Genomic DNA, 125,738 nt, shown 5'->3' with positions numbered 1-125,738 from the left:
TGCACAGCCTCCAGCACCTACCGGCAAGGAGTGCATCCTCTGGCCAAGGAGCTTCCTGCTGCAAGAGGAGGGAAAGGAAAGGAAAGGATGGAATGAAAGCGCTGTGTCCCACCCCTCTGCCACTGTCACCTCTGTCCTCTACGTCCTCAGGGTGGGGTAACAGCTCCCCGGGGCAGCCACAGCTCCCCAAAGGAACCTGGGGCAGGTACTGAACGAACACCAATGGCCTGAGTGGGTGGGACCCCAGCAGGGGCACGGGGACAGCCTGGCTCTTGGGTCTGGGACAGGGACAGCCTGAGCACGGGGACAGCCTAGCATTCGTGTCCTGCCGCAAGGACACAGCCCTTCCACTTACTCTTTGAGACGTCTCCCAGAGTTCGGGATCATTTTCTGGAAGCTGTGGGGAGAGCAGAGATGAGCTTTATGGGGGGATGGCATCCGCATCCCTGCCCAAGCAGCCCAGGTTGTCACCTCCCAGACACAGACTGGGGGACACAGCCGGGCTTAGACCAAGCCATGCTGCTCGGGAGAGGCAGGCCCAGGGCCAGGGCCAGGGCCAGGAGGTGTGCCCGGGGGGACACGGGGATGGGGCCACTCACTTTTCCCTCACGGCTGCGGAGCTCTGCTGTGTGGGGGAGTCCGGTGCCAGTGCTGCGGGAACAAGGGACAGGGATAGCCGCGCTGTGGGGATCGGGGAGCTGGCCGCAGCCCAGGACAGCGGGCAGGATGGGTCCGGGCAGGGAGGCCCCCAGCAGGCGGGTGGCAGCGCCGTCGGGAGCAGCGGTCCCGCATGGAATGCTGCGCGTCACCCCGAGCAGGGTCCCCAGCGGAGCGGCTCCTGGCTGAGCCCCAGGGACCGCAGGCACGGGCTCCTGCCCATCACTCCCCAAAAAGCCTCGAGCCCCTCGGACCCCCCTCCCACACCTTCGGCACGACCCCAGAGCCAGCAGCGGTTGGGGACGGCTGTGGGGCGGAGCAGCCGCAGTCCCTCACCTGGATCCGTGGGCTGCGAGGACACCGAGTCCCCGGGGCAGTCCGAGGCCAGCGGCTCCGGGGACAGCGTGTGCCACAGCCGTGGGAGGGGCAGCGCCCCGCGTCCCCTCTGAGGGGTGTCCTGGTACCTGCGGGCGGACAAGTGTCGGTGACACGGGGCAGTGTCCGTGGCCCGGGTGCCCCTTCTTGCCCCGGCGAGGCGGGGGCAGGAGCTGAAGGAGGGATCCCAAAAAGCGTCCTTTGGCACGAGCCCCGGACAAAGGCACCCCGGCCACCCCCCTCACCTGTCCGGGACCGCCGGGTCAGCCCTATCCAGTGACAGCGGCGTGAGCGCGGCTGTGCCCGGGGAGGGCAGAGGGGAGATGGCCGCCAGCCCGCGGCCACCGCGCAGTGACATGGCCCGGGCAGGGACCGAGAGAGCGAGCTCCGGCAAGTAACCGGGGACGGGGGACAAGAGACGGCAAGAAGTAAGAGGTGCAAAGAGATGGCAGTGAGAGGCGGGAGTTGATAAAAGGCGATAAGAGGCGATAAAGCGTGACAAAAAGTGATAAAAGGTGGCCGGAGGCGACAGGAGGCGAGCAGAGGTGACAGGTGCCACCCGCGCCGCTCCCGCTTAGAGCAGTAACAGGAATAACAACACCAGCGGCAGCCGCAGCCAATGGGAGGCCGCGGCGCGCACGAGGCGACTCCCCCAGCCAATGGGAGGTCGCAGTGGGCGCGAGGGCCAAAGAGAGGCGCGCGAGGCGCTTGGGGGCGGAGCCGCAGACGAGGGGGCGGTTTCAGAGGCGAAAGGGGGCGTGTCCAGCAGGAAAAGGGCGTGTCCAGCAGAAAAAGGGCGTGGCCAGCGCTGCCCTCACGACGGGCGGGGCCGCGCCCTGTCAGTGCAGGGGACACTGGGTCCCTCCCGTGTCTCCTGCAGCGCGACAAACTTGTGCCCTAATGCCACCCTCACAACCCCGACTGCCACATGCAGCCACAAGAACGCAAGCTTGAAATCTTGGACCTTCTTAATAGCGGACTTTCTTTTTTTAAAGGCGGCTGTGAATGGCCTGCTCTGTGTACCAGCCAGAAAACTCTTACTTCTGTATTAAACGTAACCAAAATCAGTTAATTGTGCTTAAAGCTGCTTGATTCCTTTGCTCTTGCAAGCACGCCCTTGAGTCCCTAGTGTTTATTTCCCCTGTGCTTCCAGCCTGCCTCAGTTTCCTCATGGATGCGCCAGAAGTGTTGGAATTTTAAGAGAGCTAAGTAGAGATCTGGGGGGGGGGACGGGGGGGTGCGGAAATCACAGTCTGGAACTAATCTCGCTTTTCTCCCACTTGGAGATCAAACGTGCTGAAGGAGCCCAGCCCCACGGGTGTTTGGAGTCCAAACTTCACGGGTGTTTGGAAGGCGCTGTTCCACTGCTGAGAGCCAGCAGCTCTGACACAGCCCTGCAAAAAGCACCAGTTCCTCCTGCTAACAGCAAATTCTATGTATTTTTACGTGTGTGTATATATATATATATATACACACATTTATATATAGAACAGGAATTCTGAGAAAGCTCTGTGCCACTCTAGTGACATTTTATGCTGTTCAAGTCTTGTCAACTGCTGCCTTAAAACATTTGAAGAGCTGAAAGGGGATTTGACACAGAATGAAGTTGCAGATGATTTTAGCAAAGATCCTCAGTTTAGCCATTTTGTGTAGTCATTTCTTCTGCTCTTCTGAGTGGCGATTTGCATTGCTGTTTTCTGCTTTATCTGCTCAGTTTTGGGGCAGGTTAAGTGGCCTTCCTTGTAGGCCACAGCCCCTTTATTGCTGACCTCCACAACCTTTTCTTTAATTGAGGGCACACACCTCTTGGCCCATGTGTGTGTGCAGATGCCCCTTCCAAGAGCTTGAAAATAGGATTATTGATGGGCAGCTTGGGAGGGAGCAGGACACGGGTGTGGGGACCAGGAGGCACAAACGGGGAGCCAGGAGGATTTGGGGGATATTTTTTGGGTTCTCTCGCGGGGCCAAACCAAAGCAAAGGCAAGGCCCAACACAAATATCCAGGCCGCTGTCACCTGGCTGGGGAAGGGGGCACATAGAAAAGCCCCTCTAGGGAGCGGATCAGGAATGTGGGAAGGTGGAGGGGAGGATGGAAGGATAACTGAAGCACTTGGCACTGGGTGGCCACTTGCCAGGGTCAGAATGGGGGACCCTTGTGTTAAGGACACCCACCCCTTCCAGACCCCACAGCCATGGGGATCCCACAGAGCTCTGTCCCCCAGAAAATTATTGCCACAGCCCTGGGGGTCCTGCAAAGACCAGAAGCGCCCCCCTCTCATGAGGGTGACATGGCTTTGGGGGTCCCAGGCAGAGGGATGAGGTGTTACTGGCCTGGGGGTCCTGATGAGCACAGCCACACTCACAAGGGGCGTCAATACCTTGGGGATCCCATGGACATGGGGGCTTAATCACTACAGGAGGGTCTCAGAACATGAGGGATTAATGCTCCTGAGTGTCTTGATGAACCCTAACCCCCAAATGGGGGCTGCCACACTTTCTGGGAGTCCTGCTGGGAGGAATGAGTGTCCCAGCTCAGAGGGGAATGCTGCAAAGTTCAGGAGACCTCCTGAGAAAAGAGAGTGTCCTGGCTGCGGGGGTCCCACAGCAGCCCCAAGTTTCCCAGGGGTCCTGCCAAGCCCAGCATGTCCAGGAAAGAGGGTCCCATGCGGGTCCAGGGCCATACTGCTGCCGCCCCACCCTGCAGGAGCAGCAGCCAAGGGGCCAACACTTGCCCCTTCCCCACCCACCTTGTCTGTGGGGAAGCCACCACAGCCCAGGGAAACCCTATCCCTGTCCTCTGCCAGCAGCTGTCCCTGTCCCCAGAGCCCCAGAGTCCTCCATCCCAGCCTGCCCGTCCCCCCACCCCTCCGTTCCTATTGCAGAGCCCTGGTGTGGGCAGGGACAGCTCAGGAGCCAGGTTTGTTCTCCTACAATAGGAGTTTATTAACAGACATTGTAATTAACAAACCATCCTAGCAACAGACAAACACAAAAATATTAATAACAATAAAGTATATACAATAAGCAAAAAATATGGAAGACCATAAATAAAAAATACTTATAGCAAAAAACAAAACAAAACCATTTGTAACAATAAACAAACGCAAAACCAATCTTAACTCTAAATACCTTCCCAAACACATCCTAACAAACAAGAGCAAGCCGAGGCGCATCCCTGGCCAAGGGAACTCTTCCTACAGTTGTTCCCCGGTGGGATGCATGGATGGATGGAAGGATGGATGGATGGATGGATGGATGGATGGATGGATGGATGGATGGATGGATGGTCACAGGTCCCGCCCGCGGACCAAGAGCTCCCGCCGGCCGCGCCGGCTCTGCCCGCGGAATTTGCGCAGCTCCTCCTTGAACGCCGGGTGCGCCATGGGCCGATAGTCCCGGGGCTCGCAGTGGCTCTGCAACGCACGGCTCCGTCAGCCCCATTGCAGGGAAGGGGCTCAGAGCCAGAACTGCCCCTCCCCACTGCCGTGCGCCCCCCTCAGCTCCTGCCAGCGAGGGGACACCGGGAGGGGACTCACCGGGAACTGGAAGAAGAACTCGCGGTACCCCCCGTTCAAGACGTAGAGCTCAGGGTACTGCAGCTGCGGGTACTCGTGGCAGGACCGATCCCTCTCCCGCAGGAACTTGCACCTGTGACTCAGGGAAAGGCCACGGGATCAGCCCCGTGCGGGGATCCAGGCGTGCCTGGGGGACGGGCAGACCCCAAAGTGCCCTCCCCCCACCGAGGCATCGCTCACATTTTGGGGCCCCTTTCAACAGAGAACTCGCAGTGGAAGATGACGATCACCCTCTTGCTGCTGTCCAGCGCCACACTGGGCTGCTCCAGCAGGAATTCCTCCACATCCCGCTGCAGCGGCAGGTTGACAGCACCCTGGGGACGGACACACGAGGCACCTTTCTCCACTCTGCCTCCCATTTCATTTTCTGCAGGGACCCACGGACGCTGCCCCACAGCCTCCCCCACTGTCATACTCCTCTTTCCAGCTGGGAATCAACCTTTTAGGGAGTGTCTTGACACTCCCCTTGGGGCTGCTCTGTCCCTCTGGGCAGCTCTGTACCCTTCCTGAGGGGCTGCTCAAGCTCTCTGGAGGCTCAGAGTACCTCTGGTGAGGCTGCTTTACTCCTCTCTGGGAGCTCTATATCTTTGCTTCATCTCTCAGAGGGTACTCAACAAATCCCGGGCGATCCTGAACCCCTTGCTGGCGTTATGCTCAACCCCTCGTGGCGGTTCCTCCCATTCCTCCCAGTCCCAGGAGCACAGAGGGCGGGGGGAGCGTGGAGTTCTGACCGTGATGTGGCCCCCCTCGTATTCGTAGGGGTACCGGCAGTCCACCACGATGCTGCTCTCGAGGAAGCTGCTGAAGTGCCCCGTCAGCACTGCCACCAGCTGCGGGGGGAACAAGTCACCAAGGGGGGACACACGGGGGCAGGTGGGGGGTGGAATAGGCAGGCAGCCCCTTGGGGGGCCTGGCAAAGGGTCACTGTCCCCTTACCGTGCCAGGGGAGATGTACTTCAGGCTTGGGTCCTTCCCTTCCACCGTCGGCAGGAGGTGAGGCTGGAGGAGAGAGGATGCGGGGTCATCCCTGTCCTAGGGACACGTCCTGGGGGTGGCACCTGTCCCCCCAGCCCAGGAGCTCCCAGTGGTCAGTTCTGCACCCGCAGGAGGGGAAAGGGCAGATACATGTGGCCGTGGCATTGGCATGGACCCAGAGGAGCAGTGATGGGGCTCTTTATCCAGTGCAGGGACTGCATGCTGGGCAGTCACAGCCCTGTGTCCCCAGCCAAGGGCCACCAGCTGGCTTTGGGCTCTTGCAGGGCTCCAGTGATGGTCCCTGTTCCCAATAATGCAGCCCTGCCCCATCCTCGTGGCTCTACCATGGAGAAGTCCCCAATGAGCTCCTGCTCATCGCTGGCCAGCACTTTCTCCATCTCCTCAAGCTGGGCGGATCTGGAAGGCTCCAGCCCCACTCTCTGTGGAGACACACACAGCCCCAGATGACATCAGAGGTTCTGGAACAGCAGGGACGTGGCCCAGTGCTGCTGGACAGGCTGGTCCCACTCCTCCCCTTCCCCATCACCCACCAACTGCACCGACGCCTCCTGGTCAGGACTGCCAGACACCCTCTTCTGCTTCTTAGCCTTGACAGGGGTGCCCCTGTGCGAGGGCTGTCCCCGCTTCAGGACGGGCCTGGGGACACTGCCGGGCAGCCAGGACAAGCGGAAGAGCTGCCGGCACTGGCTGCGCTTCCCCGCACGCTGTGGGGAGAGCCCGTGCTGCTGCCTGGGGTGTTGGGAGCCCCCAGCAGCAGGGCTGGTGCTGCTCACCAACCAGCCCCCACCTCAGGGACCTTGGGCCCCTTTGGAGACCCCGAGAGGGGACTGTGGGGCTCCATCCTATGCCAAAGGCTGCCACATACCAGCTTTGCCTCCTCCTTCTTCATCACTGGCGTGGTCAGCCCGTTCTCCATCCCCTGGCACATGGTGGCATCGCTCTGCCAGAGCACCAGCTGGGGGGACTTGGGGGAGAAGCAGAGGAGATGGTGAAGGGGACAAGTCCTGTCAGCTGCTTTCCACCCCCACGCAGGGATGGATCCCGTACCCAAGCTCCATCCACCTCCCAGTGCATTCCAGGCTTGCAGTCAGGGTGTCCCAATGACCTCCCAGCCCGCCCATCTCCCACATCCGCAGGCCCCCACCCATGGGGAGGTTGTGGCAGCAGCTCCAACGCGTCCAGCCGCAGGATCAGCCATTCTTGGTGCCCTCCCGAACCCTCCAGTCTCTCACCAGCAGTTCTGGTGTGCGGGAAGGGCTCTGGGCAAGAAGGTTCCTCCTGGCAGCCCCATGGCCGGCGGGCAGCCGGTCCCGCCGGCCCGGCCTCTGCAGCTTTTTGGGGCCAAAGCCCTCCTGCAGCGGGGGAAGACACGGGATCAGCACCCCTCTGCCCCCTCCCTGACCCCCAGGTCCCGCTGCCCCCTCATCCTCGGGCTCCGTCTGGCGCTGCTGCACTCTGTCCCTGCGCACCTGGAGCTGGGAGATGTCCTTCAGGACCGGTCTGGCTTCCAGCTGACACTTCTGTGGGACAGCCAGGGGGTGAGAGGTGCTGCACAGGTGCGGGATCCCTGCCCCCGCTGCTGGCTCCATCTTCCTCGTCCCTGCTCGTCCGGGGACTCGGCAGGATCCTGCACAGCCTCCAGCACCTACCGGCAAGGAGTGCATCCTCTGGCCAAGGAGCTTCTTGCTGCAAGAGGAGGGAAAGGAAAGGAAAGCGTGGAATGAAAGCGCTGTGTCCCACCCCTCTGCCACTGTCACCTCTGTCCCCTACGTCCTCAGGGTGGGGTAACAGCTCCCCGGGGCAGCCACAGCTCCCCAAAGGAACCTGGGGCAGGTACTGAACGAACACCAATGGCCTGAGTGGGTGGGACCCCAGCAGGGGCACGGGGACAGCCTGGCTGTTGGGTCTGGGACAGGGACAGCCTGAGCACGGGGACAGCCTAGCATTCGTGTCCTGCCGCAAGGACACAGCCCCTCCACTTACTCTTTGAGACGTCTCCCAGAGTTCGGCATCATTTTCTGGAAGCTGTGGGGAGAGCAGAGATGAGCTTTATGGGGGGATGGCATCCGCATCCCTGCCCAAGCAGCCCAGGTTGTCACCTCCCAGACACAGACTGGGGGACACAGCCGGGCTTAGACCGAGCCCTGCTGCTCGGGAGAGGCAGGGCCAGGGCCAGGGCCAGGGCCAGGGCCAGGGCCAGGAGGTGTCCCCGGGGGGACACGGGGATGGGGCCACTCACTTTTCCCTCACGGCTGCGGAGCTCTGCTGTGTGGGGGAGTCCGGTGCCAGTGCTGCGGGAACAAGGGACAGGGATAGCCGCGGTGTGGGGATCGGGGAGCTGGCCGCAGCCCAGGACAGCGGGCAGGATGGGTCCGGGCAGGGAGGCCCCCAGCAGGCGGGTGGCAGCGCCGTCGGGAGCAGCGGTCCCGCATGGAATGCTGCGCGTCACCCCGAGCAGGGTCCCCAGCGGAGCGGCTCCTGGCTGAGCCCCAGGGACCGCAGGCACGGGCTCCTGCCCATCACTCCCCAAAAAGCCTCGAGCCCCTCGGACCCCCCTCCCACACCTTCGGCACGACCCCAGAGCCAGCAGCGGTTGGGGACGGCTGTGGGGCGGAGCAGCCGCAGTCCCTCACCTGGATCCGTGGGCTGCGAGGACACCGAGTCCCCGGGGCAGTCCGAGGCCAGCGGCTCCGGGGACAGCGTGTGCCACAGCCGCGGGAGGGGCAGCGCCCCGCGTCCCCTCTGAGGGGTGTCCTGGTACCTGCGGGCGGACAAGTGTCGGTGACACGGGGCAGTGTCCGTGGCCCGGGTGCCCCTTCTTGCCCCGGCGAGGCGGGGGCAGGAGCTGAAGGAGGGATCCCAAAAAGCGTCCTTTGGCACGAGCCCCGGACAAAGGCACCCCGGCCACCCCCGTCACCTGTCCGGGACCGCCGGGTCAGCCCTATCCAGTGACAGCGGCGTGAGCGCGGCTGTGCCCGGGGAGGGCAGAGGGGAGATGGCCGCCAGCCCGCGGCCACCGCGCAGTGACATGGCCCGGGCAGGGACCGAGAGAGCGAGCTCCGGCAAGTAACCGGGGACGGGGGACAAGAGACGGCAAGAAGTAAGAGGTGCAAAGAGATGGCAGTGAGAGGCGGGAGTTGATAAAAGGCGATAAGAGGCGATAAAAGGTGACAAAAAGTGATAAAAGGTGGCCGGAGGCGACAGGAGGCGAGCAGAGGTGACAGGTGCCACCCGCGCCGCTCCCGCTTAGAGCAGTAACAGGAATAACAACACCAGCGGCAGCCGCAGCCAATGGGAGGCCGCGGCGCGCACGAGGCGACTCCCCCAGCCAATGGGAGGTCGCAGTGGGCGCGAGGGCCAAAGAGAGGCGCGCGAGGCGCTTGGGGGCGGAGCCGCAGACGAGGGGGCGGTTTCAGAGGCGAAAGGGGGCGTGTCCAGCAGAAAAAGGGCGTGTCCAGCGCTGCCCTCACGACGGGCGGGGCCGCGCCCTGTCAGTGCAGGGGACACTCGGTCCCTCCCGTGTCTCCTGCAGCGCGACAAACTTGTGCCCTAATGCCACCCTCACAACCCCGACTGCCACATGCAGCCACAAGAACGCAAGCTTGAAATCTTGGACCTTCTTAATAGCGGACTTTCTTTTTTTAAAGGCGGCTGTGAATGGCCTGCTCTGTGTACCAGCCAGAAAACTCTTATTTCTGTATTAAACGTAACCAAAATCAGTTAATTGTGCTTAAAGCTGCTTGATTCCTTTGCTCTTGCAAGCACGCCCTTGAGTCCCTAGTGTTTATTTCCCCTGTGCTTCCAGCCTGCCTCAGTTTCCTCATGGATGCGCCAGAAGTGTTGGAATTTTAAGAGAGCTAAGTAGAGACCTGGGTGGGGGGGGTGGGGCGGAAATCACAGTCTGGAACTAATCTCGCTTTTCTCCCACTTGGAGATCAAACGTGCCGAAGGAGCCCAGCCCCACGGGTGTTTGGAGTCCAAACTTCACGGGTGTTTGGAAGGCGCTGTTCCACTGCTGAGAGCCAGCGGCTCTGACACAGCCCTGCAAAAAGCACCAGTTCCTCCTGCTAACAGCAAATTCTATGTATTTTTACGTGTGTGTATATATATATATATATATACACACATTTATATATAGAACAGGAATTCTGAGAAAGCTCTGTGCCACTCTAGTGACATTTTATGCTGTTCAAGTCTTGTTAACTGCTGCCTTAAAACATTTGAAGAGCTGAAAGGGGATTTGACACAGAATGAAGTTGCAGATGATTTTAGCAAAGATCCTCAGTTTAGCCATTTTGTGTAGTCATTTCTTCTGCTCTTCTGAGTGGTGATTTGCATTGCTGTTTTCTGCTTTATCTGCTCAGTTTTGGGGCAGGTTAAGTGGCCTTCCTTGTATGCCACAGCCCCTTTATTGCTGACCCCCACAACCTTTTCTTTAATTGAGGGCACACCTCTTGGCCCATGTGTGTGTGCAGATGCCCCTTCCAAGAGCTTGAAAATAGGTTTATTGATGGGCAGCTTGGGAGGGAGCAGGACACGGGTGTGGGGACCAGGAGGCACAAACGGGGAGCCAGGAGGATTTGGGGGATATTTTTTGGGTTCTCTCGCGGGGCCAAACCAAAGCAAAGGCAAGGCCCAACACAAATATCCAGGCCACTGTCACCTGGCTGGGGAAGGGGGCGCATAGAAAAGCCCCTCTAGGGAGCGGATCAGGAATGTGGGAAGGTGGAGGGGAGGATGGAAGGATGACTGAAGCACTTGGCACTGGGTGGCCACTTGCCAGGGTCAGAATGGGGGACCCTTGTGTTAAGGACACCCACCCCTTCCAGACCCCACAGCCATGGGGATCCCACAGAGCTCTGTCCCCCAGAAAATTATTGCCACAGCCCTGGGGGTCCTGCAAAGACCAGAAGCGCCCCCCTCTCATGAGGGTGACATGGCTTTGGGGGTCCCAGGCAGAGGGATGAGGTGTTACTGGCCTGGGGGTCCTGATGAGCACAGCCACACTCACAAGGGGCGTCAATACCTTGGGGATCCCATGGACATGGGGGCTTAATCACTACAGGAGGGTCTCAGAACATGAGGGATTAATGCTCCTGAGTGTCTTGATGAACCCTAACCCCCAAATGGGGGCTGCCACACTTTCTGGGAGTCCTGCTGGGAGGAATGAGTGTCCCAGCTCAGAGGGGAATGCTGCAAAGTTCAGGAGACCTCCTGAGAAAAGAGAGTGTCCTGGCTGCGGGGGTCCCACAGCAGCCCCAAGTTTCCCAGGGGTCCTGCCAAGCCCAGCATGTCCAGGAAAGAGGGTCCCATGCGGGTCCAGGGCCATACTGCTGCCGCCCCACCCTGCAGGAGCAGCAGCCAAGGGGCCAACACTTGCCCCTTCCCCACCCACCTTGTCTGTGGGGAAGCCACCACAGCCCAGGGAAACCCTATCCCTGTCCTCTGCCAGCAGCTGTCCCTGTCCCCAGAGCCCCAGAGTCCTCCATCCCAGCCTGCCCGTCCCCCCACCCCTCCGTTCCTATTGCAGAGCCCTGGTGTGGGCAGGGACAGCTCAGGAGCCAGGTTTGTTCTCCTACAATAGGAGTTTATTAACAGACATTGTAATTAACAAACCATCCTAGCAACAGACAAACACAAAAATATTAATAACAATAAACTATTTACAATAAACAAAAAATATGGAAGACCATAAATAAAAAATACTTATAGCAAAAAACAAAACAAAACCATTTGTAACAATAAACAAACGCAAAACCAATCTTAACTCTAAATACCTTCCCAAACACATCCTAACAAACAAGAGCAAGCCGAGGCGCATCCCTGGCCAAGGGAACTCTTCCTACAGTTGTTCCCCGGTGGGATGCATGGATGGATGGAAGGATGGATGGATGGATGGATGGATGGATGGATGGATAGATGGATGGATGGATGGATGGATGGATGGTCACAGGTCCCGCCCGCGGACCAAGAGCTCCCGCCGGCCGCGCCGGCTCTGCCCGCGGAATTTGCGCAGCTCCTCCTTGAACGCCGGGTGCGCCATGGGCCGATAGTCCCGGGGCTCGCAGTGGCTCTGCAACGCACGGCTCCGTCAGCCCCATTGCAGGGAAGGGGCTCAGAGCCAGAACTGCCCCTCCCCACTGCCGTGCGCCCCCCTCAGCTCCTGCCAGCGAGGGGACACCGGGAGGGGACTCACCGGGAACTGGAAGAAGAACTCGCGGTACCCCCCGTTCAAGACGTAGAGCTCAGGGTACTGCAGCTGCGGGTACTCGTGGCAGGACCGATCCCTCTCCCGCAGGAACTTGCACCTGTGACTCAGGGAAAGGCCACGGGATCAGCCCCGTGCGGGGATCCAGGCGTGCCTGGGGGACGGGCAGACCCCAAAGTGCCCTCCCCCCACCGAGGCATCGCTCACATTTTGGGGCCCCTTTCAACAGAGAACTCGCAGTGGAAGATGACGATCACCCTCTTGCTGCTGTCCAGCGCCACACTGGGCTGCTCCAGCAGGAATTCCTCCACATCCCGCTGCAGCGGCAGGTTGACAGCACCCTGGGGACGGACACACGAGGCACCTTTCTCCACTCTGCCTCCCATTTCATTTTCTGCAGGGACCCACGGACGCTGCCCCACAGCCTCCCCCACTGTCATACTCCTCTTTCCAGCTGGGAATCAACCTTTTAGGGAGTGTCTTGACACTCCCCTTGGGGCTGCTCTGTCCCTCTGGGCAGCTCTGTACCCTTCCTGAGGGGCTGCTCAAGCTCTCTGGAGGCTCAGAGTACCTCTGGTGAGGCTGCTTTACTCCTCTCTGGGAGCTCTATATCTTTGCTTCATCTCTCAGAGGGTACTCAACAAATCCCGGGCGATCCTGAACCCCTTGCTGGCGTTATGCTCAACCCCTCGTGGCGGTTCCTCCCGTTCCTCCCAGTCCCAGGAGCACAGAGGGCGGGGGAGCGTGGAGTTCTGACCGTGATGTGGCCCCCCTCGTATTCGTAGGGGTACCGGCAGTCCACCACGATGCTGCTCTCGAGGAAGCTGCTGAAGTGCCCCGTCAGCACTGCCACCAGCTGCGGGGGGAACAAGTCACCAAGGGGGGACACACGGGGGCAGGTGGGGGGTGGAATAGGCAGGCAGCCCCTTGGGGGGCCTGGCAAAGGGTCACTGTCCCCTTACCGTGCCAGGGGAGATGTACTTCAGGCTTGGGTCCTTCCCTTCCACCGTCGGCAGGAGGTGAGGCTGGAGGAGAGAGGATGCGGGGTCATCCCTGTCCTAGGGACACGTCCTGGGGGTGGCACCTGTCCCCCCAGCCCAGGAGCTCCCAGTGGTCAGTTCTGCACCCGCAGGAGGGGAAAGGGCAGATACATGTGGCCGTGGCATTGGCATGGACCCAGAGGAGCAGTGATGGGGCTCTTTATCCAGTGCAGGGACTGCATGCTGGGCAGTCACAGCCCTGTGTCCCCAGCCAAGGGCCACCAGCTGGCTTTGGGCTCTTGCAGGGCTCCAGTGATGGTCCCTGTTCCCAATAATGCAGCCCTGAACCATCCTCGTGGCTCTACCATGGAGAAGTCCCCAATGAGCTCCTGCTCATCGCTGGCCAGCACTTTCTCCATCTCCTCAAGCTGGGCGGATCTGGAAGGCTCCAGCCCCACTCCCTGTGGAGACACACACAGCCCCAGATGACATCAGAGGCTCTGGAACAGCAGGGACGTGGCCCAGTGCTGCTGGACAGGCTGGTCCCACTCCTCCCCTTCCCCATCACCCACCAACTGCACCGACGCCTCCTGGTCAGGACTGCCAGACACCCTCTTCTGCTTCTTAGCCTTGACAGGGGTGCCCCTGTGCGAGGGCTGTCCCCGCTTCAGGACGGGCCTGGGGACGCTGCCGGGCAGCCAGGACGAGCGGAAGAGCTGCCGGCACTGGCTGCGCTTCCCCGCACGCTGTGGGGAGAGCCCGTGCTGCTGCCTGGGGTGTTGGGAGCCCCCAGCAGCAGGGCTGGTGCTGCTCACCAACCAGCCCCTACCTCAGGGACCTTGGGCCCCTTTGGAGACCCCGAGAGGGGACTGTGGGGCTCCATCCTATGCCAAAGGCTGCCACATACCAGCTTTGCCTCCTCCTTCTTCATCACTGGCGTGGTCAGCCCGTTCTCCATCCCCTGGCACATGGTGGCATCGCTCTGCCAGAGCACCAGCTGGGGGGACTTGGGGGAGAAGCAGAGGAGATGGTGATGGTGAAGCTGACAAGTCCTGTCAGCTGCTTTCCACCCCCAGGCAGGGATGGATCCCGTACCCAAGCTCCATCCACCTCCCAGTGCATTCCAGGCTTGCAGTCAGGGTGTCCCAATGACCTCCCAGCCCGCCCATCTCCCACATCCGCAGGCCCCCACCCATGGGGAGGTTGTGGCAGCAGCTCCAACGCGTCCAGCCGCAGGATCAGCCATTCTTGGTGCCCTCCCGAACCCTCCAGTCTCTCACCAGCAGTTCTGGTGTGCGGGAAGGGCTCTTGGCAAGAAGGTTGCTCCTGGCAGCCCCATGGCCGGCGGGCAGCCGGTCCCGCTGGCCCGGCCTCTGCAGCTTTTTGGGGCCAAAGCCCTCCTGCAGCGGGGGAAGACACGGGATCAGCACCCCTCTGCCCCCTCCCTGACCCCCAGGTCCCGCTGCCCCCTCATCCTCGGGCTCCGTCTGGCGCTGCTGCACTCTGTCCCTGCGCACCTGGAGCTGGGAGATGTCCTTCAGGACCGGTCTGGCTTCCAGCTGACACTTCTGTGGGACAGCCAGGGGGTGAGAGGTGCTGCACAGGTGCGGGATCCCTGCCCCCGCTGCTGGCTCCATCTTCCTCCTCCCTGCTCGTCCGGGGACTCGGCAGGATCCTGCACAGCCTCCAGCACCTACCGGCAAGGAGTGCATCCTCTGGCCAAGGAGCTTCCTGCTGCAAGAGGAGGGAAAGGAAAGGAAAGGATGGAATGAAAGCGCTGTGTCCCACCCCTCTGCCACTGTCACCTCTGTCCTCTACGTCCTCAGGGTGGGGTAACAGCTCCCCGGGGCAGCCACAGCTCCCCAAAGGAACCTGGGGCAGGTACTGAACGAACACCAATGGCCTGAGTGGGTGGGACCCCAGCAGGGGCACGGGGACAGCCTGGCTCTTGGGTCTGGGACAGGGACAGCCTGAGCACGGGGACAGCCTAGCATTCGTGTCCTGCCGCAAGGACACAGCCCTTCCACTTACTCTTTGAGACGTCTCCCAGAGTTCGGGATCATTTTCTGGAAGCTGTGGGGAGAGCAGAGATGAGCTTTATGGGGGGATGGCATCCGCATCCCTGCCCAAGCAGCCCAGGTTGTCACCTCCCAGACACAGACTGGGGGACACAGCCGGGCTTAGACCAAGCCATGCTGCTCGGGAGAGGCAGGCCCAGGGCCAGGGCCAGGGCCAGGAGGTGTGCCCGGGGGGACACGGGGATGGGGCCACTCACTTTTCCCTCACGGCTGCGGAGCTCTGCTGTGTGGGGGAGTCCGGTGCCAGTGCTGCGGGAACAAGGGACAGGGATAGCCGCGCTGTGGGGATCGGGGAGCTGGCCGCAGCCCAGGACAGCGGGCAGGATGGGTCCGGGCAGGGAGGCCCCCAGCAGGCGGGTGGCAGCGCCGTCGGGAGCAGCGGTCCCGCATGGAATGCTGCGCGTCACCCCGAGCAGGGTCCCCAGCGGAGCGGCTCCTGGCTGAGCCCCAGGGACCGCAGGCACGGGCTCCTGCCCATCACTCCCCAAAAAGCCTCGAGCCCCTCGGACCCCCCTCCCACACCTTCGGCACGACCCCAGAGCCAGCAGCGGTTGGGGACGGCTGTGGGGCGGAGCAGCCGCAGTCCCTCACCTGGATCCGTGGGCTGCGAGGACACCGAGTCCCCGGGGCAGTCCGAGGCCAGCGGCTCCGGGGACAGCGTGTGCCACAGCCGTGGGAGGGGCAGCGCCCCGCGTCCCCTCTGAGGGGTGTCCTGGTACCTGCGGGCGGACAAGTGTCGGTGACACGGGGCAGTGTCCGTGGCCCGGGTGCCCCTTCTTGCCCCGGCGAGGCGGGGGCAGGAGCTGAAGGAGGGATCCCAAAAAGCGTCCTTTGGCACGAGCCCCGGACAAAGGCACCCCGGCCACCCCCCTCACCTGTCCGGGACCGCCGGGTCAGCCCTATCCAGTGACAGCGGCGTGAGCGCGGCTGTGCCCGGGGAGGGCAGAGGGGAGATGGCCGCCAGCCCGCGGCCACCGCGCAGTGACATGGCCCGGGCAGGGACCGAGAGAGCGAGCTCCGGCAAGTAACCGGGGACGGGGGACAAGAGACGGCAAGAAGTAAGAGGTGCAAAGAGATGGCAGTGAGAGGCGGGAGTTGATAAAAGGCGATAAGAGGCGATAAAGCGTGACAAAAAGTGATAAAAGGTGGCCGGAGGCGACAGGAGGCGAGCAGAGGTGACAGGTGCCACCCGCGCCGCTCCCGCTTAGAGCAGTAACAGGAATAACAACACCAGCGGCAGCCGCAGCCAATGGGAGGCCGCGGCGCGCACGAGGCGACTCCCCCAGCCAATGGGAGGTCGCAGTGGGCGCGAGGGCCAAAGAGAGGCGCGCGAGGCGCTTGGGGGCGGAGCCGCAGACGAGGGGGCGGTTTCAGAGGCGAAAGGGGGCGTGTCCAGCAGGAAAAGGGCGTGTCCAGCAGAAAAAGGGCGTGGCCAGCGCTGCCCTCACGACGGGCGGGGCCGCGCCCTGTCAGTGCAGGGGACACTGGGTCCCTCCCGTGTCTCCTGCAGCGCGACAAACTTGTGCCCTAATGCCACCCTCACAACCCCGACTGCCACATGCAGCCACAAGAACGCAAGCTTGAAATCTTGGACCTTCTTAATAGCGGACTTTCTTTTTTTAAAGGCGGCTGTGAATGGCCTGCTCTGTGTACCAGCCAGAAAACTCTTACTTCTGTATTAAACGTAACCAAAATCAGTTAATTGTGCTTAAAGCTGCTTGATTCCTTTGCTCTTGCAAGCACGCCCTTGAGTCCCTAGTGTTTATTTCCCCTGTGCTTCCAGCCTGCCTCAGTTTCCTCATGGATGCGCCAGAAGTGTTGGAATTTTAAGAGAGCTAAGTAGAGATCTGGGGGGGGGGACGGGGGGGTGCGGAAATCACAGTCTGGAACTAATCTCGCTTTTCTCCCACTTGGAGATCAAACGTGCTGAAGGAGCCCAGCCCCACGGGTGTTTGGAGTCCAAACTTCACGGGTGTTTGGAAGGCGCTGTTCCACTGCTGAGAGCCAGCAGCTCTGACACAGCCCTGCAAAAAGCACCAGTTCCTCCTGCTAACAGCAAATTCTATGTATTTTTACGTGTGTGTATATATATATATATATACACACATTTATATATAGAACAGGAATTCTGAGAAAGCTCTGTGCCACTCTAGTGACATTTTATGCTGTTCAAGTCTTGTCAACTGCTGCCTTAAAACATTTGAAGAGCTGAAAGGGGATTTGACACAGAATGAAGTTGCAGATGATTTTAGCAAAGATCCTCAGTTTAGCCATTTTGTGTAGTCATTTCTTCTGCTCTTCTGAGTGGCGATTTGCATTGCTGTTTTCTGCTTTATCTGCTCAGTTTTGGGGCAGGTTAAGTGGCCTTCCTTGTAGGCCACAGCCCCTTTATTGCTGACCTCCACAACCTTTTCTTTAATTGAGGGCACACACCTCTTGGCCCATGTGTGTGTGCAGATGCCCCTTCCAAGAGCTTGAAAATAGGATTATTGATGGGCAGCTTGGGAGGGAGCAGGACACGGGTGTGGGGACCAGGAGGCACAAACGGGGAGCCAGGAGGATTTGGGGGATATTTTTTGGGTTCTCTCGCGGGGCCAAACCAAAGCAAAGGCAAGGCCCAACACAAATATCCAGGCCGCTGTCACCTGGCTGGGGAAGGGGGCACATAGAAAAGCCCCTCTAGGGAGCGGATCAGGAATGTGGGAAGGTGGAGGGGAGGATGGAAGGATAACTGAAGCACTTGGCACTGGGTGGCCACTTGCCAGGGTCAGAATGGGGGACCCTTGTGTTAAGGACACCCACCCCTTCCAGACCCCACAGCCATGGGGATCCCACAGAGCTCTGTCCCCCAGAAAATTATTGCCACAGCCCTGGGGGTCCTGCAAAGACCAGAAGCGCCCCCCTCTCATGAGGGTGACATGGCTTTGGGGGTCCCAGGCAGAGGGATGAGGTGTTACTGGCCTGGGGGTCCTGATGAGCACAGCCACACTCACAAGGGGCGTCAATACCTTGGGGATCCCATGGACATGGGGGCTTAATCACTACAGGAGGGTCTCAGAACATGAGGGATTAATGCTCCTGAGTGTCTTGATGAACCCTAACCCCCAAATGGGGGCTGCCACACTTTCTGGGAGTCCTGCTGGGAGGAATGAGTGTCCCAGCTCAGAGGGGAATGCTGCAAAGTTCAGGAGACCTCCTGAGAAAAGAGAGTGTCCTGGCTGCGGGGGTCCCACAGCAGCCCCAAGTTTCCCAGGGGTCCTGCCAAGCCCAGCATGTCCAGGAAAGAGGGTCCCATGCGGGTCCAGGGCCATACTGCTGCCGCCCCACCCTGCAGGAGCAGCAGCCAAGGGGCCAACACTTGCCCCTTCCCCACCCACCTTGTCTGTGGGGAAGCCACCACAGCCCAGGGAAACCCTATCCCTGTCCTCTGCCAGCAGCTGTCCCTGTCCCCAGAGCCCCAGAGTCCTCCATCCCAGCCTGCCCGTCCCCCCACCCCTCCGTTCCTATTGCAGAGCCCTGGTGTGGGCAGGGACAGCTCAGGAGCCAGGTTTGTTCTCCTACAATAGGAGTTTATTAACAGACATTGTAATTAACAAACCATCCTAGCAACAGACAAACACAAAAATATTAATAACAATAAAGTATATACAATAAGCAAAAAATATGGAAGACCATAAATAAAAAATACTTATAGCAAAAAACAAAACAAAACCATTTGTAACAATAAACAAACGCAAAACCAATCTTAACTCTAAATACCTTCCCAAACACATCCTAACAAACAAGAGCAAGCCGAGGCGCATCCCTGGCCAAGGGAACTCTTCCTACAGTTGTTCCCCGGTGGGATGCATGGATGGATGGAAGGATGGATGGATGGATGGATGGATGGATGGATGGATGGATGGATGGATGGTCACAGGTCCCGCCCGCGGACCAAGAGCTCCCGCCGGCCGCGCCGGCTCTGCCCGCGGAATTTGCGCAGCTCCTCCTTGAACGCCGGGTGCGCCATGGGCCGATAGTCCCGGGGCTCGCAGTGGCTCTGCAACGCACGGCTCCGTCAGCCCCATTGCAGGGAAGGGGCTCAGAGCCAGAACTGCCCCTCCCCACTGCCGTGCGCCCCCCTCAGCTCCTGCCAGCGAGGGGACACCGGGAGGGGACTCACCGGGAACTGGAAGAAGAACTCGCGGTACCCCCCGTTCAAGACGTAGAGCTCAGGGTACTGCAGCTGCGGGTACTCGTGGCAGGACCGATCCCTCTCCCGCAGGAACTTGCACCTGTGACTCAGGGAAAGGCCACGGGATCAGCCCCGTGCGGGGATCCAGGCGTGCCTGGGGGACGGGCAGACCCCAAAGTGCCCTCCCCCCACCGAGGCATCGCTCACATTTTGGGGCCCCTTTCAACAGAGAACTCGCAGTGGAAGATGACGATCACCCTCTTGCTGCTGTCCAGCGCCACACTGGGCTGCTCCAGCAGGAATTCCTCCACATCCCGCTGCAGCGGCAGGTTGACAGCACCCTGGGGACGGACACACGAGGCACCTTTCTCCACTCTGCCTCCCATTTCATTTTCTGCAGGGACCCACGGACGCTGCCCCACAGCCTCCCCCACTGTCATACTCCTCTTTCCAGCTGGGAATCAACCTTTTAGGGAGTGTCTTGACACTCCCCTTGGGGCTGCTCTGTCCCTCTGGGCAGCTCTGTACCCTTCCTGAGGGGCTGCTCAAGCTCTCTGGAGGCTCAGAGTACCTCTGGTGAGGCTGCTTTACTCCTCTCTGGGAGCTCTATATCTTTGCTTCATCTCTCAGAGGGTACTCAACAAATCCCGGGCGATCCTGAACCCCTTGCTGGCGTTATGCTCAACCCCTCGTGGCGGTTCCTCCCATTCCTCCCAGTCCCAGGAGCACAGAGGGCGGGGGGAGCGTGGAGTTCTGACCGTGATGTGGCCCCCCTCGTATTCGTAGGGGTACCGGCAGTCCACCACGATGCTGCTCTCGAGGAAGCTGCTGAAGTGCCCCGTCAGCACTGCCACCAGCTGCGGGGGGAACAAGTCACCAAGGGGGGACACACGGGGGCAGGTGGGGGGTGGAATAGGCAGGCAGCCCCTTGGGGGGCCTGGCAAAGGGTCACTGTCCCCTTACCGTGCCAGGGGAGATGTACTTCAGGCTTGGGTCCTTCCCTTCCACCGTCGGCAGGAGGTGAGGCTGGAGGAGAGAGGATGCGGGGTCATCCCTGTCCTAGGGACACGTCCTGGGGGTGGCACCTGTCCCCCCAGCCCAGGAGCTCCCAGTGGTCAGTTCTGCACCCGCAGGAGGGGAAAGGGCAGATACATGTGGCCGTGGCATTGGCATGGACCCAGAGGAGCAGTGATGGGGCTCTTTATCCAGTGCAGGGACTGCATGCTGGGCAGTCACAGCCCTGTGTCCCCAGCCAAGGGCCACCAGCTGGCTTTGGGCTCTTGCAGGGCTCCAGTGATGGTCCCTGTTCCCAATAATGCAGCCCTGCCCCATCCTCGTGGCTCTACCATGGAGAAGTCCCCAATGAGCTCCTGCTCATCGCTGGCCAGCACTTTCTCCATCTCCTCAAGCTGGGCGGATCTGGAAGGCTCCAGCCCCACTCTCTGTGGAGACACACACAGCCCCAGATGACATCAGAGGTTCTGGAACAGCAGGGACGTGGCCCAGTGCTGCTGGACAGGCTGGTCCCACTCCTCCCCTTCCCCATCACCCACCAACTGCACCGACGCCTCCTGGTCAGGACTGCCAGACACCCTCTTCTGCTTCTTAGCCTTGACAGGGGTGCCCCTGTGCGAGGGCTGTCCCCGCTTCAGGACGGGCCTGGGGACACTGCCGGGCAGCCAGGACAAGCGGAAGAGCTGCCGGCACTGGCTGCGCTTCCCCGCACGCTGTGGGGAGAGCCCGTGCTGCTGCCTGGGGTGTTGGGAGCCCCCAGCAGCAGGGCTGGTGCTGCTCACCAACCAGCCCCCACCTCAGGGACCTTGGGCCCCTTTGGAGACCCCGAGAGGGGACTGTGGGGCTCCATCCTATGCCAAAGGCTGCCACATACCAGCTTTGCCTCCTCCTTCTTCATCACTGGCGTGGTCAGCCCGTTCTCCATCCCCTGGCACATGGTGGCATCGCTCTGCCAGAGCACCAGCTGGGGGGACTTGGGGGAGAAGCAGAGGAGATGGTGAAGGGGACAAGTCCTGTCAGCTGCTTTCCACCCCCACGCAGGGATGGATCCCGTACCCAAGCTCCATCCACCTCCCAGTGCATTCCAGGCTTGCAGTCAGGGTGTCCCAATGACCTCCCAGCCCGCCCATCTCCCACATCCGCAGGCCCCCACCCATGGGGAGGTTGTGGCAGCAGCTCCAACGCGTCCAGCCGCAGGATCAGCCATTCTTGGTGCCCTCCCGAACCCTCCAGTCTCTCACCAGCAGTTCTGGTGTGCGGGAAGGGCTCTGGGCAAGAAGGTTCCTCCTGGCAGCCCCATGGCCGGCGGGCAGCCGGTCCCGCCGGCCCGGCCTCTGCAGCTTTTTGGGGCCAAAGCCCTCCTGCAGCGGGGGAAGACACGGGATCAGCACCCCTCTGCCCCCTCCCTGACCCCCAGGTCCCGCTGCCCCCTCATCCTCGGGCTCCGTCTGGCGCTGCTGCACTCTGTCCCTGCGCACCTGGAGCTGGGAGATGTCCTTCAGGACCGGTCTGGCTTCCAGCTGACACTTCTGTGGGACAGCCAGGGGGTGAGAGGTGCTGCACAGGTGCGGGATCCCTGCCCCCGCTGCTGGCTCCATCTTCCTCGTCCCTGCTCGTCCGGGGACTCGGCAGGATCCTGCACAGCCTCCAGCACCTACCGGCAAGGAGTGCATCCTCTGGCCAAGGAGCTTCTTGCTGCAAGAGGAGGGAAAGGAAAGGAAAGCGTGGAATGAAAGCGCTGTGTCCCACCCCTCTGCCACTGTCACCTCTGTCCCCTACGTCCTCAGGGTGGGGTAACAGCTCCCCGGGGCAGCCACAGCTCCCCAAAGGAACCTGGGGCAGGTACTGAACGAACACCAATGGCCTGAGTGGGTGGGACCCCAGCAGGGGCACGGGGACAGCCTGGCTGTTGGGTCTGGGACAGGGACAGCCTGAGCACGGGGACAGCCTAGCATTCGTGTCCTGCCGCAAGGACACAGCCCCTCCACTTACTCTTTGAGACGTCTCCCAGAGTTCGGCATCATTTTCTGGAAGCTGTGGGGAGAGCAGAGATGAGCTTTATGGGGGGATGGCATCCGCATCCCTGCCCAAGCAGCCCAGGTTGTCACCTCCCAGACACAGACTGGGGGACACAGCCGGGCTTAGACCGAGCCCTGCTGCTCGGGAGAGGCAGGGCCAGGGCCAGGGCCAGGGCCAGGGCCAGGGCCAGGAGGTGTCCCCGGGGGGACACGGGGATGGGGCCACTCACTTTTCCCTCACGGCTGCGGAGCTCTGCTGTGTGGGGGAGTCCGGTGCCAGTGCTGCGGGAACAAGGGACAGGGATAGCCGCGGTGTGGGGATCGGGGAGCTGGCCGCAGCCCAGGACAGCGGGCAGGATGGGTCCGGGCAGGGAGGCCCCCAGCAGGCGGGTGGCAGCGCCGTCGGGAGCAGCGGTCCCGCATGGAATGCTGCGCGTCACCCCGAGCAGGGTCCCCAGCGGAGCGGCTCCTGGCTGAGCCCCAGGGACCGCAGGCACGGGCTCCTGCCCATCACTCCCCAAAAAGCCTCGAGCCCCTCGGACCCCCCTCCCACACCTTCGGCACGACCCCAGAGCCAGCAGCGGTTGGGGACGGCTGTGGGGCGGAGCAGCCGCAGTCCCTCACCTGGATCCGTGGGCTGCGAGGACACCGAGTCCCCGGGGCAGTCCGAGGCCAGCGGCTCCGGGGACAGCGTGTGCCACAGCCGCGGGAGGGGCAGCGCCCCGCGTCCCCTCTGAGGGGTGTCCTGGTACCTGCGGGCGGACAAGTGTCGGTGACACGGGGCAGTGTCCGTGGCCCGGGTGCCCCTTCTTGCCCCGGCGAGGCGGGGGCAGGAGCTGAAGGAGGGATCCCAAAAAGCGTCCTTTGGCACGAGCCCCGGACAAAGGCACCCCGGCCACCCCCGTCACCTGTCCGGGACCGCCGGGTCAGCCCTATCCAGTGACAGCGGCGTGAGCGCGGCTGTGCCCGGGGAGGGCAGAGGGGAGATGGCCGCCAGCCCGCGGCCACCGCGCAGTGACATGGCCCGGGCAGGGACCGAGAGAGCGAGCTCCGGCAAGTAACCGGGGACGGGGGACAAGAGACGGCAAGAAGTAAGAGGTGCAAAGAGATGGCAGTGAGAGGCGGGAGTTGATAAAAGGCGATAAGAGGCGATAAAAGGTGACAAAAAGTGATAAAAGGTGGCCGGAGGCGACAGGAGGCGAGCAGAGGTGACAGGTGCCACCCGCGCCGCTCCCGCTTAGAGCAGTAACAGGAATAACAACACCAGCGGCAGCCGCAGCCAATGGGAGGCCGCGGCGCGCACGAGGCGACTCCCCCAGCCAATGGGAGGTCGCAGTGGGCGCGAGGGCCAAAGAGAGGCGCGCGAGGCGCTTGGGGGCGGAGCCGCAGACGAGGGGGCGGTTTCAGAGGCGAAAGGGGGCGTGTCCAGCAGAAAAAGGGCGTGTCCAGCGCTGCCCTCACGACGGGCGGGGCCGCGCCCTGTCAGTGCAGGGGACACTCGGTCCCTCCCGTGTCTCCTGCAGCGCGACAAACTTGTGCCCTAATGCCACCCTCACAACCCCGACTGCCACATGCAGCCACAAGAACGCAAGCTTGAAATCTTGGACCTTCTTAATAGCGGACTTTCTTTTTTTAAAGGCGGCTGTGAATGGCCTGCTCTGTGTACCAGCCAGAAAACTCTTATTTCTGTATTAAACGTAACCAAAATCAGTTAATTGTGCTTAAAGCTGCTTGATTCCTTTGCTCTTGCAAGCACGCCCTTGAGTCCCTAGTGTTTATTTCCCCTGTGCTTCCAGCCTGCCTCAGTTTCCTCATGGATGCGCCAGAAGTGTTGGAATTTTAAGAGAGCTAAGTAGAGACCTGGGTGGGGGGGGTGGGGCGGAAATCACAGTCTGGAACTAATCTCGCTTTTCTCCCACTTGGAGATCAAACGTGCCGAAGGAGCCCAGCCCCACGGGTGTTTGGAGTCCAAACTTCACGGGTGTTTGGAAGGCGCTGTTCCACTGCTGAGAGCCAGCGGCTCTGACACAGCCCTGCAAAAAGCACCAGTTCCTCCTGCTAACAGCAAATTCTATGTATTTTTACGTGTGTGTATATATATATATATATATACACACATTTATATATAGAACAGGAATTCTGAGAAAGCTCTGTGCCACTCTAGTGACATTTTATGCTGTTCAAGTCTTGTTAACTGCTGCCTTAAAACATTTGAAGAGCTGAAAGGGGATTTGACACAGAATGAAGTTGCAGATGATTTTAGCAAAGATCCTCAGTTTAGCCATTTTGTGTAGTCATTTCTTCTGCTCTTCTGAGTGGTGATTTGCATTGCTGTTTTCTGCTTTATCTGCTCAGTTTTGGGGCAGGTTAAGTGGCCTTCCTTGTATGCCACAGCCCCTTTATTGCTGACCCCCACAACCTTTTCTTTAATTGAGGGCACACCTCTTGGCCCATGTGTGTGTGCAGATGCCCCTTCCAAGAGCTTGAAAATAGGTTTATTGATGGGCAGCTTGGGAGGGAGCAGGACACGGGTGTGGGGACCAGGAGGCACAAACGGGGAGCCAGGAGGATTTGGGGGATATTTTTTGGGTTCTCTCGCGGGGCCAAACCAAAGCAAAGGCAAGGCCCAACACAAATATCCAGGCCACTGTCACCTGGCTGGGGAAGGGGGCGCATAGAAAAGCCCCTCTAGGGAGCGGATCAGGAATGTGGGAAGGTGGAGGGGAGGATGGAAGGATGACTGAAGCACTTGGCACTGGGTGGCCACTTGCCAGGGTCAGAATGGGGGACCCTTGTGTTAAGGACACCCACCCCTTCCAGACCCCACAGCCATGGGGATCCCACAGAGCTCTGTCCCCCAGAAAATTATTGCCACAGCCCTGGGGGTCCTGCAAAGACCAGAAGCGCCCCCCTCTCATGAGGGTGACATGGCTTTGGGGGTCCCAGGCAGAGGGATGAGGTGTTACTGGCCTGGGGGTACTGATGAGCACAGCCACACTCACAAGGGGCGTCAATACCTTGGGGATCCCATGGACATGGGGGCTTAATCACTACAGGAGGGTCTCAGAACATGAGGGATTAATGCTCCTGAGTGTCTTGATGAACCCTAACCCCCAAATGGGGGCTGCCACACTTTCTGGGAGTCCTGCTGGGAGGAATGAGTGTCCCAGCTCAGAGGGGAATGCTGCAAAGTTCAGGAGACCTCCTGAGAAAAGAGAGTGTCCTGGCTGCGGGGGTCCCACAGCAGCCCCAAGTTTCCCAGGGGTCCTGCCAAGCCCAGCATGTCCAGGAAAGAGGGTCCCATGCGGGTCCAGGGCCATACTGCTGCCGCCCCACCCTGCAGGAGCAGCAGCCAAGGGGCCAACACTTGCCCCTTCCCCACCCACCTTGTCTGTGGGGAAGCCACCACAGCCCAGGGAAACCCTATCCCTGTCCTCTGCCAGCAGCTGTCCCTGTCCCCAGAGCCCCAGAGTCCTCCATCCCAGCCTGCCCGTCCCCCCACCCCTCCGTTCCTATTGCAGAGCCCTGGTGTGGGCAGGGACAGCTCAGGAGCCAGGTTTGTTCTCCTACAATAGGAGTTTATTAACAGACATTGTAATTAACAAACCATCCTAGCAACAGACAAACACAAAAATATTAATAACAATAAACTATTTACAATAAACAAAAAATATGGAAGACCATAAATAAAAAATACTTATAGCAAAAAACAAAACAAAACCATTTGTAACAATAAACAAACGCAAAACCAATCTTAACTCTAAATACCTTCCCAAACACATCCTAACAAACAAGAGCAAGCCGAGGCGCATCCCTGGCCAAGGGAACTCTTCCTACAGTTGTTCCCCGGTGGGATGCATGGATGGATGGAAGGATGGATGGATGGATGGATGGATGGATGGATGGATAGATGGATGGATGGATGGATGGATGGATGGTCACAGGTCCCGCCCGCGGACCAAGAGCTCCCGCCGGCCGCGCCGGCTCTGCCCGCGGAATTTGCGCAGCTCCTCCTTGAACGCCGGGTGCGCCATGGGCCGATAGTCCCGGGGCTCGCAGTGGCTCTGCAACGCACGGCTCCGTCAGCCCCATTGCAGGGAAGGGGCTCAGAGCCAGAACTGCCCCTCCCCACTGCCGTGCGCCCCCCTCAGCTCCTGCCAGCGAGGGGACACCGGGAGGGGACTCACCGGGAACTGGAAGAAGAACTCGCGGTACCCCCCGTTCAAGACGTAGAGCTCAGGGTACTGCAGCTGCGGGTACTCGTGGCAGGACCGATCCCTCTCCCGCAGGAACTTGCACCTGTGACTCAGGGAAAGGCCACGGGATCAGCCCCGTGCGGGGATCCAGGCGTGCCTGGGGGACGGGCAGACCCCAAAGTGCCCTCCCCCCACCGAGGCATCGCTCACATTTTGGGGCCCCTTTCAACAGAGAACTCGCAGTGGAAGATGACGATCACCCTCTTGCTGCTGTCCAGCGCCACACTGGGCTGCTCCAGCAGGAATTCCTCCACATCCCGCTGCAGCGGCAGGTTGACAGCACCCTGGGGACGGACACACGAGGCACCTTTCTCCACTCTGCCTCCCATTTCATTTTCTGCAGGGACCCACGGACGCTGCCCCACAGCCTCCCCCACTGTCATACTCCTCTTTCCAGCTGGGAATCAACCTTTTAGGGAGTGTCTTGACACTCCCCTTGGGGCTGCTCTGTCCCTCTGGGCAGCTCTGTACCCTTCCTGAGGGGCTGCTCAAGCTCTCTGGAGGCTCAGAGTACCTCTGGTGAGGCTGCTTTACTCCTCTCTGGGAGCTCTATATCTTTGCTTCATCTCTCAGAGGGTACTCAACAAATCCCGGGCGATCCTGAACCCCTTGCTGGCGTTATGCTCAACCCCTCGTGGCGGTTCCTCCCATTCCTCCCAGTCCCAGGAGCACAGAGGGCGGGGGGAGCGTGGAGTTCTGACCGTGATGTGGCCCCCCTCGTATTCGTAGGGGTACCGGCAGTCCACCACGATGCTGCTCTCGAGGAAGCTGCTGAAGTGCCCCGTCAGCACTGCCACCAGCTGCGGGGGGAACAAGTCACCAAGGGGGGACACACGGGGGCAGGTGGGGGGTGGAATAGGCAGGCAGCCCCTTGGGGGGCCTGGCAAAGGGTCACTGTCCCCTTACCGTGCCAGGGGAGATGTACTTCAGGCTTGGGTCCTTCCCTTCCACCGTCGGCAGGAGGTGAGGCTGGAGGAGAGAGGATGCGGGGTCATCCCTGTCCTAGGGACACGTCCTGGGGGTGGCACCTGTCCCCCCAGCCCAGGAGCTCCCAGTGGTCAGTTCTGCACCCGCAGGAGGGGAAAGGGCAGATACATGTGGCCGTGGCATTGGCATGGACCCAGAGGAGCAGTGATGGGGCTCTTTATCCAGTGCAGGGACTGCATGCTGGGCAGTCACAGCCCTGTGTCCCCAGCCAAGGGCCACCAGCTGGCTTTGGGCTCTTGCAGGGCTCCAGTGATGGTCCCTGTTCCCAATAATGCAGCCCTGCCCCATCCTCGTGGCTCTACCATGGAGAAGTCCCCAATGAGCTCCTGCTCATCGCTGGCCAGCACTTTCTCCATCTCCTCAAGCTGGGCGGATCTGGAAGGCTCCAGCCCCACTCTCTGTGGAGACACACACAGCCCCAGATGACATCAGAGGTTCTGGAACAGCAGGGACGTGGCCCAGTGCTGCTGGACAGGCTGGTCCCACTCCTCCCCTTCCCCATCACCCACCAACTGCACCGACGCCTCCTGGTCAGGACTGCCAGACACCCTCTTCTGCTTCTTAGCCTTGACAGGGGTGCCCCTGTGCGAGGGCTGTCCCCGCTTCAGGACGGGCCTGGGGACACTGCCGGGCAGCCAGGACAAGCGGAAGAGCTGCCGGCACTGGCTGCGCTTCCCCGCACGCTGTGGGGAGAGCCCGTGCTGCTGCCTGGGGTGTTGGGAGCCCCCAGCAGCAGGGCTGGTGCTGCTCACCAACCAGCCCCCACCTCAGGGACCTTGGGCCCCTTTGGAGACCCCGAGAGGGGACTGTGGGGCTCCATCCTATGCCAAAGGCTGCCACATACCAGCTTTGCCTCCTCCTTCTTCATCACTGGCGTGGTCAGCCCGTTCTCCATCCCCTGGCACATGGTGGCATCGCTCTGCCAGAGCACCAGCTGGGGGGACTTGGGGGAGAAGCAGAGGAGATGGTGAAGGGGACAAGTCCTGTCAGCTGCTTTCCACCCCCACGCAGGGATGGATCCCGTACCCAAGCTCCATCCACCTCCCAGTGCATTCCAGGCTTGCAGTCAGGGTGTCCCAATGACCTCCCAGCCCGCCCATCTCCCACATCCGCAGGCCCCCACCCATGGGGAGGTTGTGGCAGCAGCTCCAACGCGTCCAGCCGCAGGATCAGCCATTCTTGGTGCCCTCCCGAACCCTCCAGTCTCTCACCAGCAGTTCTGGTGTGCGGGAAGGGCTCTGGGCAAGAAGGTTCCTCCTGGCAGCCCCATGGCCGGCGGGCAGCCGGTCCCGCCGGCCCGGCCTCTGCAGCTTTTTGGGGCCAAAGCCCTCCTGCAGCGGGGGAAGACACGGGATCAGCACCCCTCTGCCCCCTCCCTGACCCCCAGGTCCCGCTGCCCCCTCATCCTCGGGCTCCGTCTGGCGCTGCTGCACTCTGTCCCTGCGCACCTGGAGCTGGGAGATGTCCTTCAGGACCGGTCTGGCTTCCAGCTGACACTTCTGTGGGACAGCCAGGGGGTGAGAGGTGCTGCACAGGTGCGGGATCCCTGCCCCCGCTGCTGGCTCCATCTTCCTCGTCCCTGCTCGTCCGGGGACTCGGCAGGATCCTGCACAGCCTCCAGCACCTACCGGCAAGGAGTGCATCCTCTGGCCAAGGAGCTTCTTGCTGCAAGAGGAGGGAAAGGAAAGGAAAGCGTGGAATGAAAGCGCTGTGTCCCACCCCTCTGCCACTGTCACCTCTGTCCCCTACGTCCTCAGGGTGGGGTAACAGCTCCCCGGGGCAGCCACAGCTCCCCAAAGGAACCTGGGGCAGGTACTGAACGAACACCAATGGCCTGAGTGGGTGGGACCCCAGCAGGGGCACGGGGACAGCCTGGCTGTTGGGTCTGGGACAGGGACAGCCTGAGCACGGGGACAGCCTAGCATTCGTGTCCTGCCGCAAGGACACAGCCCCTCCACTTACTCTTTGAGACGTCTCCCAGAGTTCGGCATCATTTTCTGGAAGCTGTGGGGAGAGCAGAGATGAGCTTTATGGGGGGATGGCATCCGCATCCCTGCCCAAGCAGCCCAGGTTGTCACCTCCCAGACACAGACTGGGGGACACAGCCGGGCTTAGACCGAGCCCTGCTGCTCGGGAGAGGCAGGGCCAGGGCCAGGGCCAGGGCCAGGGCCAGGGCCAGGAGGTGTCCCCGGGGGGACACGGGGATGGGGCCACTCACTTTTCCCTCACGGCTGCGGAGCTCTGCTGTGTGGGGGAGTCCGGTGCCAGTGCTGCGGGAACAAGGGACAGGGATAGCCGCGGTGTGGGGATCGGGGAGCTGGCCGCAGCCCAGGACAGCGGGCAGGATGGGTCCGGGCAGGGAGGCCCCCAGCAGGCGGGTGGCAGCGCCGTCGGGAGCAGCGGTCCCGCATGGAATGCTGCGCGTCACCCCGAGCAGGGTCCCCAGCGGAGCGGCTCCTGGCTGAGCCCCAGGGACCGCAGGCACGGGCTCCTGCCCATCACTCCCCAAAAAGCCTCGAGCCCCTCGGACCCCCCTCCCACACCTTCGGCACGACCCCAGAGCCAGCAGCGGTTGGGGACGGCTGTGGGGCGGAGCAGCCGCAGTCCCTCACCTGGATCCGTGGGCTGCGAGGACACCGAGTCCCCGGGGCAGTCCGAGGCCAGCGGCTCCGGGGACAGCGTGTGCCACAGCCGCGGGAGGGGCAGCGCCCCGCGTCCCCTCTGAGGGGTGTCCTGGTACCTGCGGGCGGACAAGTGTCGGTGACACGGGGCAGTGTCCGTGGCCCGGGTGCCCCTTCTTGCCCCGGCGAGGCGGGGGCAGGAGCTGAAGGAGGGATCCCAAAAAGCGTCCTTTGGCACGAGCCCCGGACAAAGGCACCCCGGCCACCCCCGTCACCTGTCCGGGACCGCCGGGTCAGCCCTATCCAGTGACAGCGGCGTGAGCGCGGCTGTGCCCGGGGAGGGCAGAGGGGAGATGGCCGCCAGCCCGCGGCCACCGCGCAGTGACATGGCCCGGGCAGGGACCGAGAGAGCGAGCTCCGGCAAGTAACCGGGGACGGGGGACAAGAGACGGCAAGAAGTAAGAGGTGCAAAGAGATGGCAGTGAGAGGCGGGAGTTGATAAAAGGCGATAAGAGGCGATAAAAGGTGACAAAAAGTGATAAAAGGTGGCCGGAGGCGACAGGAGGCGAGCAGAGGTGACAGGTGCCACCCGCGCCGCTCCCGCTTAGAGCAGTAACAGGAATAACAACACCAGCGGCAGCCGCAGCCAATGGGAGGCCGCGGCGCGCACGAGGCGACTCCCCCAGCCAATGGGAGGTCGCAGTGGGCGCGAGGGCCAAAGAGAGGCGCGCGAGGCGCTTGGGGGCGGAGCCGCAGACGAGGGGGCGGTTTCAGAGGCGAAAGGGGGCGTGTCCAGCAGAAAAAGGGCGTGTCCAGCGCTGCCCTCACGACGGGCGGGGCCGCGCCCTGTCAGTGCAGGGGACACTCGGTCCCTCCCGTGTCTCCTGCAGCGCGACAAACTTGTGCCCTAATGCCACCCTCACAACCCCGACTGCCACATGCAGCCACAAGAACGCAAGCTTGAAATCTTGGACCTTCTTAATAGCGGACTTTCTTTTTTTAAAGGCGGCTGTGAATGGCCTGCTCTGTGTACCAGCCAGAAAACTCTTACTTCTGTATTAAACGTAACCAAAATCAGTTAATTGTGCTTAAAGCTGCTTGATTCCTTTGCTCTTGCAAGCACGCCCTTGAGTCCCTAGTGTTTATTTCCCCTGTGCTTCCAGCCTGCCTCAGTTTCCTCATGGATGCGCCAGAAGTGTTGGAATTTTAAGAGAGCTAAGTAGAGACCTGGGTGGGGGGGGTGGGGCGGAAATCACAGTCTGGAACTAATCTCGCTTTTCTCCCACTTGGAGATCAAACGTGCCGAAGGAGCCCAGCCCCACGGGTGTTTGGAGTCCAAACTTCACGGGTGTTTGGAAGGCGCTGTTCCACTGCTGAGAGCCAGCGGCTCTGACACAGCCCTGCAAAAAGCACCAGTTCCTCCTGCTAACAGCAAATTCTATGTATTTTTACGTGTGTGTATATATATATATATATATACACACATTTATATATAGAACAGGAATTCTGAGAAAGCTCTGTGCCACTCTAGTGACATTTTATGCTGTTCAAGTCTTGTTAACTGCTGCCTTAAAACATTTGAAGAGCTGAAAGGGGATTTGACACAGAATGAAGTTGCAGATGATTTTAGCAAAGATCCTCAGTTTAGCCATTTTGTGTAGTCATTTCTTCTGCTCTTCTGAGTGGTGATTTGCATTGCTGTTTTCTGCTTTATCTGCTCAGTTTTGGGGCAGGTTAAGTGGCCTTCCTTGTATGCCACAGCCCCTTTATTGCTGACCCCCACAACCTTTTCTTTAATTGAGGGCACACCTCTTGGCCCATGTGTGTGTGCAGATGCCCCTTCCAAGAGCTTGAAAATAGGTTTATTGATGGGCAGCTTGGGAGGGAGCAGGACACGGGTGTGGGGACCAGGAGGCACAAACGGGGAGCCAGGAGGATTTGGGGGATATTTTTTGGGTTCTCTCGCGGGGCCAAACCAAAGCAAAGGCAAGGCCCAACACAAATATCCAGGCCACTGTCACCTGGCTGGGGAAGGGGGCGCATAGAAAAGCCCCTCTAGGGAGCGGATCAGGAATGTGGGAAGGTGGAGGGGAGGATGGAAGGATGACTGAAGCACTTGGCACTGGGTGGCCACTTGCCAGGGTCAGAATGGGGGACCCTTGTGTTAAGGACACCCACCCCTTCCAGACCCCACAGCCATGGGGATCCCACAGAGCTCTGTCCCCCAGAAAATTATTGCCACAGCCCTGGGGGTCCTGCAAAGACCAGAAGCGCCCCCCTCTCATGAGGGTGACATGGCTTTGGGGGTCCCAGGCAGAGGGATGAGGTGTTACTGGCCTGGGGGTCCTGATGAGCACAGCCACACTCACAAGGGGCGTCAATACCTTGGGGATCCCATGGACATGGGGGCTTAATCACTACAGGAGGGTCTCAGAACATGAGGGATTAATGCTCCTGAGTGTCTTGATGAACCCTAACCCCCAAATGGGGGCTGCCACACTTTCTGGGAGTCCTGCTGGGAGGAATGAGTGTCCCAGCTCAGAGGGGAATGCTGCAAAGTTCAGGAGACCTCCTGAGAAAAGAGAGTGTCCTGGCTGCGGGGGTCCCACAGCAGCCCCAAGTTTCCCAGGGGTCCTGCCAAGCCCAGCATGTCCAGGAAAGAGGGTCCCATGCGGGTCCAGGGCCATACTGCTGCCGCCCCACCCTGCAGGAGCAGCAGCCAAGGGGCCAACACTTGCCCCTTCCCCACCCACCTTGTCTGTGGGGAAGCCACCACAGCCCAGGGAAACCCTATCCCTGTCCTCTGCCAGCAGCTGTCCCTGTCCCCAGAGCCCCAGAGTCCTCCATCCCAGCCTGCCCGTCCCCCCACCCCTCCGTTCCTATTGCAGAGCCCTGGTGTGGGCAGGGACAGCTCAGGAGCCAGGTTTGTTCTCCTACAATAGGAGTTTATTAACAGACATTGTAATTAACAAACCATCCTAGCAACAGACAAACACAAAAATATTAATAACAATAAACTATTTACAATAAACAAAAAATATGGAAGACCATAAATAAAAAATACTTATAGCAAAAAACAAAACAAAACCATTTGTAACAATAAACAAACGCAAAACCAATCTTAACTCTAAATACCTTCCCAAACACATCCTAACAAACAAGAGCAAGCCGAGGCGCATCCCTGGCCAAGGGAACTCTTCCTACAGTTGTTCCCCGGTGGGATGCATGGATGGATGGAAGGATGGATGGATGGATGGATGGATGGATGGATGGATGGATGGATGGATGGATGGATGGATGGTCACAGGTCCCGCCCGCGGACCAAGAGCTCCCGCCGGCCGCGCCGGCTCTGCCCGCGGAATTTGCGCAGCTCCTCCTTGAACGCCGGGTGCGCCATGGGCCGATAGTCCCGGGGCTCGCAGTGGCTCTGCAACGCACGGCTCCGTCAGCCCCATTGCAGGGAAGGGGCTCAGAGCCAGAACTGCCCCTCCCCACTGCCGTGCGCCCCCCTCAGCTCCTGCCAGCGAGGGGACACCGGGAGGGGACTCACCGGGAACTGGAAGAAGAACTCGCGGTACCCCCCGTTCAAGACGTAGAGCTCAGGGTACTGCAGCTGCGGGTACTCGTGGCAGGACCGATCCCTCTCCCGCAGGAACTTGCACCTGTGACTCAGGGAAAGGCCACGGGATCAGCCCCGTGCGGGCATCCAGGCGTGCCTGGGGGACGGGCAGACCCCAAAGTGCCCTCCCCCCACCGAGGCATCGCTCACATTTTGGGGCCCCTTTCAACAGAGAACTCGCAGTGGAAGATGACGATCACCCTCTTGCTGCTGTCCAGCGCCACACTGGGCTGCTCCAGCAGGAATTCCTCCACATCCCGCTGCAGCGGCAGGTTGACAGCACCCTGGGGACGGACACACGAGGCACCTTTCTCCACTCTGCCTCCCATTTCATTTTCTGCAGGGACCCACGGACGCTGCCCCACAGCCTCCCCCACTGTCATACTCCTCTTTCCAGCTGGGAATCAACCTTTTAGGGAGTGTCTTGACACTCCCCTTGGGGCTGCTCTGTCCCTCTGGGCAGCTCTGTACCCTTCCTGAGGGGCTGCTCAAGCTCTCTGGAGGCTCAGAGTACCTCTGGTGAGGCTGCTTTACTCCTCTCTGGGAGCTCTATATCTTTGCTTCATCTCTCAGAGGGTACTCAACAAATCCCGGGCGATCCTGAACCCCTTGCTGGCGTTATGCTCAACCCCTCGTGGCGGTTCCTCCCATTCCTCCCAGTCCCAGGAGCACAGAGGGCGGGGGGAGCGTGGAGTTCTGACCGTGATGTGGCCCCCCTCGTATTCGTAGGGGTACCGGCAGTCCACCACGATGCTGCTCTCGAGGAAGCTGCTGAAGTGCCCCGTCAGCACTGCCACCAGCTGCGGGGGGAACAAGTCACCAAGGGGGGACACACGGGGGCAGGTGGGGGGTGGAATAGGCAGGCAGCCCCTTGGGGGGCCTGGCAAAGGGTCACTGTCCCCTTACCGTGCCAGGGGAGATGTACTTCAGGCTTGGGTCCTTCCCTTCCACCGTCGGCAGGAGGTGAGGCTGGAGGAGAGAGGATGCGGGGTCATCCCTGTCCTAGGGACACGTCCTGGGGGTGGCACCTGTCCCCCCAGCCCAGGAGCTCCCAGTGGTCAGTTCTGCACCCGCAGGAGGGGAAAGGGCAGATACATGTGGCCGTGGCATTGGCATGGACCCAGAGGAGCAGTGATGGGGCTCTTTATCCAGTGCAGGGACTGCATGCTGGGCAGTCACAGCCCTGTGTCCCCAGCCAAGGGCCACCAGCTGGCTTTGGGCTCTTGCAGGGCTCCAGTGATGGTCCCTGTTCCCAATAATGCAGCCCTGCCCCATCCTCGTGGCTCTACCATGGAGAAGTCCCCAATGAGCTCCTGCTCATCGCTGGCCAGCACTTTCTCCATCTCCTCAAGCTGGGCGGATCTGGAAGGCTCCAGCCCCACTCCCTGTGGAGATACACACAGCCCCAGATGACATCAGAGGCTCTGGAACAGCAGGGACGTGGCCCAGTGCTGCTGGACAGGCTGGTCCCACTCCTCCCCTTCCCCATCACCCACCAACTGCACCGACGCCTCCTGGTCAGGACTGCCAGACACCCTCTTCTGCTTCTTAGCCTTGACAGGGGTGCCCCTGTGCGAGGGCTGTCCCCGCTTCAGGACGGGCCTGGGGACACTGCCGGGCAGCCAGGACGAGCGGAAGAGCTGCCGGCACTGGCTGCGCTTCCCCGCACGCTGTGGGGAGAGCCCGTGCTGCTGCCTGGGGTGTTGGGAGCCCCCAGCAGCAGGGCTGGTGCTGCTCACCAACCAGCCCCCACCTCAGGGACCTTGGGCCCCTTTGGAGACCCCGAGAGGGGACTGTGGGGCTCCATCCTATGCCAAAGGCTGCCACATACCAGCTTTGCCTCCTCCTTCTTCATCACTGGCGTGGTCAGCCCGTTCTCCATCCCCTGGCACATGGTGGCATCGCTCTGCCAGAGCACCAGCTGGGGGGACTTGGGGGAGAAGCAGAGGAGATGGTGAAGGGGACAAGTCCTGTCAGCTGCTTTCCACCCCCACGCAGGGATGGATCCCGTACCCAAGCTCCATCCACCTCCCAGTGCATTCCAGGCTTGCAGTCAGGGTGTCCCAATGACCTCCCAGCCCGCCCATCTCCCACATCCGCAGGCCCCCACCCATGGGGAGGTTGTGGCAGCAGCTCCAACGCGTCCAGCCGCAGGATCAGCCATTCTTGGTGCCCTCCCGAACCCTCCAGTCTCTCACCAGCAGTTCTGGTGTGCGGGAAGGGCTCTGGGCAAGAAGGTTCCTCCTGGCAGCCCCATGGCCGGCGGGCAGCCGGTCCCGCCGGCCCGGCCTCTGCAGCTTTTTGGGGCCAAAGCCCTCCTGCAGCGGGGGAAGACACGGGATCAGCACCCCTCTGCCCCCTCCCTGACCCCCAGGTCCCGCTGCCCCCTCATCCTCGGGCTCCGTCTGGCGCTGCTGCACTCTGTCCCTGCGCACCTGGAGCTGGGAGATGTCCTTCAGGACCGGTCTGGCTTCCAGCTGACACTTCTGTGGGACAGCCAGGGGGTGAGAGGTGCTGCACAGGTGCGGGATCCCTGCCCCCGCTGCTGGCTCCATCTTCCTCGTCCCTGCTCGTCCGGGGACTCGGCAGGATCCTGCACAGCCTCCAGCACCTACCGGCAAGGAGTGCATCCTCTGGCCAAGGAGCTTCCTGCTGCAAGAGGAGGGAAAGGAAAGGGTGGAATGAAAGCGCTGTGTCCCACCCCTCTGCCACTGTCACCTCTGTCCCCTACGTCCTCAGGGTGGGGTAACAGCTCCCCGGGGCAGCCACAGCTCCCCAGAGGAACCTGGGGCAGGTACTGAACGAACACCAATGGCCTGAGTGGGACGGACCCCAGCAGGGGCACGGGGACAGCCTGGCTCTTGGGTCTGGGACAGGGACAGCCTGAGCACGGGGACAGCCTAGCATTCGTGTCCTGCCGCAAGGACACAGCCCCTCCACTTACTCTTTGAGACGTCTCCCAGAGTTCGGCATCATTTTCTGGAAGCTGTGGGGAGAGCAGAGATGAGCTTTATGGGGGGATGGCATCCGCATCCCTGCCCAAGCAGCCCAGGTTGTCACCTCCCAGACACAGACTGGGGGACACAGCTGGGCTTAGACCGAGCCCTGCTGCTCGGGAGAGGCAGGGCCAGGGCCAGGGCCAGGGCCAGGGCCAGGAGGTGTCCCCGGGGGGACACGGGGATGGGGCCACTCACTTTTCCCTCACGGCTGCGGAGCTCTGCTGTGTGGGGGAGTCCGGTGCCAGTGCTGCGGGAACAAGGGACAGGGATAGCCGCGGTGTGGGGATCGGGGAGCTGGCCGCAGCCCAGGACAGCGGGCAGGATGGGTCCGGGCAGGGAGGCCCCCAGCAGGCGGGTGGCAGCGCCGTCGGGAGCAGCGGTCCCGCATGGAATGCTGCGCGTCACCCCGAGCAGGGTCCCCAGCGGAGCGGCTCCTGGCTGAGCCCCAGGGACCGCAGGCACGGGCTCCTGCCCATCACTCCCCAAAAAGCCTCGAGCCCCTCGGACCCCCCTCCCACACCTTCGGCACGACCCCAGAGCCAGCAGCGGTTGGGGACGGCTGTGGGGCGGAGCAGCCGCAGTCCCTCACCTGGATCCGTGGGCTGCGAGGACACCGAGTCCCCGGGGCAGTCCGAGGCCAGCGGCTCCGGGGACAGCGTGTGCCACAGCCGCGGGAGGGGCAGCGCCCCGCGTCCCCTCTGAGGGGTGTCCTGGTACCTGCGGGCGGACAAGTGTCGGTGACACGGGGCAGTGTCCGTGGCCCGGGTGCCCCTTCTTGCCCCGGCGAGGCGGGGGCAGGAGCTGAAGGAGGGATCCCAAAAAGCGTCCTTTGGCACGAGCCCCGGACAAAGGCACCCCGGCCACCCCCGTCACCTGTCCGGGACCGCCGGGTCAGCCCTATCCAGTGACAGCGGCGTGAGCGCGGCTGTGCCCGGGGAGGGCAGAGGGGAGATGGCCGCCAGCCCGCGGCCACCGCGCAGTGACATGGCCCGGGCAGGGACCGAGAGAGCGAGCTCCGGCAAGTAACCGGGGACGGGGGACAAGAGACGGCAAGAAGTAAGAGGTGCAAAGAGATGGCAGTGAGAGGCGGGAGTTGATAAAAGGCGATAAGAGGCGATAAAAGGTGACAAAAAGTGATAAAAGGTGGCCGGAGGCGACAGGAGGCGAGCAGAGGTGACAGGTGCCACCCGCGCCGCTCCCGCTTAGAGCAGTAACAGGAATAACAACACCAGCGGCAGCCGCAGCCAATGGGAGGCCGCGGCGCGCACGAGGCGACTCCCCCAGCCAATGGGAGGTCGCAGTGGGCGCGAGGGCCAAAGAGAGGCGCGCGAGGCGCTTGGGGGCGGAGCCGCAGACGAGGGGGCGGTTTCAGAGGCGAAAGGGGGCGTGTCCAGCAGGAAAAGGGCGTGTCCAGCGCTGCCCTCACGACGGGCGAGGCCGCGCCCTGTCAGTGCAGGGGACACTCGGTCCCTCCCGTGTCTCCTGCAGCGCGACAAACTTGTGCCCTAATGCCACCCTCACAACCCCGACTGCCACATGCAGCCACAAGAACGCAAGCTTGAAATCTTGGACCTTCTTAATAGCGGACTTTCTTTTTTTAAAGGCGGCTGTGAATGGCCTGCTCTGTGTACCAGCCAGAAAACTCTTACTTCTGTATTAAACGTAACCAAAATCAGTTAATTGTGCTTAAAGCTGCTTGATTCCTTTGCTCTTGCAAGCACGCCCTTGAGTCCCTAGTGTTTATTTCCCCTGTGCTTCCAGCCTGCCTCAGTTTCCTCATGGATGCGCCAGAAGTGTTGGAATTTTAAGAGAGCTAAGTAGAGACCTGGGTGGGGGGGGGAGCGGAAATCACGGTCTGGAACTAATCTCGCTTTTCTCCCACTTGGAGATCAAACGTGCCGAAGGAGCCCAGCCCCACGGGTGTTTGGAGTCCAAACTTCACGGGTGTTTGGAAGGCGCTGTTCCACTGCTGAGAGCCAGCAGCTCTGACACAGCCCTGCAAAAAGCACCAGTTCCTCCTGCTAACAGCAAATTCTATGTATTTTTATGTGTGTATATATATAGATACACACACATTTATATATAGAACAGGAATTCTGAGAAAGCTCTGTGCCACTCTAGTGACATTTTATGCTGTTCAAGTCTTGTCAACTGCTGCCTTAAAACATTTGAAGAGCTGAAAGGGGATTTGACACAGAATGAAGTTGCAGATGATTTTAGCAAAGATCCTCAGTTTAGCCATTTTGTGTAGTCATTTCTTCTGCTCTTCTGAGTGGTGATTTGCATTGCTGTTTTCTGCTTTATCTGCTCAGTTTTGGGGCAGGTTAAGTGGCCTTCCTTGTAGGCCACAGCCCCTTTATTGCTGACCCCCACAACCTTTTCTTTAATTGAGGGCACACCTCTTGGCCCATGTGTGTGTGCAGATGCCCCTTCCAAGAGCTTGAAAATAGGATTATTGATGGGCAGCTTGGGAGGGAGCAGGACACGGGTGTGGGGACCAGGAGGCACAAATGGGGAGCCAGGAGGATTTGGGGGATATTTTTTGGGTTCTCTCGCGGGGCCAAACCAAAGCAAAGGCAAGGCCCAACACAAATATCCAGGCCACTGTCACCTGGCTGGGGAAGGGGGCGCATAGAAAAGCCCCTCTAGGGAGCGGATCAGGAATGTGGGAAGGTGGAGGGGAGGATGGAAGGATGACTGAAGCACTTGGCACTGGGTGGCCACTTGCCAGGGTCAGAATGGGGGACCCTTGTGTTAAGGACACCCACCCCTTCCAGACCCCACAGCCATGGGGATCCCACAGAGCTCTGTCCCCCAGAAAATTATTGCCACAGCCCTGGGGGTCCTGCAAAGACCAGAAGCGCCCCCCTCTCATGAGGGTGACATGGCTTTGGGGGTCCCAGGCAGAGGGATGAGGTGTTACTTGCCTGGGGGTCCTGATGAGCACAGCCACACTCACAAGGGGCGTCAATACCTTGGGGATCCCATGGACATGGGGGCTTAATCACTACAGGAGGGTCTCAGAACATGAGGGATTAATGCTCCTGAGTGTCTTGATGAACCCTAACCCCCAAATGGGGGCTGCCACACTTTCTGGGAGTCCTGCTGGGAGGAATGAGTGTCCCAGCTCAGAGGGGAATGCTGCAAAGTTCAGGAGACCTCCTGAGAAAAGAGAGTGTCCTGGCTGCGGGGGTCCCACAGCAGCCCCAAGTTTCCCAGGGGTCCTGCCAAGCCCAGCATGTCCAGGAAAGAGGGTCCCATGTGGGTCCAGGGCCATACTGCTGCCGCCCCACCCTGCAGGAGCAGCAGCCAAGGGGCCAACACTTGCCCCTTCCCCACCCACCTTGTCTGTGGGGAAGCCACCACAGCCCAGGGAAACCCTATCCCTGTCCTCTGCCAGCAGCTGTCCCTGTCCCCAGAGCCCCAGAGTCCTCCATCCCAGCCTGCCCGTCCCCCCACCCCTCCGTTCCTATTGCAGAGCCCTGGTGTGGGCAGGGACAGCTCAGGAGCCAGGTTTGTTCTCCTACAATAGGAGTTTATTAACAGACATTGTAATTAACAAACCATCCTAGCAACAGACAAACACAAAAATATTAATAACAATAAAGTATATACAATAAGCAAAAAATATGGAAGACCATAAATAAAAAATACTTATAGCAAAAAACAAAACAAAACCATTTGTAACAATAAACAAACGCAAAACCAATCTTAACTCTAAATACCTTCCCAAACACATCCTAACAAACAAGAGCAAGCCGAGGCGCATCCCTGGCCAAGGGAACTCTTCCTACAGTTGTTCCCCGGTGGGATGCATGGATGGATGGATGGATGGATGGATGGATGGATGGACGAATGGATGGTCACAGGTCCCTCCCGCGGACCAAGAGCTCCCGCCGGCCACGCCGGCTCTGCCCGCGGAATTTGCGCAGCTCCTCCTTGAACGCCGGGTGCGCCATGGGCCGATAGTCCCGGGGCTCGCAGTGGCTCTGCAACGCACGGCTCCGTCAGCCCCATTGCAGGGAAGGGGCTCAGAGCCAGAACTGCCCCTCCCCACTGCCGTGCGCCCCCCTCAGCTCCTGCCAGCGAGGGGACACCGGGAGGGGACTCACCGGGAACTGGAAGAAGAACTCGCGGTACCCCCCGTTCAAGACGTAGAGCTCAGGGTACTGCAGCTGCGGGTACTCGTGGCAGGACCGATCCCTCTCCCGCAGGAACTTGCACCTGTGACTCAGGGAAAGGCCACGGGATCAGCCCCGTGCGGGGATCCAGGCGTGCCTGGGGGACGGGCAGACCCCGAAGTGCCCTCCCCCCACCGAGGCATCGCTCACATTTTGGGGCCCCTTTCAACAGAGAACTCGCAGTGGAAGATGACGATCACCCTCTTGCTGCTGTCCAGCGCCACACTGGGCTGCTCCAGCAGGAATTCCTCCACATCCCGCTGCAGCGGCAGGTTGACAGCACCCTGGGGACGGACACACGAGGCACCTTTCTCCACTCTGCCTCCCATTTCATTTTCTGCAGGGACCCACGGACGCTGCCCCACAGCCTCCCCCACTGTCATACTCCTCTTTCCAGCTGGGAATCAACCTTTTAGGGAGTGTCTTGACACTCCCCTTGGGGCTGCTCTGTCCCTCTGGGCAGCTCTGTACCCTTCCTGAGGGGCTGCTCAAGCTCTCTGGAGGCTCAGAGTACCTCTGGTGAGGCTGCTTTACTCCTCTCTGGGAGCTCTATATCTTTGCTTCATCTCTCAGAGGGTACTCAACAAATCCCGGGCGATCCTGAACCCCTTGCTGGCGTTATGCTCAACCCCTCGTGGCGGTTCCTCCCGTTCCTCCCAGTCCCAGGAGCACAGAGGGCGGGGGGAGCGTGGAGTTCTGACCGTGATGTGGCCCCCCTCGTATTCGTAGGGGTACCGGCAGTCCACCACGATGCTGCTCTCGAGGAAGCTGCTGAAGTGCCCCGTCAGCACTGCCACCAGCTGCGGGGGGAACAAGTCACCAAGGGGGGACACGCGGGGGCAGGTGGGGGGTGGAGTAGGCAGGCAGCCCCTTGGGGGGCCTGGCAAAGGGTCACTGTCCCCTTACCGTGCCAGGGGAGATGTACTTCAGGCTTGGGTCCTTCCCTTCCACCGTCGGCAGGAGGTGAGGCTGGAGGAGAGAGGATGCGGGGTCATCCCTGTCCTAGGGACACGTCCTGGGGGTGGCACCTGTCCCCCCAGCCCAGGAGCTCCCAGTGGTCAGTTCTGCACCCGCAGGAGGGGAAAGGGCAGATACATGTGGCCGTGGCATTGGCATGGACCCAGAGGAGCAGTGATGGGGCTCTTTATCCAGTGCAGGGACTGCATGCTGGGCAGTCACAGCCCTGTGTCCCCAGCCAAGGGCCACCAGCTGGCTTTGGGCTCTTGCAGGGCTCCAGTGATGGTCCCTGCTCCCAATAATGCAGCCCTGCCCCATCCTCGTGGCTCTACCATGGAGAAGTCCCCAATGAGCTCCTGCTCATCGCTGGCCAGCACTTTCTCCATCTCCTCAAGCTGGGCGGATCTGGAAGGCTCCAGCCCCACGCCCTGTGGAGACACACACAGCCCCAGATGACATCAGAGGCTCTGGAACAGCAGGGACGTGGCCCAGTGCTGCTGGACAGGCTGGTCCCACTCCTCCCCTTCCCCATCACCCACCAACTGCACCGACGCCTCCTGGTCAGGACTGCCAGACACCCTCTTCTGCTTCTTAGCCTTGACAGGGGTGCCCCTGTGCGAGGGCTGTCCCCGCTTCAGGACGGGCCTGGGGACACTGCCGGGCAGCCAGGACAAGCGGAAGAGCTGCCGGCACTGGCTGCGCTTCCCCGCACGCTGTGGGGAGAGCCCGTGCTGCTGCCTGGGGTGTTGGGAGCCCCCAGCAGCAGGGCTGGTGCTGCTCACCAACCAGCCCCCACCTCAGGGACCTTGGGCCCCTTTGGAGACCCCGAGAGGGGACTGTGGGGCTCCATCCTATGCCAAAGGCTGCCACATACCAGCTTTGCCTCCTCCTTCTTCATCACTGGCGTGGTCAGCCCGTTCTCCATCCCCTGGCACATGGTGGCATCGCTCTGCCAGAGCACCAGCTGGGGGGACTTGGGGCAGAAGCAGAGGAGATGGTGAAGGGGACAAGTCCTGTCAGCTGCTTTCCACCCCCACGCAGGGATGGATCCCGTACCCAAGCTCCATCCACCTCCCAGTGCATTCCAGGCTTGCAGTCAGGGTGTCCCAATGACCTCCCAGCCCGCCCATTTCCCACATCCGCAGGCCCCCACCCATGGGGAGGTTGTGGCGGCAGCTCCAACGCGTCCAGCCGCAGGATCAGCCATTCTTGGTGCCCTCCCGAGCCCTCCAGTCTCTCACCAGCAGTTCTGGTGTGCGGGAAGGGCTCTTGGCAAGAAGGTTGCTCCTGGCAGCCCCATGGCCGGCGGGCAGCCGGTCCCGCTGGCCCGGCCTCTGCAGCTTTTTGGGGCCAAAGCCCTCCTGCAGCGGGGGAAGACACGGGATCAGCACCCCTCTGCCCCCTCCCTGACCCCCAGGTCCCGCTGCCCCCTCATCCTCGGGCTCCGTCTGGCGCTGCTGCACTCTGTCCCTGCGCACCTGGAGCTGGGAGATGTCCTTCAGGACCGGTCTGGCTTCCAGCTGACACTTCTGTGGGACAGCCAGGGGGTGAGAGGTGCTGCACAGGTGCGGGATCCCTGCCCCCGCTGCTGGCTCCATCTTCCTCGTCCCTGCTCGTCCGGGGACTCGGCAGGATCCTGCACAGCCTCCAGCACCTACCGGCAAGGAGTGCATCCTCTGGCCAAGGAGCTTCCTGCTGCAAGAGGAGGGAAAGGAAAGGGTGGAATGAAAGCGCTGTGTCCCACCCCTCTGCCACTGTCACCTCTGTCCCCTACGTCCTCAGGGTGGGGTAACAGCTCCCCGGGGCAGCCACAGCTCCCCAAAGGAACCTGGGGCAGGTACTGAACGAACACCAATGGCCTGAGTGGGTGGGACCCCAGCAGGGGCACGGGGACAGCCTGGCTGTTGGGTCTGGGACAGGGACAGCCTGAGCACGGGGACAGCCTAGCATTCGTGTCCTGCCGCAAGGACACAGCCCCTCCACTTACTCTTTGAGACGTCTCCCAGAGTTCGGCATCATTTTCTGGAAGCTGTGGGGAGAGCAGAGATGAGCTTTATGGGGGGATGGCATCCGCATCCCTGCCCAAGCAGCCCAGGTTGTCACCTCCCAGACACAGACTGGGGGACACAGCCGGGCTTAGACCGAGCCCTGCTGCTCGGGAGAGGCAGGGCCAGGGCCAGGGCCAGGGCCAGGGCCAGGGCCAGGAGGTGTCCCCGGGGGGACACGGGGATGGGGCCACTCACTTTTCCCTCACGGCTGCGGAGCTCTGCTGTGTGGGGGAGTCCGGTGCCAGTGCTGCGGGAACAAGGGACAGGGATAGCCGCGGTGTGGGGATCGGGGAGCTGGCCGCAGCCCAGGACAGCGGGCAGGATGGGTCCGGGCAGGGAGGCCCCCAGCAGGCGGGTGGCAGCGCCGTCGGGAGCAGCGGTCCCGCATGGAATGCTGCGCGTCACCCCGAGCAGGGTCCCCAGCGGAGCGGCTCCTGGCTGAGCCCCAGGGACCGCAGGCACGGGCTCCTGCCCATCACTCCCCAAAAAGCCTCGAGCCCCTCGGACCCCCCTCCCACACCTTCGGCACGACCCCAGAGCCAGCAGCGGTTGGGGACGGCTGTGGGGCGGAGCAGCCGCAGTCCCTCACCTGGATCCGTGGGCTGCGAGGACACCGAGTCCCCGGGGCAGTCCGAGGCCAGCGGCTCCGGGGACAGCGTGTGCCACAGCCGCGGGAGGGGCAGCGCCCCGCGTCCCCTCTGAGGGGTGTCCTGGTACCTGCGGGCGGACAAGTGTCGGTGACACGGGGCAGTGTCCGTGGCCCGGGTGCCCCTTCTTGCCCCGGCGAGGCGGGGGCAGGAGCTGAAGGAGGGATCCCAAAAAGCGTCCTTTGGCACGAGCCCCGGACAAAGGCACCCCGGCCACCCCCGTCACCTGTCCGGGACCGCCGGGTCAGCCCTATCCAGTGACAGCGGCGTGAGCGCGGCTGTGCCCGGGGAGGGCAGAGGGGAGATGGCCGCCAGCCCGCGGCCACCGCGCAGTGACATGGCCCGGGCAGGGACCGAGAGAGCGAGCTCCGGCAAGTAACCGGGGACGGGGGACAAGAGACGGCAAGAAGTAAGAGGTGCAAAGAGATGGCAGTGAGAGGCGGGAGTTGATAAAAGGCGATAAGAGGCGATAAAAGGTGACAAAAAGTGATAAAAGGTGGCCGGAGGCGACAGGAGGCGAGCAGAGGTGACAGGTGCCACCCGCGCCGCTCCCGCTTAGAGCAGTAACAGGAATAACAACACCAGCGGCAGCCGCAGCCAATGGGAGGCCGCGGCGCGCACGAGGCGACTCCCCCAGCCAATGGGAGGTCGCAGTGGGCGCGAGGGCCAAAGAGAGGCGCGCGAGGCGCTTGGGGGCGGAGCCGCAGACGAGGGGGCGGTTTCAGAGGCGAAAGGGGGCGTGTCCAGCAGAAAAAGGGCGTGTCCAGCGCTGCCCTCACGACGGGCGGGGCCGCGCCCTGTCAGTGCAGGGGACACTCGGTCCCTCCCGTGTCTCCTGCAGCGCGACAAACTTGTGCCCTAATGCCACCCTCACAACCCCGACTGCCACATGCAGCCACAAGAACGCAAGCTTGAAATCTTGGACCTTCTTAATAGCGGACTTTCTTTTTTTAAAGGCGGCTGTGAATGGCCTGCTCTGTGTACCAGCCAGAAAACTCTTACTTCTGTATTAAACGTAACCAAAATCAGTTAATTGTGCTTAAAGCTGCTTGATTCCTTTGCTCTTGCAAGCACGCCCTTGAGTCCCTAGTGTTTATTTCCCCTGTGCTTCCAGCCTGCCTCAGTTTCCTCATGGATGTGCCAGAAGTGTTGGAATTTTAAGAGAGCTAAGTAGAGATCTGGGGGGGGGGACGGGGGGGTGCGGAAATCACAGTCTGGAACTAATCTCGCTTTTCTCCCACTTGGAGATCAAACGTGCCGAAGGAGCCCAGCCCCACGGGTGTTTGGAGTCCAAACTTCACGGGTGTTTGGAAGGCGCTGTTCCACTGCTGAGAGCCAGCAGCTCTGACACAGCCCTGCAAAAAGCACCAGTTCCTCCTGCTAACAGCAAATTCTATGTATTTTTACGTGTGTGTATATATATATATATATACACACATTTATATATAGAACAGGAATTCTGAGAAAGCTCTGTGCCACTCTAGTGACATTTTATGCTGTTCAAGTCTTGTCAACTGCTGCCTTAAAACATTTGAAGAGCTGAAAGGGGATTTGACACAGAATGAAGTTGCAGATGATTTTAGCAAAGATCCTCAGTTTAGCCATTTTGTGGAGTCATTTCTTCTGCTCTTCTGAGTGGCGATTTGCATTGCTGTTTTCTGCTTTATCTGCTCAGTTTTGGGGCAGGTTAAGTGGCCTTCCTTGTATGCCACAGCCCCTTTATTGCTGACCTCCACAACCTTTTCTTTAATTGAGGGCACACACCTCTTGGCCCATGTGTGTGTGCAGATGCCCCTTCCAAGAGCTTGAAAATAGGATTATTGATGGGCAGCTTGGGAGGGAGCAGGACACGGGTGTGGGGACCAGGAGGCGCAAATGGGGAGCCAGGAGGATTTGGGGGATATTTTTTGGGTTCTCTCGCGGGGCCAAACCAAAGCAAAGGCAAGGCCCAACACAAATATCCAGGCCACTGTCACCTGGCTGGGGAAGGGGGCGCATAGAAAAGCCCCTCTAGGGAGCGGATCAGGAATGTGGGAAGGTGGAGGGGAGGATGGAAGGATGACTGAAGCACTTGGCACTGGGTGGCCACTTGCCAGGGTCAGAATGGGGGACCCTTGTGTTAAGGACACCCACCCCTTCCAGACCCCACAGCCATGGGGATCCCACAGAGCTCTGTCCCCCAGAAAATTATTGCCACAGCCCTGGGGGTCCTGCAAAGACCAGAAGCGCCCCCCTCTCATGAGGGTGACATGGCTTTGGGGGTCCCAGGCAGAGGGATGAGGTGTTACTGGCCTGGGGGTCCTGATGAGCACAGCCACACTCACAAGGGGCGTCAATACCTTGGGGATCCCATGGACATGGGGGCTTAATCACTACAGGAGGGTCTCAGAACATGAGGGATTAATGCTCCTGAGTGTCTTGATGAACCCTAACCCCCAAATGGGGGCTGCCACACTTTCTGGGAGTCCTGCTGGGAGGAATGAGTGTCCCAGCTCAGAGGGGAATGCTGCAAAGTTCAGGAGACCTCCTGAGAAAAGAGAGTGTCCTGGCTGCGGGGGTCCCACAGCAGCCCCAAGTTTCCCAGGGGTCCTGCCAAGCCCAGCATGTCCAGGAAAGAGGGTCCCATGCGGGTCCAGGGCCATACTGCTGCCGCCCCACCCTGCAGGAGCAGCAGCCAAGGGGCCAACACTTGCCCCTTCCCCACGCACCTTGTCTGTGGGGAAGCCACCACAGCCCAGGGAAACCCTATCCCTGTCCTCTGCCAGCAGCTGTCCCTGTCCCCAGAGCCCCAGAGTCCTCCATCCCAGCCTGCCCGTCCCCCCACCCCTCCGTTCCTATTGCAGAGCCCTGGTGTGGGCAGGGACAGCTCAGGAGCCAGGTTTGTTCTCCTACAATAGGAGTTTATTAACAGACATTGTAATTAACAAACCATCCTAGCAACAGACAAACACAAAAATATTAATAACAATAAACTATTTACAATAAACAAAAAATATGGAAGACCATAAATAAAAAATACTTATAGCAAAAAACAAAACAAAACCATTTGTAACAATAAACAAACGCAAAACCAATCTTAACTCTAAATACCTTCCCAAACACATCCTAACAAACAAGAGCAAGCCGAGGCGCATCCCTGGCCAAGGGAACTCTTCCTACAGTTGTTCCCCGGTGGGATGCATGGATGGATGGAAGGATGGATGGATGGATGGATGGATGGATGGATGGATGGACGGATGGATGGTCACAGGTCCCGCCCGCGGACCAAGAGCTCCCGCCGGCCGCGCCGGCTCTGCCCGCGGAATTTGCGCAGCTCCTCCTTGAACGCCGGGTGCGCCATGGGCCGATAGTCCCGGGGCTCGCAGTGGCTCTGCAACGCACGGCTCCGTCAGCCCCATTGCAGGGAAGGGGCTCAGAGCCAGAACTGCCCCTCCCCACTGCCGTGCGCCCCCCTCAGCTCCTGCCAGCGAGGGGACACCGGGAGGGGACTCACCGGGAACTGGAAGAAGAACTCGCGGTACCCCCCGTTCAAGACGTAGAGCTCAGGGTACTGCAGCTGCGGGTACTCGTGGCAGGACCGATCCCTCTCGCGCAGGAACTTGCACCTGTGACTCAGGGAAAGGCCACGGGATCAGCCCCGTGCGGGCATCCAGGCGTGCCTGGGGGACGGGCAGACCCCAAAGTGCCCTCCCCCCACCGAGGCATCGCTCACATTTTGGGGCCCCTTTCAACAGAGAACTCGCAGTGGAAGATGACGATCACCCTCTTGCTGCTGTCCAGCGCCACACTGGGCTGCTCCAGCAGGAATTCCTCCACATCCCGCTGCAGCGGCAGGTTGACAGCACCCTGGGGACGGACACACGAGGCACCTTGCTCCACTCTGCCTCCCATTTCATTTTCTGCAGGGACCCACGGACGCTGCCCCACAGCCTCCCCCACTGTCATGCTCCTCTTTCCAGCTGGGAATCAACCTTTTAGGGAGTGTCTTGACACTCCCCTTGGGGCTGCTCTGTCCCTCTGGGCAGCTCTGTACCCTTCCTGAGGGGCTGCTCAAGCTCTCTGGAGGCTCAGAGTATCTCTGGTGAGGCTGCTTTACTCCTCTCTGGGAGCTCTATATCTTTGCTTCATCTCTCAGAGGGTACTCAACAAATCCCGGGCGATCCTGAACCCCTTGCTGGCGTTATGCTCAACCCCTCGTGGCGGTTCCTCCCGTTCCTCCCAGTCCCAGGAGCACAGAGGGCGGGGGGAGCGTGGAGTTCTGACCGTGATGTGGCCCCCCTCGTATTCGTAGGGGTACCGGCAGTCCACCACGATGCTGCTCTCGAGGAAGCTGCTGAAGTGCCCCGTCAGCACTGCCACCAGCTGCGGGGGGAACAAGTCACCAAGGGGGGACACACGGGGGCAGGGGGGGGTGGAATAGGCAGGCAGCCCCTTGGGGGGCCTGGCAAAGGGTCACTGTCCCCTTACCGTGCCAGGGGAGATGTACTTCAGGCTTGGGTCCTTCCCTTCCACCGTCGGCAGGAGGTGAGGCTGGAGGAGAGAGGATGCGGGGTCATCCCTGTCCTAGGGACACGTCCTGGGGGTGGCACCTGTCCCCCCAGCCCAGGAGCTCCCAGTGGTCAGTTCTGCACCCGCAGGAGGGGAAAGGGCAGATACATGTGGCCGTGGCATTGGCATGGACCCAGAGGAGCAGTGATGGGGCTCTTTATCCAGTGCAGGGACTGCATGCTGGGCAGTCACAGCCCTGTGTCCCCAGCCAAGGGCCACCAGCTGGCTTTGGGCTCTTGCAGGGCTCCAGTGATGGTCCCTGCTCCCAATAATGCAGCCCTGCCCCATCCTCGTGGCTCTACCATGGAGAAGTCCCCAATGAGCTCCTTCTCATCGCTGGCCAGCACTTTCTCCATATCCTCAAGGTGGGCGGATCTGGAAGGCTCCAGCCCCACGCCCTGTGGAGACACACACAGCCCCAGATGACATCAGAGGCTCTGGAACAGCAGGGACGTGGCCCAGTGCTGCTGGACAGGCTGGTCCCACTCCTCCCCTTCCCCATCACCCACCAACTGCACCGACGCCTCCTGGTCAGGACTGCCAGACACCCTCTTCTGCTTCTTAGCCTTGACAGGGGTGCCCCTGTGCGAGGGCTGTCCCCGCTTCAGGACGGGCCTGGGGACACTGCCGGGCAGCCAGGACGAGCGGAAGAGCTGCCGGCACTGGCTGCGCTTCCCCGCACGCTGTGGGGAGAGCCCGTGCTGCTGCCTGGGGTGTTGGGAGCCCCCAGCAGCAGGGCTGGTGCTGCTCACCAACCAGCCCCCACCTCAGGGACCTTGGGCCCCTTTGGAGACCCCGAGAGGGGACTGTGGGGCTCCATCCTATGCCAAAGGCTGCCACATACCAGCTTTGCCTCCTCCTTCTTCATCACTGGCGTGGTCAGCCCGTTCTCCATCCCCTGGCACATGGTGGCATCGCTCTGCCAGAGCACCAGCTGGGGGGACTTGGGGGAGAAGCAGAGGAGATGGTGAAGGGGACAAGTCCTGTCAGCTGCTTTCCACCCCCAGGCAGGGATGGATCCCGTACCCAAGCTCCATCCACCTCCCAGTGCATTCCAGGCTTGCAGTCAGGGTGTCCCAATGACCTCCCAGCCCGCCCATCTCCCACATCCGCAGGCCCCCACCCACGGGGAGGTTGTGGCAGCAGCTCCAACGCGTCCAGCCGCAGGATCAGCCATTCTTGGTGCCCTCCCGAGCCCTCCAGTCTCTCACCAGCAGTTCTGGTGTGCGGGAAGGGCTCTTGGCAAGAAGGTTCCTCCTGGCAGCCCCATGGCCGGCGGGCAGCCGGTCCCGCTGGCCCGGCCTCTGCAGCTTTTTGGGGCCAAAGCCCTCCTGCAGCAGGGGAAGACACGGGATCAGCACCCCTCTGCCCCCTCCCTGACCCCCAGGTCCCGCTGCCCCCTCATCCTCGGGCTCCGTCTGGCGCTGCTGCACTCTGTCCGTGCGCACCTGGAGCTGGGAGATGTCCTTCAGGACCGGTCTGGCTTCCAGCTGACACTTCTGTGGGACAGCCAGGGGGTGAGAGGTGCTGCACAGGTGCGGGATCCCTGCCCCCGCTGCTGGCTCCATCTTCCTCGTCCCTGCTCGTCCGGGGACTCGGCAGGATCCTGCACAGCCTCCAGCACCTACCGGCAAGGAGTGCATCCTCTGGCCAAGGAGCTTCCTGCTGCAAGAGGAGGGAAAGGAAAGGGTGGAATGAAAGCGCTGTGTCCCACCCCTCTGCCACTGTCACCTCTGTCCCCTACGTCCTCAGGGTGGGGTAACAGCTCCCCGGGGCAGCCACAGCTCCCCAGAGGAACCTGGGGCAGGTACTGAACGAACACCAATGGCCTGAGTGGGTGGGACCCCAGCAGGGGCACGGGGACAGCCTGGCTGTTGGGTCTGGGACAGGGACAGCCTGAGCACGGGGACAGCCTAGCATTCGTGTCCTGCCGCAAGGACACAGCCCCTCCACTTACTCTTTGAGACGTCTCCCAGAGTTCGGCATCATTTTCTGGAAGCTGTGGGGAGAGCAGAGATGAGCTTTATGGGGGGATGGCATCCGCATCCCTGCCCAAGCAGCCCAGGTTGTCACCTCCCAGACACAGACTGGGGGACACAGCCGGGCTTAGACCGAGCCCTGCTGCTCGGGAGAGGCAGGGCCAGGGCCAGGGCCAGGAGGTGTCCCCGGGGGGACACGGGGATGGGGCCACTCACTTTTCCCTCACGGCTGCGGAGCTCTGCTGTGTGGGGGAGTCCGGTGCCAGTGCTGCGGGAACAAGGGACAGGGATAGCCGCGGTGTGGGGATCGGGGAGCTGGCCGCAGCCCAGGACAGCGGGCAGGATGGGTCCGGGCAGGGAGGCCCCCAGCAGGCGGGTGGCAGCGCCGTCGGGAGCAGCGGTCCCGCATGGAATGCTGCGCGTCACCCCGAGCAGGGTCCCCAGCGGAGCGGCTCCTGGCTGAGCCCCAGGGACCGCAGGCACGGGCTCCTGCCCATCACTCCCCAAAAAGCCTCGAGCCCCTCGGACCCCCCTCCCACACCTTCGGCACGACCCCAGAGCCAGCAGCGGTTGGGGACGGCTGTGGGGCGGAGCAGCCGCAGTCCCTCACCTGGATCCGTGGGCTGCGAGGACACCGAGTCCCCGGGGCAGTCCGAGGCCAGCGGCTCCGGGGACAGCGTGTGCCACAGCCGTGGGAGGGGCAGCGCCCCGCGTCCCCTCTGAGGGGTGTCCTGGTACCTGCGGGCGGACAAGTGTCGGTGACACGGGGCAGTGTCCGTGGCCCGGGTGCCCCTTCTTGCCCCGGCGAGGCGGGGGCAGGAGCTGAAGGAGGGATCCCAAAAAGCGTCCTTTGGCACGAGCCCCGGACAAAGGCACCCCGGCCACCCCCGTCACCTGTCCGGGACCGCCGGGTCAGCCCTATCCAGTGACAGCGGCGTGAGCGCGGCTGTGCCCGGGGAGGGCAGAGGGGAGATGGCCGCCAGCCCGCGGCCACCGCGCAGTGACATGGCCCGGGCAGGGACCGAGAGAGCGAGCTCCGGCAAGTAACCGGGGACGGGGGACAAGAGACGGCAAGAAGTAAGAGGTGCAAAGAGATGGCAGTGAGAGGCGGGAGTTGATAAAAGGCGATAAGAGGCGATAAAAGGTGACAAAAAGTGATAAAAGGTGGCCGGAGGCGACAGGAGGCGAGCAGAGGTGACAGGTGCCACCCGCGCCGCTCCCGCTTAGAGCAGTAACAGGAATAACAACACCAGCGGCAGCCGCAGCCAATGGGAGGCCGCGGCGCGCACGAGGCGACTCCCCCAGCCAATGGGAGGTCGCAGTGGGCGCGAGGGCCAATGAGAGGCGCGCAAGGCGCTTGGGGGCGGAGCCGCAGACGAGGGGGCGGTTTCAGAGGCGAAAGGGGGCGTGTCCAGCAAAAAAGGGCGTGTTCAACAGAAAAAGGGCGTGGCCAGCGCTGCCCTCACGACGGGCGGGGCCGCGCCCTGTCAGTGCAGGGGACACTCGGTCCCTCCCGTGTCTCCTGCAGCGCGACAAACTTGTGCCCTAATGCCACCCTCACAACCCCGACTGCCACATGCAGCCACAAGAACGCAAGCTTGAAATCTTGGACCTTCTTAATAGCGGACTTTCTTTTTTTAAAGGCGGCTGTGAATGGCCTGCTCTGTGTACCAGCCAGAAAACTCTTACTTCTGTATTAAACGTAACCAAAATCAGTTAATTGTGCTTAAAGCTGCTTGATTCCTTTGCTCTTGCAAGCACGCCCTTGAGTCCCTAGTGTTTATTTCCCCTGTGCTTCCAGCCTGCCTCAGTTTCCTCATGGATGCGCCAGAAGTCTTGGAATTTTAAGAGAGCTAAGTAGAGACCTGGGTGGGGGGGGGGGGGCGGAAATCACAGTCTGGAACTAATCTCGCTTTTCTCCCACTTGGAGATCAAACGTGCCGAAGGAGCCCAGCCCCACGGGTGTTTGGAGTCCAAACTTCACGGGTGTTTGGAAGGCGCTGTTCCACTGCTGAGAGCCAGCAGCTCTGACACAGCCCTGCAAAAAGCACCAGTTCCTCCTGCTAACAGCAAATTCTATGTATTTTTATGTCTGTATATATATATATACACACACATTTATATATAGAACAGGAATTCTGAGAAAGCTCTGTGCCACTCTAGTGACATTTTATGCTGTTCAAGTATTTGTCAACTGCTGCCTTAAAACATTTGAAGAGCCGAAAGGGGAATCTGACAAAAACTAAAATTGCAGGTGATTTCATATTAAGGTGTTTTTTTTGTTTTGTCCCCTTTTGTGCAGTCATTTCTTTTGTGAGCAGTAAATGGTATTTCTGCTTCCTGGTTTTAACTCATCTAAGGGAAAAAAGGAAGTGGCCTTCCTGGTAACCCAGATGCTCCTTATTACTCCATCCCCACCCTTCAATTTCAGACCTGCCCGTTCTCCCAGGTGCACTGTAGCCCTCCTGCAGAAGACGTGACTTCACACACAGGAATTTTAGGACCTGTCAATTTACTGTGCCTTTATCTGGGCACAATAAATTTCAGTGACTTACATCTTGCTCCTCCCAGCACAGCAGTAGTCGACAAGTTAGATGTGGTCAACTATGATGCAGCTTTGAAATCCAAAGGAAAACAGGCAAAAAAACAAACAAACAAACCAACAACTGTAGCAGGGTCTCGATGAGCTTGTGAAGGCCTTTGTGGAGTGTCACCAACATGTAAAGAAAGAGGGACTGGGTACTGGAAGGGGCTGCCCCAGGGAGGTGGTGGAGTCACTGCTGCAGAAGGTGTTTAAGAAAATGCTGAAGGTGGCACTAAGTGCCATGGTCTGGTTGACAAGGCGGTGTTCATTTCATAGCTTAGACCTGATGATCTCAAAGCTCTTTCCCAACCTAGTTGATTCTGCAAGTCTGTATTTTGAAGGCTGTTTTTTTAAATGTTAGATTGAATTTTAATATGCAAACACGGTTTTTTTAATTTTTATTTCTAGGCTTGCTTCTGCCTGATGGCAGTGGTGATAAAGGAAAAGCCAGGAAGGGCACACTGCATCCTTAAAAACTTTATTGGAGTGGCATGGCGCAGACTGCAAGTACAGTCACGAGTCTAAATATCCCCAACTTCAGTCCCTGTGCCATCCCTGCCTGCAGACCCCAGGCTCTGTTGCCTGTGGCCTCCCTTTGCCAGCCTGGTGTCAGGATGTGCAAAAGGACGTTCTGCAGGGCAGGAAGGCAGAGGAAAACCCACGGAGGTGGTGGCAGCCTGGAGCTGCGGCAGCTGACCCGTGAGAGGTGCCTGGCCATGCCTGTCCTTGCAGGGAACAGGAGAAACGGGGCTTTGTTCTCTGCAGCATCACCTTCAGCCCCATCCTTGCGTTCCCTGCTGGAGTGCCAGGTACAGGAGGACTAGAAACAGTGCAAAATAAGATAAAAAGGAGCCTGCCTCTGGACCCGAATCGCTGCTAAAGCTTGTGCCCCTCCTTTCTTTCCCCACCCTTGTTGTGTCTTGGTAGGTGTTACATTTGTTATTTGTCCAGTCCAGGAGACTCCTGAAATTAGGAGATAACAGTACAGATACAATTGGAAATAATGGTAATAATAATAATAAAAACAAAAGTCCTGCCCTAGTGTGTTTTAACTGTGGCTAAAGGCAGCACCCCAAATACCTGCTTGATGTCCAGACATGCTGGAAGAAGCGGCTAATCCCCAGTTTCTCATTCTTTAACCACCCCACTGCTGGCCTACAGCTTCGCATCAGGAACTGGCCTGAGCAGAATGCTGCACAGCCCAGCTGAGGGTAATTAAAGCTCATCATATTCCAGAACACTCAATGCATTCACTGCAACATTAAAAAATGCTAGCACATATGAAGTCCTCAGAGATTTACAGGCACTATGTGGAGATTACGTGCAAAAGTCTGCAGATTTCTTTTTTTTTTTTTTTTTTTTGCATAGCTCTTCATTGATGCAATATATTTCCTGCAAATAGAAAGCATTCTTTCCCTCCAAATGCTGAAGGAAATTGAATCTTAATAAACTGAACTGCTGGGGGAAAGAAACAAACCACCTGAGTCTACTACTGAGAAAAAAAGATGAGGAAAAAGTCCAGCAAGTATCACTGTAAAAAAACCACCCAGAATAACTATGTGCTTTTGGCATCAGCTTTTGTTCTTCACGAGTAATCATCCACCCACAGAAAGAAGGCATTTTCCATGGTGCAGCAGGATCCTGGGGGGGATAAAACAGAACAAAAAAATTAAGTCAGAGTGCTCATCTTCTCTTAACTGGAAATAAAACTCACAGCATAAATCTGGGAAGAATTACAGGAACTAAGCTTCCAGATGGGTCCAGAGCAGCGGTAATGACACAAGGTCAATATCCTAAAGGTCAAAACTCCCAGTGGAGATTTGCTTAGTCCTCATTACTGTGAGACAATGTCTTAGGGAAGCAGCACTTCACATCTTGGAATGCTTGGAATTCCACCAGCCTAAAGGTGTTTAGCTACATGAAGTAGTTCTGTAACAAACTGAATGGATAAAGGGTGAAAAAACTGCCTGGGAACCCTGAAGTGGAAAGTCATCCCAGTGCAGCAGCAGTTTTAACCATGTCTTAGTTTGGTTCAAGCACTGATAGCAAAGCTCAGCTTTAATTCACAAGCATGAAACTGTCTTTGTGGTAGCCCAGGGAACAGGGAAGAAGAAATCTCACCTTGTAAGGTTAACGTTTAGCTTGTTTTCTGCTTCTCAGATTTGCTGCTGGAGGACTGTCCCTTTGCCTAGGGAGAGGATGAGACAATGAGAAACTGAACCAAGCTAAAACCTGAAATCAGGCAGTGACAAGACACTTGCCAGAATCACAGTTCAGACATAAATACAATCTGCACTTGAAATACATATAGTTTAGTAAGAGTATTTGTGACTCTTGCTGTGTACAAATATTTTCACCTTTTCACCATCAATTGCTTTCTTTCAGACACACTGGGTTGTGCCTGACCTTGTAATTCCCTGTTCCTAAATACCCTTTCACCCACACCAGTGATTAGGTCACAGCTCAGAACAGCCTCCTGAAGAGGAGATAAAGACACCCCTCAGTTTTACACTGAGAACTGCAAGTCAGTTCTGTGGTCACACAAAAGGCACCTGAGGTGATTTAATAACCAGAAATCCCATCACTGACATGTGAAATGTAAAATTTCCAGAGCAGATGCCCCTCTTGTATGACTGTCCATACTACAATAAACGTGTTTATACCGTTTTAGAGTCTCTGGGCTTTCCTTTATCCTTTGAGCTTGGTTTAGTGGTCGTAGCTTCCTTTCCACTTTTGTCCTACACTCCAAAGAAAATAAAAAAAATTACAGTTACAAGGAGAATAGAGCACTGATAGCACCTGCTTTCTTTGACATCTCACAAAACAAAATCTTTTTAATGGGGTTTGCAGCAACACAGGCTGTGCTGACAGAAGACTGCATCAGAAGAACCTGGTAGAGATGGGCAGATTTTGTATCTACTACTGAGCCATAATGCTGCAGCAGCAGATCTACCCCTGGATTTCATGAGCAGATGAAGCAGCACTTGAAACACCAGTAGTCCTGTTTTCAGCTGCCTGAGAATTCTGTTTGGAAACAGCTCTTTCCTCCCAGGAACACAGCTGATTTGAGCATCAGTTTCAAAGCTGCTGCTCCTTTTCTCAGTTGCAGGACCCCTCTAGTCCATGCCTTACACTCTCTTCTTGTCAACTCTACTGTTTTCCCTAACATATCTAAAAGTCTGCTGCTCGCTGCTTTCCTCTCTACAAAACCCTCTTGAACTGTGCCTCAGCTCCAGCCAACAACCATTGCTACCCAGTGCCTCCTATCACTGACCAAAGGTTTCTCTGCCTCTCTGTAATGTTTGAACACTCTTAAAAGTTGTTACCACATTTCTCTGCTCAACTAACTTCTCCAAGCTTGTCTAAAGAGCTCTAATTACCACAAACCTTCCTTCTTCCAAATATTTAGTACACAGCAAATATATCCACTACCACTGCAGAAGTGAGACAGTCCCTGCATCTGGACAGGCTTCCTGTAAACCTAAAAAGGGCTGCTGCAAAGAAAACTGAGGAGTGAAAAACTGTTTATTTTGCAAGTTATTAGCAGAAAATGTCTTACCTTTGAGTGCTGGGGTGTAGTAGCAGGAGCCTTTGCACAAGAATCAAAGTCACCTGATAAGGCATCAATAGCTGCGCTGTCATCTGTACGTTTCTGCAATGATTTTAATTTTGAAGTCACAAAATGTGCAACCCAGCTTCCCACAGTCAAATCAGTGGTTGAGGAATTTATGTCTGCTTTAATTAATTGTCCCCTTTCTCAAAGAAAAGCACACTTGAATTCCACACATATAGTTAGAGAGATCTATTTGAGGTTCTCAAGAGGTATGATTTCTTGAACATTCATATTGCAGCTGTACATAAAAACTGCATTTCTTGTGAAGAGTTTCTCCTCACAGAAGTTTTACTGTCCACCATTGTTCCTATTACCTCCTGCATTTATGAGTATTTGCAATTAATCACCCCTTAAGCTCACAGTGACACAACTTTGAAACAAAATCAGAGCCCACAGCATGAATAAAACCACAGAATAAATATCATGAATATTAAAAAAAAACCCCTCAGTAAACATCATAAACATTACCTTCTTTCCTTTGTGTTTCACATCATCCTTTGCTGTTGGCTTTGCTGGTTTACTCTTGGGAAGGAAAAAAGCAGATCCTCATTTTAAACTGGATAGATTAGTTTAAAAAAACCCAAATATTTACATATGACACTACTGGGTGTTCACAGATTGCCAATGAACCTGCACCATTCTGAACAAATTCCTTTAGTAGTTCAAAGTGATTTATTTGTTGATACTGCCCAGTTGGAAGAAAAAAAAACCCAAAACACCAAGAACAAAACTTCTGTTTTTTTCCTCCCTTTTCTATTTTGAGCTACTCTCACTGAAGGGTATTTCTATGTTTTACCCTAATACATAAATACAATACAGACACTCACTTATTCAACTTGCAATTCCAAAGAGGACAGACTGGCTCAGGCAGACTCAAATTTCCACAGTTGCAAATAAAAACTAGGGAAGCTTTTCCTTACCTGCTCACCTGACTCCAGAAGTTTTCGATAATCAGGTGGGATTGTTTCATCTCTCTCTCCAAGTTTGTCTCTGTGCTCAGATTTAGCCTTTTCCTGAAAGTATTTAATTATATAACAACTTAAATACCCATGTTAGAAATATTAGCAATGAACAAGTCAAAGGGCATATCAGACCAAGGACAAATATCCTTTTTTACTTTAAAATTTTAAAACTACTGAGAAAATCCCCTTATATTCATTTCACTATGAAGCATGTTTCATGCCAGAAACTTTTAAAAACTACATTTATTTTTCTTTTGGCAGCATACCAGGAACATGCCACACAGAACACCACAAGGAAGTTTTTAAGCAGATTGCTGAAGAACATTTTTGTCTTTCTAAAACACAGGCATTTTAAGGCTCTCTCTTTTCTTCAGCTAAGATTCCAGCCTAACCTTATTGATAGACAGCATATGGTGGTTTTGTTTTTCCCCAGTAATGTACTTTACCTCAGCTATTTCAAATTACAATTTATTACTACTATTACTACTATTATGGAGAAATTTATTTTATTGTTAGCAGAAGGGCTTTTACAGATTTTATGAAATACTACATGAAGGCAAAGCCAACAGAAACAAAGACATTTAAAAGTGAGCCTAATTAAGTGAACTTGGTACACGTGGTTATAGAAGTCAAAACAAAAAGAAGGCCAGGAAATCAGTTTTAGAAACTGAGGCCCAAGAAGACACCTGAAAAATGATGAGAATAATGGCAATGAAAGGCACTGAACTAAAATGATTTCAAATCTCCTGTAACATTTCAACGCTTGTCTCCAAGTGGCTGAAGTATATTAACCAAATCATCATTTTTCACAGAACACACAAGTAATCCACATTTTCCAGACAGAAAAGTGGTTGATATACGTAAGAGCATGGATTCTTTTTTTATCAATAACCTTACTCTTAAAACATCTAAAATCTCAATGTCACATATTCCTGTGAGAATCTGAGAACCACTGCAGATTTTCGGGGTTTTGGAGGGGGTTTTTTTGTTGGTTTGGTTTATTCCCTCCCACCCCTTCTGCTCCCCAAATTGCTCAAGTCTCAGAGAAAGTCTCTTGTTACTACCTTCACTTTATCCACAACTGGTTTGCTCTCATCAGGGTCAGGCTCCCTCTGTCCCAGGGAATCAGACAGGAGATCCAAGGCTTCATCCATCTCTTTTCCTCCCTAATAAAGCAGAAACACATTTGTGAAAGCACATCTGCTGCAAAAATGATGTAATTCATCAATCTACTTTAAGTACTAGATAATGAACTGTAGAACTTGAGTGAACAAACAGCAATCCCTTTGTACTTGCAGTATAGCACAATAGCTGGGGAAAAATACAGAATATTTCTGACCTACAGAAAACAATTTCAAGAAGGGGATATGGAATTTACTTGAATGGTTTTTATTTTTATAAATAAGCCTAGCTGCTGTAATGGAAATAGATCTATGAAATGATTGGCAACTGTTTGGCAATTACTGTTTAGCAATTACCATTCATTTTCAATTTTATCCAGAACCTGCATGGAAAAAAACCCAAAAAAAAACCAAACCTTTAAACCAACACATGGCAGGAGGAGCTTTATATGCCCCTTCCAAGCCGGGCTGGGAGCAGGGGGGAAGATCCCTCTACATGGATCAAAATTTCAGAGCAACATTACAAAAAACACCTTAAAGGAAAGTTCCCCTGGTATTCAAAGGTAGACATGATGCTGCCTGTGAAATCTGTTGAAAATGGAGTGCCCACTCTTTTTTTTTTTTTTTTTTCCCCCAGGGGAACATTTTCCTTCTCCACAATAGCCATTTTTAGCAGTAAATAATTAAATTTTGCAACAGTCCACACTGGTCAAACTGTCTGGATCATGGTGCTGCCCCTCCTCATTACTCAGCCCTCGTTTTGGGGTAAGGACCTACAGGAGAGGTTTCTTACTGAGGTAGAAGGTGCAGGAGCTGCTGAGTGCACTGAGGAAACTGTAGCAGCAGAGATCACATCCGAGGAACTCGTGGGCTTGACACCATCCTTGGCTTTCTGGAAAAAAACAAAACCACTCATCAGACCCAAAAGCACATCCAAAACACAGCACCCACACAGCAGATTTCCAGGATTTAGTTTTCCTGAGGAGCTTTGCTTGTTTCAGACTGAAACACACCCCTCCACACACACACACACACTGTGCAACTGTTCCTCATCTCAGTTTGTTCTTCCATCTCAGCCACTGGGTTAAAACTCACCACAGCTGAAGTTTAAACAGGTTTAACATGGCCCCAAAATAACTACGATTTCATCAAGCCATCTAATATTCCCAAAAAACCCTTTTAAAATCCTCAGCTGCAAAGCACTACTTATGCAACTGGTAAAAATGTAAGTCACATAACTAGTTTTTTGTTTGTTTTTTTTCTATTAACTTACTGCAAGAAGTACTTTAAATTTTTCGTTATTGGATTTCATTTAAGGAACTTTATAAAGGAAACACAGAAAATGTCATGTTTATTCAAACAATTTGAAAATAAAAACAGATTTCTGATATCTAATATACTCACTTTTGGTACAGTTGATGTAGGTAATGGTGCAGGTGGTGATGGAGAACTGGAAAATCCTTCTGTCAAACCCTCTAAAAGATCATTTTCACTCATAGGCTGCCATTGGCAAGAAAACAAAATATTGTAAGTCTCTTATCTCTTAAAAAGTAAGAAAGTAACATAGCTCATTTTTAAACTGAACACTGGGTAACCCTGCTGATATTTGGTAAGCAAGTAGTGAATGAAACAGTTATTTGAAATCATCGGGTTTTTTTACCTGTGATTTCTCTTCTGGTTTTGGTAGGAGTGGTTTTCCATCTTTATCCTGTAAAGAAAAAAATCCCTTGCATTAAACCTTAAACAGCCATGCAATACAAGCACTCTGGGGGCATTCCCTGAGCAACAGAAAGGGTTACACAGGACAGGGACCTAACCAGCAGCCCTTATAGCATCCACTGCTTCTAAAGATGCCACTTAAAACATCCAGGTCCCTGGGGTTTTCTTAACAGCTTTAACCAATCACAATTTATTTATTTCTAAAGTATCAGAAGCTACTGAAAGATTCTAGTGGACTAATCTCAGACAGAATTATTAATCTGCAGGTACCTGCATCTAAACCACTTCTGTGTCCATGCAGGCATCCAGCAGTGATAGATACTTGTGGGAACTACACAAAGTTCTACAGAATTTCTAGCTATTGTAAAAACGGCTGAAGCAAAATATCAGTGTTTCAAAATGAAAATAGGAGTCTCAGTTTCATCTACATGTTTTGAAGAATGAAAGGGAAGTAAGACTAAGCACATTAAATTAATTACCTTGGATTCTGTTAATCTGTACTCTGGAGGAATTGTTTCTTCTTCTTCACCCAGCTTTTTGTGTTGTTCCTTTTTGGTTTTCTCCTGTGAAGGCAAAATAGGAATCACAGTGAGAAAAGCAGCCACCCACAGAAATGCACAAGAGCAAGCTTCCAGCTTTCAGTCTTCTGATTCAAACTGGTCATATTCAATCCAACCACCAGATACAAACAGTTAAAAGAAGGCATTTTCTCTTGAGAAAGCCTTCATTCTCTTGCCTGTTTCTTCCTCTGTGTGTCAGAAGTGGCTCTGCCTATTTCATTGAAGCCTAGCAGAGGTAAGTAAATAGACAAGGGTGGACCAAAATAAAAGATACCTCTGGGTCTTAATTCTTTACGTTTTTGGAAATCCACTCAACAGCTGTCTGGACTGCACGCAAAGGAAGGCTGAAGAGAGAAGTCAGTGGCACACTTCAAGAATTATTACTCCCATACAAGTTATGCTGGGAAAATGCCAACTAAGGAAAGGGAATGAAGCCAACTTTGGGAACTTTTGCCTGACAGACTTCCAGCCACCAGAAGGGCTGGTTTCTGACTCCAGCCAATTCCATCTGGCTTAGGGTGGCACATGGGGGCATTCAGACTGTGCCTATGAGCAGCATTCCCTTGGACAGGATTTCAGTGACTTATTTATGGCTGGCTCCCTATTTAAAGATATAAACCCCAAAACTTTTGTGCATAATTTCTAATTTAAACCTCTCATCATAAATTTGGTTCCTAAAGAAAAAGGACCATACTGTGTGCTACTCCTGATGTGCATCTTTATTGTGCTTCAGTTCAGCAGAAGGACACAACAAAACACAGTTTTCAGAAACTGCACTGCAACAGTCAGAATTTATTAGGAAGGTGTACTCATTGTGTTGAAATCCTACTAGGACTACCTAAGCAGAACAGAAGTGGTTTCAACAGCACATTCTGTTTGTAAAAAAGTGAAAACATAATGTCTACTTTGTTTGTGACCTGAGGAAATGGAGGTGTAGGAAATGAAACACTGAAGGTAATTACATCAACAGTCTATTTTTGAGGTTTGATTTTTTTCTACCTTCACTTTGTCCACAGCAGGCTTTTTCTCATTTGGATCGGGCTCCCTCTTTCCTAGGCTACTGGACAAGGCTTCCAGTGCCTCATCAGACACAGGACCAACCTGCATGGGTGTTGATACAGGAAAAAACAGATTTTAGTCTGCAGAAACCTAGTTTTGTCTTTTCCTGTAGCCCCTATTAGGTTCACAAATAGCATCCCCTGTAGGGCAGTAAGAGCTGGAGGACACCACAGGAACTATCAGTTTGGCTTCTTCTATGAGACCATTCAGTTTGTGCTTTTTTTTTTTTTTTTTTTTTAATTTTTTTTTTTTTTTGAGAGCCTCTCAGCCTTTGTGTGTTGCCACTATGGAAGAAGAACATGCAATACTGAAATGAGCATCCTGACGGCATGCTCTACCATCCCATCAATGAAACACTGAGTTTTGCTTCAGCTCCAGCTGAAGGGGCTCCACTACTTACTGAAGACACAGGAGCTGCAGACTGCACAGTGCAAGCTGTGGCACGAGGGACCACTTTATCCCCAGTGGCTTCTGCAGACACAGAACCTGATGGCTTCTGAAACAGAACAATTTACACTGTACTTTTAGTGAATATGCTTAGAAAACACAAACTGTGCCCACTAAATATTTTCTGGGCTGTTTTTTTTCTAAATACAGCACTAAACGAGAACGAAAAGTCTAAACTTAAAGGCAGATGATGCTCAATATAGAGTGCCAATACTGCATGTTCTGTAAAGGCAATGGGAAGGGTAAAACAGGGAGAGAAGAAATGTGGTTTTTTTGAAAGAACAGTAGCACAACCCAGTCTTAGCAAAACTGTCAGTGTCAGCTTCTCCAGTGAAACAGAAAGACATACTTTGGATATGTTGCAGGGCTTTGCTACTTTGGGTTGAACTGCAGGCTGTGCAGGGCAGGCAAAGTCCTTTGAAAATTCATCAACAAGATCAGATTCACTCAAACCCTGCAAAAAACAAACAAACAATAAAAAAAAATCCATATGTGGCACAGGTGACTCACTGTCTCTTTTTAATTTACGTTTTCAAGAACGGTATTTCAGCTATTCAAAAAGCAAGAAAATATCTGTAGCTTACAATGAAATAACATTTCACAATTATGTGCAACAGAACAGAATTAATTTTGCTTTGCATAAAATTAAGAAAAACACACTTCCAAATAAGTTTCTTTGAAATAAGAACAAATTTTGTTTCTTTCATAAGTCAATATAACGCAGGGAACTGTACACATAATATAAAACACAATACAGAGAACCAGATATAGAATATTCAAGTCAGGACTACTGAAAGGGAAAATACAACCTCTTAATTAGGAAGAAAATGTAATATTTATCAGCAGAACTACAGTTCCCTGAAAATTCCCTTAGCCTGTCCACTGACTGCTGACACTCAGTGGTTTCTACAGTGCATGTTTTGGTGAATAAAAATGCAGTTTTAGTTTCCTGATGCATTTCCTGTGATATATTACAGTCCACTGACACTGTGTGAACTAGACCTCTGCAGTCCACACATCCCTACCCCTATATACCTGAAGGTCCTGGAATCCTCCAAATTACTGTTCAAGCTAAATGTTTAAATCTTTGCTGGCAGTGATGGCCATTCACCTACTGCACCAAACTTAACAGCTCAGGGACAGACTCATAATGCACTAAAAAATGACATTTCTGAGAGAGAAACCCTTCCCTCACTCCCTTCCCCTAATTCTTTATAATGTAAGGCCCCACTTTTAATAATGCCTGAAATCCTCTTTCAGATGCTAAATAAGAAAAGGCATTTAGGCAGTAACTTTTATTCACTAAGAGTAGTGCCACTGCATGTGCTTAAGGCCACGCAGAGTGGAGGCCCAAAAAAAAGACAAACACTAGCTGAAATCCTGGAGGAAGGACTTCACCAGAAATCATGGAAGAATAGCAAGTGGCTGATAGTTTCCAGCTGTTAACACAGCTTTTCCTGTTTGGCTGACTTTGGTTTCTGATATATTTGTATACATAAATATATGTAAATAGATTAAAAAATACATAAATATTATATTGTTATATCTATGTATCCATATATCTAGATATATAGAAATGCATATCTATGGATATAGATATGGATATAGATATAGATAGAGATATGGATAGAGATAGAGATAGAGATAGAGAGATAGAGATAGAGAGATAGAGATAGAGAGATAGAGAGATAGAGAGATAGAGATAGAGAGATAGAGATAGAGAGATAGAGAGATAGAGATAGAGAGATAGAGATAGAGAGATAGAGAGATAGAGATAGAGAGATAGAGATAGAGAGATAGAGAGACAGAGATAGAGAGACAGAGATAGAGAGACAGAGATAGAGAGACAGAGATAGAGAGACAGAGATAGAGAGACAGAGATAGAGAGACAGAGATAGAGAGACAGAGATAGAGAGACAGAGATAGAGAGACAGAGATAGAGAGACAGAGATAGAGAGACAGAGATAGAGAGACAGAGATAGAGAGACAGAGATAGAGAGACAGAGATAGAGAGACAGAGATAGAGAGACAGAGATAGAGAGACAGAGATAGAGAGACAGATAGAGAGACAGAGATAGAGAGACAGAGATAGAGAGACAGATAGAGAGACAGATAGAGAGACAGATAGAGAGACAGAGATAGAGAGATAGAGATAGATAGAGATAGAGAGATAGAGAGATAGAGATAGAGAGATAGAGATAGATAGAGATAGAGAGATAGAGATAGAGAGATAGAGATAGAGAGATAGAGATAGAGAGATAGAGATAGAGAGAGATAGAGAGATAGAGAGATAGAGATAGAGAGATAGAGAGATAGAGATAGATAGAGATAGAGAGATAGAGAGATAGAGATAGAGAGATAGAGATAGATAGAGATAGAGAGATAGAGATAGAGAGATAGAGATAGAGAGATAGAGATAGAGAGATAGAGATAGAGAGAGATAGAGAGATAGAGAGATAGAGATAGAGAGATATTTCAGTGGTGATCCCACAGGGTTCTCTTCTGGCAGCAGGACTTATTCCCCTGGAGCACAGTTGTTCCCTTTTTCTCCTCATGACAGGAGTTCCCTTCTGTGCAGCTCTCAAACATCCACCACTCAAGATTATCACGTCACACCTGACATAAAAATTAAGAGACCAAAAGCCTTTTTTCCAGCACTTTGCATTCCTTCCCTTCTCACTTTAACCCTGAACAATATGAATAGTTTCAGATTTCTGCTCAGAAGGCACTCAAACTGCTCCTGACCTTGACACTTGTTTCAGGAGAGCAGAGATTTCCTGTGCTTTTCCAGTTTCTGCCAGGATTCCTCAGCTCACAGTATTTCCAAAGTGGAGCCCTTAGTTTCCTCAGTGCTTTGCTATAGTGCCTCTTTTTTCTTCCTCTGCCTTTAAAACAGTATTTGCTGCTGTCTCTTTCAGTATTTTAATCCTCTCTTGTACTTTCTAGGCCACCATGGATACTCTCTGCGACATTCAGGTTGTTGTTTGTGATTAGGAAAATGTCCACAGCAGCTTTTTTCCCCCCTCTTTCCTGTCAAAGTCCTTTATATTTGATTACTAGCGAGAGGAAACTTGTCAAGAAAACAAAATATTTTCCTGCTTCACCTCTCTCTACCCTTAACAGCTCCAATAGACCCCTACAGAATATTTTACACTAACTCCCCACACAGCCTTTCTTTGAGTCAGCAATAATTTTTGTAACTCTCTCCTGTCTTGAACTGTCTAAACCTCTTCCTTATATGTGTTCTTCATTCACAGACATTTGAGTTTCAATAAAAACCAACTTCCACTTGATGCTTCTGACCTGCAGGTTTTGTGCAAGGAAGCAAAACCCACAAGCAGACCAAGAGACTTACATCATGGCACAGAGAGAAGTGATGACAGAGAGGGAGAAAACAGGATATCTAGCCACACTCCTACAATATTGTCAGTTTTCTAACCTTTGGTTTTTCTTCAGGCTTCGGCAATATTGGCTTTCCATCTTTATCCTAGAAGGAAATTAGGTATTGTTGACATTTTTCTGTGCTATACTCAGTTATCACAAGCAAATTAATGTAAAGGAAATTACATACTCAAGAATTAATCAGTAACAGGAATTCCCTTAAATGGGGAATTTTTACGTGGCCAGATAAGTAGATCAAAAAAGCAAATGTCAGCACACTACAAGAGAATAAGAAGTGTTCTGCTATTGTTTTGGTTAACTTTGAATCAATCTCTATCAATTCGGGTGTCAAACCAGGAAAAAAAAAAAGAAAAAAAAAAGTGTAATTTTCCCACCGTTTTACATCACAGTTTCAGGGGTACATTACAAAGTGACATCAAAGAGCACTCCTCCAAAGGGATAGACTTTACAAGGCTGAGATTTAATGTCAGAAACAAGATACATCACTCTTGGATTGGGTGATGTTTGAGCTGACTCACCCACCTCATGGGTGAGATGAGATTTTTTTGCCTGGACTAAACAGTGAGTTTATTCCAGGAAGAGGAATAAAGGAAGAGCAGGATAAAAGAGGTACAGAAATCACCAAGGAGAAAGCCCTGGATTAAATACTAGTTTAATTTGTTTTCCTCAGGTTCTTTCCCTCTCTGTAATGAAAGAAACTGTCAGGCACAGCGCCCTGCCTACAAAGAAATGGAGATGTGAGAAACTTACCAGGTCTGGCATTAACCTGTACTCTGGAGGTATTGTATCATCACGTTCTCCAGTTTTTTGTTCCTTTTTCTCTTTGGCTTTTGACTTAAAAAGAAACAACATTAAAAAAAGAACACTTAAAATAAAATCTCCGAGTACACAACTTCTCTATCAGGATTCTTCTGCCTACTGTGTACAAAAGGACTGGCATCAGATGAAATTATAGGAAGATGAAATTATATAGGAAGATACTAAAATCCCTCAATTTATTCCTGCCAAATGTCTATGGTAAAAGGTTAAAGATTAAATGCCATATGTGAATATGGCTAAATTATTTTAAATCCTAAAACCCTCTACACAGTATTCAGAATTCTGTCTTTGTGACTGGCACTTTTAGAATTTTTGTGTGTACAAAATCATCAGGTTTTCTTGCATTTCAGCAAGCTGATTACACAAGGCATAATTCTGTGTGTTTTTTCATCACTGGCATTGAAACAAAGTTTTTAATTCTCTGAGCCTCCTTAATGAAGAAATGCATCCACTAAGTTATCTGAAGGTACAGAATGACTAGATCTGCAATACAAGAAGCAATTTTTTGTCAAAATTTAGCTCAGCAGCAGAAGATTTTTTACACTTTCCCTGTTATTTGTTTTCTCTGAGCTATAAGTGAAGACAGGAAAAAACCTGTTCTAATCATGGTTATAGACAGAGTTTGCAAAACTAAATCTGAAAGTTAAAGCTTAGCATGCAAACACAGGGTAACTGTTTAATTAATCTGTTGGGGGAAAACAAAACTCTCAAAAGATAGTGAAAGACTCAGAAAGATAATGGAGTGTGATGGAAAAAGGAGCACACACAGAGGAAGTCAAAAATCAGATAGTAAATATGTGCAAAATGAAAGCTTACTATAAATTGTACAGAGAGATGGGGGGGGGGAAACCAAAACAGAGCTTTATCTACCCAAGAATACATGTATGTAAGTATGAATGTATGTATATTTGCTTGTATAAGCAAACAAATGACATGCTCAGTTTTCCAGACCAAATTACTATGTTCTACTCTACCTGTATCCACTTGGGATTCTTAATGTTTTTCATTTTCTTAATCACTGAAAACTCACACATTCCTAGGCCTTTGATATCAAAGTCACTTTCTTGTTATTTTACACATTTGTCCAGTGTCTAAACAAAGGGAACTCACAGGATTCCACAGCCAGAGTGAAAAGGGAGTGAGGTTTTACCTCTGACACCTCTACAAAAGGGGTAGGATCTTCTTCAGGTTCAGGTTCAGGTCCTCCAAGAGTATCAAGAAGAGCATCCATTGCATCATCTTTAATTTCCTGTATTTTAAGAAAATGTGCAAACCATTTTGTTACTTCTTTTAATTGAAACAGGTTTTTACCTTATGTATTTTTATACTGTATATGAAGAAAACAGCCAGCACCAGATTGGTCTTTTTGGTTTGGCTTTACCCAATTTCCTCAACACCAAATTACATGATAGAGTTAGCACAGCTCCAGTCAGACATGGGGCTTTTCTTAAGGAGAGAAGGGATAAAAGAGAAAGTAAAAAGCCCCTCAAAACCAACAGTGTCACAATGTCATCTAACACAATTCTCATGTGCTTTGACATGGCAAACTGAAAAAGTGTAAGGTCACACTTGCTCTGTTCAGAGGGGAAAAAACAAGAAGGTTCATAAAACATGAGAAAATTACATCATAGCCAAGTTTTAAACACAGATCACAGAGCTAAGAAAATTTTCCAGCTAATGCTGCTACTCTACTTCCTCTAGTGAGAAGAACCATTTATTCCTCAGAATCCAGAAGGAAAAATCATCTGATACACTAAAGTCAGATCTTTAAGACACAATGGAATCTGGGCAATGGATTTACTGTTATTCCTGTATTTTCTGTGATAAAAAGGATTTACACTTGAAAATGAGAATGATGAGCATATTTATGAGAACAAAACCACGTAATAGCAGCATATGCCTGCACATTTTAATTATAAGGTAACCAGCGAAAAAAGGACTATGTGTACCTCTTTTGATTTTGTTTTCTTCTCCTTAGGAGGAACTGAGGTCTTAACAGAACTTGCTGCTTGTGCTTGCACAATTTCTCCTTCTTTATTTGGTTTCTACGAGCGAGATGAAATTACAGGCAAATTCGCAAAAATAGGAAAGAAGAGGGAAATTTTTAATCTATTTTAAAATGAAATACTATGACAACAGCATCAATTTTTCCCCACACAGAAAATGCATGCAATGGCAAGGAAAGTGTCAATACCTCTGTCAGACTTGTGTTCTTCTCCTGAGCAGAAGCAGCACTGCAGGTGAAGTCAGAAGACAGGGCCTCTGCAAGCTCCTCATCTGTCATTGGCTTCTGAGCAAGGAATTGCAAAACCAAGTTATGACCATGAGAAAATTCAAATACCACCACGGGTCAAACTCAGTTTACAGACTGAGTGTGTCCCACAATTACTCACACAGTGACTTCACTGGCACAAGTTCCTGACACAACAAAAAATAAAGGTGCTTGCTCCCACTGTTTGATTCATGTCTCAGATAAGCTTTTATTTAAAAAAAAAAAGCTTTTTAAGAAGTATGTCAAACTTCCAAACCAGCAAAATTATGCTGGCTGACAGAAATCACTGGCCAAGTGTAGAAATACAAGTAATCTTTGCTGAAAGCATTACAGACAGACTCCTGCTTGCATAGTATTTCTCCCCTTTGTTATCCATATACCCAATATTTCTGTAAGCATTTATTTTACTCACTTCAGCTTCAGCATCATGAAAATTCTTACACCTTTATTAAAAACATCTATTTAGATGTGCCAAGCTCTATTTAGTTTTATCAGTAGCTAGGTTATTTGTCACCCCACATCCCCCTCCCAATGCCTGGGACTTTTGGAGAACAGGTAACATTTATATTTTCCTATAAATACAATCATAACCGGGTTACTTTCACCTTCCAGTATATTAAAAAAAGTCTTACTTCATCTTGCTCATTTGGTTTCCGTGGGACCACATCTTTGCCAAATCCTTTGCTCTAAAACAAGAATTAATTTTATAGTAAAGGGGAAGCAGAAATATCCAATATTACAGAAAACACACATGAAGAATGTGTTTTTTAACTCACTTACCTTCAACAGTTTAACATACTCTGGAGGGAGACTACCTTCCCGTTTGCCCATTTCTTCCAAGTATCTTGAATATATATCTTCCTGTGAAAATAATGCACATATTAATGATTGTGAACCGTTCATTACTGAAATAAATTTCTGATAGGAATTACCTACAGTGATACTGCCAGAAAGAAAATGCAAATACTGACTAGGACACTCTATAATGTCTTTCAGTACCTATTGTCATGCACATGCCTCCTCACCTGCTTCAACAGTGCTCATCATCCAGAAGAACATTCCCATATTCCCAATTTAAGCACTTCCACTGTCTCAGACCATAGGATGTATTGCTGAACCTAGACTACTTTTTAAATATTTATCAATTCCAAAATTTTTGTCATGCTTTGCTGAGCCACTAAGCTTGTAATCTAATCCTTCTTACATGACTCTCCCATTCAGACTCAGAAAGTTTTGCATTCTTCAACAAATTCCCAAAACTGTGTCATTTCCATATTAACAAAACCAACATTAAAATGTAACTGTGTTTGAACTGTGTTTGAACTCTTCACAGATGACAGGTACAAATCCTGGACCAATGCAGTAATGAGCAACTACAGATGCAAATTAGGGATTAATTTTCTAAGAAATAAGAATATCAAGTGTAAAATACCGTAATTTCTGGGCCAGTATAAACAGGAGTAGTAGGCACATCTTCCTCAGGTCCACCAAGGGTATCTATTAGGCTATCAAGTGCTGACTCATCCATATCAGGCTAAAAAAAATAAGCAAACCATTACAGAAGTTACCAAGGTGTACACAAGGGGAAAAAAAAATATGAAGCATCATATGAATCTGTAAAATACTCCTAGAAACCAGCCTTCAGCAGGACATGTACTTGATTTTCTCAGTGAGAATGGCTCTAAACTCAATTCTCCAGTGTCATTATCAAGGTATTTTGTAGTTGTGTATCAGTGAATGCACATACATATTCAAATAAAGCCAAAGATAGGGAGTAACTGATTTTAAGCTTATATAACTTTAAACTAGCTTCTGAAGAAGTCCTTTTTGACAAAACACAAATGACACACCACTTGTTTTTCACCTCTTCCTTCAGATGGCCCTCTACCATCATACATACATTGAGGATGTATCAGTACTTCAGCAGTTACCCATTAATTTTTGTTCCCTGAAACTGAAGTATTTCAGAGAGAGAAGCACCCTCTGAGGCAATATTACAAGGGAAGCCTTTGTCTGGGGTTGTGTTTACTAACCTCAGTACTTGATCTGTCAGCAGCAGCAACCACACTTGCACCGGCTGTGCCTGTTCCAGCAGCTGCACCAGCTACTGTGGACATCTCCTTCGACTTTTGCTGGAGAAGAAAAAGACAAAAAATTAAGAGACAGTCTATTGCAAAGTAAAAAACATCCAGTGCTGAGGCTGTGCACAGTTTTTTGGACTGAGCAACTGGCTGGTGTAAATGCATAGCACCCAGATGTTAGGGCAGAGTGAGCTACCACCATAAAAGCTCTGTTTCCAGTGGGATTCTGAAGTGGGAAAGAAAGCTTTCTATTTTAAGCACTCTACCTCCTTCTTTTACTCTACCAGTGAAAGAAATCTGCAGGGCAGAAAAAAGACTTTGAGGCCCCTTCCAAGTCTCTTTGGAAAGCTGCCATTTTACTCCTGGTAGCTCTCAATGCACCATTAAGCTCCAACTGCAAAAAACGTGCTCAAGCAGGTGGGGTGGAAACTGCTGCAGGCAGGGAGGTGAAGGGGCAACACCACCACAGCACAAAATGCAGAGCTCTGCCTTACTGACACTCCCATCTACTGCCAAAAATAAGTGTGTTGCAGCAGAGCTGCAGGTGCCTTTTGTGTTACCCTGGCCTTGCCACCAGACATGTGCACACCAGCAGACCAAAACATCCAACATCCTGATGCCACCACATACTTCTCCTTCACATTTTTTTTCTCCATTTGCCATGTGGAAATGTCCCCACCCCAGCTTTTTTCCCCAACCTTCCTCACTTTAGCTTTATTCAGAGCCTTGTTCAGGGCTGACCTGCTGCATTTGGAGCCAACGTGGCAGTGAAAGGCAAGGGAAGAGCTTGACAAAGAACCAGTGACAGCTGTGTAGCTACAAGGAACTTAAAAAAAAACAAACCAAAACAAACAAAAAACAAACAAACAAACAAACAAAAAAACCAAAACAAAAAAAAAAAAACAAACCAAAACCAAACCAAAAATAAAACACCCCAGAGAAAAACAGAAGAGCCCCAAACACAAAGGAACAGGCCTAAAACTGTGATGTTCTTCATGTTGTTTGCTTGGCCAACAGCTTATCTGCACCGTGATTTTTGGGGGCCCAGAAGTCTGAACTTGACAATATTCAGCTAAAGAATCCATCTTGATGTGCATTCCTAACATCCCCTCAATAAAATAACAAAAATTTGCTTAAATAATAAAAAGTGGTTGTTGCTTCTACGATACCTTTGGTGCCTGCATGGAGGTGGCAGGTAGAGGCTGGTCAGCCTGAGTTGTAGTTACTTTTCCTGTGTTATTTGGTTTAGAAGCTGTTGTCACAGTAAGTGTGGTTTGGTTTTTCCCCTGTGTAGAGATAAACTATAATCAGTAGATATGGTGGGTTGGTTTTTTGTTTCTTCAAACAGTTTTTTTAAGTGAAAGACGGAAGCAAAATACCAGAAGGAACCCCTGTTGAAAAGTTCAAAGAGAGACAGAGAGACAGGGAGAGGCAGAAATTATACAACTTACATCACTGGGTTCCTTTTGCTTCTCTTCAGACAGCTGTTTATTTTGAGAGTCTGTTGGCTGTCACAAAATAAAAAATTGAGATAATTTATCATTTCCAGCACTCAGTGCTATGGAACATGATCCATGCTAGTCCAAATAAGCACAAGACAGATCTAAAGATGGTTCACAGGACACTTCTTGGGCTGTCCTGAAGTTTATGCACAGCAATGTCACTGATCACACTCCATGTGACACAGGAACAGCCAAGAGTTCAGCCTCTTTCTTCCAAATTAGTAACTAAGTCCAAAGTGCAGCACCTCTGCTAAGGTGAAAGGTGGGTATTTACCTTGTCTGACTGCGTATTCTTTTCAGATCCTGCTTTGGTTGTCGGTGCGGACTGAAATACAAACAAAATTTATGCAGAGATTAATATGCATGGTTATATTCAGAGGATAAAATTATGTAAAGCAGAATATCAGACAGGTTCACACTTGTCAGCACATATGCTGCCTAACTACTACACATTATTCTTGCAGTTCACAACATCCTAACACAGGCTGGCAGTGATTTAAGAGCATTCAACTGTGTGCAAACATCCACACACAGATACACTCGCTCCTCACGTGGGGAACTGAGAAGGATGGATGTTAAAATATAGTAACCAGTTTGATACCAAACCCAGACTGCCACTAGCAAATTCTGAAATAGCCTCAAATATTATTTAATGAATTATTTTTTACTAATTTATCAATAAAATAATTATAATTGTAAAGTAATTATAAAAATACACACAGTCCTGATGGAAAAGACATTAATTATTTAGATTCAACAGCACATACACAGGGTGGGATATGTTCAGTTAATAACCCTATACTAAACACAGCAGAAATTTTGCCGTTCTCTTCTCCTCTGTAACCTCCTAATGCTCTTATTTTACAACAGAGCTGGACAACCTGGCTAGGATAATATTACATGACTGCACTTCCAGGGTTTACACCTCAAAATCTTCTGCAGCCATGCCATAAAATCACACCCTGTGGCTCATTCAAAGTACAGTAAACAATAAATTACAACAGCAAGAACTAAAACTGAAAATTAAAGCATTTTTACATCTGTTAAGAGAGAAACCCAGCCTCCTCACCAAGTCTTTCTTCCTACTTTTTCTTGCTACTTCAGCTGCACTATGAGCAACACAAAAAGAGCCTTTCATCTGCCAAACATTCATTACCATTTAATCACCCAGCTTCCCTTTTCTGGCTGACCACACAGAGAAATTTGCTAAGTTTGTTTACATTTTGTTACGCAATACCAACAACCTTACACTGAACTGCAGACACTTGGCTGTGAAATCCTGAGTACGTATTAAAAGCAGATGCCTGGGCATAATCCTGGCAAAGATCTCCAAGTTTAGAGGAACACACCTCCACACACAAGTGGGTAAATATGGATGGGAGAGTGAGAAGCAAAAAATCTCAATGTGAGAAAAAATATTAGAAGTAAGTATTTAAAAAAAAATAAATATCATCACTTAAGGTTGCAGATTCCCACCCTCTCCCCAAATTCCATGCTTTGTATTTTGTCTTGGTGCTTAAAACCTGATTAAAGCACAGCACCTGTCTGGTTCAACCACGCTTTATATGCTCCCACTTGTGTGTCCTTAATACATAACTACTGTTAACTCAAAGACACACATCCATTTTTGTACCTGTACACTAAATAGTCCTGTATGAAAGGTTAATCCAAAATTTTCCTAGTTTTTAAGATAAATTAAGGTTGGGTGTGTTTCTGTAACACCTGCAGCAAAAAGTCAATCAGACGTGACGTGTCCTTCAGCAGCAAGATGCAAAAAAATGTAACAGAAGTGCAAAAGATGAAGTACAAAAAAATACAGAGTTTGACTGTTCTTGCTCTGGGACTGCTGCCTGCTAGGACTCGAAGTATCCTGCTGTCAGAGCACAAGTTCAGGTTTTTCTTATCTGCCTTTCAGAAGACTAAACGCAACTTATTTTTGTAGGATCATAAAATATATGTACTTGCACTTCTGCCTACACCCAACAACACCTGTACAGAACATTGAATACAAATTCTCAGCCTGCCAAACCAGTCATGAAGAACTGCAAGTCTTCTTTTTTGTACTGTATTATTTTACTGAATACTTTATGCACCTTCTGAATAGAATTCACTATTCTTCTGTAATGTTTAAAATATGCAGAATTGCCCATACTATAAATTTGTTTGGTGATGCTGAAGAATAAATGGACTCATATGGCTAAGGATTTGATTCAAGACTTGCACACTTAAAAGCATGCTGAGGCCACAATAAAACACGTGATTATAAACACCTGCTGAAGAGAGACAAATATTTAGATCCACTTTTAGTAATTACAAAGCTCAAATTTAATTAAAAAAAATCAAACAAAAAAAAAAAAAAAAAAACAACAAAAAAACAGGTAGTTGAACCAACAATTTTAGTATGAGAGTATCTATTCAGAGGGATTGTTCAGCCATCCTTTGAACAGAGCCAGCAGTGAGCAGCCACAGACTGAATCCATGGCAGCAGCTGATGGCATGCACTGAATTCCTATGGAGACAAAGATGTTCCACTTCCCCTTCAAACTACCCCGTGCCAGGATCTGACAGGACACGTTTTGAACTGACTGAAAACGTGGGAATGAAAAACAGCACTTTTTCACTGGTTCCCTGGCTCACAGTGCAGTTGCACAAAGGTGTGCAAAAGGAAGGCAGCTGAAGGGGACGTGTCTGTGGCAGAGCCCTGTTCCCTCCAACCCTGCAAAATCCACAGGGTGCTGCCTCTACACCCTCGTCCCCCAAACTGCCCACCCAACCCCAGGCTTTGCCCACAGAACAAGGAATTCCACATTCCTTCTTCTACCACAGTGAACTCGGGGCTTTCTCAGAGAGGCACAACGCTGAGGGCTCATTGGAGGCAAAGGACACAGGCAGAGAACTGAAGGATAAGGAGGGGTCCAGAGCACGTTTAAGAGCAGTGGCACACCAGAGAGACTTCAGGAAAGACAAATGAGATGTGGTTACAGCAGACCATTGGGAAAGACCTGTTAATTTGCAAGATATTTAGGACTAGAAATTGAAGTGACTCAGCAACCTTACTTCTTTTCAAAGAAGTCTACTGTCAAGAATGCAAATGACTTGTTTAATCCAGCAGGAGAAAGACATTAATAATGCAACAGAACATTAGAAGAAAACATTAATTATGTTACACATGCAAATGCAGGCCACTGTTTCAAAGGGATTTGCATTTACCAGTCTGACAGTGCTGAAGCATGCCTCTGCTACTCAATTTTTGTCTCATTTACCACATTCTTCTAAGAGCTATTTCAATTTTCAAGTAGGGAAAGACCATAGCTATCTGGATTAGACCATAAGGAGAACCACAAATTTTAATGAACATGACACAGATGAGTTTGCCCACAAACACAAAAGGGAGGAGAAACCAGAGGGAGGCAGATGCCTTCATTTGTGAGTAATGATGATGGTGCACAAATGGAAAATTTGTTCCATTGCCATTCAGCTCTTAAGATGTACGTGTGCATGGAAGAAAAGGGTCTCAAAAGGCTGAGGGGGATGTAATGGCCAAGTTCAAGCACAGAGGTGGAGACTCAGGCCAGAATGACCACAGATAAGAGGAAAAGGTCACAAAGAAACTTCCCATTTGATAAATGGAAAATGAAATTGCATTTATTATCTATCTATCTATCTATAGAGAGATATACATATATAGATGAATATATCAATAATTATATAATACATCAACATACTATTAATATGTAATTTTTACCAATACAAATATATAAATGAATACAGAAATGATTATATAATTATAATATATACTATAATAATATATACTATAAGCTATATATATAACTATATGTATTTAAATTTTATAGAATATATAATATACTATATAATATATAAGTAATATATACTATATATTATATTATATATTATATTATATATTATATGAATATATAATGTAAAATGTAATTATATATAATAACATACAACATTTTATATAATATTTTATACTATGTATGGAATAAAATTATATACTATATATCATATATATATATATATATATATATATATATATATATATAATGTGTGTGTGTATATATATATATATATATATATACACACATACACACACACATATACATACATATATATATATATATATATATAACAAAATATATATAAAATACTGTGAAGGTAACCAAACCACAGCTCTGACTGTGCCAACACACTGTCAAAAGCTGCCTGGCAGGGCCTCCAGCAATGCCATTCACCTCCACCAGAGCACCTGCAGGGACCTCTCCCACCCTCACCCTTTTGCTGTCATCTCCACAAGATGCAGGCAGACACCACCCAAGTCCCTGCTGGCCTGCTCTGGCACCCAGCTTTTGTTGGTTTTGCTGTTGTGGTTGTGGAAAATGGAAGAGATGGGAGGGAGAAGCATTAACCATGTGATTAAACATCACATGTAACTCCTGTTAGGCAAGGTGAGGATGATGACTCTCTCCCAACAAGCAAAGGACAGGAGTGATGACACAGCCCTGACACTGAGGAAGCCCCAGCCATAAAACAAGACAGAACAAGCGTGAAGGGGAAAGGCAGAGGAGCTGTCAGACAGAGAAACACAGAAAATTAACCAGAAGATGCAACTGTACACACAGAGAAAGCTGAAAGCTCGTCCTGGGCTTGTTGAGGATGTAAAAAAACATCACCAGGTAAAATAACCCTGCAGTTACACTGGGGGGAGCTATACACATGTCACAAAATGTGACAGAGCTAAAATTAAACATTGCAATTAGTTTTCTTTTTATTGCTGCTGTTAAAACCCCGGTTGCTTTGAATAGCACGTTTTCAGACTTTTTTTTTCAGAGGAAACAGCTACAGAAAAAAAATAAGGGAGAAGTTACTCAGTATTGAAGTGTTAAAAAGGAAATTCCGTGGCTTCACATATGTGCCATGTGCAAGCATGACTTTCTTCTGAATTCTTACCCCAGTTTCAGATGGCTTCATAATTTGTGGTTTTGACGCATCCACAGAAGTAGACTGCTTCTAAGAGAAAAAAAAAAAGAAAAAACTTCACACTTTTTTGTAAAAAATACTTGCATTAACTAAGCATAATTAATCTGAATTCACTTATCCAGATGAAACCTAAGAATAAATTATTTTTGAAAATTAGAGTTATTATTTCAGTTCTTCTACCTGGCCTGTATTTCTACAATATATACATGTAGAGCTCTGACAGTTTGATGATGCCCAAAGACCTTCTTTAAACATTATTTTTCCTCCTCTAACATGTACTACAGGAAATTTTCCATCAAGTACCAAGAAAAACTCAAATCCTGCTCTCACACTGAAGCACATATAATTACTTTGCAGAATTCATCCAAACTTCCTTTTTTAGATTTTTTTAAACAAAAACTATGCCTCTGGCTTTACTGATTTGTTACAGAAAATATTTAATACTAAAGTATCAAACTCAAATATGTTGAGATAAAGAGGAGCAGTTAATATGTAAGGAACACAAGTCCCCCCACAGTGCTCTTATATAACACCCAACCCTTCTGGAACACCACAAAGGACATGGTCTGTTCTCCAGGCTTCAGGGATGTCAATCCAAAAAAAACACCATGGTGTGTTTCTGTTGTGGATGTATCAAACTTCAAAGAGCATTCCTGTCTCATCAATTCTTTATAAAGAAGTAATATTACTGCTCTATTCCTGCTTCATGCTCCTCTGCTTACAGGTCTATTTTGTATTTCTGCATATGCTCAAAGCTGTATTTTATAGATTCTGTGATTTGGTATCTCTGCCAGAGCAACACATCCAGAGGTTCACATTTAAATTTACACCACAATTCGTCAACTTTTTTTCACTTTTTCTCTTCTCTTTTTTTTTTTTTTACATTTTTTCTGTGTACCATGCTACTTGCAGTATGAAATCACACACACACACACACACAGTCTGAATGAACAGAAGCCATAGGACAACTGCACACCCCAGGGTGGCTTCTTACCTCCACAAGGAAAAATTTTTAATTTCCCTAACTTTTCACAGCACAAGCATTTCTCCGCAGCAAGAGAAAAGCTGTACAGAATTTAAAATGTATACTATGATGACAGCAGCATGGTCTCCCCACCAGCTTAGTTGGTGTCTCACACACCTCAGTGAGATGTTTGACTGTTGTAAATATTACAGAGAATCTGCAGTTGTCGCACTGCAGAAAAGTAAACAAATAATACCTGCTCCCATATACCTACAGATTGACTACTTAATAGATGGGAGCTTTTGCATGGGTGGAGACACACACAGGAATGTACAGAGCCTCCTACATCAGGGCAGAGAACTAAAGATTTTAATAACCTTTTAACCTATTTTCACTACCACCACCAGGTAACCTGTTGGCAACATAGTATTTTTCTTTATTTGCTCTTGAACAGTTTTTCCTCTCCTTTTCCTTCTTCTGCAATAACTTAATTTGAATTCCTTCTGCATGACTAACAAGCAGGTATCTGTTCTACACCTTGGTATTAGTCACCACAGTCCCTGTCTGTTTAATAATAAAAACATTTATCTGATCCCTTCTCCCTTCCAGCCCTCAGAAAACTCCTACCAAGCCACTGTCTTAAAATACAATGAAAATTTATTTTTTTCCCCATGTCCCAGCACAGCAGCACTACCACAACCTACAAGGATGAATGAAAACCTCCCCAAACCCCAGCTGCTTCTTCCTGCCCTATCCAGCTGGAGGACAGTGACCAGCAGAAGCAAAAAGGTGAAGAATGGAGATACTCATGGAGGAAAAGGAGCAATTTGAACATAAAAAAACAGCTCAATGCATGGCTGCTGACCAGGGGATTGACATCAAGCCATCCTCCCTGGGGACACTCAGGGTTAACTCAGGGGAACAAAGCCCTGAGGAGCCAAAGCAGAAAAGCAGGACAGGTGGGAAAAGCACAGGGAACCACCAGGGAATGCCTTGTTTTGCTTCCCCCACTTCCTGCTCCAGTTCCACAACAACAGCCCACAATTTTACTTTCTCTCCCCAAAAAGAGCCAATCCAAGGAAGAAGAAGGGTCCTTGTTCTCCCTACCCTTCAGCCAGCAGGCTGCTGAGCTCCAACCCCTCTGGCTGGTGTGGTCACCAATGTCACCACCTCATCACCACCAGCCTGGCTCCTGGATCAACCTCTTACCACACGATGCTCTGGTGCTCCCGTCCTCTGGACCCTGCCCTGCTGCCAGCTGTGCCCAGATGTTTCTGCCACAGGTCCACGGAGGGACCGCAGAAGGTGTGAAAGCAACACAGGGATGTGTGTCAGGCGTGGAGGTAAATACTGAAGTGCTGCCTGGCAACCTGGCAACAAAACCCTCCTGACGCAGAGCCTGCCGTGAGGCTGTGGCACACCCTGCCTGCACCCTGGCAAGGTCAGCCCCAACAGAATTCACAGAATCACTAGGTCTGAAGAGACCTCCAAGATCCTCGAGTCCAACCCATGCCCCAACGCCTCAACTAAACCATGGGACAAAGTGCCATATCCAGTCTTTTTTTAAACACATCCAGGGATGGTGATTCCACCAACTCCCTGGGCAAAATCTTCTTCCTGATATCCAGCCTATATCTCCCCTGGTGCAGCTTGAGTCTGTCTCTGGTTCTCTCAGGTGCTGCCTGGTGAAAGAGAACAACCCCACCTGACCACAACCACCTTTCAATAATCGTAGAGAGTGGTGAGGTCACCTCTGAGTCTCCTTTTTCTCCAGAATGAACAACCCCAGCTCCCTCAGCTGTTCCTCATGGGGTTTGTGTTCCAAGCCCCTCACCAGCCTTGTTGCCTCTTCTGGATGAGCTCAAGAGAACATCCCCTCGCTGGAAGGCTGGAGTGCCAAACAATGAGGGCTTCACCAGATCAGGAAGCTGGGGCAGAGAAAGTCGGGAGATGCTGCAAAGGCAGAGTGGGGTGTCCTCTGAGCTGTCAGGGATCCCTGGAGGGCAGAGCCAGAGGGGAGACCCAGCAGGATCCTTGCTGGCCCCCCTTCTCTTGCAGCTGCACTCTTGTGGGTCCTGCCTGAAACCACGTGTGGGTTCTGGAGGGTGCTGTGCCAGCCCTGGAGCCCTGTGAATGACAGGAGGGATCCCAGCCTGGGGAATGATGAACACTCAGCTTTTTTGTGAGCTGGGAGGCAAATCCACAGCACAGCATCCAGGACCATTTATAGCCCACCAGGAGCTGCTCCCTGCCCAACACTCCTGAGACCACCACAGCAGGGACTCAACATACAGGGAAGAGGTTACAGGACAGCACTGATTAAGCAAAGACTGATCCCTGTTAATTACAGTAGAGCTCCTGGGTGGCCTGCAGTGTGAGGTAATTATCAGGGATCAGTCTTTGCACAGGAGCTGACCAAAGGAACCACAGGTGCTCCTGAGTTAGAGGACGTCTTTCCAGGAAGAGCTGATTAAGAGATCTGGGATCTGATTTGATAGAATTAAGAGAAGGAATGCCCTCGGAAACTCATTTGTCAAGTTACAAGGGCAGTATTCATGCTACGGTTGAAAGAGAACTGTCACAGACACCAAGCAGTGGGTTAGCAAAACAAAACAGAACAATCAAAAATTGGTTATCTGGTCTCACTACGAGTATCACAGAAATCTGCATGAAAAATGGAAAGTGCAAGAAGAAAAGAAGAAAATAATGGTGAAAACATCAAAATAAAAAAAAAATTGAACAGCTCAGAGAACAGGATGCATATGCCCTCTGGAAAAATAAAACAGGAGAAGAAATCAATGAGTGCTCTCAGTTTCACAGAACTAAAAGTCATTAGTGTAACGAGAGCCAACATCAACTTAAAATGTATATTATATAAATATATAAAAATAGATATAAATATATAATATATAAAAATATATATATTAATATATAACATAAATTTAAATTCTACAAAGTATTCTATAAATTATAAATTCTGGAAATTAATGTGGTAGGTCATTGCCCAACCTCAGAAAGGGGCACAATTCACCAGGTGGAGACCTTCAAAACCAGAAGATATTTACCAAGCAACCCATACAGATATACTGAGATGACAACAAGAGGATAAAAAAAGAATCAACAAGAATAAAGCAACAAACCTCCAGAGAAGGACACACTGTCACTGCGTCTTTTCACTTTACTTGAGGTGACATTTTCTCGAATAAAATGGGGAAATTGGTCTGTAATACTGGGTTACAGTCTTGCTTTCAGACAGCTGAAGAGAACAGAGCTCCTGATCTCTGACACTGGTGGTAGGTTGAAGGCAGCAACAAAAAAATCCAGAACAACACCAAACCCTTCCAGGCTGGCAGCAGTACAGACAAAAGCATGCAAAGGCCATAATGTCACAAATTGAGATTCTCCTAGTAAGAGCAAACTAGGGAAGAGGGATCTGGGGAAAAGTAATTTGTTGCTGTGACAACGTAAATATAAATTTAAAATATAACGTCCAACCTCTTAAGCTTGGAGCTTCTCTATGTCAAGTACTAGTACAATTTTCACCATCACACTGCAGCAGAGATGAATATTGAAAGATATGAGAACAGGTTTAGGGGGAAAAAAATAAGAAAAACTAAGTATGAGGGACTTAGTAGTAGGAAAAGTCAAGTCAGAACCTGATGCTTTGTACACTGGTCAGGGCCCCAGGAAAACAACAAGGAAAGAAGAAAGTGACTTAGCCTTTACTAATGAATCTTTCAGGTCTGTGCTCAAACATTTTCCTTCTAGAGAGAAGGGTCATTCTGAGGCAAAGGCTACCTGGACAAATCAGGCACCTCCAGCTCTAGCAACCTTTTGGAGGAGTTTGTGTAAACATTTTTAGAGTGATCTAGCTGAACTCAGTCTAGAACAGAGGACTGAAGAGCCACCCAAGCTCTTTCTAGTGGGCTAACACCTCTTGGGTATGACTGAGCTGGGGCTGCTTCTCTGGCTCAGAGCTCACAACATCTACAATTTCACAATTATTAACTCACAGGGTGTGTAATGCAAGGAAACACATAATCTACCTGACCACGAGTGGCTGCTTCTTTCCATGAATGGCCCTGATACTGAGCTTCAATTAATGGCTTTGTAAGATGTGGGCAGCAAAAGCTCTTCAGAGAACCAATGTGAAAAATAATGGGTTATTCCACTGAAGTGTGAAATACCACTTGAGCTGTTAAGAGGTTAAACCTCACACTTGCTTTGGTGGTGTGAGGCAATGGCTGTGCAGCCCTCCCATCCTTGGAGACACACACAGAGGAGGCAGAAGGTGGGACAGGGACAGCACCAAAAGGGTGTGTGTACATATTTACGAATAAATACATAAATGTATAAACATGCACATTTCAAGCTACACAGCATCCCGGACATGCAGAGACCTGAAATGGGAAAAAAGATTAAGAAGTAACTCTTTGTATATCTTTTATTTTTACAGTGTCTATATTAGCTGAGTTAAAAAATTACAACATTGAGTGTCTCTGTGTCATTTTCCATCCCAAAGTGACTTTGGAAATACCCCACCATTTTGTTACTCCTGTTCTAATATGGAGTTCTACTATTATATTTCAAAGAAAAACAACAGGTTTTTTAAGAGAAATATAAAAATACCCACAACAACCAAGAAAACAATATTCTTCTCAAGATTTCTATCTCTCAGTTAATTTTGTGGAGGCTTAATATTAAGAACCCAATGAAATGGAAGAGCAGGATGCAGGATTCTCGTTAGTACCTGTGCATTACTCAGACACTGGTTTACTTGTGCTGTCCTGTTGTGAAGGGTTTCTTTGCAGAACTGATGAGAACCATTTCCAAACAATTTACACTGGCATTTCTGATGGCAGACTTTGCCCACATTTAAGTCCCCTTTCATTTCTAAAGCCCACTCTCATCCCTGAAACTCACCAACACTGCATGCTACAAACAAAGCCTCCTGCCCCTGCCAGCCACTGAGGGCAGGGGGAAAAAAAAAATAAATCCCTTGAGGGCAGTTCCAGTTACTTTATGTAGTTCTATTCTAACTCAATATAAAACTCTTTGACAAAGTTGTTATTTTGGCTGTTTTTTTAAATTCATGCTCCTGTAGCTCAATTCATCAATATACCTGGTTTTAAGTACCTGTCTTCGGAAAAAAAAAAAAAAAAAAAAAAAGACAAGAATACCCCCCGTCTCTAGAGATGCTTCCTTGTGCTTGCAGCATTCATAAACTCAGCTGGTGTGAATACAACTGAAAAATATGTACAATCTATTACTATCATTATAGTTCAGATTTCTGCAACTGCTACTGAGGAACAGAATAACCCTAAAATTTCATTATTCTGCCATTTTCTCACCACACAGAACGAGCATTTTTGCTGGAATTATTAACCTATACCCAGAAGCAAGATCAACCACCATTTAGAGATGGTAAAAGACACAAAGGAAATACAGCCATTTCCTCATGAAACAAAAATATTATATTTTTTTTAAAAAAACTGGTTTGAATCAGGAGATTGAGACTCTGATTAGCTTGTGAAGACTTTTACAGCCTCAGGTGCTGCTAAATTTATTGATAATCATGCAACAATGAGCCAGACAAGTTACATTACACACTCACTGCTTTCTTCTACTGGAATAAATAGAATAAAATTTCTGCCATTCTGCCATAGAGATGAAACTCTTCAATACTTCACTACTGCATTTTATTCATCAGCTACAGCTGGTTAACCACACTATTCAAATTTAATGCAACAGGCTTTTAGAGGCAACCTACTTGCATTTGAATTTCACACTAAATGAAATGTTATCAAGCAAATCAGTGAATAAGATCAGTATTATATTTACCATGGTGTAGAACAAGGCTTCACACCTCCTAGAAACTGCCAAACCACCTTTAGGTGAGATGTCTGTTTTAAGATGTCTGGATTGCAGCAACCTAATGCAGGCCCAATGCTTAATACTGGCATATTTGTTTTTCTTTATTTTAGCAACTGCTAAGAGTCCGAAACAGCTTTATGGTAGAACAAAACACAACTGAGGCCTGTGAATGACAGTTCACTTTAAGTAATTTTTGTACTATTTGAGCCTCACTTTAACTTCCAACATCTCAGTTTATGCTCACTTATATGCAGGAAGTTAGGACTGTAAAAAAAATTATAAGTATCCCACAGCTGATGGCAAGAAGCACTGTGCCTATTTGCTTCTTTTGGAAGCAGAAGGAAGGAGTTTGCTCACAGGCCATGTACAGTATCTATAGAGCAAGAACTTTACATACTCAACAGTTCAATTTGTGGTTAGACTTCAGTATGAAGCTTGGCTTACTGTTTCAAAGGCTTTACTATATACAAAGGAAAATTCTATTTAATGTCCTTCCATGATACTGGAAGCAATCTGGAAGCAAAGTCAGTATATTCCAAGCAGGTTAACAGACTTCATCTGCTGCCCTCACATTCCGTAGGTCTGCAAACAGACCACTCCAGTATCTCAGGTTGCACAATCCTTGTTTCTTTTAAATTAATCAACAACCAGCTTTAGACTCCCCATTATTTCTCCTTAAAGCAAGCTCTTCAATTACCTCCTCCTGGAAACTTCCTGTTTCTGTGACAATAAATTCAACAAGCTGGCACACGCTGAAATTTCACTTTCACTCAGTCATATTCAGATATTAGAAGCAGTGCCCCAGTCCTGTCAAGCCTCTTCTCAGGTTCCCACTCTGCACAAGAGAGGATTACAGTAATATGTGAGCTGGTCACTGCAGACGAGCTCTCCCGTTTTCGTGCGCAGCTCAAAAATCCTCTTTTCAGTTTTGCTTCATGTGAGCATTTAGCTACAACTTCTCCAGCCAACCCTTCCCATTTTCAGCACACTCCTCCAAACAGAGGAACATTCCAGAGTTGTCTGCAGCAGCAAATTGCAGGCTGACAAATAAACACCAGGAAAATAGGAGATTAGGTGCCAGCCACATGCCACGCGGCGCTGCTGAGCTCAGCTAGGATTTGTGTCACTTAGTCTGCAGTGTCACAAAATACTCTGCTCTGCAGAGCTGGGATGCAAAGGGGAATTACAAACAGAACCAGAGAGTCACAAGCAGAACCAGTGCTTTCTAAAGGGGGGGGGGGGGGGTGTGTTGAAAAAAAAGACCCTAAAGTTACGTAAAAGACAATTTTGTCTTGAGGCTAAAGGTCTCTGAGGTTATGAACTCGATTACTTCTACTGCAACAATCAAGACAGGCAACACCCAATGTGAGAGCAGCACTCAGAACAGGAAATTTTGGTTTTTTACTCCCAGAATGCAGGGGAAATGGAATGGAAAAAATTATTCATGAATAGTTGTATGGACTGACACACACATTGGCTACCAAAATGAATGGAGACCACAGGAAAATAAATTAAAAAAACAAGTCAATAAATCTGAATAGAACTTAGCTGTTAAAATATCATCTAAAGGGCATTGCTGCATAACCAAGGGTGGTGGTGGTGGTATGTAGTTAGGCTTTATTCTTCAAGCATTTTAGAAAATTTAAACATTGTTATTCCTACATAAAAGGAGCAGATTGGGGCACTTTTTGCTTCAGCATTGGCTTCAACTCAAAATCACTTCAGAAGTGCCTTCAGCATGCTCTGGAGGAATAACTGCATTATGGCTCAGTTAAAAAACAAGGAATCTCCACTTTGGTGAGGTTTTATCCTGCTTCACAGCAGTCTTCCCTCCCGGGGAACAGAAATGTTCATTTTCAAGTTGGTTCCAGCATTTCTGCTGAGCACAGCATAAAGGCAGGCACAGACCTGACCTCTTCCATAAATCCAGCAGGGTTTTCTGAGCCTTAAGGAACTCCCAAAGGGTGCTGAAGGCCACCACCCTCCCTGTCTCTCTGCAGGTTTTCCCTTTGGCAGAAGAGACTCTGGACCAAACCCCAAAGTGTTAATGAGCACAAGCATCCCCCTCTCAGGGAAACAAAGGCAGAAATTGTGACAGAAAGTGGAGAGGCCGGAGACCAACTCAGTGAAAAAGCAGTTCCTTTGCTTTCTGGAGACAGAGGTTTCTCCTCTACCCCCACTCCCAGTCCTCCAAAAGCCACCAGGGCAGCACAGCCTTGCCCAGAATTCAAACTGAGAGTGTCTCCCTAATGTGCAAAGCTCTACAACCAGAGACAGTGAGGAAAAACTGGTCACAGAGCTCATTTCTGCAATTCCAAGATCAGAAACTGAATCTTCTGCAAGCTGTATATACTCTATGTATCTAACCACTCAAAAGAAACAAAAAAACCCAAAACCCGAAAAACACCAAAACCCCAAACCAAAAAAGCACTGCGTTATATAAAAGACCAAGTGTAACAAACATTAGTCTAGAAAAGATAATGTCTAATGCAAAAGAAGCTATTATAGATTGTTTTATATAAATCTAAAATAAAACAATATTGAGGAAACTAGTTACCAAATAAATAAATAAATAAATAAAGAGATCAAGAAATCAGCAGAGGTGTCTGCAATGTTTAAAAAATTCTTGGGTATTTCATGCGCTACTTTAACTTTCTCCAAAGGAGAGACAATATTACCTACAATAATCAAACAGTGGCGCAACTTACGCAATGCCTACCTACATAATTTTCACCACTGCAGGAACAATGCAATTTATTGAGAAGTATTTTTTTTCCCAGATGTTTTAACATCTTTTAGATCATATATTTTTAAGTGCAATAAACCACTGACACTTGAGCATAGTTCAAACAAGAAGCTGATCTTGCAGATCACCACACCCTGACTATGCAATACCCTGTCCAGGCACATATATGCTCTGCATTAGTATGCCAAAAAAATCACACAGGCCTTGGGAGCCAGAACAGCGTGGGCTGTGAGCAAGGAAAAAATACCAACCCCGCCCCAAAACAAAAATATAAACACAGAACAACTTAGACACCGCTTTTAAAGCTTGCTCTTCCTTGTCCCTCCCTTCTCCAAACTGCCATGTCACGTGGTGTCTGAAAAGGCTGTTTCCAGTATCTTGCAATAAATTCAAAAGCTTATTAACTACACACTGCTCTGGAATGCCTCAAGCCTGCTGACAGGGGAGGCACGCCAGAAAGCCCTGGAGCTGGCAGCCTCTGTTATCACTACCCACAGAATTCCCAGAAAAGGGGGAGAAAGGGAACAAAAAAAAAAAAAAAAAAAAAAAAAAGAAAAAAAAGAGAGAGAGAGAGAGAGAGAAAGAAAAAGAAAAGGAACCACAACATGAACACAAGCACACAGGAAAGCAAAGCAGGAGCAGCTAACTCACTTGGTAGGTGTGTGGCTCCTGTTTCCTGCAGGGACACAGCTGCTCCTGGCGCTGGAGCTGGGGCTGTGCCTTCCGGGAGCTGCTGGCCAAGCCAATCCCTTGGCAAGCCTGAGTGCCGAGTCCCCACCCAGAAGCACGGGGAGGGCACCCAGAGCAGCAGGTTGGGGCTCCCAGGCTGAGCCACAATGAGCAAACCCTTCCTGCTCCTCCTGGGGTCACTTCTGGAGCTGGCCAGACCAGGGTGCCCCAGCAGGGACAGCTGTCACCGAGCTGTCGCTGCAGCAAAAGACAGGGGTGAAGGGCAATTCAGCATCCTATAACGCAGTATTTGCCTTCCACCTTTTGATTTCTCAGCGCTGGTGGCAAGGGAAGGAACCCACTCATTTCCCCTCAGCAGAGAAATATCCCTATTACAAGTTTACAGTCTCTAAATTTGGACTGACTACCCAGACTCTCTGAGCACATGGATGCTACTAACTGAAAGTAATTAAGATGGTTTAGGCCATTTAAGGCCTAAACTTGACTGACTAGGGCTATTTTTAAGCATAACAAATCCAAATAATCTGTATTTGTTTAGAAATTAACAGGTGCTTCTTAAAATACCAATAGAGATCTGCTCTTGTATTTATTTTTGCCATATATTCTTATTTCCAGTACCTGTAGCAACATGGGACAATTTTTTGGGTTTTTTTTAAAGAAAAAGCCCCTGTGCCACTAACAAAACCTTCAGCCACTTTTTCATAATAGCCTCTGCATTGCCCTTTATCTTGAACAAATAAGTCAGTCCTGGAAGGGAATTAGAAAGGGATAAACATCTGCAGACTTATGAATAAAATATCCCATTTCTGAGTGAAGTATAGAATTTTTACTTTTTTTTTGGTTTTTTGTGAAAGGATTGTGCTATTTTGACCACTACACAGCTCTATAAATTGCAAATGCTTCATCTCTACACAAAGCCAGCTCTTCCACACACGAGACACCTTTTGTACTCCAACAGCTTCCATTTTTTAATGTTTAGGTCTATTTTTAGCATGCCTCCGCCACCAAGAAAGCCAGCACTGTTCTCCACAAAGGCAGAGCCCTCCTGATTTTCACTTGCTGCCAACAGCTCTGAGGGCAGCTTCCAGAAAGAGCCCCATGATCTGCCACAGTCCTGCTACAGAATACCTAAAAATTGTGAATCTGTGTCATGGCACACACCTACTCCAGAGAGAGAAGAGAAAGGAGGTCTCAGATTACCAGAATTCTTATTTTCTGAATAATCTCAAATTTTAGAGATAGCCTTTACCACTGTCACAATATGACTGGGAATGTAAGAATAAATTTATGCATTTCTCTGGACATTCCCAAGCAATCCTGTGACTTCAGATGCCTTCTACTCAAAAAATTCCTTCCTTCACAATAAGGTGCCCCTGCAAACCTCACAAAATAAAAATTTGGTGACAATAAGTTGTGTAACAGAAAAAAAACCCCTGACAGTAGATGTTTATCATCACTTTTGATGATAAACAAGATAAACTTCCCTGCTGCAAAAACAGTAGGGATTTCACTCAAAGATACTTAGCAAGTGCTCTTTTTCCTTGTTTTCTTGTTTGTTGCATGAGAAAGCAGAGAGAATTCCCCTTTAAAACAATGTCATCTTGAGCACCAGCTAAAAGTAATTAACCTTTAATTTCCTAAATTATTAAGGTTAAGAAGCTTCCTCTGAAAATCAGAAATAAAAATAATTCTTACTGCATTTCCACCACCGTTGTTGAGCTCTCCCAGCACCACTCCAATAGTTCATGAAAGTAACACAGACAAAGATTCTCACTTCTCTATGGTATAGCAGCCAGCCAGAAAAAGAAAATAATTGCTCATTACAAGCAATGCAAAAAATCTCCTACATAAAAAGCAGCAAAACTTCATCTGTTATTAACAGAAATACCATATAAGAACACAAAGATCCAGGAAGAGTAGCTGGATCCAGCTGTGTTCAAGTATTAGTGCCTTCTATTAATAGGCATGATTGAACACTGAGGTGGAAATTGGCTTTCCTGATGGCTGTGGAACTGGCAAAATCCTCATTAAAGGCTGTAAAAGGAAACACAGCAGCACTGGCAGGAGACCTTCTGCCGAAGAAAGAGGTTAGTTCAGTTTTTCCTCCCCACTGCTGCCTGCTAATCCTGGCAGCCACAACCAGGCTTGTGCACCTTGGCAGACAGTGTGTACATGGAAGAGGCTGCTCTTAAGCAACCCAGTAAACATTCCTGATGATGCCAGCCTTACCTGAACCTCCCTTTTCACTCCATTTTACCTGTCAAGCCCCTGAAAACCCCCCTGATACAAACCAACAGCCCAACAGGACTCCCCCATCAAAGAGGAAATAAAGGCTTGTCACAGAAAAACAAAGGGGTCACAACACCTGCTTCAGTGAAACCTCTGTAAATTGCTCATTTAGATTTGAGTCACACAAAAACTGGGCACATCCAGGCTGCTGACTGACCCTCCTGAGTGCCCTTAGTGCAGAGCAGGAGGCAGGAAAGGCAGCACTTCTTGCACCACAGGGACACTCAGACAGCAAATTAACAATTCTGTAAGAGCACACAGGCAGTGAGTAAATACTGGTTGCAGTTCCAGGAACTCGGGAGTGACACAACAGACAGCACAGGGGTGAGATAAAGTCACAGAGAGCTGCATTTCTGAGGGACAGTGCAAGGAAAACAAAGCCAGGACAGCTGAGTGCTCTCCCTTGGACAATCCCACACTCATGACACAATGACAATCCTTCACCTTTCCTGCATCTGAAAGCCAGAAACCCCAGAAGAAACAAACCATCAGTTATTATTGCTTACTAGCAGAAGGAAAAATTACCCAGGCCCATGTGGAGACAGCAAACCCCCTCTTGGCTCTGGAGTTTAATTAATTTCACCATGAAGTAGGAATTGGTCAGTGAAACAAAAAGTGTGAGCTGGAGCAACTTAACTATCCCACCTCCCTGGCCTCTGGTAAAGATTTAGAAATTTATCTAGGATAAGTAATGACAAGTAAGTACTACTGACCAACAGAATTATTAAAGCTACATCAGGGGGAAATAAATAACAGAAGAGACAGCAGACCCAAACTGTCCAAAAACTGGTATTTCTGATTGGACTAAAAGATTTTATCTGGTTTTGCAGGAAAACAGAAAGGCCTGTCTCGCCTTTTCAAGAAATACTTCCCTTCCTGTAAAATTCCTGTTAAAAAAACCAAAACACTGAAAAATTTTTGTTTCCAGTTGATATTTTTTTTTTGGAAACACAGATAAAGGCAGAAAAGGAAAGAGCCAACCAAAAGGCTTGAAAAAATGTATGGGTGGCATAAGCTGCAATAAATATCTGAGTTTTCCTCTATTTTAAATAACACTAGATGATCACAGGAGACTGTTGAGCGTAAAAGTTACAATTAACAGAAGATTTAACCTAAGTGAAAAAAGGTGGAAATGGCAGAGTGGGAACTTTAAAGGCTGAACTTAAATTAGCTATTGATTAAAAGTCGATATTAGATAGTATGAGGTGAGTATTTGCATAGCACATAAACTTTACCAGCAAGTATGCTGGAATGTCATAGAAATTGAGAAACACCAATTTAGGTTGCTTAAAAACACAACCTAAGCTCTCATAACCTAATACACAGCAATTCCTGGCAATTACACTGCATTATTTTCATGACGCTACCTTCCAGTTCTTAGTTCTCAATAGCCTGCATGAATTGTGCCTTCCACACTTAAAAGTTCTTTCTACTTATCACAGAAAGAAAATACACGGAAAAAAAAAATACTCAGATGTGTTAGTCAGCAAATTAGATGTAAGCATCCCTGGGACTATGCAGCTGGTGACATCCAGGAGGAGAAAACCTTGGCAAAGTGCAAGGAAGGGAAAGAAAATTTAAAAAAAATTAAAAATGTTGGGCTGTCTGTAGTGATAGATAGAAACATTGAAAGAAAGGGACAACAGGATTTATATCTCTCTCCTCCCTCATTGAGTAGAAAGGAAAAATAAATTACTTAGGAAGTGTGCAGATATCTTTAGGTGTATTGTTTTATAAAAGCACTGATTAAGAAAATAAAAAATCCCATTCAAAAGCAGAAACACTTCCTCCTGTTAGGATCCTTCAGACAATAAGCTTTCTCCAGACATGGAACACTGTTGTGGACCTGTGCACACCTCTCAGCTTTACTTAAGAGCAGCCAGCCTCACATCCTGGGTGTGAACTGAGGAGCCCCAAGCTCACACATGGGAATGAAGGTGGTTTGAGAAATATGTCAAAAGCTGCTTCTGAAACCCAGAATTTCAAGGCAACTAAAGTGCAGAACACGGTGCCAGAACTAAACAAACACACTGATCTTGTCTCCACTGCTGACTAGCACCCACCTGCCTCACTCTGGAATATTGCCATCAAAATGGGCCCAATCTGTGCTCTCCCTGAACTCCAGCTGGAGTTAAACTTTACTGTCAAACTCCACTGAATTCCACCAAAAAATTTATTTACCTCAGTAAAACACACTGCTGCTTCTCTTTTAAGTGACCAGCCTTTTTACTCACCTGTGACAATTATGCACCTCACAAAGGCTGCCAGGTGCAGAATCAGTAAATGTATTTTCAACACCTCTTTCAATACCCTGCAAGAAACCTGAACACCCTGTTTCCCCTCAGAGAACAACACCTGCAGTCCTTTGCAGCTCAGCTTCAAAATGCTTCTTGAATGATCAGCTGAGCTGCTCTCTGGGGGCAATAAAAGCAAAGACAAGCTGCCAGTTCTTCAAACTCACCAAGTCCCACCAAGTAAACAGAACCCAAAAAAACGACAAACACCTCCGGGCGAAAAAAGAAACACGGTGCCCCAAAAGTCAAATGAAGGTGCCCACTGACATCAACAGGGCCAGGATTCTTGAAAATAACTGTGAGGCTAACAAAGAACACGTGAAAAGGGAGAATGTTACCATTTACTTCCTCACTGGCATTCTGCTGACTTGTACTCCCCTTTCATTTCAACACATTACAATTTCTAGCAAGTCATGAAGAGCACCCTTGTGGTGTTGAATGGTGGCAAACAAATAGTTTTTTATCCCCAGTGCAGGTGATGGAGTCACACCAAACCCTCTTCACTTGTAAAAAAAGATAATTTCCTTAAGTACACAATACCTTAGCAGAAGCAGCTGCTCCATATGTCTCTGTTTTGGGCGGCTGGTTGACATTAGTACTTGCTTGTTTCTTCTAAAAACAAACCAAAAAAAAGAAAAAACAAAAAGACATAATAAAGGTCAGGATGAAGGAAAAGAAAAGCCAAGTAAAACTGTAAAACAAACAAACAAAAAAAAAAACCTCCAACCAAACCCAAAGTATTAAAAAAAATAAAGTAAAAGCACACTTCAGAAAATCCATTAGAAATATTTTTGCAAGGCGAGTGTCACCAAAAAATGAATTCTCCTATATAACTTTAATTCACACAGGGACATTTCAGAGCCCAGAAACGTGTGCACCCAGAACAGCTTGAGTTCTCTTGCAGTGTTTTATGGACAATATATAAATCTGTGCTATTTCCTGTGGCACAGCAATCTTAAGATAACTAACAGTTAAAGCAACAGTATCTATATAAAAATACCACAAAAACAAGAGGGGCAAGCTTTTGCTTGTTCAGACAGAATGTGAATGATTTACCCAGAAGGTTAACACCCTCTGGCAGGGAAGCAAAGATACAAAGTTAAGGGCAAAATTAGGGTTTTTCCGGGAAGCACAAGATTCACAACGCAATTAGAAATTTCACATTTCAACAGCTCTCCTCCAGCAGGGCAGTCTGCAGAAGGGCAAGAGATTCAACCAGCAAACTCAGATGCACCAGTTTGCAATGGATGGGACACCAGATTTGTAACAGTCTGGGAGATCCAAAGACCTCTGCCATTCAGGTAATCCCACCTCCTCTTTCTGATTTAGTCTGAAAACCTTGGAGATCAGGTAGAGCAAAGATGCACATTCAGCAGTCACCCCCAGAGATGGGGCAGTGGGTCATGTACACAAGATTAACGTGACCAAAATATGTCCCAAATCTGGTGCTGGTGAAATTAAGAGGGATCTTACATCAAGGAAAAAACCGACATCCCAGTATGACACCACAGGATACTGCAAAACACTGAATTTTGCCTGGTAAAAGGATGCTGGGAGTGCTCCAGCCCAGGACCTCTCTGCACAGTGACTGAAGTCCAGAACCTGGGGACTCTGCCCAGGCTGAGGGATGTGGTTAAAGGAAAAAGCAGCAGCAAAGCCCAGAGACACCCCAAACACACCCCAGAGACAAGACAGGAGCCTCACCACAGCCCTCCTACATCATTGTCAGGTTTGTCTCGATATTTTCTCCTCTGACCACACATTCCCAAGGGAGCAGTGTCCTTCCACACCCTCTTCAACTCTCCTTAGAATGAACATTTTTAACTCCCTGAGGAAGGAAGCAGTGCTCCAGCTGAGGAGATAATGATCCTGGAGGCAGGTGATGGAGGTGTGATGCATTTACAATTTTGTAGAGACAGTACCAAGATGCAGGGGTTTTGTCTCTGACATAGGGCACTGAAAACTCCATAATAACTATTATCCACAAATCCTTTAACTTTTAATCAAGTTGTCCAAGCAGCTAAAAATGTGAAGGGCTAGAGGAAAACTCTGAAGTGCAATCAAGAATTGTGGGCACACCTTCAGCATCACAGATCTCGACTGCCACCTCATGCTTAGCCTTTGGCTCATGTTTTATGGTGTTCACGATTTTCCTTTGGTACCAAAGACTGTTTAACAGAACTGTGATGTTCTGAAAATATCACAGACTTCCACAAATCCATAAAGTACTTTTAGAGAAAGAAGCCTTTATGACATTTACCAACATATACAAAAATAGCTTTCCCCACCCCACAATAAGTCTGAACTACTAAAAAAAAAAAAAAAATAAAAACCAAACCAAATCAAAATGATAATTAAAAAACAAAGAAAAAACTCTCCCCAAAAGTCAAAAAGAACCCCCAAAAGAAAAAAAATCCACACAAAACAAAAACAAAAAAAGAAACCAAAAACCAGAAACAAAAAATTCCACCTCTCAAACTCCCCCCAGAAAAACCCAAGAAAAAAGACAACATCCCCCCAAAAACCAACAAAAGCAACCAAAGAAAGCAAAGCCCACCTCCAAAAGCAGAACCAGCCAGCAGAGTGAAATAAATCCTTGTTCAGAGTATGAATTTATTTTAATCAACTGAACAGAATTAAAGAAAAAATGTTATTGACAATATTTGTTTGCTGGTAAACCAAACAGCAATAAATGACCAAGACAGAGAGAGAATAAAAATTAACAAATAAATTATCCTCTAAAAAGACTACCTGGAGACAAGCCACGTGGAAGTTTAAGCCACCGTATCAAGTGAGTATCACTTAGTGAATACTGACCATAGCATGTTTAGTAATACATACTTTTAGCTCCCAGAGTCATCTTACAACAGCAAGGTCTTTAGTACCTAGGTATCCCTTAATACATTTGTAAAAGCAGAAGGACTGGCCACATCATTCAATTAGGTTTATACTTTCACCCTGATTAAAATAAGGATGTTAGGGTGATTCCCAAGATGTTCCCTCCATGCAAACCAGATCAGATACCCTTTATTGACAAATACATCAGAGCTGTTCTCATCTTCTCCCTGCCCAAGAGCTGGAAGAGTATTTTTCTTCTGTGATAATCTTGGACGCAAGTGAAGAATTATCTTGCAGCTGCACTCATGCCTTGCTTCCCAACCTGATATTAACAGAAACAATGAATTATCAAAGCACAGCTTCTTTATGAAATGAATTAAAAGAATAATGGGCATGTAAAGAATTGTGTGTGAAGGAATAAAAGCTGTGGCACACAGGTACTCATAATCCACTCTTCAGTATTAGTAGTGGCTTCAAAAAGACAGAATGCTGTTTCTGGGTGAAATATTAATTCTGCAGGTTTAATAAAGGAGAGGTGAAGTGCACATTCTTCTTATAAGTGGATTTTGCAAAGGAAGACATGTTAAGTCTGGTGTCCAGAAATGTGGACTTAATGTTCATTTTGGACGACAAAATTCAAGTGTTCATTGTAAGATTGCAGTAAGACTCTTATAGTACATTTGTCTTAAGGGAAAAAAAAACAAAACAAAACCACAATAGGCAAGGATGTGCAATCTCTGTTCTGCAAATGCTTTTGACAACCATCAGCAGCATTTCAGCCTCCCCCTATCAATCTTTTATTCAAGAACAGCTGGAGGAGCAATCACCCTACATTCCTTCTGAAGGCAGAGACTTACATTGCAAAAGCTCTCAGGGAGTACCAGAATTTAATGAAATAATGTTATTTTTCAACTACCTTTGGCATTTTAGCCAAAAGAAGCACCAAAACAGAAAAGGGAGACAGATAAAGAAGCTGCTGCTGTGCTTTTCAGAACCCTCCCACTCTAAGTGCTCTAAGGCACAAGGGGGAAAGAAAACAAACAAACAATGCAGACATAAATTAATAACTTGGTACCAAAGTGAAAAGAAACCCCACAAACACTGCAGGTAAAAACTACCCATGCAATTCTACCACTCAGACCAGTAGTGGGCACCCCTACAGGATTTTTACCAGTCATATTGCCTTTATTCAGCATTAGTGCTTTTTCTGAATAAGGAATCCTAAGTGGCAAGCCTCAGGATTAAAACGTATCACAGACACACCAATTTCAGAGCAAATAATCAATTCTGAAAGGATAGAGATGCTTTAGCAGCAATCATCACTGCCATCCTTTCCAAGTAAAGAATATATTTCCTCGTAAGTAAAGTACAATGAGCTGAGCAAGCAGTAGAGGTTCTGCCTACAGTCCTGTAAAGAACAACTCAAAATGCCAGGACACATGACAGAGAGCCCTGTTTCACAGCATACCTGGAGAAATATGGCCTCACTCCTAGCTGGGGCTTCCGATTCCTAGAATATATGGCTCTGTCTTCCTCTTTAATATCACATTTTTACATCCAGACAGCAGCCATGCACTTTACATGCATAAAGAATCTCTCCTTGCTATTTCCCTCAACAACAGTAAAAAGAGAACAAGTCTATTTCCACATTATTAGCATGGATCTACCCAGAGCAGGGGAATTTCAGGGTACAGCCACACACAAAGTTGCTCTGCAATTATTCTTATGAATTTCATGTGGTTGTGTGGCAGAACAAACTGAGCCCCAAGGGCAGCCCTCTGACTGGCAGCACTGACTGGATGTGGCGTGCAAGATTAGGACAGCAGGACCAGCACTTCATCACAGTGCCAGATCTGCCTTCCTGAGTTTGGGTAAGCTTCCCTTTTATCAATCCCCTGGCCCTAGCAGTGGTCAACAGCAGGTAGGAAAGAAAAACAAAACCAGTGATGCAAAACCAGTTCAAGACCATGTTGATGTTTCTTCTAAATACTCTTCCAGTATTGTGTGGTCCAGTGATTTCTTAAGTTCAGTGTGTTTTATAAACCATCCTGGGTTTTTCTTCAGTGGTTTTGTGCCATCTGCCCTTGAAAGCATTTCTATTTTAGCATCCAAGAGCTTCTAGAGCACTAGTGCCCCAAAAGTGGAAGTGATCTGAAATTGGTAGAAAGGCACACACTCAGATAAGCTGAAGGCAAGGTCCGGGTGGGGGAATAAAATAAAACCACACCAGCTGTCCATCACACACTGACAAACTGCTAAAAGCCTTGGAACACCAGGAAGCAAGGGGAAGAAAGGAAATTTACTATTTCATCAGTTTTGCAATGTCATGCTGCAAACACATTGGCTCAGGTCCATGATGTCACATCACAGTGAGAGAACAGAGGGGCAGATATGGGAAACCTGTGGCACACCACTCTTTACTAGGTGGCAGCTGCATCCCAGCTGCAACAGTATGCCACAGCTTCACGTGCAGGAGCAACCAGCAATTCCAATTTATTTTCTGCTAACACCCCTCCATACACACACCCACAAGGAATGAAAACATTTCAGTGAAGCTGACTGAGATTTTCAGCAAGTGTCTGATTCTCCCTAGAAGGTGAACTCAATAAATGTAGAGGTTCTAACAACCAAGGCACCAAGATTTTAAGGCAGATCCCTCTTGAGCCTTCATCCTGCAGCAATGCCTAATACAACATAGCACATACACTTTTAATGACACCTACACTGATGAAGAACTGCCTTTCTTTTTTTTTCCAGTTACATATTCTAACACATCTGGAATTTCCAGCACATCATTTGCCTGTTTCTACAAGGCTCCATGCAGAGATACACACTCAGCTGCTCATCACTGGACTGACAGATTGTGTCAAACTGAAGATTAAGGTTAAGATGCCTGTTCTGTACCCTAACAGTATTCAAGGGGAATTCCTCTTGATGCTGTGGCTACTTGGCATCTCCCATTCAAAACAGTGTCAGGCCTTTCCAAAGTTTTCTCTTCAAAGCTCCACCCTCCTTCTGTCAACTCCTTCAGGACTGTATACCCAAAGAATCTGAGATACAAGAGTTGTTTGTTTTGATTTTTGGTTAAACAACAACTGATTTTACTGTTTTCCTTTCAGAATGGATGTAAACTCTTCAAACACCTTCATATTTTCTTGTAATTTTTCTAATGCCAAACCTTTTCTAGTAGGCAGGTGAACAAACTCAGTATTATAGACAACATTGCCCAAAGCTCCCTACAGATATATTATAAATTTCTGCTTCAAAAATTGAAGACTATAGGAATTATCTCTGGCTTTTAAAGAAAAAATGTAACATTACAGACTCTTGCTAAAGTCGTTGAAAGATTTTGAGTTGCTTCCTCAACTGCTTAACAACTCAGAGTGTTTTGGAAGTAGGTATGAGTCACAGTGGAGTTAATGACCCCAGTGGGTCTGTGGAAGAGGTTTTTTTATCTATTTCCACATTCAAGCACTGCAGAGTTGATGGAATAAATAAAACATATGAAGAAATTCACAAGAGGAAACATACATGTAGTAATCCAAGGACTCAAAAAGCAGAAGTATTTGGACAATAAATTTTAGTAAGTCTTGTTTTGCTGGAAACAGATCTTCTCAATAAGAGGTCAGAAACATTACGGAAACCTCGAACCACAGGCCTCAACTCCCAACATTCCCACAAAAAATGCAATACAAAAAAGAATTTCTCTACTAAGAAGAACAACGTGCAGTCAAAGAATATGGTATTAAACCAAAAATGCATAAAACTACAATAGTATTTATGAAAAAAAAAAACAACAGGCTGTCTGGAGAGGAAAGGAGGAACATGTTCTCAGGCTAGAGAAGCCTTCCTTGCTTTCTGGACAGGAAAGAAAAGCAATTGCTTGAATCATCTACTTCAGAGGACTGTAACAAAAGCATTCACTGACCCTGGCTTCCAGTGAGTCAAACAGGCTTAGGCAAGGTTATTTCCCACACAGTCTCTGCTGTGGATGGAACATCAGGTGGAAAGTATCACACTGCACTCCCTTCACCTCTGCATCTGAAAAACCAGGGCCATCAGATGTGTTCCACACTGTACCAGCACTGCACAGCAGACACTCCACTGAAGTAACTTCCACAGACACCAATGTGAAGTATTAGGGAAAATATGACCAGAGCAAAAAAGCCATTTCCAGTAGGCTGCTCAGCAGCAGGAGACAAAACTAAACATTCCTGGGATGAATAATGGCTGTCTGGGTCACCAGTTAATTGTCCAGAAAATACCACTTTGCTATCAAAAGGCAAAAATCAGTACAGGAGGAAATTCATTACTTTTCTTTTAATATGCTCAAACACTTGAATTTACCTCTTCCACTTCTGCTTTTTTCTCTCCTGCCTTGGAAGAAGCTTCGCTTGCCTTCTTGTCACCATGCTGTGAAAAGAGAAAATAGATGTGTAGCTATTTAGATCTTAAGTGATATCTTCCACACAAAGAAATTCTCAAAACTACTTAGTGCAAGGATGATTCCTTTGAGCTACCACAACATGACAGCAGGGAAACACTTCAAGTTTTTCTTCTCACTAATGGACAGGATTTCTAAATGGCCTGCTGGATAACTTTGAGAGAAATCAGTGATAAGGTTAGTCACTCATAACTCTTAGGGCAGTACCGTGACTGTTGTGACAAGTTCTGGAAGATTTTCAGCTTATCACTCATCCCTCACCAGCAAAGCACTCTCCAGTGCTTATTTTGGAAATGTCAGAACCACGGGCTTCAGCAGCAACTGAACAGCTCTCAGAGACACCAACATGATTTGTGCAACCCTCTCCAACATCAGAACTCCCCTCAGACACACTGAAATGCTTGTTATGCCCAGCCCTCCTCACCTGAAAGAAAGCTGTTACCATGATTGCTGTAATTCTGGTGCTGATACAGAAAAAAAATAAAATAAAGGCTCCAACAGTTCAGGCACTGGTGCACATTAGGCAGTGTAGTTCTTCCAGGATCCCTGAACCTCCTGCATCTTTTATCTCTGCCTCTTCCCTTCACTTAACCTGATGTACAACCCCAGTAGCTTCCCAAGTGCAGCAATGTAAAGAAAGACACATTTTGCTCAGCACACACACTGGTATCCAGCATGTTGTAACTGTCTGCTCCTCTGAAAAGTGGTGAATATGGTCCCTCAAAAAAAGTTTTCAAAAAAATTTCAGAAATAATTAAAGCAAAAAGCAAGAGCTTAATATAAAAGGCAATATAATACAGCTACTCTCTAGTATCTCAGCTAGTGTAACTTCCCACAGAAACTGAGACATCTGGGAGGAAACATTCACATCTGGTTTGCTTCGTTAAGTAAAGACAGATGATTCAAGAGCCATTTATTCCCTTCTGTTTTCAGGACTGAGCAGCAGGAGGCAGAGCCTGCTAACCCACTAAGTAATGAGTTCCTGCAGATTTTTCTTTACATGGCTATAGGGAAAAAAGCAATGATCCATGTATCACTGCACTATCTTCAACAGGAATCAGTTCCAGCACATCAGCAAGAGAAAATGCAGGCTGAAAAAAGTACTATAGCAACAAAAATTTCAGTAATTGTTTTGGACAACCTCTAGCAATTCAAGTTTTTAAAATTAGTTTGGTTATGACTAAGACACTCGATGAATTTTAAAATTGAAAATGCTATACTCATATTCCAATTGTGCCTCTTTAGAGGAAAAACAAGCCCCATAGGTTGACTATTCAGGTAAGAGATTAATTATTTCCTGCTTTATAACAGCACTTTCAGAAGAGACACAATCTACCCAGCTTCTGTGCATTTTACTGCTACAATAAAAGCATATCACACATGTATCAGTAAGAGCAATGCTAGTGAGTGTCCTGCTGCTGGCAGAACAGGAATTTTAGAGCGAGCACTGCCATAAGGCTCAGGAGCTAAAGGAGAACACTGTCAATTGGGCTCTCTTCTTGCATGGATACTCAGCATCAAAATGCTCCAAAAAGCAAGTATTATCCTGAATCCAGCTATTAAAGTTTTCTATTGCTTTCGTTTGTTTCCTGCTTCAAATTCAGAAATAGCCTTAAAAGCAGCAACACCAATTGAGGTGTAGGGTTTCCAGTTGTTTTCTTTCTTTTACTAAACCAAGTCATGAAATATAGGAACTAAATACTTTGCTTCCTACTGAGTATGCCAGGCCTTTATCAGGGTTGAATCTGGTGTTACCCCTCCTCTCTAAGTCCACCTCCTCATCTTCATTCCAGCAGACAGGACCATGGCACCAAAAGGGCATCCAGACACAGGACTAGAAAGAGGGAGATGTGGAAGGGGATTGGCAGAATTCCCTCAACCCCCCCTTCAGGCAGAAAAACACCCTGAGGGATCCCATGACAGCTTCACTGCCCAGAGAGGATGCAGAACGGACCAGGACAAGGACCACAACTTTGTTATCCCTAAACTCAAATCAGAGAAACATTAAAAGCATGACATCTTCCCTCCAGAAGGCTATGTCAAACAGCATCTATAATAAAGAGACTCTGACTCAGAGGCCAAATATGTTTATTTCAATTCAGGGAACAAAGCACATATGGTCAGACCAAAGTAGTTTTTGGTTTTTTTTTGGTTTTTTTTTTTTTTTTTCCCAGTAAGCTGAGTAATGCACTGTGTACACACAGAGCTCTGATACTTACTCCCTGGCCTCAGATAATGAAACAGCCTGTGAAAGTACTGCCTTGCAGGAAATCTGTCCTGAAGAGGCAACTTTGGAAAGAAGAGCTTTGCAGTACACCTGAGGGAACCATTCTGGTCCCTTCAACTGTTGATATGTAACGTGCGATGAGGGACCCCATTTCAATAACGCCATTCAATAGCACTTTCCTCATCTGGATTTCCAAGCTTGGAACCCTCCACTTAAAAAAAAAAAAATATATATATATATATATATATATATATATATATATATATATATATATATATATATATATATTCCCCAAAACAGGCAGTAAATCAATCTGCTTAGTCAGAAGGCTAAGCTCAGGTTTCGTGGGACATTCCCTGCTCATTCATATTCACAATTCATGATGACAAATTGACTTTTGTTTGGGCACTCTTTCCTTTTCCTGCTCACCTTCCTTTATAGTGCCAAAAATACAGACTGATAACAAGGCAGTGTATCAGAGCAGCTACAGTTCTTTCACATCAACAATAGGCATACAGCTGAAGTGACAACTTTAGTTTAATAACAAATTTCTTGTAGCTTTTAAGCTGGCTCAAAATATTTTCCAATCTTACTAACCAAAAAAAAAAAAAAGCCTACACAATCCTACCCATAATCATATGTTCACAAAAATACATAAGTGTCATGAGCAAGAAAGTTTATCCTGAGATCTTCATCCTGTTCTAAAGTGCACAAAAATGTCACCACACTATTAAGACACACCTTTAAACTTCTGACTCAAATAGCACTCATAAGCTAGAAAGTAAATGGTGAAAAAGCACAGAGAAAATTACTAACAGCTGAACAGACACCTATGTGCACAAAAGTCCAACCCTCACTAAAGGGTTTTCTTCCAGGAAATTCCTTCTAAAACTCAGGAGATTTACAAGGCATTAACAAGCCTTTGGTTTAAGGCCACTGCACAGCATCTCAAACGACTGGGTGAGAAGTGAACTCTTGCAAGATTCTCAGCTGAAGTCAAACAACTCAGCATTACAGATATTTAAGGAGTTGGGAATCTGACCTTCACTCTCAGCTGGAACTGGAAGGAAGACAGAGATCTTTGACACTGCTCCGAAAACTGTCAGATGCAAAGAGTTGCCAGGGGAGTTACAATCAAGCCAGGTAAGGAATCAAAAGGTGAAACCCAGTTTCTTATTACATCCAACCCCAGCTTTAAATACACCAGACAGTAAAAACCTTAACCTGTTTCTGTTCCTTTCACCCACCCTTCCTGCCTCTCCTACCTCCCCAGTGTGAATCACAGGCATGGGAGAGGACTCAAGTCCCACATGGAGGCCCACAAGTGCCAACAACCAAAACCAGGGGTTTCCAAAGGAGCAGCTGTGGGAGCAGTTTTCTTACCTGACCACACATAGCCATATCCTAGTATCTTTTCTTCCCCTGGATGGAATGGCACAGAGCTAATGAGGCCTAGTGCAGTAGTTCTCAAACTTTCCCTTCTGTGATTTTGTGTCACCTCCACCACATTGATTTGACTTGACACAATGACTGATACCTGAAAAAGCTGCTAAAACACTGATCCAAGCTACATGGAGCAACTTAAAAGTACAGTTATAACTTCAAGAGATTTCATCTACCTGATCATATATTCAGGCAATACATTAAAGGGGTATTTTCTCCGAAACCAAACATATGCTTTCTGTAAAACTTCAACAGAGTGCAAACTTTTTTTTCCATTTCACCACTCCATACAAGAGGTGAACTGCTTCCTCCTACACGTAATAAACCATAAAGGCTTCTCAAAGGCTTTTTAAAGCATTTTAAAGCAGTCGCGGGTTCGCCACAGTAATGAGCACCGACCCAAGTCCATCCAAACCACACGGAGCCGTCAGAGAGCTGTGGTTTTATCACGGAGGATCTGGCAGGCGACAGCTCTTCCCGGCAGCACCGCCACCACCCCCGGGCAGGGAGGAACACGCTCCTTGGAAAAAGGCGCAGCGCAGTTTTTCCCCAAAAACAGGAACATTCCCACGTTAAATCCTGTCTTACGCGTTCTGGCGTTCCCGCTAGCCTGCGTTACTAGGGCGACGACGAAACCTGCTAACAGCACCAAAATCCCCCAGATTTCTGTGTCTTTCTTGACAGAGGCTGGGATGCGGAGGGACAACCGGAGCGCGCTCCCACCTGTCCTGAAACACTGGGATTTACTTTTTTTTTTTTTTTTTAAGCGCTGCCTCGCCTCCAGCCTCACCACAACCCCCTTTTCCTTACCCCCTTCTCCATCCCCAACGCCGGGGGAGCCGCGGGATCATCCTGCCCGCCGCACCCCGCATCCATCCCGCGGTGCTCCCGGCTCCCATCCGGGATGCTCCGGGGGCTTTCCCCTGCACTCACCATGGCGTACCACCAGCGGGCAAAAGCCATGGCGCTGCGGCTGCTCCTCCTGCCCGCCCCACACTGCCCAGCTCAGCTCGGCTCGGCTCGGCTCGGCTCGGCACTGCTCGGCTCGGTTCGGCACCGCCCGGCTCGGCTCGGCCCCGCTCAGCTCGGGACGCGTCCAGGGCGGTGCCCGGCGCGGAGCCGCTCCCCCGCCGGAGCCTCGGGGCACGGGGGCAGCTGGAGCGGCACCGCCGCCCTCCCCACATCCCTCCCCGCGTCCCCGGGCCCGCCTTACCGCCGCGGGCAGCGGGTGCCTGCCCGTCCCGGGCGCTGACATGCCGATGGAAGGGAAGAGGAGCTAGGGCTGCCCGGTGGTTCCCAGCTCCACGGGCCGCTGTAGAAGCTGTCGGTCCCTCCCCTTCCTGCTGGGGCCAGGACGGGGGAACCAGGGGGGGCCGCGGGTCCGGGATGAGGTGACGGGCAGCCCGAAGCACGACGGTGCTGAGCTGGAGCGAGAGAGGCTTTTCTTTAAAATGGCGTTGTCTGGGGGGTGTGGGGAAGGAAGAGGGCGCAGACTTTTCTTCTCACGAAAGTCATTCCCCCTTGGAAAAGTGTTAGGGTGTCGACAGCCGACCCTAGGCGGCTCCAGGCTCCGTGGCAGCCCCCAGCGAAGATTTTGCCCTTTCCCCGGGATGGAGCCGGGCGGAGGGGGCTAGGGGCTGCTCCAACACCCGGCTCTTCCACCTGCCCCCTCTCCAGCTCCTCTGCCAGCTTCCCTCCAAACTGGGCACCCTGCTCCCATGACAGCCTCCTTCCCCAGCCTTTGCACCTCTGGGTCCTGTGCCAGCTCCCCTAGAGCTGTGCCATCCCAGCTGGCACCAGCCTTGCCCATCAGCTTGGCCTGAACTCGTTCTCACCACACTAAACGCGCATCCCGTGGGTTGATGTGGTGTTCAACCCTCACATCCAGGGGATTTGTTGCAGGTCGGGTTATAAAATGGAAAACACAGGAATGGGCACAGTTCGATGGGTTTGTCCTGCCAGGTTGTGTGCAGTAAAAGAAGTCGGTGTTTGGGGTGTTCTGTGGCCGGGAACCCCAGGCTGGGGCTGGATGTGTGGAACAGCTGTTGGATGAGTTGCACTGCTCTGAAGGGGTAACAGCAGCAGCTCCTGAACGCTTTCTTGTGTCAGGACACCCTGTCTGTCAGCAGGAGGAAGGAAACGTCTCCTAGTCTTTAAGGAGTGCTAGCCATCTGCTTCCTTGGGGAAGAGGCGGTAGGACTAATCCGCGTGGTAAATTCGCCTGTAAACCCAACTAGTGGTCACGCCCTCGGCTGTCAGACCCGAAACGAGTGGGCGAGGTCTCCCCTCCAGGAGATGAGATGATGAGATGAGATCCCCTCGAGATGGCTTTGATCTTCAGAGAGAGGGAGAATATTCAGATGGATCTCCCTAAAGCCACCCCTGTTTTTCTTTTCTGATTAGATCCACGCAGATTTATGGCTTACTCTGAAGTGTTTCAGCCTGTGCCACGTAGGCAAGGTGCTCCAGGGGAGCTGGATGAAAGGGCCATGTTTAAAATCTGCAGGGGGGGTTCTGCACGTGCTTCTGCACGGGCCAGGTGTGTGCAGGTTTACCTGGGGTCACTCTGACAGGTCTAGCAGATTGTGCTGCACTCCTCGAGCTGCAGGCAGCAGACCCTCCCTGCTGGCAGAGGGTTCCAGAGAGCCCTCAGGAATCGTCACCCATCTCCCTGCGACACGCCTGATGTAAAACCACCGGAGCTGGCAGTAACTGGAGTGGTGGAGCTGCACAGGAACAGCGCAGTAACATGTGAAACCCTCGGTGATGTCAGCCTGCATCATGCTGGACATTCAGGGCGCTGCTGACCCAGAAGCACATCACCCATTCCAGCTCTGCTGGTAGGTTCAGTTTATGAGGTCTGAACACTGCTGTGGGGAGGAGGGGAGCTGCCCAGACACTTACCCCTTATTCCTGCAGTGTTGCAGTGTTTTGTAAACTGGCTGGGCTCCATCCAGCCTTGCAAGGAAACCTTGCTTTAGGGCCAAGGGCTTAGCATTGTTGCTTCTACCATTGTTTATTGACAATTTCTTCCTAAGGTTATTCTTAACTAGTTTAGATTACTTTTGTATGTAAAGGATGTAGGCAGCACATATTTACCTGGGGATGGAAAGGCAGGTTCTTGTTTGTCAGACAGGAGAGTCAGCTGATGGATGCCTGAGTCAGCTTTTTAAATACTGCAATCCTAAACACCACTCCAACAGTTTACTCATTTGGGTAAAGATTTGGGTGCTTGAGTGGAGCAGTCACTAGTAATTATCCAAGTCAGTCTGACACTTATTATCTTTAATTAGGAAAAAATAAGTTTTCCTTGCAGCTTGCAGCACCATACAAGTGTGTGGCATGAAAATCACATGTGTTTTATGTGTCATGGTTTCTACTTATTCCTTCAGAACATCTGCAAGTGAACAAATCCACTGAGGCTTGCTGAGATTTTACAGGGAATTAGCCATGGAGTTCTGCACAGGGCTGATCAGAAACAGATGCAAAAAGTGATGGACAGCACAAACAGCAGCTTTTTCAATGTTTATTGGCTGGAAAAAGAGCAGGTGACCACATCAGGAACACACAGGTTGTTCTGTACTGCAATGACGTGTGGTGTGAACAAGTATTCAGAAAGAGTTTGTGTGCTTTTAATAGTCATGGGTACATTTCCATGTAATTCAAGGTATTAAGAGTCTAAAATTGGAATGGAGAATCACAAAATCATTTTCCTCACCATGCCTCGTCTCCAAAGGGCACCAGTTGACGTCAAATGCCTCCCAATAAAAAGGTGCTCAAAATTCTGGCAGGATGGAATGAAATTTTTGCCAAGCATACATTTTTTATTAATATAACTTGCATAATGGTATGACTGCAAGCTTATGAGTCATTCACAAAATCTACAAAATAAAGTAAAAATCTCTTGTGTAACTGGATTTTTATCTAGGGTAGTTTAAAACAAGTCTTAGTATAAAAACTAGTTAAACAAATGCGGTTTTTAAAAAATTTCTTCCCTCCTCTTCCTGTGGTTTACAAAGAAGCTCATTACAAGTTTTTGTTCTCTTGCCATCCTCTGAAGCCCAAAACCATCAGGATTTACTTCTTTTTTTTTCTTTCTATTTTGATGCATTCAGTCCCACCCTGTTTTATCACACCCACAATAACAAAGACAGGCAAGTACATTTCATTTCTTCTTCTACTGTTTTTATTCACAGCATGTTCAGTAAGTGGAAATTGGATTTTTAAGTCATGGCATTCTGTTTGTTGATAAGCCTAGTTTGATGATATTCTTGCTCTAGTAAGCAATAATACCAATCCTTACTATTGAAAAGAAAGGTTTCTTTCCTTATCAATGGATACATATATTTTTGCACATGTTAGAAACATCTTTTATCATATGAATTGTATGTCCTCTGCTAGTTTAATGTGGTCTGAATATTTCCTGCTGGACTGCATCCCAGTGCTGAGTGGAGATCTCCTCCCCTCAAACAGAAGACATAAACTTTGACACAAAACAAGAGAAAATTAGTCTTCCTTGAGATTTGATATTTTGTAATTCCCTAAATACCAAGCTGAACATTAATTAAAAACCAAAACCATTTCAAAATTAATCTTGAATAATTTCTAGAGCCAGATTTGGTTGATCCCTTTTAAATTTTTTGTCTATCCTTCGTTACATTGAAATGCAGCAAATCCCAAAGTTTAGTGCAACGTATCACATATAACCACGAGGGGAAAAATAATAAAATTGTAGCTTTCATCATCCAGGACTGTGTTCCACCCAGGTGTGTTTGGTCCTCTGGTCTCTCCCCAGTATCTGCTGGGGAAGCCAAAGTGTGCTGTCAGTTCTGGGAGTCAGCAGACATTCAAGGTAATTGACTTGCTTTTAGCAAACCACAGGCTCATTCCTGGACTGGATACAGATCCAGATGAGATTGTGACCCCGAGGTGAGTCCACAAGGAAGAGCAGCACAATAAGTGAGGCGTTGCCCCAGTGAATGTCAAATATTGCAGCTATGCAGGAGTGGCCAGCCTGCAGCTCACGTCTGCCTGCTGGCTTTATCTGAAAAGAACTTTCCCACTATGAGGTACAATCTCTCAGGTGTAAATGAAATTATGGACATACAGAAAAGTACATGAACTAGGTCCTACTGATTTTTAGAAACTTGATTTGTAAAGGTTTATATCTATGAAAATGACAATACCATTCCTCTGGTTTCTTAAGTTGTAAGGTTACAGTATTCTGTAGGTAGAAATTGCAGATTGGTGAGTTCTGTGAGAGGTGAGGCAGAAGACTTGTGTACTTAGAAATATACAGAAAGCTCTTTATGCGCTAGGGTTTCAAAATCAATAGAAGTCCATGCTAACAAAATAAAACACATAGCTTTTAACTACAGCTTACACTGTCAACATGCAGATTTTTGGAAAATGTTTTGATCTGTGCCAAATCATAAAATCTATGCTAGAGATTAAAAATTCCAAATAAATTTGCAATGAAGTTACACACCAAAATGCTAGCATAAGGCAGAATTTTTGGCAGAAACCTTGGAGATCATCTAGGGCCAAGAATGAGGAAAAACCTCTTCCACCTGCCTCCACTTAGCTTTTGCAAGGGTTATCCAGAGCAGCAGCCTGTAGCTGGATATCACCTGTAGCTGCCAGTGACAGAAGCAGCACAGAGTGCCCATGACCCCGTAATGCAAACAAAAAAAAAAAAAAGAAAAACAAACAAAAAACTCAAACCAGAAGAAAAAAGCTAAAAAACCAAACCCACCAAAACAAACAAACAACAAACAAAACAAAACAACAACAACAACAACAAAACCCCACGATTTTGCAGCTGTTCTTTTCAGGACTGTGCTTCTGGGAGAGAACTGGACAGTACTGGTTGTTATAAAACACAAAATGTTCTTTTGCTAGGGCTGCAAAATACTTATTTTGCTTCCACCTAGGGTCTGAAAATTCTTCCCTGATCCTATGTTGTTTGGAGAGTGATGCTGCCTAGGGTAGGGGTGGAGTAACCATCCCTGGAGGGATTTAAAAGGCATGTAAATGTGGCACTTGGGGACAAGGTTTAGTGTTGGGCTTGGCAGTGCTGGGTTAACAGTTGGTCTCGATGATCTCAAAGGTCTTTTCCAACTTAAATTATTTTGTGATTCTTCTTGCATTCTTTCAGCAGCTGCCTGTGAAACGAAATGTGAGTAATTACAAGAGTACTTCCATAGTGTTTCCTTCTGCACTTGTGACAGTATATGAAAAAAACCCAAAAACCTCTGGCAAACAAGAAATTCCTGTTGAGAGGCAGGGAAATTGCAATGCTTGGCTCTGCTCAATAATTGCAGACTGGCTGGATGGGGGCTGGTGGACGCAGAGCATTCATCAGCCTTGGTAGCATCTGGTTCATCCTGTGTTTAGCTTGGGTAGCTGGTGCCTCATCTGAAAGTGACATCAATATGTTAAAAGCTGCATTAATATTAACAGCTACATATCTGCTTACAGCCTGCCTCCCTGAATCCAATACATCCACAGCTCTGCCATTACTTCCCTCTTCGTACGTTTTCTCAGTTCTTCTCCATCGATGGCATGATGGCTCCCTACAGATAAAGTTTCACAGGTCTTTTCTTAGATTAATGCCACCCTTGGTGCCTCTTAAGAAGCACAACTTCCAGTCAGAACCACACAAAGGAAGCCAAACTAAGGATAGGCCAGCACAGGAATGTTTTATGGGAAATTGCAACACTGCTTCACAGTAAATTTTTCCTTGCTTCAGACATGCATGAAAACGTGGAGCTGGGACTGCTTGTAAAGGAAACATGGGTAGCGTAGAAAATATTTTACAGCTGTGTGTTGCTGTGAAGGCAGCAGACATTTTTCACAGTTAAAAAAGCAAGCAGATTGAATGGGCATTGATCTGAACCTGAGACAAGTGAGCACCAGGGCCACAGCACTCAGTGCAGCTTGGCTGGGTGAAGGGCTCTGCGATGCATTGCCCGAGGACATCCCTGCTTGCAGCATCTTCCCTTCCTGCTCATCAGACATATGGCATTAATGGAGCCAAAAAAAAGCATGGATCGCTTCCACACTACAGCACACGCTGCTCTCCCTCGGGAGCAGTTCTCGGTTCCTCCTCTCTTTTAATCTGCTGGGTTTGTGTTTGCTCAGAGATGTGCGGTGGGGCAGCCCTGCAGTGCGACAAAACCCATTTCTGTGTCTGTTCATGAGCAGGAGGGAGCACAGGAGTGCAGAGAACTTGATTTGCAGTGAAACCGCTTGATAGAGCAGCCCAGCACGATTTACATGCGGCTGACGTGCAAATCATTATAAGCTGTGACAGGGGAGTGGGGAGGTTTTGCACATCACAAACCCACAAATCTGTCACTTCTACACAGAGCCACATGCTGCTTCTCCAAGGCAGGATGATGGGGCCAGACGGCCCCGTGAGCTGAGGTGATGCTCTGCTCCCTGTGGGTGTCCAATGCCCTGTGTCCTGTTGTGAAGGTGACAAAAATCCATCTGCAGACTCACATGGCAGTTCTGGGGGATCTCAGGTTTTGTGTACAGCAGCCCCAAATGTTGCAAAATCCGAAGTAATTCAAGTCACCACAGAGCAGCAGAGAAGTGACAGGAAGTCCTCTGCTTGAGGAAATAGATATTTGTTTTGTGTGTGGGGTGGCTTGTGATGGCATCGCACGGGACAGACACGGGACAGACGGGACAGACCTGTGCCCAGGTTTGTGCTGCCAGAACCAGCTTGGCCACCCCTGCTGCCCATGATGATGCTGTGCTCTGCCCTGGCAACTGCAGAGCACCCCCTGCCCCATGTCCAAATTCCCAGGCTGCTTCTGGATGAGGAGCAGAGAAGCTCCCTGTCAGGGGAGAGGGGCTGGACCCCCCGGGATCCATGCCGGGAGGTGGGTGACACCTCACCTCATATGCCTGCTGCTCCCCTCACAGCTCTGCTGTGACTCACCTCAGTGAGCTCCTGTCCTGCTCTGCTCTCCTGAGGCACCAGGCCAGCAGCACAGCAGCTCTGGGGTAGAATAATAAGCTAAATAATTCACGTGCTGTTATTAAATGTGGCAAAAGTAACAGCCTTGAGTGAGAAAATAAGTGCATCCTGCTCTTCAGACCTTCAAAATAGACGTTTTCACAACACAGTATGAGTGCAAGCACCCACCTGCTAGGGACACCAGGAAGTCAAAAGCCTCCTCCACCCCTCAGAATTTGCCTCAGCTGGAGGAAATGTGGTCATTTGCTCTTGCCAGGGACCAGCTTCAAACCTCACTGCAGTATTGACTTTCCACTGCCACTCAGTTGAGTTTCAGATCAAGTCCAAAAAACATTATTTCATCAAGAGTAAAGTCTGGAAACAGTACTTTGCATGAGCCAGGTTAAGATACCCGTACCTGTTAAAATCCCCTTTCTCACTGTAGGGAAAAAAAAAAAAAAAAATAGCATAAATCACGATAGCCACGTCATCCTTTTAAAAAAGGCTCCAGAAAGCTCTGCCAGCATTGTGTACTCTTGCCAGAAGATAACCGATCCTTTTAAATCCCAAACCCGCTGCCAGTGGTCGCAAGCAGGCTGGTAATTAGTGAAGAACAAATAGTTTGAAGGGTTCAGTGGTAGTATGCCTGTATCCGTGCAGTGATGCCGGCACAGACATTCCCTCCACATCCTCTGCCCTTGCTGCCGAACCGGGTGGGTTCGCAGCGGCAGCCGGGGGGGAATGACTCTGCATTCCGAGGAGAGAGTCCCTGGGGAGCCAGGACGCCCCTGGGGATGGGAAATATTAAGTACAGCCCACGACACAAAACGAGAAGGGGAATTCCACGGCGCTGTAGAAGGGCTTGGGGAAATGATGGCAGGGGTCCGAGGCAGGGATTAGCCCTTTGTTTGAACAATAATTTATTTATCTGCGAGGCAGGCGCCCTGTTGCCAGGGATGGACGGGGCGGGTGCTTGGCTGCCGGATGGTTTTCTTCCCTCTGGCAGCAATCCTGCCGCTCCCCGCTGCTCCTCGCTGTCTGCCGTGTTTACAGAGCAGACTTCATGGGATGCACAAGGCGTGACTCACCCGCAGCAGTGCCCGGACTCTGGAGGAGCTGGGTAGTAAAAGCTGAAACTTCCCTTTCCTTTCCCTGACTGTGCAGATGAGCCGGGCTCCGCTGCACGGACCTGTTGACAACACTGTGCTTGTACTCTGTTTTTTCTTGCTCGTCCTGACAGAAATCTTGTGTGGGAAGGTTCTTAAGAGTCATTCTAGCTCGGATCTGAATATCTGAGCAGAGAACCGACGTGTTTGGGAAAAGTCGGGCACTACTGTGCCTGCGCTGTTGGGGCTGCCTCCCTCCTGTCGGCGGGGCTGCAGTAGCTCCCCTCCTGTCCATCTCCTCACCATGTGGACCAGGGCTCTGCAAAACATCTCAAAATCAGCTACACCACACATCCAGAAGGTACTAGACTTTACACCCTTGTCATTCACAGCTGACGTTGTTTTGTTAGACATTTCAGTCCTTTTATTTATTTATTTACAAATGACTACTGTATACTTTGAATTGGCCTACTGGCAGTGCAGGTTCATTCAAGGTAACTCATGCCTGGGTTAATATTTGCTGTACACAGGCTTTTGTGTCCTCAGCCCCAAATCTTCCAGAAATCTGTGGTGTACTCCAGTTTCTAACATTACTGGGAATCAAAACAGCATCAACTAAGCATCATTACTTGGGTTGAATTACATTATTCAGTTTTTATTCCTGATCCTCTGATGACGTTTGTGAGTCTCAAGCATCTCCCTACCACACTGAGAAATACTGAAAGATGTGGCAGGAAGACAGAATCTGAGGAATTTAAGCTCTTAGACCTACACAGCCCTTTCACAGCTCAAAATGGCTCTGAGCATGGTAATGGTAGGTTCTCCTGTCCAGTGGTACCCTTTGTCCCAGCTTTTGTCTCCTCTGCTTCAGGGTGCTCCAGGAGGACAGGAGGATTTGATTTCTGCTGTCTCTTCTCTGGGGAACTCCCTTTGCCCCTCTGGGGCTGTGATTCATTTCCTCCCTACTGCTCATCTCATCCTATCTGGTGCCAGAGCATGCAGCTCCCTCTTCCCCCTTGCAGCAGCAAAACTTGCTACAAAAACAAGTGAAGACATCACATTGTTGGAAGTCTTGTCCCATTTCCTGCAGCATGTAGAGAGGCTTGTCTGTGAGGCTCTGTGTGTGGTGTGACACCTAAGGAAAAGTAGGGGAAAAATCTGGTTATTTGCATGTAAAGCCATTTTATATTCCTGTTTTGCCCATGTGGGGGGAGACACAAATAGTAAAGCCACAGGCTTCAATTTCCAATTTATTAATATAAATTAAAAGCTTGGGTAGTGAATTAAGGCAGAAATAACCATGCTGGCAGTGCCTGTTCTGTTGGTAAAAAGCATCCTGGAAGCAAGCTGGCCAGGAAATTGGGGTGCACATTTCCTTGCCCTGTGGGTGGAACCCTATTCTTGCATGTGCAGCAGAACTTCTAACTTTATGTTGTTCAAGATAGGTGATCTTTCTTTGCCTAAGAAACTAATCCTTTCTTGAAGATTGAAGATTGAAGACACAAAAGTTTTAGTTATTATCTTGCCTTGCCTAAATTTGTTTTCACACGTCCCTCACATTCAGTTTGTGTCATTATTTCTAAAACTTTTGGAACAGGAGGCAAAGAAAACTGAGTGGTAGGAATCTTAAAATTATGCAATGTCCTTTTAATATATCTTAACTCTGGTATTTGGCTTCCTACAGCTACAGGGGAAAATGAGGACTTTGAAGGTCTATTTTTATTTTTTCAATTCATCTGGTTATAAAGCCCACTGAGGATGTGCCAATGAAATTTTTGCTTCTGTGAAGAGTTACTGGGGCTCACCACATCCAAAGAGATGGGCTGATGGATGCTGCAGCTGGAAGTGAAGGATTGACATCATGTTGGGCCTGAGATAGAATGCAGAAGGGCAGGGAAATGTGGAAAAATAAAAATCAATCTGTGAAATCAGTGTCCAGGCTGTTCTCAGGTGGTGTGGAGGGAGATGCATGGGGAAAATATCAGTCCTCTTACAGCTGAGAGAGAGCAATCTTCTGTGAACTCTGTCAGAAGCATCCTGTTTTTCAGACTTCAGTTTTAACAGGTAAAAGGCAGCACTGTATTAGTGATGGTTCACTGCTAGAAATAAAAGCATCAGTGTTCTAACCTCAGAACTGGCTGCAATTAAAATTTGATGCACAGGGTATTCTGCCAGTATATATGTGAGGACACAGCTGAAATGCCAGTAATACGGAGCCTGTTTAATTTTTATTTATTTTTTTAAAGTGCACTTCTTACTACTAATTGCAAACTAGAGCCAAGGTGGCAGAAGAGGGACTATGGGGCACAGTCTGGGGCATAGTCTGTGGATTAATTCCTTATTTTCTCTTGAAGCACTTAAAATATGTACTACATGGTGAAGGCATGGGATCTGCTTGATTTTTTAAAAAATCTTACTCTATTTCCTTTTCCTTCTTATTTCCCTTTTTATCTTCCTTTTATTTCTTCTTTCTCCCTTTCTCGGTTTTGCACTTTGCTCCCCCCCCCCCCCCCCCTTCCTCTTTCCTTCCTTTCAAAGGCAGAACAAGCAGCTGAAAACTAATCCACAGCCAAGAGATTTCTACATGTAGCTCTGTGCCCACACTTCACCCTTAACACCATGCTTTCATGCCTGGCTGCAGCGAGCTAAAAAAAGCCTCCTTGAGGCAGAGGTGCACTTTGGAGAGAGGGAATGGTGAGCCTGCCAAGCCGTGCTGGGGAGTGAGACAAAGCTCTGGATGTGGCCCAAGGACAGCTTTGTGCGTCAGCTCAGTGGTACCCAGGAGATGGAGATGGTGGAAACAGGCACAGCTTTTCCTGTGCCAGCAGGAATGGGGACGAGAGCCCTCCAGCCACAGTGAAGTTGGAAAAAGTGCTCAGTTCTTCCTCGGTTCCTGTAATAGCTCAGCAAGGACTTGGCTTTCCTGTTCCAAAGTTCGCCTGCAGCACCTGGGAGCCGGGAGCGCTGGAGTGGGCGGCGGCTCTCCAGGAGGAGTCGGAGCTTCTGCAGCACTGTGCACTCTGCACAAGGCACTGCCACTGCTCTCAGGGTGGCTGAGACTGGTAGCCAGGCCAGATTTCATCTTTTCCCCCTCAAAGCAGCTCACTTTGTAGCCATGGTAACTCGCTGCCAGGCGCAGGCAGGCTCCGGAGCTGGCGCTCTGCAGCAGCTCTGGTCCTGCTCGCCGTGGCTGGCCAGGCAAGAGAATTTCCATGAGTCTCCTCATCAGCTTGCAGTCAGCTGTTCTGGTCTCCCAGAAGACAGCTATGAGGCTGAAATCAGAACGAGAGTTTGTGAGCATCCTTTCGTGTGCCGCACTTTGTGAGGTGCAGCATTCCCTCCATGGTCACAACATCCCCGTGTGGCGTGCTCCCACGTCCCCACCAGGGGTGTGGAGCTGCAGATCCAGGGTGAGACTCATCACGAAATTTGTGCTGGGGAACAGGGCTCAGAGAGGGCTCAGTTCTCCTCAGAAAGGCTGTTTGGGTTTGCTGCTGTCACAGAGAGCCCCGTGCCACAGTGCACCTTCTGTGTGTCTCAAAAATTCTCCATCGGGATGTGTATTCTGGAGTGGAGCGGGGATTTGGTCATGCTTGAGCAGTGAGCTCTAAGGGGTTAAAGGATGGTGTCATACAGCCTGGGACTTTGCTCATCGACTTCTTGCTGTTGTTTGCTCTTGCAGACATTTGTTATACCCTGCATTAGTCACATTGTCCTTTAAGACACTTTCCCATTACAGCAGCAGCCTTCCTTAGGTTGCTCTTCTGTATTCACACGGGCAGCCCAAACTCTTTCCTTCATTGACTTGAGGAGTTCTTCTCCTGGAGGAAGAGAGGACATAAGAGGAAAACAACCCATCATATTCTCGTGATCTCAGCAGCATGTTTTTAGTGCTGTGAGGGGAACTAGGGAGAGCTCCCTCCTGACACCACCCTGAGGTGGTTAACAGGAAATCATGGGCACATCTTGACCCTGGTGTGAGGCATGGTTTCACCCTTGCTGCTCAGCTCCTGGAGTTCATCTCCTGCGAACAGAAAGCGTTGCTGTAATCAGAAGCTGCAGCTCCAGAAGTCTGATACTATTCCCTGGGGAGCCATTCTGGCTTTGTTGGAAGAGGCAGCACAGTGCCTGCAGAGCAACACATTCCAAAAGCCAGGAAGAAGGTGGTGCTGGAGCCTTGGGTCTGCATTGCTCATATCTGCAGTGCTGATATTTCTGTGAGCCCAAGCACCCACCCCTTAGTTTCACGCCAAGTGTTGTTTCTAATACAATGATTTCCCTGGAAAAGGGCAAATCTCCAGATTCACATATCCGTTATGGCAGGAGAGACGAGGAGGTGGGACTGGCTGAAAAGAAATACGACACTTGGAAAACAGAAAACAAACGATGAGATTTTGTTAAACCAGAGAGCTGTTGGCAGGTTATCAATATCATCATATAGACACTTCTTTGAATCTTGTGAGGATTCACAAATAAATCATAAATCATTGACTGGAGATTTCAGCATGGCAAACATAACACAATCAGCTTGATTCCAACCTCACAGGTGTCTTCTGGGAGGCCAGAACAGTGTAAGAAACTGAGAAGGATGCTGAGGCTTCCTTCTGCTGACCAGCCAGGAGCCCATCCCGAGCAGAGCCAGGAGCAGGGCTGCTGCACTGGCCCAAAGCAGCCACTGCTGTTGCAGTGCCAAAGAGAGCAGGGTTTCCATGGTGCTACCCCTGCATCTCCTGCAGCAGCCAAGTTATCTCCTGATGGAGACATTCCTCATGATCTTTCATCCCTTTGGCTGTGGACACATCAGCCTGGTGCTTCAGCTTCAGGCTGGGCAAGATGACTGGCAGAGGCAGGGTGAGGGTTATTGTTGGACCCATGGCCTGGAGGAAGTGAGGGCAGAGGGCATTCAGCACATCTGGCTGGGAGGGAGCGGGGGGCTGGCAGCACCTGGAATGTCCTCACAGCCTCTCTGGGCACCTGCTGTCACTGAGAGCCTCCAGCTCCATCTGCCTGCAGCCCCAAGAGAGATACCATGCCCTGCCCTGAGGGTCCCAGCTCTCCCTCTGGGTTTAAATACCTAGGGCATCTTTCCCAGCCCCCATCCAGCCCAGCATTCCCTCTCTGTGGGCACTCACTGGCTGCCATAATCCAAATGTGCTGGGGCTGCTTGATCTTGTCCCTGTCACAGCTTCCAGTTTGACACATCCTCCATGGTATTGAAACCCTCAGAGCTGGCTGTACCAGCCTGCTGACCCCAGCCTTGATCCCCACTGCTGGGCTCAGCAGGTCCTGGGCATCCTCACCATAAGTCCAGCAACAGGAGCCCCCTGGGGCTCTCTGGAATAAGGATGCCCTTGACTAGACCCTCCAAAGTTGTAACTGAAAGGAAGGAACATGGGGACTGTAGGTGCATGTTGCTGGCATAGGCGCAGAGGTGAAATATTTCTTGAGCCATGTCATCTTACGCTGAGTTTTCCTGCCACTAAGAGTTATGTCCCCTTGCGCAGAGACAAAATTCTCCTTCTCCCTCACCTCTTGTATTCTTGGAGATTGTTTCTACTCTTGCAATTGATTACCTTGGAGAAGAGACCCATCCCCACCTTGCTTGCAATCTACTTTCAGGGCATTGTAAAGAGTGATAAGGTCTCCCCTGAGCCTGCTTTCCTCCAGGATTAACACTTCAGCTTCCTCAGCCACTCTTCTAACTTAATATCTAGACTCTTCCCCAACTCCACTGAGCTTCTCTGGACACACTCCAGCACCTCAATGCCTTTCTTGCCATGATTGGCCTAAAACAGAACACAGGATTTGAGATGTGACCTCAGCAGTGCTTTTCCCTCACCCACTCAGTGGCTCACCTTGTCACAGAAGGAGATGGGGCTGTGAAGCAAGACTTGCCCTGTTGTCACAGTTCTCCATAGTTCTGCTGTTTGTCAACGCATTCAAGCTAAATCTGTGTCTGGTTTGCATGAAACAACTTGTGTGATGAAACCGATTCTTTCATTCTGGTTTGTTTTGTGGTCAAACTGGAAGCACCAGTGTCACCAAGTGACCTGGACTGCACACAACACTTTTGGGTCATGGTCATATGCTAATGATGTCCATATTTGCCCTTTTCTTGCAATCTACAGTTCTGATCTTTAGTACGTGCTAAAGGCTTTTTTTCTTTTTCTTCCAGATTATTTGGATTTTTTTGAAGGGAAAGAAGGGCCAACACATGTAAGGACTTTCGAGCTCTTGCCCAGTGTTTGCATATTCTCCTGGAAAGCTGAAGAGCCGAATGAGAACAAGCCAGCCAACAATGAGGAAGGTCAGATTCCAACATGACAACTGCCCTCCTGCACTGCTGGTTCACCCACTTTTCAGCTCCTCACAAGTGCAACTCAGCAGAGCAGCACATGGAGCAAGGGTGACACGCTGTGATGGTCCAAGAGAAGTACAGGGGCGTTGCTGTGCTTATCTCCCTTTGTTCAGGGTGGTTTCAAATGCACAGTAGATGGATTTCATCCACGGTGGCTAGGGCCAGCTGAATGCCCAGCTCCCAGGGTCTGTGAACACACAGCATCAGAGTTCCACAGGAGCAAGTTCAGTCCCAAAAGCAAGTGAGAAGAAAACAGCTGCCCAAAACAGGAGCTTTGTTTTAGTAAGGCTGCCCATGCTCTTAAGGGAGAGAAAAATGGCTTTAAATCTAAAGGTAAACATTTCCAAAATAAAATCCTGCAAAACAGGTTGCTCCTTGATCCTAGGAGTCAATGAAATTTGGATCCTCATATTTGTGCCTTCTAGTTCTTTCCTACTGACTTCCAATAAGGTTGCAGCAGAAGGGCCTGCCTTGCTATATGTTAAGGCATGTATGTGTGAAGGTGTCATGAAATGAAACTAGAAAGGCTTCAGCCTGACACCAAAAAACCTTTCTGACCACCAAAAAAGAGTTAGGAAAGGAACCAAGTGGAGTGTCCTCTGCTGCCTAGTAAATTTTGAACTCTGAAGTAGGTTTTAATTTCCAGTAATACCAGTTATAACATCAACTGGGATAAGTTATTCCAGGTATGGACCTACCTAACTGCCACTGGGTCTGTTGTACTTCTTGTACAAATAGGGGAAAATAAAGGGTTTCACAGGGTTCAAAGCTCTTTAGGGAACTAGGATAAGAATGCAAGATAGGTTTTTCTTTAGGAGAATAACAGCCCAGGAAACAAACACATTTAGTAATGATGAATATCCTGGGCAAGATTCAGCTGGAATCCAGCATTGGTTTGGGTATTGGCTGTCTTTAAAAGGAGGCTTAAATTGGCCTTTTCACAATATGTGAATTCCCTGTGTCTTTAAAAAGATTAGGTCATGGAGAATGGCTGCTGTGACCAGAGGTGTTGGGGTTAGAGCTGGAAATTAAGCAGCCTGAATTCCTGTGAGACCCTGAGAGCACAGACAGCATGTTTCTACCCCAGAAGGGCCATGCTTCTTTTCAGATTCCTGATGAAAAGACCCCCAAGCTGTTGCAGCTGGATGATGGTAAAGCAGAGCTGCTCCTCTCTCAGAGCAGCACAAATCTGATCTCTGTCTTGGAGCTACAGCTGAATGATATTTCTTGATTTCCAACATTTACTGAAATACAGAGGTCTTGCAGACAGAAAAAAGGCCATCAATATGTGACAGCTCCTTCCCTTGCATAAACTGAATTTTCAGAAATTTTGCTCAAATCAGGATAAGAAACCTGACAGCAGTTTTCATCATGCTGTCTTTGAAAAATAAAGGAAAATCTTTCCCACAAAATATGACATTCATAAAGCCTATATTAATTATGCTTTGCCTTATTAACCATTCCAGGTTTTATTGTGAGGCTTCATTGATCATTTGCATCTTGCAGAGGCAACACAACTGGAAAGCAAATTAACTTCACCACTGTCTCTGCAAGTGATTTGCATTTTGGAGCTATTGGGATGGTGGTACAGAATAAATTTTATCTTGAAATCCTTTCCTTGGGGCTTCCCCACTGTTAACAGAACCTTTTTCAGCAGTCAGTATTTCCCTGCAGATGTTATGCTATATTTCCTTTCTAAATTCTCATACAGTTGTAATATATTCTGTCATATATGACTATCTGGAGTGACTGATGCCAAACTGTAAAAATTTTTCTTTATCCTGCCCTGGACCTTTGCAAATGCTCCAGACTGTTGTTAGAAACACAGCTCAAACTATCCATGTTTTCTTAACAGAAGATGTTAAGAAGATTGAAGCTATTACCTCTCTGCTGTCATTCTCTGGAAAATCGATCGATTTGCTAAGTAGAGGGAAAAATTACCTGCTCCACTCACCAGTATTTTTAATCAGTGGGTATGTTCATGGCTTGTTAGCAGAGCCCTGGCTGCCTCTCTGCATGCTGCCAGCCTGACACAGCATCTTCTTCCCCAGCCCTTCCCCTAAATTTTCATGGGAGAGCTGTTACAGAGAGAGGCTGGTTTGTCCTCATGGTTATGTTATTAATTTCTCTGTTGTGTGCAAGCTGAGGGATATGGCTGTTTCACAGGGATGGCTACAGCCTTGGGTACAGCCAGGACGGTGTGAAAACAGCTTTTCAGTTAAAAGCAGACCATTTTTTCTTCCTTCGTCTTATACTGGCAGCCAGACCTCTGAAAATAAATCTGAGGAATTTGAGCAACTGGTACAGAGGGTAGGTAACATTGGGGCAGCGCTACTTGTGATCAGACTGTGAGGGCCAGGCTCCTCCTGGTGACAGCAGACAGAGTGCTACTGGGTTTCAGTAGGGATTAGAGGGACCTGGAGAAGCCCAATGTGCAGTGATGTGGGTTTTGGTCCTACCATCTTTTGCATAGGCACATGAAGATGTGTGTATGGCACCTGGGGATATGGTTTAGCAGGGGGCTTGGCTGTGCTGTGCTAACAGCTGGAGCTGATGATTTTAGAGGGCTATTCCTACCTGAGCTAGTCCATTTTTGCCTGTGTCTGTGATTCTGTGAATATAGACAGTGTGAGAATTCCTATTGGCTATGGCTTCATCCAGCTCTGATAAACATATCACAAAACTCAGTTTGTCCATGCTGAGGTGACTTACTAAACCACATTTTCACTATGGCTAAGCTTGGGTTAAAAAGGGACCCAACTGGACCTAGTGAAAAGGTTTATTCTAAACTTGTGAAGGTATTTTAACATCATGCATCAGACCACTGAGATATACCATCCAGCACTGCCTGTCATCTCTGCAGGTCTTCTGGTAATTCTCCTTTGAGTCCACTTTTACTTAAGGTTTATTCCTCTCTCTGCAGAAAATCCTTCTTCCAAGTAATCTTATTTCATAATCCCTTCCATGACTGTCTAATTTATATTAGAAACCTTGAACCTCCCATGAACTTCTGCAAAGTAGCAATCAGATCTCTGCAGGCTTGTCCAACCCCATTCTCTCTTCTGTCAAGCTGCAAACATCTCAAACAACCCTGTCCTTTCCTACTCCTCCCAGACATGGTTCAGACAGAGCTGCACAGCCTGACAGAGGACAGCTAAATTGCACTGGTGCCATGGAAAAGATGCCAAGTTCTTATTGCTGCACTGTAAACCTTGAGGAAAAGTGGCTCTGTGAAACCTGCAACTCACACCCCATTGCCTTTAGGAGGATCAGGAGGACCTGACAGTAATTTCTGCTGCATTTCTGCTGTTGTTTTCTCAATTTTGCCTCTGAGGCATGGTAGTGAAAGGCAGTTCTTAGTGTTTTATAGAAAAGTCTATACAAATTAGGTTAGGGAAGTCCCTCTTCCACATGAGAAGATGTGATGTACTCTCTGTACTCCCTGTTGGTGAAAATGGGGCTGCAGCATTTTGCAGACCCTGACCAGAAGAGACTGAATTGTTTTACAAGCACTAATTTTCCTGATTTGTGCCTCAACAGCATGGACAAGCCACTGGAGCTGTCTCTCTTTCCCAAGCTCTCCCAGGAAAGGGAAGAGCAGTGACAGAGGAGCTGAACACCAGCACTTTGGCCACAGCCCTGGCCCTGTGCTCCCAGCCCAGGTAAGGGGCTGCAGATCCAGCCCCCAGTGCTCCCCCAGGAGCATCAGTGTGCTCCCAACAGCAGTGGAAGGATTTCTGTCTCATTTGAATAATGGGTTAATTAGTGCTCCTTTGTTTAAAATTGCTTCCTTTCTGAGTCCATCAAAGTCTGTGAAACCTTTGTCATGTGTTTTATGGGGATTAGGAGGTGGCATAATTTCTATAAGATATGGAAAAAATATACAGGAAAAGGAAGAAATTATTCCAGAATAGAAGCCATTAGCACAAACAGTAAAAATTACTTTTTTTTTAAAAAAGAAAAATTCTATTTTAAGAATTTGTTTATATGTTTTTGGGCCTCATTCTCTCTCCTAGCACTATGCAATGCCATGGCATGACCCAGCTCCATGACAGGACGCACTGGGCTTGTTGTGAAAAGCCTTGGGTGATCTGGAAGCATTGCCCTCTTACAGGGCAGGTGAAAGCTGTCAGGAAACATCTGGTGGTGGGGGTGGTCAGCTCCAGGAGTTTGTTCTGCAGCAACTTCAGCAGACCATAAGAGGAGGATCTCTGTTTGAAGGGACTCTGTAGGTGGTGCAGAGAGCACATCTACATATTTCTCTTTTTTTTTTCCTGGAAATAAGTATAGATAAATAATTCATCAGGAGAAACAGCATAGAGAGTTGAATTTGTTGCCACTCCTCACAGAGCAGGCTGTTAAAACACAGAGTACTTTCTGCCAAAAACATATTAGTAGTCCAGGCAGGGTTTCTTAGCATGAAAATAACAGTGGGTGAAGTAAAAAAAAAATGTTATGCTGTAGGGAAAAAAACCCTCATAAGGTCACTGCTTAAATGTGAATTAGTTGTTTCAGGCTGAGCACATTCTGAATCTGAGCACTCCTCTGGATCATCACTGGGGGTGCAGAGTCTCTGAGCAGACCAGAAGTCTCACTGCCTCCCCTGTCAGGGCAGGTTCTGCAAGGCAGGGAACAAACAGGAGAATCACAGAACCACAGAGCCATTCAGAAAATTCCTCTAAGATTAGGTTGGAAAAGTCCTCCAAAATCATTGAGTCCAACCAGCACTGTCAAGTCCATCACCAAGCCATATCCCCAAGCCACATGTACATGTCTTTTAAATCCCTCCAGGGATGGTAACTCCACACAGGGAATTCTGTTCCAATACCTGACAACCCTTTGAAGTAAATTTTTTTTTCCTAGCATCCAAACTAAACTCCCCTGGAGCTACTTTAGGCCCTTCCCTCTTGTCCTATTCCTTCTAACTTCTGAGAAGTGGCCTGCAAAGGAAAGATCTGGATAGCAAAAGACTTATTAGATAGCAATGAGAACCCAATATTGATAAGCACTGATCATTGTTTGTTAAAGTCTAGCCACCAATGTCACTAGAATTTCCATTGATGTGGGATTTTCATTAATTCATTAATGAATTAGTGATATGCATACTGTCCCTTCCCTGTAAAAGTGATGCTCATGGCAGAACTCTTGGTGTGGAGCTAGCACAGCTTCACCAGGACAGACTGGAGAAGGTGCTGGCTGCTGATTTTCCTCTGGGGACCTCTTAAACCAAAGTCCATGCCACCCCCTTTGCATGAATGAGTGGGAGCATGGGCTGTCATGTTGGTTTTAAGCCAAATTTTTAAAGTTTGATGCTAGTTTGTCTCACTTCACCCATAAATGACATTTCAATAGTAGAGAAGTTTGTGAAAGTACCCTGACACCAATTCTTGTTTTGAAATTACTCTAGAGAAGCCAAATAACAGGAATATCTGGGGTCAGCTGGAAATTACCTGTGTTCCCAAGCATCATCCTTCTTCAGCATCTGATCACCACCTTTGCAAGCCCTTTTCAGGACAAGGCCACACACTGTTCTAACTACCCAGGAAGTTTGTCATGAGGAGAGATGCCAAAGAGATAAGCATATCTGAATGCATTCTAGAGGTTTTCCTAGGTGGCCATACAAACCTGTTTGTGTGGTTAAAACTGCAGCTCTACTTACCATGGTTATACATGCCCTGGTATGTATAGCATGAAGAAACAGAAACAGCAAGGAAAAGTCTTGAGAATGCCCTGGTTTCACAGCTCCCTTCTTTCCTGGCTTTGTGGTGGCTTGCCAAAACTAGTACCCTGCACTAAGCATCATCTGTGGGGGTTTGTGAAGTGGGACCCAGGGCTGGAGCCAGCTGCAGAGCTGGGAGGATGAGAACAAGGGATGTGGGAGTGCATCAGTCATTCCATAGCCTGGACATGGGGGCAGGGATGATCTCAGCCACCAGCAACTTTCATTACCTTGAAAATCCTGACTACCAGTCCAAGGCATGATTCCTTGTTTGCAGAGATAATGTCAATGGCTGGAAGAATCCATCGACCTGATCCAAATGGAAAAGTAAACACTTCATTTCCACCCTGAGCCCTGTTTGCTAGGCTGTAGTGCTTGTGACACACTGGAGGATGAGCTCACACTCATGAAATATTTCAGTTCCCACTTCTATTGTCCTTTGCAATGGAAGCTCTCACCTCTATTTTTACTAAAAAACCCTTGTAGGAGACAGATCATCCGCAATTCTGACTCAGACCATTAAGGGCATGTTGAGAAATAACTTTCATTTCCCAGAAGACTAATTTACGTCAGCAAGTAAGGAGATAATCAGAGTCATAAATATTTGTCTGTGTCCATATTTCCTGACTACTTTAAAAATATCAGGACAATACTTTCTATACCTTAACCATATGCAAAAATTCGGCTTGGTTTTCCTAAGATCTGAAGAGCATGGTAGTTA

The 125,738-nt window shown here is 50.1% G+C and overlaps 7 protein-coding genes and 1 pseudogene across 7 annotated transcripts; all 8 read right to left on the bottom strand.

Annotated features, from left to right (window-relative positions):
* Positions 1-4,319: 4,319 nt before the first annotated feature.
* On the bottom strand, positions 4,320-6,531 carry LOC134056651 (M-phase inducer phosphatase 2-like). The gene is made up of 8 exons (XM_062513507.1): positions 6,478-6,531; positions 6,134-6,307; positions 5,927-6,022; positions 5,544-5,606; positions 5,339-5,437; positions 4,788-4,921; positions 4,569-4,680; positions 4,320-4,445 (listed from the first exon to the last, which is right to left on the bottom strand). Exons 1-8 carry the CDS (start codon positions 6,529-6,531, stop codon positions 4,320-4,322), a joined length of 858 nt encoding a protein of 285 aa, XP_062369491.1.
* A 5,019-nt stretch (positions 6,532-11,550) lies between these two features.
* Positions 11,551-15,857, bottom strand: LOC134056650 (M-phase inducer phosphatase 2-like). The gene is made up of 13 exons (XM_062513506.1): positions 15,745-15,857; positions 15,277-15,588; positions 14,823-14,864; positions 14,489-14,525; positions 14,072-14,191; positions 13,699-13,770; positions 13,328-13,537; positions 13,157-13,252; positions 12,774-12,836; positions 12,569-12,667; positions 12,019-12,152; positions 11,800-11,911; positions 11,551-11,676 (listed from the first exon to the last, which is right to left on the bottom strand). The coding sequence occupies exons 1-13, from the start codon at positions 15,855-15,857 to the stop codon at positions 11,551-11,553; spliced, it is 1,536 nt and encodes a 511-aa protein (XP_062369490.1).
* Positions 15,858-18,782: 2,925 nt separating this feature from the next.
* On the bottom strand, positions 18,783-20,994 carry LOC134056649 (M-phase inducer phosphatase 2-like). The gene is made up of 8 exons (XM_062513505.1): positions 20,941-20,994; positions 20,597-20,770; positions 20,390-20,485; positions 20,007-20,069; positions 19,802-19,900; positions 19,251-19,384; positions 19,032-19,143; positions 18,783-18,908 (listed from the first exon to the last, which is right to left on the bottom strand). The coding sequence occupies exons 1-8, from the start codon at positions 20,992-20,994 to the stop codon at positions 18,783-18,785; spliced, it is 858 nt and encodes a 285-aa protein (XP_062369489.1).
* A 5,019-nt stretch (positions 20,995-26,013) lies between these two features.
* On the bottom strand, positions 26,014-28,225 carry LOC134056645 (M-phase inducer phosphatase 2-like). Its single transcript, XM_062513498.1, has 8 exons — positions 28,172-28,225; positions 27,828-28,001; positions 27,621-27,716; positions 27,238-27,300; positions 27,033-27,131; positions 26,482-26,615; positions 26,263-26,374; positions 26,014-26,139 (listed from the first exon to the last, which is right to left on the bottom strand). Exons 1-8 carry the CDS (start codon positions 28,223-28,225, stop codon positions 26,014-26,016), a joined length of 858 nt encoding a protein of 285 aa, XP_062369482.1.
* Positions 28,226-33,240: 5,015 nt separating this feature from the next.
* LOC134056644 (M-phase inducer phosphatase 2-like) lies at positions 33,241-37,543 on the bottom strand. Its single transcript, XM_062513497.1, has 13 exons — positions 37,431-37,543; positions 36,963-37,274; positions 36,503-36,544; positions 36,174-36,210; positions 35,757-35,876; positions 35,390-35,461; positions 35,019-35,228; positions 34,848-34,943; positions 34,465-34,527; positions 34,260-34,358; positions 33,709-33,842; positions 33,490-33,601; positions 33,241-33,366 (listed from the first exon to the last, which is right to left on the bottom strand). Exons 1-13 carry the CDS (start codon positions 37,541-37,543, stop codon positions 33,241-33,243), a joined length of 1,536 nt encoding a protein of 511 aa, XP_062369481.1.
* Positions 37,544-40,420: 2,877 nt separating this feature from the next.
* On the bottom strand, positions 40,421-42,632 carry LOC134056643 (M-phase inducer phosphatase 2-like). The gene is made up of 8 exons (XM_062513495.1): positions 42,579-42,632; positions 42,235-42,408; positions 42,028-42,123; positions 41,645-41,707; positions 41,440-41,538; positions 40,889-41,022; positions 40,670-40,781; positions 40,421-40,546 (listed from the first exon to the last, which is right to left on the bottom strand). The coding sequence occupies exons 1-8, from the start codon at positions 42,630-42,632 to the stop codon at positions 40,421-40,423; spliced, it is 858 nt and encodes a 285-aa protein (XP_062369479.1).
* A 5,002-nt stretch (positions 42,633-47,634) lies between these two features.
* LOC134056826 (M-phase inducer phosphatase 2-like) lies at positions 47,635-51,924 on the bottom strand (annotated as a pseudogene).
* A 2,566-nt stretch (positions 51,925-54,490) lies between these two features.
* Positions 54,491-104,801, bottom strand: CAST (calpastatin). The gene is made up of 32 exons (XM_062513494.1): positions 104,676-104,801; positions 100,099-100,164; positions 93,454-93,525; positions 92,683-92,773; positions 88,292-88,353; positions 78,027-78,086; positions 73,333-73,383; positions 73,008-73,064; positions 72,726-72,842; positions 71,509-71,607; positions 70,908-71,009; positions 70,256-70,336; positions 70,108-70,161; positions 69,398-69,493; positions 69,153-69,248; positions 68,354-68,452; positions 67,135-67,218; positions 66,422-66,469; positions 63,332-63,436; positions 62,936-63,031; positions 62,476-62,577; positions 61,396-61,479; positions 60,858-60,905; positions 60,602-60,697; positions 59,991-60,089; positions 59,141-59,242; positions 58,035-58,127; positions 57,583-57,636; positions 57,061-57,153; positions 56,165-56,244; positions 55,623-55,689; positions 54,491-55,142 (listed from the first exon to the last, which is right to left on the bottom strand). The coding sequence occupies exons 1-31, from the start codon at positions 104,799-104,801 to the stop codon at positions 55,632-55,634; spliced, it is 2,571 nt and encodes an 856-aa protein (XP_062369478.1). The 3' UTR covers positions 54,491-55,142; positions 55,623-55,631.
* Positions 104,802-125,738: the final 20,937 nt, after the last annotated feature.

Source organism: Cinclus cinclus, chromosome Z (genome assembly GCF_963662255.1).
Source record: "Cinclus cinclus chromosome Z, bCinCin1.1, whole genome shotgun sequence".
Lineage (NCBI taxonomy): Eukaryota > Metazoa > Chordata > Aves > Passeriformes > Cinclidae > Cinclus > Cinclus cinclus.
This window is presented reverse-complemented; position numbering and strand designations above follow the sequence as displayed.

Bases quoted from the DNA above. Each gene is read 5' to 3' on its own strand.
- LOC134056643 (XM_062513495.1), bottom strand. From the start codon at position 42,632: ATGTGCCAGGGGATGGAGAACGGGCTGACCACGCCAGTGATGAAGAAG. The intron at 42,409-42,578 runs GCAAAGCTGGTA...CTCTCCCCACAG, and splicing joins CAGTGATGAAGAAGGAGGAG to CGTGCGGGGAAGCGCAGCCA. The intron at 41,539-41,644 runs GTAAGGGGACAG...TTCCCCCCGCAG, and splicing joins AGTACATCTCCCCTGGCACG to CTGGTGGCAGTGCTGACGGG.
- LOC134056649 (XM_062513505.1), bottom strand. From the start codon at position 20,994: ATGTGCCAGGGGATGGAGAACGGGCTGACCACGCCAGTGATGAAGAAG. The intron at 20,771-20,940 runs GCAAAGCTGGTA...CTCTCCCCACAG, and splicing joins CAGTGATGAAGAAGGAGGAG to CGTGCGGGGAAGCGCAGCCA. The intron at 19,144-19,250 runs GTGAGCGATGCC...CCTGAGTCACAG, and splicing joins GTTGAAAGGGGCCCCAAAAT to GTGCAAGTTCCTGCGGGAGA.
- LOC134056650 (XM_062513506.1), bottom strand. From the start codon at position 15,857: ATGTCACTGCGCGGTGGCCGCGGGCTGGCGGCCATCTCCCCTCTGCCC. The intron at 14,865-15,276 runs GTGACGCGCAGC...CTCTCCCCACAG, and splicing joins CGCTGGGGACCCTGCTCGGG to CTTCCAGAAAATGATCCCGA. The intron at 12,668-12,773 runs GTAAGGGGACAG...TTCCCCCCGCAG, and splicing joins AGTACATCTCCCCTGGCACG to CTGGTGGCAGTGCTGACGGG.
- LOC134056644 (XM_062513497.1), bottom strand. From the start codon at position 37,543: ATGTCACTGCGCGGTGGCCGCGGGCTGGCGGCCATCTCCCCTCTGCCC. The intron at 37,275-37,430 runs GTGACGGGGGTG...GTCCGCCCGCAG, and splicing joins GACCCGGCGGTCCCGGACAG to GTACCAGGACACCCCTCAGA. The intron at 34,944-35,018 runs GTCCAGCAGCAC...GTATCTCCACAG, and splicing joins GGGAGGAGTGGGACCAGCCT to GGAGTGGGGCTGGAGCCTTC.
- CAST (XM_062513494.1), bottom strand. From the start codon at position 104,801: ATGGTGAGTGCAGGGGAAAGCCCCCGGAGCATCCCGGATGGGAGCCGG. The intron at 78,087-88,291 runs GTGAGTTAGCTG...TTTTTCTCTTAG, and splicing joins AGGAGCCACACACCTACCAA to AAGCAGTCTACTTCTGTGGA. The intron at 59,243-59,990 runs GTAAGAAACCTC...CTGCTTTATTAG, and splicing joins CTCCTGCACCTTCTACCTCA to GGAGGAAAAGAGATGGATGA.
- LOC134056645 (XM_062513498.1), bottom strand. From the start codon at position 28,225: ATGTGCCAGGGGATGGAGAACGGGCTGACCACGCCAGTGATGAAGAAG. The intron at 27,301-27,620 runs GTAGAGCCACGA...TCTCTCCTCCAG, and splicing joins TCATTGGGGACTTCTCCATG to CCTCACCTCCTGCCGACGGT. The intron at 26,140-26,262 runs GTGAGTCCCCTC...CGTGCGTTGCAG, and splicing joins AGTTCTTCTTCCAGTTCCCG to AGCCACTGCGAGCCCCGGGA.
- LOC134056651 (XM_062513507.1), bottom strand. From the start codon at position 6,531: ATGTGCCAGGGGATGGAGAACGGGCTGACCACGCCAGTGATGAAGAAG. The intron at 4,681-4,787 runs GTGAGCGATGCC...CCTGAGTCACAG, and splicing joins GTTGAAAGGGGCCCCAAAAT to GTGCAAGTTCCTGCGGGAGA. The intron at 4,446-4,568 runs GTGAGTCCCCTC...CGTGCGTTGCAG, and splicing joins AGTTCTTCTTCCAGTTCCCG to AGCCACTGCGAGCCCCGGGA.